This window comes from Atractosteus spatula, chromosome 4 (genome assembly GCF_055471065.1).
Source record: "Atractosteus spatula isolate fAtrSpa1 chromosome 4, fAtrSpa1.hap1, whole genome shotgun sequence".
In the NCBI taxonomy this organism is placed as follows: Eukaryota; Metazoa; Chordata; class Actinopteri; order Semionotiformes; family Lepisosteidae; genus Atractosteus; species Atractosteus spatula.
The window spans coordinates 16,740,692-16,884,870 of NC_142709.1; the positions used below are offsets into that span (position 1 = coordinate 16,740,692).

Sequence of the window (144,179 nt, forward strand, 5' to 3'; positions counted from 1 at the left end):
ACATCACCTGCTCCAGCCTCAAGTGGTCAAAAACACGTCTGTACACTGATTTGAGCCGACAACATTGTATGAAACTCAGCCTTCACACAGGGAATCTGCATTAATCTGATTCTAGATCTGGGGAAGTGTGCTCAGTTTGCTCCTGTCGGTTTTGATTTCTCTTGAAACCGTTACAGCTAATTCACTAGGTATATCTTACAGCAGAAAGGGCTGAGATTATCATTTTATCTCTCTTACACAGAAGGAATTCTCAAAAAGCAGAAGAGAGGGGGCTCAAAGTGCAGCAGTAAACAACACAATTATAGACACCATAGGTGCCACATTTCTCTTGTCAAATCATGCTCATAGTGATTCAAAAGCTCTGTTGCTTGAATTGGAACATACAGTATGTGTTCCCTTGTGCTGTTTCTGTCCTCAGCATGTCTACAACAAAAACTGACTAAAATTGAAAAGCAGGCTGTGTTTACCAAAGAGCTGTGTTGTACCAGCTGTTTAGCACTGTCTCTCCTTGGAGGCATTTTAATTCTAGACAGCTGGGACAGCAAAAAGAAGATCATCCTACACAGGATCTAAAAGCAACAAAGTCAGTAGTGGCTAACGCTACTCTGTTGATGGATTTCTCTTTCCAGTAGCTGAAGTTATGAATCTGTCTTAGAGTGCAATACCTTATTTAGACCATCGTGTACAGTTTTGATCACCATGTCATAGAAATTATATTTTCCCTCTGGAATTAGTCCAGACAGGAGCCACCAGACACATTCTGATGCTTAAGGGCTTTTTCTACACTGACAAGCTGAAGGAACCACACTTTTCTGGTCTTGAACAGAAGAGATGACAAGAGAACTGATGCACATATTCAAAGTCCTCAAAGATATTAACAAAGTAAACCCAGCAGATTTCTTCAGAATGAACGATGAAACACAAACCAGAGGATACAAGTGGAAACTACATGGAAGTGTGTTTTAAACTGAGAAAAAGATTCACTTCTTTAGCTGAAACATAGCTAAAGAAAAATCTGGAATAAGCTGCCCAACCGTAAACAGACAAGATCCTCAGATCAGTTAAATACTACCAATCTAACAACAATCATGAGTGATTATTTAAACAGTTGTGTCAAAAGGTCATGGATAACATCTCTTCTTTCCTTAAGTAAATTTCTTTTGTAATCTTTGGTAATAATTAAAAGAAACTATATTACACTAATATGCAAGTTTCAAACTTGAAAAGTGCTGGAGGGGCTCTGTTAATCTGACAGACGACAGATGGTTTCCTCTGCTTCTTAGAATTCCTGGTTAAATTAAAAGGCATCTCTAACCGTTAATGTGTTGTCAGCCCAGGCAATTCTCCAAAGTAATAACTGGCGTTCCTAATAACTGCTGTGGCCATAGATCGCCATGAAGAAAACCTGGATCGCTCTGTCATTTTCACCCTTGCAGCTCCTGTTTGAGTACTCTTTCCCAGTCGTGTTGGATATCACTGGAAGGAGCCAACAGGACATGTGGGGGAGCGGATTCTGATTCTGGGAAACAAGGTGCTCAGTTCAGTTTTTCCAGAACTCACTAATCCTTCACCTTGTTGAAGAGCTGAGCCACTGCAATGTTGGCATAATCACATGCTGTATAATGAATGGGAGATACTGCGGTGGGGATGTGACACTTAGACCCTTTCTTCTTCAGTATTGAACATGCACCAAGGGAATAATGGAATTGACTGAGATTTAATTGCTTTAAAGTACGTGCCTCAGCTTCATAAATAATAGCAAGACTCCTGAAAATTCTTCCCTTTTGCCCTCTTCGGCCCTGGGGCTCTCTGTCAAAGTGGTTGCCCCCTTTTGATCTCTAAATAAGAACCGAACTAGCCAGTTCTGAAAGAGTGGTCGGCATGTTTCAGCTTGCAGTGACCCTGACTTATCCTGCAGGCTCTGGCCACCCTCAAGCCCTGTGCTCACTGTGAGGTACAGTAGGTATACTGTCATCCTCTAAAGTGTGGGGACTTTCCTACCTCACCCAGGTCAGACTGTTTTATGCTACCAAAGCAGGAATCATGAAGAAGACTATACATCTGAAACGCCATGCACACCATTGTATATCTTCTTAAATAAAAAAATCTTTATTATCACAGTGTAGTCTTTAGCTACCACCATTAGAAAATGAATTATTTGCCAGAGGCTTCTCACCATTGAGGCCATAAGCAGACTGATTCATCTTTCTAGGAGTTACACTTAAATGCTGTTCAACTAGAATCAGAGCACTTCTGTTTATTGGGATTCCCATACAGATCTCCAGTTCCCAAGTCTGCCCATATTGGAAAGTCCAGTAGAAGAATCCCTTCTACTCTTCTACTCAACAAGGGTTTTCTGAGATCCCTTTGCTGACTTCAGCTGGCACTGCAGATCTCTTACGCTGCTATCTCCTCACACAGGTTTTGTAGGTCTTTTTAAATCACCAACTTCTCAAAAACATGCAAAGGCTGCAATTGCTTCAGTTAAGAAAATACCGAGTTCAATTAGGCAGTTAATGGCTCAGATGGAAGGAAGACCATCAACCTCCTGGCTCTCCAGTATGAGAGCTGTGAGCAATGTTCAAAGAGCGCACCCATGTAGTGAATCCCTTCCTCCACTAGAGGGGGTAACTGTGTTTGACACTAGCTCACAGAGGAAGCAGAGCCCTGCTGCCCTTCGAGAAACTCAATGAACACAGATATTCGGAGAGCCAGCACTTGTAGAAGGCAAACACTCTCTACATCACCTCACTATGAGCAGGACTGGAAGTGTGCCCTTGAGGGAGCAAGACAATTTCCCCTCTTATCTCATTCTTTCAGTCTTTTTGACAACCAGTCAGAATTAATTTATTATTGAAAAAACCTTGCTTGGCAGAGGTCAACAACTATGAGTCACACAGGGCTCCAGTGAAAATATTTGTTGGCAAAGAGCAAAGTTAATTACGTTCCTTCACCACTAAGAACATTAATTATTCAGCTAACCAGCAAATGGATTTATAATATCTGGCCTAGAGAGCTTAGAAATATGGAGACTACTAAAGCAAAATTGCCTAATGAGAATATGAAATGTTATCTTTTTTTTTTTGCTAATGGAGCTTTAGGGAAAAAAAAGATCGATTTCCATTTTGTGAGGACTGTAAGTTTCTCTGTTGTAGATGACACCTCCAATAACAAGTTGTGCTGGAAAACATTCAGGTGATCTTCCATAGCAGAGCTGGCTGAGGGATAAAACAGATGACTCTTGGCTCATGACACCTTCAGTGAACAATGCCGGCTGACCTAAAACCCTCTAATCTACAGCGCATGCAGCAGAAGTGATCGTGTTACACTGCCGTGATCAAACGGAACTAATGCAGGAGCATGAGAGCTGCATGTGTGCCAGATGGAGCTGGAGCACAGATATGAACCACCCTTCTGGAAATGCTCCTGTGCACCCCAGCTGTAAAGCCACAAAATATGTGAAACTCTGCGAGGGGAAAAGAAACAACAGACCTAGATGTGGAGAACTGGAAGGCCCACAAAAACCCAGGTGAGTGGATTTGAACTCAATGCTCCCAGTTACACAGGCAACTACTAAACATCTATCATTGTATGTACTAGATTCTCACTCAGAATGGCGACATTTGGGGTTACATCTCTGGGAAGCGAGATGTCGGCAGACTGACCACATGGATGTCTGAAGCTCAGTTTAGCAGAGACATGTAATGGCTAAGAAATCGTACTGGATACCACAGCAATACTGCCATAATGTCTTCATAATCGCCGAGACCATTAAAAAAACATTCAAATGAGATGACGCATGTCCATGGTAGTTTAATAGGTAAGTAAATACAAACTTTTGTCCAGCCATTTCATCAATGTATGGGCCTCTTCCACCATGGTGGGAAGTCAGTTCCAAATGCCTGCAACTCTTTGTGTAAAGAAGTGTTTCTTATTTTGTTCTAAATGTTTCTGTTCTAAAACTAAATGAGTTTCGGTGCTGAATGTGAAGTAGTCCCTTAGATATCCCTATCTACAGTTTACTCCTTTAGGATCTTGCATGATTGGACCAGATGTCTTCTTAATTGCCTTGGTTCTAGACTGAAGACATACAGGGGTTCTAGAAGCAACTCACTTGTCCTCAATTAGACACGGTGTGGTGTATTTGCCAGTTTCAGAACTGCCAAAGAAATTTCCAACAAATTGGGACCGGATGTGTCCACCTCAGACTGATCCAGGGATAGGAATTTTTACTTCAGTGGATTTAAATGTGTAACTAAGACATCTGAACTGGTGGTCAAATCAAGCTTACATTTTCCAATACAAACACACAGCTAACAGTAAACCTCTGTTACACTGGTGTACAAAATGGTCAAAAATGCCTTTTCAAACCAATGCTGGATATGTAGTCATGTTTTCAAAAAACACAACACAAAACTTTCAAATATGGTTACTGATTTATTTGTTGGAGGTTCATGTACAAAATCTGCAATGTGTAAAATAGAGTCAAATACAAAAAAGAGATGTCAAGTTCAAATGAACATTTCCAAGGAGAATAATTTACCACTATTAGTCAAATACCAGTCCAGTTTTAATGTCATAGAAAAGGAATACAACTCTGAAAAAGTGATATGTGCAGAAAAAAGGACCAGCTGGGTTGTAGTTTGCCCAACTAGCTCAGGTCTTTCAGCCAAGCAGTATGACAGAATAAGCCGTGACCATAAATGGCAGACAGCACAACACAAAAACACAGTGAAATCCCTTTCCTAGCAATAACAGCACAAGGATTACTCCTCTGACAGCTTTAGAGTAACATGTTAGAACCCTGAAGACTCAAAGGTCAAGATGAATGTAGTGGCCAAAAGTGATCTGTGTCTGTGGTAACATTAGATGTTACACACAGTATCAGCATTTCAGTACAAACAATTACAGTAATAAACTGTATAAAAAAGCTTAAGATTGTGACTGGAGTTTTGTCAAATTGACAAAACCAGGATCTGCGATTTGTGGTTCATCTGCAAGTCAGTATGTTAAGGGAGGCATGTTATTCTTATAATGGCACAATCTCTAACAAAGGGCTATAACAGGCTTACTTTTTAACGTTCCTGCTTCCTCTTACTTGTCCATTTATGCAACGATGGATAGCTGAAAACCTATAGCTATCTATTCTACATTTTTCATAACAAGGCCTTAGAAAAGTTCTACAAAAGTCAATTTGGTGTGTAAGGCAGAACAGACTTACATGTCATTTTAACCGTGTCTGTAGCACCTTCACAGTAAAAGACATTAAAATGCGTATCTGTCAACAAAAGAAGTCTTTCAGGTAATGGGAGACCGCTTCAGATCTTTACTGTGCAAGATCATGGGCCGCAGAGGCAGACAAGGGGAGGATAAACCGGGTCATAATTACTAAATGGCTAACTAAAGCATCCTCAAGCCGGAGGAACAGTCCGACAGGAGTCGACTGCCTCTCCAAGCTCCACCGCGGTTTGAAAGCAATGCAAGCATCAAGCCAAGAGCTGCACTAGCTGGACAGCAGACTGCAATGTCCTGGAGAACCAAGTTTAGTTCAAGAACCAAGCGGAATGACCGTGCTCAGACCTGGACAGATAAAATCCTTTATGAATTCTAGCCTGTTTGCATCTTTTGCATCTTCCTCAGGGGTGTGTAAATCCACTTAAGAGATGAGCTCCTAACAGCGAACAGCACCGAGCCAAATGCTAAAGGAAAAGCACTGGTATGGAAATGGGAGTCGTTTTTATCTGTGAACCATTGTATCCTGCCCTTACCAACAACTGACTGCAAGAACAGGCTTGTGGTGAAAAGGACAACCATGCCTTAGGACCTAGATTGAGATCTAACACAGATCCATATTACCCACAAGGGTAGGGAGGTTCCCTTCACAGAGGTGAGCTCTCCATTACATATAATGAACACAGATGAAATATGTTACCGTTCTACATGAATCACACCACAACCGCATCGGAAATGAGCTAAGAGCTCCCCCATGTGCAGGCGACCATATTCATGTTTTCTATAATAAAAGCAATGCAGTTGTAGCAATTTGTAAGTAATAACATGTCCTATTCTACACCAATGGGGTGATCCTGCTGTGACAAGACCATCGGATTTGGAAAAACATGTGTTGAGTTGTCAGGTAAGCATGGTTGTCCTATGTTTTTCAATTTCCAAAAAAGGGGGCTCTAAATGCGCTGTCATAAAGAAAAAGTCAAACTCTTCCGTCTTTTCTTTGAAAAACAACTGTTTTTATGACATTTCTGTTTTTAATCATTAGATTTTGGATTAGTTTTAGAAAAACGCTGCAGTGAATTATTACTGACACTTGGATAAAATTTAAATTTCTACACAAAAAGATGCATTTATTCTGAATCTGGGTCTACTTTTAAAAGCATCATTTTTTAAGTGAAGTTTTAAGTAATTTCCAAATATTGTATAAATGTTTATTTTATAAAAATGCTTGTGATGTGAACTTCAAACATTCATTACATTACAAAAACGGACACAAAGCCTTAAACAACTCAACAGAATCGTGTGTGTAAAGCACCTGAGAGCAAGGAAAGGGGATTTCACTTGTTAGGAGTGGCAGACACTATGAGTAGAGAATGAGGCACATTGACATTCACATTGTAAGATACATACAAAGCACATTAGTGACAATTTTGGGATCATATTTGTAAAAAGCAAGTTACGTGTACAAAAAATTATCTTCCATAAATTCTGAAATCTGAATAAATCTCCATAGACAATGTACATTTCATCTATTGCTACAGAGCTTTTTAGTTCATGACAATCAGTCATGTGGATAAAGATATATGTACTTCAATACATTCAAATGTTATTTTTTACTTTGATACTTTCATATTCCAGTATACCTACTAACTTGTGACTTGTATTGCTCCATAGATTGTATCAATAACACTTGAGGAGATGTCATGTCACACTAAAGAACAGCTCCAAATGCAACCACTAGGTGGCACTGTGAGCTATTTACTAAAACTCCAAACAATTCCTATGCTTCATAAAATCTTTGGATGTTTTTTTTTTGCACTGAAAATCATTTTGCAAAACAAAATATATAAAACATTTTCACACACAAAATGAACACCGTATCATACAAGTAGTGGTGACAAAAAATCAGTTACGATTGCCCAAAGCTGGGAGGTGTGGTCATGGACAGAGGAGATGAATCCATTTTCAATCATTTCACAGAAACACATTAACTTCATTGTTTCATCTTTTTTTTATAATTTCCAGTAGAGACAACTGCACATGGACAGTGGCAATTAACCTCCCCACTAATCATGTTATCATGTTGAAAGCAAAATAAAATGCACAGTATACATCCCGATGACCTTTATTTACAAATGTAGAAAATCATCTTGGTTAGTCAAAAGGCCGAACAGCAGTTATGACATGTTTATTGAATACTACAAGCTTAATAATTAACAAAAGAATTAAAATCTTATAACTCAGTGAATTTCACTAAATTAGGACATGTTCCCATGTTTTAGGGAAAATGTTCCATGTTTTTGGAAAAATTAAAAGGTCAGCATTCTGTGCTTCTAAAATAGGCCTCTTTCACTTTAAGTGTTTATTCTGGACACATCAATAGTTAAATAAAAACTAAAACAAAATCGTCCCATATTCCAAACTACATTGTATTCAGCCAGACTATGAGCAATTCATGTGAAAAAGTCTATATTTGGAGCAGGAATCGGTCTGTGCAATGGTAACATGAAGACTCTCATTCTCAGTTAAGAGTTTTTTTGCTTACCTGTGGTTCCTAACATAATTTCACTCAACCCAGCGAATACCAAGCAAAAGAACATGAGTGTTCTAGGCTTACTAGGCCTTATCACTCAGATTCCAGGCCTTTCAGAAGAGAACAACCAGAATTCAATCTGTTAGCACTGTTCACAGCAGTACGAATCCACATAGCAAACAAAGTGCGGGTCATCACAGCATGTCCATCACAAGTACTGTAACACAACACGATAAGAACAGCTACAATGTACAGGAAGATGAATAAGAACGAGAGGTGTTTTTAAAAGCAAAATTCTCTGAGATTCAATGCTTCTTTCCCTTAAAGGCCTGTTACTGTTACCTGTTACAAGAAATGTTTCGGGAAATGTCATGGTTTTGTGGTACATATAGTAGAAAAACTATCAGAACAAACATGATACAAGCAGAAAGTGCCTTCTCACTAAATAAAGAATGAAGTTATTCCTAATGTGCTACAAAGCATGGAGGAGTGTAAAAAAACATTTGTTGTGTCATCTGGAGAGAATTTCCCACCTCTGGACACAACACTGCACAGAGCACACTAGAAATACAGGATTGTCTGTAGGGCAGTATCAGACAACTGAAGGTAAGGATTTATACATGATCTCAATTCTTACACTCTTTACCCATGCTCTTCAACACAACCTGATATCTGGCTTGGTAGGTTACAAACAACGTAATCAGTCAACAAATAACCGGAACGTGGATTTGATCTACTATGAACATTGTAATTGGCACCAGACATTCCTCTAAATCTAGGTGTCATATGACAAAACAGACCGTCAAGCTCTTAATGGCAGTGCAGTGCAGGATTATCATGTAAGGTTTACAGATGATCATAGTCTTCCACTCTTATGACTTAGGTTTTCAAGCAAGAAGTAACAAAGGTTAGAGATTTTAAAGGCATATAAAAGCACCAGATGGTCCAGAATAACAAGCCACTCAATTCAAACAAGTCACTGAACAAACTCAGCTGAGGCCTCACTTTTCAAAATTTTGTGATAAATGATTAATAATTTAATGATTCCAATAAATGGTTCTACAGGGAACAGAGTAAGAGAGGTCTCTTTTTTTCTTGGGGGTTTGTCAGTCTAAAATCAGGACTGCATCCTTTTTTGAGGAAATAAAATCCTGCACTCTGGGCTTCGTCAGGACATTGAGGGTTGTAGTGTTGCTTGGTAAGGTCAGAGCAAGCTGAGGGACTTGGCTTTGATCTGCCTTGCAAAAACTCAAAGGTCATTTCCAGCCTTCAAGACATTGCCATAACATGTGAAAGCTGAAGAAAAATTCACACTGCATGTACAAAGAGTCCTCATCCCACTGTGTATTGTCCAGGGTATTCATAACTAAAGCAAAGCAAATTCATGTCATTTTTTTTTTTACTGTTCGAACAACTGAATCCCCACGATATGCCATGTGAACACATTTAAAGTCACTTCTATGATGAAGCACTGCTGTGTCAAAATTTCAGACCAACCACAGCAAAAGTTTTTCTGTTATTCAGTTGTACACTACAAAAGTTCAGGCACACCAGTCAGCAACACTAACCCACTACTGACTGTGCTGTTTCGGGATTGTCCACATTATAAAGGTCTTAATCCTCATCAAGGGACGAGACTGTTGAACAAGAAGGGTGGCAAGTTACTGCTGTCACACTAGAAAGCCAGGTGTCACAAAATTTAAATGCCAATAATCAGGTTGAGACTGGATCCAGATTTTGGCACATCTTCTGACTAGACTGTTTTCTGTGTTTACTCACAATGTAAATATTGACAATGAAAAATGTCTCTTGAACATTTGATATGCCAGGCCAAATACACAATCTGAAAGCTTCCAAAATGAGCCTATGAGGATTTTTTTAACAATTAAATGCATTTTGTTGATTAGAAAAGTGAGCCAAGTAAGATAAGAATTTTCAAGGAATATGAAGAGACCGCTTCTGAAAAACAGACTTCTGTAAAACTATTTTTTAAAATCTGGAAAATAGGGCATCACCAATTCTACCTGATTAGATTGGCCTCTCAAAGAGGCATCGTAAGAGACTAAGTGCAGCAAGAAGAGTAGTTACATTTTTTTTCTACCTACAAAACAGGTGTGTTATAAAAAAGCATGAAAGGATTCTGATCTTGCCTGGACTGAAAAAGTGAAAAACGAAGACTGTAAAAATGGAATGATGAGAAGCCCTGTAAAAAAACATCTGTACTGCAATTCACATTAAAAATTTTCTTGTAGGATATGAAAATAATCATCAAAGATCTGTTGGTGTATCACAGAGACAATTTATGTGCAGACAATGTTTTAAAAAGTTATATATGACCCTACATTGTATAAACAGTATAAAGTGAGCAGCTTTGTGTATGTATATATGTATACATATATACACACAAAAATATAGTTTTAGGACTGAGAGGAATCATACAAAAAAAACTAAGAATCCACATTAAATGCAGATGCCTCCAACAAAGGTATTGACTGATGACCAGGCTGCAATTCAGATGCAGTCCCTGCTAATGCATATACAGGTAATTTGCTCTTTTGACATGCAACAAAAGTGGATGTGCATTGTGGAAAGGCTTTGTATAATGCTTACTATAGCTGATGGCAAAAAAAAAATCAGTTTTCCCCAGAAAGGTCCGATGCAGGTGGGAGGTTGTTTTTGCTTTCTCAGTGGTCCCATCAGACTCTTGATAATGCCATTCCCTGTTCACCACAAGCATTTTGAAACCCCTCTCCATCTTAAAAAAGCCTCCCGCTGCCAGGAAGAAACAGGATTCATGTGCGGGTTCCAGTTCCTGTCCAATGTGTAGGATCACAGTTTATCATCTGCTTTTTTGTATAGATTTTTCTCAATGTTTTTCAACTTTTTATTTAAAAAAAGAAAATATATTTATATATGCATATATAAAAATGGAAATAAAATCCTGAAATGGAAAAAAAAAATAAAACAACAAGGAAATTAAACTGATGTTTCAGACTGTAACCGGAGCACAAACTTGTGAGACTTGGGGTCAATGAACTCTTCTGAGAGTTTGATGAAGGGGATCTTCTTGACAGTCACAATCAGGCTAAAGTCTACACACTTGAGGACGAAGACACCTCCATCCTTTAAACCACTGGTCACAGCTTCCTCGCTGACCAGAACCCATTGGCGAGCCAGCCAGCGATCTCTGCTGTACTGCAGTGTGGGGCCTGGATTCAGATAACTCTCTAAGAAAGCCTGGTGGAAACAAACAGGGAACATAAAGAAGACAAACAAACTTCATTATCACTCAGCTATTAAGACAGTCTCTGAAAATGACATTGCTACAACCATTTCAAACGTTAAACAATGACAGCTTCAACTACAGTCCGTTACATTACGTAGCCAGTAGACTCTGGGTCCTGCCCTTGTTCCAGAGTAGCTGCATCCAGACAGCGTATGAGATAGTTAACAATAAGTAACAACTTATCTTTATAATAATGCCATTTTGTTCAGTAAACCACTCTTCTATAACACTCCCTTCTCTGCACTACTGATATTGGGGTCTTCACAGTATACTGTATACTTACAATCATAATGATGGTATTCAGCAGAATAATAGTAGCTCACAGCACATGAAACATTGATAATTTGTCCATTCTCCATAAGGAAACTGGCTGCAAAATGTGACAGTTCATAAACGCATCACAACATGCTGGGAATGAAGGTATACAGTATATACCAGGAGGCATTCAAAATACAACTAAGGGTGCAATATCTAATATAGCTTTTAATGCTGTATCAGTATGTTTTACTGCTATATCAGTTTTAGTGGTATATATTTTACTGCTATTCTAGTTTTAGAGTACATTTGATAGCTTTTATGTTGGAAATTTCAATGATACTGTAAACATACACATAGAGAATAGTCTGATACAACTCTGCTTTGCACCACTTACAACAAATTGCTTTTCAAAGTGATTTTCCAGGCAAGGTTTATGTAGCGACTATTAAGGAGGTTATCCTAGCAGTTCTACTGTTTATGATTTTGAGATCCTCAATTTTGGTTTTATTTTAAGCTGTCAAAAAGCATCAAATGCCTTCTGAGTGGCTGAACCAGTGCAGGATGAACTCTGTGAACCTTGGTTCAAGCCGGGTTCATGTCACTATCCATGACGAGCACTTGGGAGGGTCGGTAATTAGCTGAGCACTGCTGAGGGAGTGGGACTGGTCAGCTAGGGCTCTCTCGGCTGTTATTGACACAGCGCCCCCTGTGGCCACCTGAGTGCGTGGTGCTGTTGGCAAGGGACACGCCTCTCTTCCATTTGGGACTGATCCTTTGTTAGGGGGCTGTGCTCCTGGTGACACGCTACAAGACAAGCGTCTCGAATACGGGAAAGTGGGCAACGAAGTCTGCCCACGTCCTGGTACTTCCCGTGTGCGGTTGTGTGGTTTGTAGCTAGAAGCCGAGCTGTGAAAAACACACAAATTGGCTGTTTCAAACTGGGAGAGTGTGACAAAAATAATTGGTGATTTTAAATTAAAAAAAATATCTAACGTGAGAATACAGAGAACAATCTGTTAAGCTTAAAGCCGCACGAATGCGCTTTAGTGAGCAGACACCAAGATCTTCAGCTAGTCTGGTGTGAAGCAGGCAAAACAGATTATCGGGGAACTAAGAATTGAGCTGCAGCCATTTCTGTAGTTACCTTTGGTGTCATGTTGTTGGTGATGCAGAAGGCCAGGTGCTGCTGAATGCTCTCCATGGTGTGGCAGTGCTGCTGCCTAGTGGTGCGGAGGTACTTCTGCAGTGCCCGGGCCATGGAAGGGAAGATGGCCTGTGCAGCCTCGCGGGGGTCCATCACTTCCCCTGGCGCTTTCTTCTGGTCCTCCTCCTGCATCCGCTTGATGTGGGTGAAGGCTTCCTCCACGGCTACCACCAGCCTGCCGTGAGAGCGTAGAAGGGTGTCACACCTACTTGTGAGCTTCTCATAGTGGGGCGACACACCGTGCACAGCTAGGGCAGGTAGGAGAAGCAAGCAAGCCTACACTTAAGAAGGCACAGTGCAGTTAGTACTGTCCAGGCATGAATTTAAGCTACAACCTTCAGTAAGGCCAACAGCCACACTTAAAAGCTCAACGGAAATTAACATCGTTCAGGGTCATAAAGGCAGCCTTCCACAATGTCCTCTTGAAAACTGAAATGAAACATCCCCTCAGTGCCTTACAGTTACACTGGTTTTTAAATTTCAAGCAACGTCATAAAGCCTAGCGAGTATTCAGGGAGCCAAGCATTTAAGCATGGCTGCAGCCCAGGTATGATGAAATCCCACAGGTTGCTGCACAAGTCCATAGTATAAGTGTTCCTAGTACTATGGAAGTGGTTAGATATGAGTATAAGACAGAAAATCATCAAATCAGTTATCAATTATCAATGGACCTTGTCAACATAAGAAATAAAATGAATGTAAAATAAAAAATTAAGTAATTATTACATGACATTGCTTAAACAGAATGTGGGGCTAGTAATGAAAGGACAACTATAAAGTATGTTGGCATAACAGACTAATTCAGCAACATAATAACATTCATGTTTCACTTCATAAGGTACTGTATGTCTATGAAGTCCCTTGTCACATTAACGTTTTATCTCAGCCTCCCAGAAGTTCAAATGAGTTAACTTAAGCGTATTTTAGCATAATCTGACTTGTCTTGTACATTAGGATCAGCTTAATACATATCTACAGACATGCACACAAACCACTCATTCTAACTGTGACTAAAAAAAGGACACCAGTACAGAAGTGTAAACAAACAATTTATTGACAACCTAGCTTTAAAGATAGTGGCAGTTAGAATGGGGGTGACTTAACACTAAAAGGTGATGGACCAGGGCCAGCGCCAGGGGAAAAATCTGTAGGGAGCGTCTGAAATTCTGAGGGGGGCGGTGATATTTTGGTTGAAATGGAGCCATTGCAACTACCCAAGTGAAATCTCGCAACCATGCCACTGATTAGTGCTTCGTGATAGAAGATAACGATGAAGTACAACTTCATGTTCATCAGCACTCTCGCGATTATTAATGCCTGGAGCGACAAAATACCATAAGCATTCATTTTTGCAGCTACATCGACGGTAACGAGGTTCTGAATCGTGAAGAAAAAATAGTTGTAAAACCAACAGAAAGCACAAACTTCTATAATTACAGTCCTAGTTACATAACGATCGTAAGTATAAGGATAAACTACTGCAAGGAATCGGTCCACCTGAGCAAACAAGATCGTTGTAATGTTGACACCCAATAACGTAGACACTATGTAATGTGTGCCGTTCCTGGACGGATAGCCCTCCTGCACATCAAACAGCCCGATGTAGTAACTGTGAATTCGGGGTAAGTGTAGTTATCTGACCACTGACACAGTACAACTATTTAATAGGGCGCAAGTTAAGTAAGCGGCAGTGTTCAAAAATCCTTTTGTTCAAAACTGAGGGAGCGGGACAGGAGACAGAATGAAGATGTTTATCAGAAATGAATCAGAAAGAAAAAAAGATTCAAGGTTTGCTAGTTTTGCTGTAAAAAAAACATGTCTCAGGGGTTCTAAGTGGAGTGGGCAGTACAATCACTTTTACAGCATGCAGGCTGAGCCCCGCAGAGTCATGACTGTGGACATTGCCACTATCACAATAAGAAACTACATAGGAAAGGAGGCACTCTATAGAAAAGGAGGCTGTGGGAATATGGATCAAGCTACTCAGCCATGTGGTTGAGACTGAAAATCCTGGCTTTTTTAAGAAACACATGGAGAAGGTCCTGGGATCAGTAAGGAATTAGAATGGCCTCCTCTTGTCTGTAAGCTTTCAAATCTTGGGAACCACCTTTTTAGCTGCTGTGGTGTCGGCGTTGTGCAGGGTCAGGAGACTGAACTCCAAGAAAAAACTGCAAAGGCTTCAGCTGCTCACCCATGGACAGTACATCTTCCCAACTACATTAAATCAGACCCCAGACTACTACACTGAGCACTGGTAGGCTTTCCTAACAGTTTAAAAACCCCATAAGCTTCTCGTTTCCCCAACACTTCAAACGAATGTGTTGAATAGTGTGCTTCATTTCATTCTGGAGACACTAGGACTTTAAAATTCTGTTTAAGTCAAAACATGAAAATGGGTTCTGCTTCACAAAAGGAACATTTGGATACAACTGATTTACTCAATAGAAGGAATCGTGGAATGTATTTTCAGCATAAAATGTACCCGTTAGACTGAAAAAATGTCACTAAAAGGTCTGACCTCACCAAGGTTGGCAGGTGTTAGTTAACAATCCCAGCAGGACTGAGAGAAGCCCTGCTCAGCCTCTGGTTTGGGATGGGACACTGTGTGCTGCTCTGTGCACAGGAAGAGAATCACCTGGCTTTTCGCTTTTTCACGCGTCTCTCGTGATCAGCCTCCTCGTAGTAAAGCTCGTTGTGGCTGGAGTCTCTCCTTCGGGCAGCGGCGGCGATCATGGCCCGGGACTGTCCCGTCGTGTTGTTCCCTGTACCTGAGAACACAAGGATGCCCCAGTGTGAGCCCCGATTCATCTTCACAGTTGTCCTGCTTCCGGGAGGAAACAGTCTGCGTGAGCCAGCCATTTTCTAACCTAGTCAGAAGACACCTGGTGCCAGTTTACATTAAAGCCAAGGAAGTCAGTATGAGAACATGTTTAGTTCAGCAGTGGTATAGTGCTAGTGTAAAAACCAAGTCAGTTGATGGCTTACTGTACTGACATTTTCTTGTTTTTCGATTTTCTCACAGTGAGTCTAAAGCCTAAGATCTACATGTAACAAACTAGGCAGCTTGGTGGCACAGTGATTAGCACTGCATTCCTGGGCTCAATTCTGGCCCTGGGGTGCTATCTGCATGGTATGTGTATGTGCTCCCCGTCTTTGTGTGGACTATCGCTAGATGCTCTAGCTTCGTCCCAGAGTCCAAAGACATACTGGTAGCGTAACTGGCTTCTGGGAAACTGACCCGGCTGCCAGTGTGTTTATGTCTGTGTGTGCCCTGTGATGGACTAGTGTCCCGTCCTGTGAACAATGAATTGGATGAAGTGAGAAAGTATATGGATGCAACAAGCACCTACACAGTGGCTTGTATTAAATTGGAAGCTTGGTACAGTTCATTATAAAATGTCATATTCTGTACAAAATGTGTTGGTTTGCTTACTGCTTAACCTATACATTTTTTCACTAAAATCGAAAAAGAATACACACGCTCTTCATTTATAAGCAATGCTTTTCAATAATGCCAATATTATTATTAATTCAGAAGAAGTCTTTATCCAAAGTAACGTTTGTACAAATCTGTATAGCTGCATGGTTTACTGGAGCACTGTGAGTGAAGGGACAACAGCACTGTTTCACCTGGAATTGAACCCACACCTTAAGCCCAGGGCAAAGCCCAAAATAACAAACCTATTATATAAGAAGAGTAAGCATGAATGTTTAATAAACTATATCATATAGTACAAAATTATCCTTCTTTTTGACAATTCACAATAATGAACCAACAGTTCAGACAGAAATTGCTTCTTTTTTATTCATACATATCTCAATATTAAAGGATGCACATACTGTATACTGTATTTGAGTTCTATTTGTTTTTTTAAGCACAAGTGTCTTATTGGAAATATTAACTTGTCTTAATATAAGACATGCCCTTTCACTTTATTGCACACACTGTTTCCAGATCTATGCTCTGGGGAATGCACGCCTTCATTTAAAAATTTCTTCTTTAAGCATCTCCTAAAGTATTTAAGCAAAAAAAGCCTCATGTGGGGTGCTGGTCGTCAATACATCTTTCCCTGCAAGCTGCACACGCTCTCTGTTCTCAAAATACAAATCGGTTCAAATGCATGACCTGCTTTTACAAAAATAAAAACACACTCTTGAGAGAGAGGGGAGCTGCATCAGCTTGTGGGCTGCAAAGAACGAGCAGAGCTTAATTCCACGCTGCAAAGCAGAAGGTGTGGGAATGCTCCACAGCAGAAATGCTGTGCTTATTATACTGTACTTCTTTCTTTTTACTTTTCAGTATACTGAAAACATACCTTACGCAGGCGTACTTTACTGCAATCATGCTCTAAATATACTTGATCACGATTGCTTTGCCCCTTTTTCCATAATGGATTTTTTTGTCCTCTGGGCATTAGGGATGGATGTCCATCCATCTCTCCATTTTCTAAATGCTTCATCCAATTCAGGGTCACGGGGGAGCAGATCCTATCCAGGCCAGTGAAATGGAAGGCTTCAGATAGAAAACCCTCTGATATGTGTATTGCACATACTCTTTCTTCTGCTACAAGGCACAGGGGGAGTGTAAAAAAAGGCTTTTAACAGGAAAAACAAATCTTCCCGAAAGAGAACAAATCCAGACCCTTGCAGATGATGTGTTTGACCATGCAGTGACTCATCTCCTGGAAGAGAGAGAGAGAGCAGCAATGCGAACAAGCCTTGGTGTTGCTGTTGGTGAATTGTGTTCTCAGAAAAAAAACACTTCTCTGCGTTTCCACACAGAGGTTTGCCTGAAGGAGCTTACAGCAACTAAACAGCATTGCAGGGGGTTACTTTGGTGATTAAACTCTGGAGAATGCGCACCTTCATTTAAGATTTCTGCTCAAAGCATTTTCTCAAGTATTTGATCAAGAAAACCCTTATATGGGACACATGAAAGTTTTTGGGGAAAAAAAGGTAAATAACGTGGATTTTGTGGAGGCTATTGGTTAGGAATCTAGGCTTATAGCTGGTGTGCTCAAAAACCAGGTGAGGACGTTCATTCTGTACCACTGAACTCAGTGCTGCAAATGGAATAATTAAAAATGTGAATTACATGTAAGTACAACTCATTGCCTTCTCTTATTAAACAGATGTAATGATTTGACAAACGATAAGACTTTCCCTTCAGATTTTCCCGAAATGTGCAATTAATACTTGTACATCTAAAAGACTCACAGCTTCTAATGAGTGACATTTGTGCATTGGGGCCTCACTGCCATGTTTATTAAAACTCACATTAGTATTATGCTAATGTGCAAAATTACCATTTTTCAAGAGCTAATTTTAACTTATGCTAAGGCTGCAAGGATACCGAACCAAAAAAACAGCATGATCATTGTTCATTCAATTTTTCCCAGTGAATAATTGTGTATTGCTGGCTGCACAGCATTTTGGTGCATTATCATCACAGTAGAACAGTGGTACACTGTACAATGGACGATTAAGAAACTGAACATTGAATACAAAACATCACAGTGATTCCCAGATGCTTGCGACAGATTTATAACAGATCTATAATCTCTTTGCAGGAATCTTGAGTGCGAAGGCCAGTGGAGGTGCTCATTCAGAGTCCCAGCAGTCCAGACCCTGCTGCTCTGACCAGTGGAGGTGCTCATTCAGTCACTCCGGTCCAGACCCTGCTGCTCTGACCAGTGGAGGAGCTCATTCAGAGTCCCTGCAGTCACGACCCTGCTGGTCGGAACAGTGGAGGAGCTCATTCAGAGTCCCTGCAGTCATGACCCTGCTGCTCTGACCAGTGGAGGAGCTCATTCAGAGTCCCTGTAGTCACGACCCTGCTGGTCGGACCAGTGGAGGAGCTCATTCAGAGTCCCAGCAGTCCAGACCCTGCTGCTCTGACCAGTGGAGGTGATCATTCAGTCCCTGCAGTCCAGACCCTGCTGCTCTGACCAGTGGAGGTGCTCATTCAGTCCCTCCAGTCCAGACCCTGCTGCTCTGACCAGTGGAGGAGCTCATTCAGAGTCCCTGCAGTCACGACCCTGCTGGTCAGACCAGTGGAGGAGCTCATTCAGAGTCCCAGCAGTCCAGACCCTGCTGGTCGGACCAGTGGAGGAGCTCATTCAGAGTCCCAGCAGTCCAGACCCTGCTGCTCTGACCAGTGGGGGAGCTCACTCAGAGTCCCTGCAGTCCAGACCCTGCTGGTCTGACCATTGGAGGTGATCATTCAGTCCCTGCAGTCCAGACCCTGCTGCTCTGACCAGTGGAGGTGCTCATTCAGAGTCTAGAGATGGGTGCTGGTGGTGAGTCTGCATGAAGGTAGCAGCCAAGTTCAGGTGTAGGACAGCCAGGGTGGCATTAGGGCTGGGAAGACATGGCTCAGATCTAGTGCCCAACAGAGGCCACTGTGACTTGGCTGTGAGCCTGGCACGGCCTGAGTCAAAACTCCCTGCAATAAAACAGCCACCTCTGTTATGATGGGCTTGTAGTGTGTACGATATGCCTAAAAGGGCAGCCGACTGTGATGTGTGGATCTCCAAGGACTGCCTGCATGGGCCTCATTCCCACACACAGGTCTGAGAGCCGTTGTGCCGAGTTCAGTTACAAAACTGGCAACACCAGATGAGTGGTGCAAAGAAAACAAACTCCTTTTAGAATTAAATATGACTTTAAGAGAGAGATTCAAATCCATCAAGCCAAAATATTGCTCCAATAATGATTATCCTTATACAATCTGAATACTGCAATGGGTTGGCATGCATTCTTAATATGTCAATGTCACCAATAGTACTTATTTCTTAGGCACTGACATTGATCTTTCCTCATCTTGTCTGTGACATTGGAGGATAGAGCACACGGCCTTTACTTGTTTTTTTTATCTTGTGATGCCCTGAAGTGTGGCATACAACATCTTTAAAATGACACTGAGAGCTTTAGTCCCTCTTTTCCCTTCTTGGTTATCCAATCATTCCCTATCTACCTTATCTAACTCCCTATCCACTGCTTGTGCTGCCTCTTCCTTACAATGTGATATAAGGCAGAACTGAGATACAGCTAAGTGATAAGACTGATCAATCTGGGAGACATTTTCATTCTGCCTGATGGCTACAAAATTTAAGCATGGGTTTTACATGACAAAATCAAATGGATTTTTACATTCCTCAGATTCTATGAAGGCCTCCACACACACAATTTTAAATATTTGAATCTGACATTAGACATCAATCCAGGTGGATGCCTAAATACTGCCATATTGTACTTTACTGAAGCTGTAAATCCTCTTGTACCTACTGCATATAATATGACCAGGGGTTGTTCTGGTAGTATCATTAAGTGTATTGCTTCTGACAATTAATTATTAAACGGAAATGTTAGACAATGGGGGCACATGGATATATTTGAGGTGGAAATGCATTACGGACATCACTAAGTAATGTTGAAAAAGTTGATAAAGAAGACTTTTGGGGAAATATGATCTATAAAAGGGGAAGGCCCTTAGAGCCCAGTCTGCAGGTTCCTGAAATGTGATTTAATATATTTAACACATGATAAAGTTGTAATCGCACTAAGAATAATATCATTTACAAAACCGAAAATATTCTTCTGCATAAACAAAAAACCTAACCAAGAACCTATCTTAAAACCTCGGCAGGCTCATGGTATACAGGGGCTCAGACTACGCTATCCTCCACCCTTATCCTCGAGCGCTCAGGAGTGACAGCTGAGCACCATCACTTCTGCGTCGACTAACTGCTGAGAACCTGCGGAGCCCAGCTGCACTCACCATCCACGTTGTAGACTTTCAGGCCGGCCATGTGCTTGGCGGCCCGGGACTTGGCTGCGGTCAGGAGAGCAGGGTTGTGCACAGGGAAGTCTCTGTAGTAATTCTCGAGGATCAGGACAGCTGCACGCTGGATGCTGAAGAAACAAAACAAGCGCACACAACCTTCAAAACCGTTTTTCTTCTATCATGTTCAAGGCTGTTTTCCCCTCCATTTCTAACATTTTCTCCCTTTATGCTCCACAAGGGGGCGGTCCGGGGGGGTGCAGGTGTTAGTCCTCCTGTCCAAAATGCACGTGGATTCTGGGCTGGGGATCCTTCTGGCTGGAATTTGAATGTTCTCTCTTGTGATTTCTGCAAGGGTTCTGGCATTTTCTCACCTTCCGAAGACATGCACGTCCCAGTTAATATGGCGTCTGTACGTGTGTATACTGGAATGAACTTGCACATCTAACAGGATATATTCCTGCCTTGTATTCCATGATTCCAGCACAGGATTCCACGATCCTTCAAGCTTTCCGATAATGAATGGATGGATACTCTGTCTGTAAGGGGTCAGACAGGACCCGTAGACTACATTCTACCTCTGTGTTTAAAAATACATAATTGACCATTTCCTGCATGTCATTATTGGATCATGACGCATTACCCTAAATCACAAAACTGTCAAACTTTTTGGAATCATTTGCCAGAGTAGATAAGAGTCCAACCTTTTTGTAGAAGAAAATGAAAAAACATTTAAGAACTCAGCATTGGAAATTGGATTTAAATTACCTACATACAAATGAATCTGGTTCCAAGTAGTACACATTAGAAACTGGTTTTGAACACGTTTGACGTTGCCTCTTAACTACTGCAATTTATAAGTCACATAAATTCCAAGCTTTGGAGTAGAAAGAAGCACTTGCAAATGTTCCAATCAAGCAAATTCTTAATTCAGGCTTCAATAAGCTAAATTAAGTTCAACTGGAATTAAAACCAGCAGGTGTGCGAGACTCCAGGAGCAGGATTATGAACCCCTGCTCTATCATATATTATTACTTTCTTCTTGTATTTTTAATCGATCTGATCACGGCAATGGTCCGCTGGCATTACTGAGTCTTAAAGAGCAAAACAACAGCTGTAAAAACAGTGCGCATATCACCACATTTCTGCAGCTGTTCCTAATATACAGCTTTAAGGGCCTTTTCTTATTGTTCACGATCAATAAACCCGCAAATAGGTCCCAGCGCGTTTTGACAGTCGCCATGAGAAATGCGGCGGGGAGTGAATGATTAAAATGCATGGGCGTGTCGGTCTGCACTGCTCAGTTCTCCCAACAGCTCCTGCAATTTGGATAAAACTGATAAGTACGCAGATCAAGCGAAACAGGCAGTTCTGCTTCTCCCAAGCCAAGCCCTCACCCAACACTGTACTTAGCACACATTCCATGAATAGCTTCTGAAAACATGCACCATGTCGGTCTGGTAATTTCGTAAAGCAACTTAATTGCAGGCACCACGTCCTTATTCAAACCATGTGCTTCCTATCTGCAGGGGCAACTAGTCGATGGTCCCAACTCCACCATGTGGATATGTTTCAAACTAGCGTCTACACTGAATGACATCCCCACCAACGTATGCTAAACTAATGCACACATCACATTCCGTTTCTTTTCTAGAAATATCTGTTAAAATTAGATTTGTTGGCTGACAAGTAAATTCTACGGAAGACAAATAGGAAAAAAATGACCTTACTATGTTCAAAGTTGCCTCATGAAAAGTCTGTATTCCTTGGTTGGAACAGAATGGGGAATTAAAAGTATGCAAAGGTGCGATATGCTAATCTAAAAATTTCTAAACTCAATTTAACCAGGAGGCATGTGTTACCACACTGGCTACTAACCACAGCAGATATCTGCGTGTGCGTTTTCATTTTTGCTCTTTAGCGTCTCCTTCAGACTACAAATGTGTTCTAAGTGCACAGGAATTTAACCAGATATTCATCATTTCCATGTGGCCTGAATGCCCAATCTGCTGTACAAGTTCCACCAGCTTGAGTCCTACTGACTGGTCTCAGTAAAAGGCTTTAGAAGCCTGACACTGACACCATAACAGAGGCCATCATTCACCGCTGATAATTTTGAAGTAAGGCTACCCATACAGTATTTATATATTTTTTAAAACATCCAGAGCAATGGAGTGAGAGTCATTTGAAGATCATAGTACCCACCCCCTGCAGTTGCTCAATATATACATTTATTTGTGTATTAAGTATATGGGGGCAGCATGATGGCATTAAGTATTTGCTAGTTAGTCAATGCATCCTTGCATTGCTGGAGCCCTGGGTTCAATTATGGAACCTGGGTTCTATCTGGGTGGAGTTCTCCCCGTAATCACATGGGTTTTCTTTGGGTCCTCCAGCTTCCTCCCATAGTCCAAAACCTACTGGTATGTTAAGTGGCTTCTGAGAAAATTGGTCCTGGTGTGAGTGTGTGTGTGTTGAATCTGTGTGTGCCCTGCAATGGACTGGCAGCCCATCCAGGTTGTGTCTCACCTTACACCCAGCACTTCCCGGGATAGGTTTCAGGCCCTGTAGTGGATAAGTGATGCGATGATGTATATACAAATTCCAGCAGATCAAGTGCATGAATGGGTGACATCATATCCCTCAGTGATCACTTATTATGAGACATTATTGAACAGTGTGGCTGTATGTATCCCGAATAAAGGAACAATATCTCCTGCCACGCAAATCATCTTACAGAAACCACTTGTGGAACTACATGCATTTAAAAATGATATGTCAGCGCACACAATACAAAAGCCCAATTTATACAGCCCTCTGCAGCAATATAATGACAGCCTACGCTCAATTTAAAACTCAATGTGTCATTTTTCAGCTCATCGTGTTTCAGCCACAGATTGATCATAAAGATCTTCTCATGAGTTCTCAAGTGAAGGAAGTAAACTAGGTTTGAGCACTGAAACCGTTAAGTATGAGTCTTCCCACATCAGTCCACTCCTTTGATGAAACATGAGAACAGTAGACAGGTTACAAATGAGAGGAGGCCATACAGCTCAACAAGCCTGTTAGGTAGTTTGTAGTTAATTGATCTGAGGATCTAGTTCAAACATTAGAGAGAAGCCTGGGTATATAGTTTGGGTAATAACGTGCCTCCTGTTGTCAGCATAGCCGCATGGTTCATATTTGTGTCCTCTGGTCAAAGTCCTTGACTGAATACCATGTATTAGGTCCCCTCATTGTCTTCTCTGCTCAGTTCCTTCAGCTTGTCAGTGTAGGGCATTCCCTTAAGTCCAGGAATGTATGTATGTGGTTGCTCTTCCCTGGACTGATTCCAGGACTTGTTTTCCATGATTCCATAATTGTTTTATAATGTAGCAGCCAAATTGGTTTAGAATATTCTAAATCCAGTTTTACTAGTCTTGGAACAGATCGAATACTAGACTTTCTAACCACATCCTTTTCCTCTACAGATGTTGTTGTAATAATACCATTCCTAAAGGATTTTGTCTTAAATTCAACACCTTCTCCTTCGATTCGGATAACACCCAGAGCAACACTCAGAGTCTTCGACTATTTTCCAAGAAACTATTGTATTCTATCATGTTTTCCCTCAAACGACAAATTATTCTTTCTGACAGCGACATTAAATCAGCAAAGATGTTTTTACAGCTAACGGCTCCAAATCATCATCCTCCTCACACCCAAAGAAGGCTCCACAGCCGAAATGTTGTATCTATTTTATTTTCCTTTCAGCATGAAATAAACCTTTACATCCTAATATTTTGTTTGCCTTTTTTCAACTTCCCAATGAAAACAGCCTTTATAGCTCCTCAGAGGAGATGCTGTTAAGATGTACAACTATTAAAAAAATACCAAAACGTTTATCAACACATGTTCTTCAAATATTGTAGCTGAAGTATTAATGGTTTGGAGCAGCTTCTCAGAATTCTTACAAGTTTGAAACAGTCGGTTAAGCATCAAAGCGGAGATAAATATGCCCTATGACTTCAGCTGCTGTAATTATGATAACTAGACTACACCCTTAAAGCCAAAGACTATAATTTTATCTTGGTTCTGATAACAATGGCTCAGCATGCAATGTTGATGTTTTTTTCCTCAAATTGCTTAAGGTCTGCGAATAGAGATAAAGCTGTACCATGATAAACATAAGATACTGTCAATGCACATGGCCAAATATGACCCCTGTCCAGTGCAGAATCTGGCATTTGTTTTCTTATGCGCGGTCAACTCAGGAAGTGGTCTGATGCTGTATCGGATGAGGCGCATAAGGTTCTTTAATGCAGAAACACAAAACATCAACTGATTCCAACAGTGTGTACTCAGAATCCACTGCTACACATCTTTAAAATTCAGATTTCTGTACATCTCCCTTCAGTGTCTTATTCTTGGATCCCCTGTATGTAGCAAAATTGAAGAGGAGAGGTTTCACATTAAAAAAAATGAAAGAACCATTGTAGTCAAGGTCGATAAAATTAGCTATTCTGTATGTTATTTTCAGTTTAGAAGGCTGCGCATATGGCACATTATCAAGTATGTTCCTGTCTTTCTCCCATCATCTACTGGCATGAAATTTATACTTAAGAACTTAATTTATTCATTCTGTCTTCTTCACAATACAGTGCCGTCTCACTTACCTTTAATAAGTCTGAGTAGCTTAAAAAATGAGTGCACTGCTTCAAAGTCCATGGCCAAAATGCAAAATGACTCTTATTAAATAAATCAGCTCCAGATCTCACTCCCTCACTGAATGAGGATGTTTTTTTTCTTCTTGTTGCAGTGAATGCAGCCTATCCATTATAAAGATAATCATGTTTTTTACACTAACAATACCAACAGAAAGTGAAAGAATTCCCACTGACTTATGAAATCTAAACAATGTGATGTTTGCTCCTCAATCTTATGAGTATAATTAGTACAGTAATTAGCTCATAAAACCTAAAATGCCATAGTGCGACTGGAGTCTACACTGTCCCTTAAACTACAACAGCCAGCACTTATTTAATATTTTTCCTATAGCAAGTGAGTGTTATTTTGTGTGAGATTATGGGAGAAAGAGACACTTCAATAAGAGTGCTCAGACCCGACCTCTGTCTACAGAAGGCTGATGAGCTGTCAGGCTGCATGCGTGTGCTTTCTGCATGGTGGCTCACCTCAGTTGGCCCAGGGTGTAGAAGCGGGCCTCTCCGTCGGTGGAGCGGACCACCTTGAGGGAGAAGGTGGGCTGCAGCTGCCGGAGCTCCAGAAGCACAATGGCCAGGTAGTGAATGAAGAGCAGGGCGTCCACCAGGGAGACGGCGTACTGCACGATGCCCTGGTAGTTCTCGTCCTGGGAGTCCAGGATGCGCACGCCGTAGAAGAGCCAGTAGGAGACAACGCAGAGAAGAATGAGGACGAGGAGCAGGGCCCGGAAGACGAAGACGCGGGGCATGTGGGCCCGCGGGGGGCGGAAGAAGAGGGCCCAGGCCCCGATCACCAGGATCAGGAGCTTGAAGGCCACAGAGATGAAGAGGCCCTCGCAGGCCGTGCCACAGGACTTCAGCTTGTCGGGCCACAGCACGTGGGGCAGGATCAGGAAGGCGATGGGCGTCAGGAAGACCAGCAGGCCCAGCACCGCCACCACAGCCAAGCCCAGGTAGCGCCGGCAGTCCAGCCCCACACTGTCCTCCATGTCCTTTGTGATTCGCACAATGTCCTCCTGGGAGATGCTGTGCTCGGACGTTCCTGTGACGGCCGTTGTGGTCTCTCCCCAGTTGTCATCCTGTGTGTCAGCAAGGTTAAAACTACAGGTCAGGAACAACCGCCAAGCATTTTCAAACTTTGTACATCGCAATCGAAACGTTTTAGTTTGTCCACTGCTTTCTATAACTCTACCAAACCCAGCAGCAGTGATGCTAATGAGGAGCTGCTGCAGTAAGAATTGTTAAAAGCTTTTTTTAACCATTGTTGGAGACTCAGCACCATGCACATTGAGATGACATATATTTGCCATTTGCCTTTGTGTCTGTGCAACATATAGCATCAATAAAACTGATCAGCAACTTCACTCATCCATTCACAAACAAACACAACACAGCTCAGAGGAGTGGTTTAAAATCCTCGACCAAAAAGAAATTTTTCAGAAGCTCGATATCCTGTGTCTGCTTCAAATTTCTGAGTTATTGACAAAATATCTGTGTCACATACGTCCAGTGATTTGACAAGGAAATGACTAAAATGTGAATTACAGTGATTGTTTTTAGCTCAATCCCAAAAAGACTACATTTAAACCATGATCCTGGGTTGGTCTTGTTTCCTTTCAGCATATCCAGCATGTACTAGAATTCGACAGTTTACTAGTAGTATACATTTGATTAAGATGTCTCCCCTTTTAGTTATATTACTGTACATCTGTAACATACAAACATTTTCAAAATATGGATTTCATATTCTTATATGTATATGAAATATATATACGGATATCCATATATGAGTGGGCATCTCTAAAGCCCACTCCTAATTCATAACTGATTCTTGCTACCCTGTATAGCTTTAATTAAATTCTCACGGATTACATGTGGGTACAAGTTTCTGAATCCTCAAAGGCATCAACAAAGCCAATCTAGTGTACCTGTTCACTGTTCATTCTGAAGAAGAGTTCACAGCAGGCTCTTCTTGACACAAAAGTTTGTGGAAATATGGAATAAGCAACCTAGCCATTTGTACCCTGGCTTCTTTCAAGAAACAACTGGATGAGATCCTTGGATCAGTTAACTTCTAACTAATAACTGTTCTTTGTGAAAGGTTACTTGTCCTTGGAAAAAAAAAGTGTCTGGAATTATTATGGCTCAAACAATATGTCCTCTGCATTGCACTAACATCTTATCCAGAATGAATTTCGCCTTGCACCTGTTGCTTGCTGGGTTAGCCTTCGGCTGCCCCCTTACTGGATAAGCAAATTTAAAAAATGGATGGACAATATGCCCTTCACCTTTCTACCTTTGACCTTTGGAACTGAACCTTACTAGCACCAGGTACTTTGTCAATATCGTGATACTCAGGAAATCTGGTCAGCAAGTAGCAGAAAGTATTCTCACATAAAGCAATCTGAATAAAAATAAGCTTTCCAATTCCAAAGGTCTATTATAGTAAATTAGAACATAACAGGTTATCCGGTTGCATTTTAAAGGCCTCATCATCCTGGAAAATGTCTCATAGTATGCAGAGAATGACACTGCTTAAAGACAGATTAAAATGACCTTTTGTATTACTGTATACATTATATTATCTTTTCTACATACAGACGTTTCATTTCCTGTTTTAAAATTCAAAATCCGTTTTTTTTTGCACCCCTGGCACAGTCAGCTGAAATCAATTGGAGAAAATCAGGCATTCACAGGATTTTCTCTTGTACTGTATAATCATTCTGGAGTCACAACCTCACCCAGTTGAGAGAACGTTATCGGGCTGAAGGACATTTACTGTGAGGGAAAAATGCGAAAGAATTAATCTGCATAATGACAAGACAGCCAAGCAATAATCATCTTTCTTATTCTCTCGTGCTTTGCTTGAAACCCCAGAACTTTAAAAACAAATGGTGCGAGACACTGTAAAGACAACAGCAAAAGTCATAACACTTGCATCTATACACCCTAACGCCTGAGTTCTGAGTCTTCAAAACGAGACTGTAAATGTCTACAAACTATCAGGCATAAGCGACAGTAGACTACCTTAGAACTGATCTTCATGTAAGTGTGCAGTTGTAGGAATTAGTTCATTAAAGAACATATTGAGATGTGCGTTATTTTTTTATATACAGTAGCACTACTGGTTCCAAATCAGATCTGGTTTTAAAAGGCATATCACTGATATTATCAGATCGTGTGAGAAAAGTCAATCTCCTGTTTTTACACATGATTTGCTGGTTATCTTTGCTACATCAAAAACCTACAGTATATTCACCCATACATTTCTAAAGAATTAATAAGTCTGAGAATCAACAGTTACCAGCTGAATGTATCAACAACTTAACATCTTAATTACTGAACAAAACTTTTTCCGGTTTAAAAAAAGATTACCACTTGCAGACTCAGGAGACCCCATGAGTTCACCCACATTTCCAAATTCGGCAAATCTATTCATGAGAAAACGTGAAGAAGATTAATATCTAGAAGAATATTCCACTTTATTGCTAGATCATGTACTGGGCATGACCGATTGACGATATTTCTCTGTGGTATCATATGGAACCTATCTGGACCTAGGGGGAAATTTCAAGAATGTTTTTAATATTTTAACACTAGCATACATTATTTTAAAATTTTATAGAATCTAATGCAGATTGTTAATTTTAGATGAGGTTAATAAAAGAATGAAAAGCCCACCAATAAGAATTTATGGTTACTAACAAGTAATTTAATTTAATAAAGGTGCTCCCCAGTCAGTGAATAATACAGAACGCATCAATATGCAGTGATGGAGAGGATCATACAATGATGTTCATGATACAACAGCAGTGTCTCACATGGGATTTGATTTAGTTAGGCAGCATGCAATAAAAATAAAGCTTTCTTCACTTGTTAAAAGCACAAGCATGGATTATATGATATGGAATTGCAATCTATAACTTTTAAATATTTGCAAGCAGATACTCTGACTTCCTTCATTAAACAGCTGGATGGGATTCTCAATCAACTGGAACAATTAACTACCAGCAGGCAAAGAGGATAGGTGGGCCTCCTTTCATTTCTTATGCATAGATTACCATTCAGATTGAAACAAATATGTCTTAATCCTCCCTGCTTCACATTAAGATGAAGTATGGGGATCAGTTAAAAATTCCTAACAGCCTTATCCCTCCTATCACCCCAGGGATTTAACCTTATCCAGATCACCTATTGAAAAGGTGTATGTACTAGAGTTGCAATCAGAAAAATGTGCAGCTGACAAAATACACTAGAATGACCGAAAAGTAAATAGAAGTGAATATTGCAACAGGCAAAAATTCAAAGCACAGCACACTTTCAAGTCTAGTGCTGTAACAGTAAAGGAATTATAAAAGCAAGGGTAAATAGTTCCAGAGATAACAAAATGATTAGTATTAGAAGATGATACAGACAAAATAAACACACTAAATGAATATTAAATACAGGTTTCTACAACAGAAGACAGCAATAACATGCCCTGTGGTCTAGAATGAGTTCAAGCAGTACTGGGTAATTTATCATAAAGCACACTGAGGTCCAAAAGGCAACTAAAAACAAGCTGAAAATGTTTGCAGGCCCCAAGCTAGGGTATCTCAGCTCTTGCTTAGAATGAGAGCAGTACCCACAGATTACACAATTCCATTCATAAATAGGTGGACAAAACTGAACCAAGAAACAATAGACCAACCTTCTTAAGTTACAGAAAAAAACAATTATAGCTATACCAGGAGAATACTAACAGAACTATGACATTATAATACCCAGCCAGCAAAGACAATCGAGACCACTAAAATTCACAGACATTATATATTCTGACACCCAGAAGGTTTTTGATAAGGTCTATCATAACATTTTGATTATAAAATGTCAATTCAATGTAATGTCTGCACTCACACACTGAGAACTGGTTAACAGGTATAATAACATATTGCAGTGATGTGGCAAATGGGACCTTTCTTCTGATCTATATCCATGATTTAGATTCCGATTTAGTTACCAAATTAATTGCATTTATAGACAATAGAAATTAAAGGGTAGGGAAACACAAACAGCAGCAAGGGAATTAAAACAAAAGTCTCAGGCAAAATCCACATCTAGGCTGACACTTGGCAAATGAAATTTAATGTTGATACAGTATGTACAAAGTGATCCACACTAGGAGTAAGAACATACACTATATACAGCATATCACATAGGTGATGTGGAGCTACCATAATTGAAACAAGAAATTGATGAGGGTATTTATGCAAATTTTTCCAATTTCCACAAAAAGAAAACTATGTGGAAGTGATAAAAACCAAAAGAACGCTTGGGTATATAGTAAAGATTATTAAATGTTAACCTAGGGTATTTATCCCTACAAATGACAATGCACCAGTAAGACTTTATTTAGACTATTATCTTCAGTTTTGGTCACACTGCCAGAAAAATAAAGAATATTATAGTTACAGTAAGAGCTCAAAGAAGATTGATAAGATTAATTCTCAGGACGTGTTAAGGGAAATAAACCTCTTCAGTTTAGAAAAAAATTAGACTGAATTAAAACATATCAAACTCTATTGGGTATAACTACAAGTCAACTGCGAGGACTATTTTAGACTCAGTAGTGTGATGGACCAAGGAGCATAATTGAAAACTAAATGGGAAATCATTTAGGACAGATAACAGCAATCGCTTCTACACAAAGAGTAGCAGATGTCAGTAGCAGGTTTGCCAGACCAGTCATAAAAATCCAAATTATGGGATCTTTTTTGTAAAAAAAAACATCTGTTGCATGTTTCAATCTTAGGTACTACACTATTCAATGAGAAAGAAGAGCCAGGTGGCAGCCTTTCAGCAGCACTCTTTATGTTATCTTTGTAGTCCCTTATGGAATGACACTGTGGTGGAACAGTCAACAACACTTAATCAGTGTTGGCTCATATTGTGACAATTAATTAGGTAGGTGTAAAAACTACACTGTGCAGTAAGTGACTGCAATGGCTGTAATTGGTCTGTTTGACTACAAATTTAATGGGAAAAGGTAATATGGCAAATACAAAAGAACAGACAAGACTATTTTCAAAACCTCCAAAAGTAAAACAAAACTGTTTATTTTTGTGAGTACAGAGACCCAAACACCTGCTTATCTGAGTCAAAGTTTATCTGTTTAAAATTTATCTGGAGTCAAAGCACCTGCTCTGTGGTCCTTATTTAAATTTTTAAACGGATATGCAAAGGTTCTATGACAATGTGCACAGGTGCAGAAATGTGCACCTTCAGTTTCTATTACTGACCTGCAGAGCTTTCATCTTCTGAAGTTGACAGCTCACGCCTCTAAAGCAGAAACTTTAGCTTTCTTTCTTCTTCTTTTCCCGCGCTGGTGAGAACAGTGTGTGACACTTTGCGTGACGCGCTAACACCACCCCTGTGCTTCACCTCTTGAGTCACGAAAAAAACAAACCTGTCTGGTTCATTAAATGAGCCACTGACAACAGCTTAGAAAACAGTGAAAATGGTACGCAAATAAAAGGCTACTGTATACTTGGCTTAAAACGGACTTGAACCTCTCTGCTTTACAGAACAGCCTTTTGCTTATGCCCATTGTGTAAGTTGACTTTGTTGATATTAAAAGCTACATCCTGAGGGGAAAAGTGGAAGAACTTTGCTCTGGTTGGTTGAAGCTAAAGAAATATGTCACGGAGAGGTGAAAACCGCCTTCAACAACCGCTATTATATTTAGGACATAAATGGCAGCATTCAAGCATGGACTTCCTCCACAGCGTCACTAAACCAACTATGCTGCCAAAATACTGACACTTTGTAAACGGAGAAGCCATACTAACAGGAAGCAGTCAAACAAGACAATGAAAAATTAAGTTGACTGACTTCCTTCAAAACAAAGGCCTTTTTTAAAAAAAATGATGGAGGCCAGTAAATTGAGAGGTGACCCTAACCTCTGGGGTTAAAATGTTTTACACGCAATGTTTTTGGCGATAAAAACCGGTTTTCCCCATCAGTCATTGCAAATGCATTTCCATGACTGAATGGATATAGGTAACAACACCAAGCAGCTGCAAGGACCTGCCATAACACCAGAGCTGCACAACTGGAACATTAAACAGCCTGCTGCAGAGGTCTGGAGTCTATCAACATCCTAGGGGAGCAAAGTCACTCTAACAGGCAGATTAAACACCGTGCATCCTGTTAAAATAAATATGCATTCCACAGTTTGAAAAACAGGTACTGTTTCAGTTCAGAGGTGGCCACACAGTGTCATAAACATCAGTGCACAAGATGCCAACTGGAGCACACGCTACAGACTTGGTCTTCCAATCTTCACTGCTACCTCTCTAGACCTCAGAGGTTCCTCAGTTGCGTTGCACAGACACACTGAATGAAAGCCTCCCGGAACAACAGACCTTTTGAAAGGTCTATTGGTCAAACATATCATAATTCTCTCCAACTCCTGAATATCCACGCCCACCTAACACGGTGACAAGGACCAGTGGACTGTACATCCTTCCTGTCAGCATGCCGGGGACTCTAAAGATCCTATGGCTCTCGTCTTTAGAGCTGCAGGTGTCCGGCGTTGCAGAATATCAGGGCTCCAATCCATATCAGTTTGAAAAGAAAACCTTCATTGGTACTGCTGTGAGACAAAACTGGCCAGCCAGTCTTTGTTTCATAAATGATTTAAACAAAAGAAAATCTCTACACTCCCTCTACTAACATTAGTCTGAAGTGGTGACAAAAGCAACACCCATGAAGGACCATGTTGTTAAACAAGCATCACACGCAATGACTGGTTCAGCCCACTGAATGTTCTCTAGACTCGTCGCCACAGAAAACACAAAGAACATGTTTGATAGATTACCTCAACAAGCAATCTATCTTGTTTCAATTAAGTAATTAATGGCTACAGAAACATCAATAATTACATAAAAGGACATAACTCATGATCCTCATTTAATCCAAACAGGTACTAGGGTTTGTAATTTATAAATCAGTCGCTACAAAGAGTGACATCAATGGAGGACAAGGTATGACAAATGCACACTGAGAACTGACTCTTGAGTAAGCTTTTAGTAGAAATGTCAGGTGCATGGATTAAGAAAAACTAACATAAATCGATATTTAACAGAAGCAACCAAAAGTCTTCAGCAAGTTTTAATTTGTGCAAATGTCATGGAAACTAAGAAAAAGCTTTGCCTAGAAATGGCAAGACCTTTCAAACAGTAACAAATCCTTTTCACTGGTTAAAACACAAGGGATCCAATCTCAGACTCACTTAATGCAAGCACACACAACACTCACAGCCTACTGTATTTTAAAGAATTTAAAGACAGAATGTTCTTCATGGCACATTCTTCAGCAGTGGTGTTTATGTGTATGAAATGAAAGCCAGGTGAGGGGTTCTCTTGACTAAAAGATAAAAGAAGTGAATTCATCTTATATGTTTATACCTCTGGGTTATGTCAGCAGATCCTCAAAAGAAAAGGGAAAACAATGAAATCCTTCAGTCATAGCGAGCTATCTGGATTGAATTTTTTTTCTCGTCCAGCTCTGGAGTTTATTTCAGCTCAGCCCTTGAAAACCCAGTGCAAAATCTGTACTCGCATTCCTAAAATTTAAACAAGGAAAACTATAATTCTAAGGTGCAGCATCTTGATGAACCAGAACAAAATAACACCTACTCTGTGACACAAATGACAAAGGTCAATATGACTAAGGAGCATAAAGACAACACATATGAGCTGCAATGTGTAAAACACTTTCACGGAATAACTTTGAAATAGCATGATAACTGTATCCTATTTCAGTTCTTCCAGTCCCTCTAAATTTGACTGTCTGCAGTTATAGAATGAGTAATGACGGAGGGGAAGAAACTCAATAGAGCTTGTGAACTTGAGTGTGTGAACTCCTGTCATAGCCCGAGGAAGAGACAGTTAGCCTGTCTCACAATAATGCTTTATGAGATGTAAGCCAATGTCCAACATGTTTTACTGTAAATGTTGTGTTAATTGTATCTGCTTTAGCAATATTAATTCATCAGTCATGCCAATCAAGCCCTTTGAATTTGAATTTCAGAGCATTAGACAAGAGAATGATGACTCTGTCCATTGGGCTGGGCCATGAGGGGTCTGATCACAACAAATGTGTCACTAGAGGTCACTGTAATATCTTAAGAACCTTTCCTGACAGCACTACTCCCTACTTATCTCCTGCCAAGCACCTCTGATGTGACACAAAAGGAAAGGTTTAAGCTACCAGTAGAGACTCTTAAGTTAACATCCTGAGAGATTACCGTGATGTTTCTCAGCAGGAGTCCAGAACTCCAGTTCCTGCAGGGCCTGGTGTCTTCTGCTTTGTTTCACCACAGCTCTTCCCAGGTGGTCTAATTGTTTAACGAACTGCATGATTGCAATCATGAGGTGTTCAATTGGTAGCAGTACCTTGAAAGAAGTGAATGTTATGAGGAACTGATTGTAAAAGATCTTTCTAACTCTAACTTAAAAAAAAATCTTTAGGTTAGTTTTAAGTGACCACTTATTTGAATTAGAATCCCATAGATACCAGGCCCCGTAGGAGCAGAGTTAGAGAGCTCTGCTTTACAGTTTAGATGAGAAAAGTTAGAAAGGAAAAATGTGGGTATAATCAAGCGAGTGAATGATTTATGAACATGGAACAATATACTGATTAGCTACATATAGCTATAATTAACCCTGTCAGGTAGAAATATTACTATTGGTAGATAACAAGGTTTTACAAGAATAATACATGGAAAACCTGTTTTATAATTAGGGGGTTTTGAAGCCAGTCTGGACAACACAGTAAAAAAAAATACCTAACCAACCAATTAGAATAGGACATTTAACCCTGAACTAACAGCATTTCAATCCCCTCTTCAACCTCTATATTCCTACATAAAAACCCAGTGTGAATGGCTGAGGCCATATTTTTCAATCTTCCTCGGTACACAGTATACAGGGGCATCGTTTTTTAAACTTTGCATTATAATTTTCCCATAACAGCTTTCAAATATTTTGGTGCCACTCTTCCTGACTCTAAACAGGTCTCCCTTTCAGGAGCCCTTGAGGGTGGCCTTTATCAGCCAGATCTTATCAGGAAGCACACTTAAGAAAAACAAACTTGGTTATCTGAGTAATATCTAGTCAAGAAAATTTGGCCAGTGGCCAAATAGGGTGCATTCCCCGAGAGCCTGCAGTAAATACTTCTGAACAGCTGAGAGAGTCTGTACTGTTTCAGATAACTGCTGAAGGGGGGGGGGGGGGGGAGTGTAGACCACTGCCTCAACAAATCACACTGGTGAAGTTTACAGCATGAAAGGCCGGTGAGGAGCTACAAGGAAAGTGATAGATGCTCCTCTTTGGCACACAAAGAGGCTCCAGATATTCATGTCACTCAAATCCCTTTGTCTCTCCATTCTAAGTGAGCAAGCAGTCCTTGCTGTTAGTTGACCATGTGTCTTCAGTTTAAGGACTTTTGTACCTAAGACACAGGCACACAACTAGGTGTGTTAAGGGGAAGCTCACTGACTCAAGGGCACTCGAACTGGCCAGTGTTGACAACTTACTGAACTACTGAGCAAGGAGGCCCTTTTCTTCTGCCCCCAACAGCTCAAGGCATGTACGCGTAATTAAGCCATAATTAGCACTACAAGCTTAATGACTGCTATGAATGACCCATTGTGGCGATATAACCTGGTGCTCCGTATAAGCTCTACTCAAAGAAAGAAGCAGGCCTTGAGAAATGTACACCATCGACATGGGGTTAGAGGGGAGACAGTCGAGCAGGCTGTAGCCCTTCTACAGCTTGATCAATACCTGATCAGATGGGACCTCAGTGGGTTTCGATACCACCAGCTGTCCTCAAGAGCAGAGAAAGGGATACGAAATTAGCAATTGCTCCATTTCCATCCCTCCCAAAACAATACAGCTGTTGGGAACACTGGACCTTTAATTTAAGCATATTTCAGAGCATGAACAATAATAAAATATTACAAACAGCTGAGCATGTAGTTTTATGACAGGCTGTGCTTCTAACTGCTTTGAAACCTATGGTAGAAAAAGAAATGATCTCTGTTGTGGGATCCCAAGTCAAAATAAGAATTAAGGTTTATCTCCCAAATTAGGTAGATGCCACAGTACAGTTCAGCTGAGCAATTTTCCCACGAGTGAGTAGCATCTTTGCTTGGGCTGACCCCAGTCTGGGTTCTAATCCTCATAAGGCCTACAAAGCCACAGCTGCTGTGAATTGTGGAAGAAAAACAGACTGGAGACATCAGAAAGAGGCTGAAGTCTCAGCGCACACCTATAAAACAGGACATGGTGGAACACATGCAGAAGGAAAGCAGTTTTTAGGCAAGCAGTTGACCAGTCTTGTACACTGAAAGATATAAGAGGATTTTATTTTTTTTTTCACAATTGTCTTCTTAAGTCAAATGCTATGGAGCTAACGAGTCTGCCTCTGTCATGGACACTGCTGCCCGGAATGCTGGGAGGTCATGGAGAGACAGAAGCTGGAATATGGCAGACACTTCCAGAAAAGTGCGCTGTGAATATAATTTACATAAACTGCACATGACTTAACTATCATGTGTATCAAGCAACTATTGTGCAACTATGGCCAGCAGCCATATCACCCTGCAACTCACAACAGGCAACCCACTGAAGCTAAGCAGGTGTGAGCCTGGTCAGTACCTGGATGGGAGACCTCCTGGAAAAAACTAAGGTTGCTGCTGGAAGAGGTGTTAGTGGGGCCAGCAGGGGGCGCTCACCCTGTGGTCCATGTCCTTAATGCCCCAGTATAGTGACGGGGACACTATACTTTAAACAGGCGCCGTCCTTCAGATGAGATGTAAAACCGAGGTCCTGACTCTCTGTGGTCATTAAAAATCCCAGGGCATTTCTTGAAAAGACTAGAGGTGTAACCCTGGCGTCCTGGCCTAATTTCCCATTGGCCCTTACCAATCATGGCCTCCTAATAATCCCCATCTATGAATTGGCTTCATTACTCTGCTCTCCTCCTCACTGATATCTGATGTGTGGTGAGCGTTCTGGTGCACTATGGCTGCTGTCACATCATCCAGGTGGGGCTGCACATTGGTGGTGGTGGTGGAGGGGAGTCCCCATTACCTGTAAAGTGCTTTGAGTGGAGTGTCCAGAAAAGCGCTATATAAGTGTAAGCAATTATTATTATTATTATTATTATTGCTTTCTTAAAAGAATAAGCAAACCCTTACAGACTGGTTTCTCTAAAATACACCTTGACAACCTCCACTAGATGCTCAAAACTACTTCCATATAAAATTATAAGAAGGGTCTTTTACTTGGTAAAGATAAAAGAGACCAACTATGCATGAGAATGATTTAGTGAACTGGAGGTAACCTCCGTATACAGGGTCAGAGCTCAGTACAACGGAATGTATAGAGGTGGTAAATGATAGCCTAGATAGTGAATAAAAGCACAGTTTACACGACTTGTGGTACAGTTCACTTATTCCAGCCTTCACCAATAAACATTTTCAACTCACAAGCTTCCTCACCCCAGTAATAGGATATCTGTGAAATAAATAAAATCTTTTCAAAATTAATCACTGAACACTAAAGACGCCAGTTTCAGTAACCCCTAACCTACAATCACAGTCTAATTTTTGTCATCAAAATTTGAGTTCCATAGGCTATCCGACATTTGCTATCAGTAGTTTGTCTACTTTCAATAACATTTCACCCGGTGCTGCTTGTGAAGAAACGCGCCGCCGTTCAGTACGAAAAGCATGATTTCCACATTCCCAAAGCCAATGTCAGAGTGTGGCCAGAGCAAGCAAGACCTGGAGCTGGTGGGTTTGGTCCCAGCCACCTCTACACAGTGCTACATGCTGACTGGATGCCAGAATGAACCTTTCATGTTCTGTTTTGGGGCTGTGCTACCACAGGCTGTTCACACAGCTAAACGGATCTTCTTGCCGACAGTGGTGAGCTGTCAGGTCTGCTCTTTGAGAACAGGACAGAATACTGTGCTCATGAAATCGCTCCTGACAATTTCAGCTTTTGCAGAAAACTGCGCTCGGGGATCAGACCTTGAAATTCTGTGTCTGCAGAGGTACAGCCTGGGTTATTTATTCCACTCACTATTGTGATGAATGGATTTAGCTGAGGCTTTGAGCAAAACTGACTTACATTTGCACGCATTTACATATCTGAGCGAAGAAGCCTGCTCAAGGGCACTACAGCAGTCTCTCAACTGGGATTCAAACCCACATTCTAGTTACATGACCAGAGTCCAACCGCTGCACCACAATCCTGCTGCAAAATGTTATAAGAGAGATAGTAGAGGGTTTTATAAGCAACACATTTAAAAAAAAAACTGCCTCTATTCTTTTGTTTTGCAAAAAAAGATGCGACCGCTACCCATGTAAAAAATCAGCTACAGGCCTTATATGGAGCCAGGAACAATGAAGACAAATTACTAACGGGTGTTGAAAATATATAACAAAATAAAAGATTTTCTCAAAGTGTTGTATGAAAGAGGCCTTTCTCGCAAAGGCAAGGAGTGCAGAGCCATTTGTAAAACCTCCATAAAAGGCACCCAAATTGCCATGTAACAAACACCCATTCAACAGCAGGGTTAAAGTTACCACAATGCACGGACACAGCCAGTTCAAACACATAGCCCGTGAGTCACCCTGCAGCAGGGCGGGCCCAAAATATCACAGGAAGAATACTTCTGGCACTCAGGAATGGTGTGAAATCCAAAGAGATTAAGTGACAAAAAAAACAGTGATTACAACAATAAAGGGCTGCACTGCACAAACCTAACACATCTGATCTAGGCCTTTAAGAGGACTGATTCACTGGGTATCAGTTACAAAAGGTCTCCACCCTGCAGAGTGCAGTTAACGAAGGCAGGAGTGATTGAAATGAAATGTCTGTCACCCATTTTAGCATTGTTAAAACACAAGCATGGCTTTTCATGCCTTGATCGCAGTGAAAGTATCTCACCAGTGACAAACAGTACAGTGCCGCCACATGCTCCAACGATCAGCTTGAGTGCTTCCTGCATCATTTCACCAACTTCCACCCGTCCCTCAAATATACGGTTAACATATCTTCCACTACTCTTCCGTTTCTAGACATCAACTTCTCCATCAACTACCCCCGACTCTCCACTTCGGTTTATTACAAACCCACGGATTCACACAGCTATCTCTTGTATAGCTCATTTCACCCCAAACACACTAAAAACTCTCTCCCTTTTTCACAGTTCCTTCGGCTACGACGACTATGCAGCGACGACATCGACCTCGAGAACCAAGCCCTCAAAATGTACTCCTTTTTCATCAACAGAGGATACCCCAGCAGTGTGATTGACAGGGCCCTTGCCCGAGCCAAAAACACCCCTTGGACCATCAACCCAATAAGGAACTCCCGCCATAACAACCGCATTCCTTTGGTGCTTCCCTACCACCCTAACACACTTCCTATCCCCAGGACTATTAACGACAACTTTTCCATCCTACAGGATGATCCCTCCATTGGGGCCCTCTTTCTGACCGCCCCATCATCTCATATCGCCGACCAGCTAATCTGCACAACCTTCTTGTTCACAGCTCCCTTGACCGCCCTCAGCAACCATCCACACCAGGTACTTCCCCTTGCAACAGAGCTCGCTGTATCACCTGCAAGTACACATCCAACACCACACTCATTCAAGGTCCCTCAGGACAATTCCGGATCACCCAGATGGCATCTTGTACCTCCAGCAACCTTATTTACTGTATCTCTTGCAGTAAATGCCCAGTTTCTCTCTACATTGGAGAAACAGGAAGGAGACTCGGAGACCGCTTCAGAGAACACGTCAGGGCTGTGAAGATTAAAGATCTCTCCAAGCCCATTGTTTCTCATTTCACCTCTGACGGCCACAACCACTCTAATCTCTCCGTCTGTGTTCTCAAAGATGGTTTTCCGAACTCATACATCAGAAAGACTACCAAAACCAAACTTATCCTGCAGCTAGGATCACACCTTCCCCCTTCTCTTAATGACAGACTACTATTCTACTAAATTTTCTCCATTCGTTGGAAGTTTCATTTCACACCTTTCTACACCTATCCTGACTTCACACCTCTTGATTGGCCTCTCTTTCTGTCCCCTGCTCCCGCCTCTAACCCCTCCTCCCTCCCAGCCTTTGTTCTCCCACTACATTACCTTTGCCTACTGCCTTGTCTCTCACACCTGAAGAAGGCTCCACGGTCGAAACATTGTGTTTTTCCTCTCTTCTTTTTTTCAGCATGGAATAAACCTATTACTTGTTCCTGTACATGTTGTTGCTAACACCTACACTATACAGTAGCTCCACTGCACTGGAGCGTGAGCATCCATTTGCCAGGCATTAAAACTTAACATACAGATGAAAAGTTTTCCATCAAACACAAGAGCACAACGCCGATAAGCCACTGGGCTCATCATTAAGCATCTGCCAACTGCCACATCTCTTGTTGGTTTGCCAAGCTGCAGGCTCATCAATAAGCCAGTATTTCACACAGTGGCCTAATGTTGAGCAAATCTGCACAGCACGAAGTTAACAGAGAAAGGAGGGCTAAGCAGGAACCAGCTGCTTTACGGCCTGTCAAATCCATCCCTCCACCACGGCACTCTAAGAGCTGGAGTCTGAAAGGAGCTGTACAGGGCAGGAAGCCCAGCCAGTGCCTCTTCCTACTGCACAGGCCCTCCCTGAGGAGACAGAGGTGACAGGGAAAGAAATCCGAGGTCTTGTTAGGTACAGAAGGTGTTCACAGCTGCTGAAAAGGCGTTGTCCAGATTCCTGCTCCACTCGCCAGCTCTGCACAGGGTGATATTGTGGAGGAAAAAGGAACTGTCCACTAAAAATCAAACTTGAAAAGGGGGACATTTTCAAAAAAATAAAATGAGATACAACATGAAGCCAGTGCTAGGGCCTCGTAGTGCTGGGGCTCTGGGTTCATTTCTGCACTTGGGGTGCTGTCTGTGTGGAGTCTGTATGTTCTCTCCACGTTAGAGAGGGTTGCGCCGGGAGCTACGATTTCCTCCGCCAGTCCAAAGGCAAACTGGTAGGTGAACTGGCTTCTGGGTAAACTGGCCCCGTTGTGTCGTTGTCATTGTGTGCCCTGAGGTGGACTGGAGTCCTGTCCAGGGTGTGTCCTGCCATGCACCTGTTGCTTGTTGAGATAGGCTCTGGCTCCCTAACGACCCTGAATTAGATAAAGTAGTTAGAAAATGGATGGATGAGGGCAGTGACATTTTGGTTTGGCTTAAAGATACAAATGGAAATGTAAACTCTGCAGCTGTTTTCAGAAAAACACTGCAGACGAGTGATATAACACATCACATCAAAGGGAAATTGTACGAATTCCTCAAAAACGTACAAAATGTGCTCTGAGTTAAATTGCTTTGTCCTATGACTACAAAACTGTGAAACCACAATTTCCACACCTCTTAAGAACGCAGAATTCAAATGTTATGCCACTTGCTTAAAAATGTCCTTCTAATATAAACTTAATACGTTATACAACAATAGTGTACAGCTGACACTGAACCATATTCTGAGCTACGCTAATTTCCGCAGGACACAGTACTACAGTAGGCAATGTCAAAGAGCCAGCCAAGGCAGCTACACAGGAGCTCATCTGGTACCGACAAGTCTGAGCTACAGCATGCCGACCAATTTCTACAGCTGTAATTCAGTGTACAGGTTTTTATTCCTTTAAAACTAAACAGTGCAAAACTGAAATCAGGTAAAAAGGCCTATGCCAACTGCTCCAAGCCTGAAAGATCACATCTCAGGACCAACAGTCCATTAAAAGAACAGATGTGTATGTCCGCACTGAAGTGGATATAATGAACAAAACCTAGAAAAGCGCTATGGAGATATTTCCATCACCCTAGTTCGACATAACACACATCAGTAACGCCCTCTTCTCACCATGTGCACCCTTGGGAACTGCCCTCTTTCTGTCCCTGCTGCACAAGCACTATCAGGTTCACTAAATGTTGTAGGGCTTAAAATCACTGAGTGGAATTTATATTTCAATCAAATTGGGATTCACTTTCTCGAAACATGAAACGAAAACTAACTGGACACTTTCTGAATGTTTATTATTGTTATTTTATATATAAAATGTCCCTCCTCAATTCCATTAGAGAAGTGAATTCTCACTCCTCCGTCAGATGTGCTGTGCAGCGGGACTGCTGTGTGTCAGCCAGGGGGGGCTGCTCCTCAGTGAGAGATGAAGTGGGTCCCCACCTGCTTGTAAAGCTCTTTGAGGTTCTTTGGGATAAAAAGTGCTATATAAATGTAATAAATGTTGACGTTTTGATATTTTGTCGAAGGTGAAGCCCTGACTTCTTTCAAAAAAATGGCTGGACGCGATCCTGGGATCAATCAGCTACTAATTTCCAAACCAGTTTGGCCAGCCTAATCGTTTCCTCTCGTCAGTAACATTTAGTGTAAACTTTGTACAGAGTCCTGTCAGGTTAAGAGACCCCCAAGCACGTTCACCCCCATCTGCACTCTGTAATACACCAGCTCTCTGCGTGTCCCTGTCAGACCTGCACAATGGAGATTCAGGCTCCCACAGAGCTGCGGTCTGCATCTTGCTTTATGCCTCATGCCCCACAAAGGCTGTTTCCCAACAATACAATACTACCAATTGACTGAAAAAAAAAAGAAACTCACACTATTCACAGCTTTTGACAACCAAAAAACATATGCTATATTAATACTTCATTGGTGTCTTGCCTTAAAAGCGAAACTGCAACGCTATTTTTGTAACATTTTGGGGTTAGAAAGAAGCAGCACTGATGAGTCCATTTAAAACCACAATAAAAGTCAAATGTATACAGTAATTTGTAAAACCTCCAATTTACATAACGAAATAGATTAAATTTCCAGGTATCAGCAACACCATATTCCGAGATTCAAGAATATTTTGAGGTTCAGAACGAGGCAACAAAGTGTCCGGTGGCGTGTTGCGGCCTTATTATATTGTAAAGAAGCAGGCTTGTGAAGGCATCTCTTTGAATCCAATAGAAATACTGCATTCAATTATAAGGTGGTGTTGCCGACAGATTCTACTTGTTAACTGCATGCAGATCACGTTGGAACATTTCTGCGGTGAATCGTCTGCTGCACAACCCGCACTTGTTTGCTCGTATATAACATTACATTAGTCATTACGGTGGTTAGTGAGCAGGAGGGGCGGCGTTAAGTTGCAATTTGTGAGAACTCAAATGTGAGTTTTGTGACAACATGACGACTTACAGTAAGTACCTTCAGAGTTCACAATTTCGGGCTTAATTCGAAATTTGTCAATTTTTTCTATAACGTCGATGAATTTATTTCGTTACCGGGATTTAATAACCCGTCTGGAAACTGGAAATGCAGTTCCCCTTTATCTGAATTTGTGCAGATGAAGTCTGCTGGAATGAGGAGTGGGCATTTTCAACACACAGACGAACAGAAATGATAAATCTGGGCACTGTCTCCACATGTCAGATATGAAGGAAGTCACCTCCCTGCTAACGAAGCTGCAGACCCAATGTTGCAGTGAGGTCTAAAGGGTGGACTTTCCAATGACAAAAAGAATAATACCACCCCACTGTGAGATCCACCTACTATTAAAATAGGGATGATCCAGAATTTGGCCTGAAGACCGCAGAAGTATGGGGAACTTTTCATCAGATATCAGGAGCTGAGCAGGGGCAAGCCTAGTCAGTGGTGCACTGCTATGATATGACGCTCTTCTGACTCCATTAGAAGTATAAGTCAAATCTTTCTCTATTCATAAGGCTGTTGAGACATTTCCGGTGCACTGTGGCATTAATATAGCCACGTCATTCTTTATCAGAGCAGGAGATATATACCTCTGTACCATGGATATATTCTTAGGGCACAGGAAGCATTGGTGTTGGGCCTATAGGGTAGAACTAAAGATCACAGGACTAAGTCTAAAAGCAATGCCAAACCAAGATGATTTATCTTACAGTAGATCACTGTTAAAAAAAAAAAGGCCTGCTCCTTTGGTTGAAGTCTAAAGATCTCTTGACACTATTTAACTGTCACTCTGTCATGGGTACTTCATAATAAAAAGTGACCTTCCTTAGGACACTAGGTGTTAATGAGACAAGCTGGCTCTGCGATTTCCACAACTAGACTTGGACAGCCACAGGGTCTTCCTGTATTTCATCCGGACTCTGCAGGAAATGACTTCACCAAATCAGTTACTGACCTAGGGCTTCGTTACATCGAGGTTCTGACCCACTGATGGCAAATTCCAGACCTGGCAGCAGGTTTCCACTGGGCAGAGTCACAAAATCACAATCAATCTGTTTTACTACTGACGGGACAGTTCCTCTTTAGTTCCAACCCTAATGACTCTAAAATAACCTGGTAGATACTGATGAAACTCTTCAGGACCAGCAGAGGACTTGCACTGTTTACATATTAGAGAGGTAAGAAGCAGATCAGGGGAAAGCACTTTCCTTTACGATAGCCAATTGAGTCTCTTAGCTGCAATGAAAAGCACTGAGAGATGTGTCTAGTTGGTTTACGTCTACTTGCCAAGTTTCGCCAGGATTATCAAGTTTATCTCATAAAAACGTTTTTATATGAAATGAAAACCCATTAGCTGAAGTCCAGTGTAAGCTATGTGTTGCAAATTATAATAATAAACACGTTTTAACCAACTGGGTAGAATCATTCCCTTTAATTTAAACCGTTCAGCACAGTTTACAACACTGCTCAAACTGTTCAGCATTTCAGCTACTTGTACTTTGACATTTTGTTGGGGGAAGGCATCAGGCACTGCACTTTTCATTGTATGCCTAGTCTTCCAGAAGACATGTCAGATGAGAGTTAGGGTTAAATCAGATAAGCCCACTGGAACTGATAATTTTATTTATTTCACCTGACACTTAATTGGTTAAGCAACTGCATTTTTTTGCTACTGTTACATGCGTTTGTGACTTCTCCTGATGCTACCCTCTCTGTAATGTAGAACAAGGTGGTGTTCCAGTATTCAAAGGGCAAGAGAATCCTGAATGTCCCAGAAAACTAAAGAGTATTCAGTTTCAGATACCCAGAGGCTCCTCTCCTTGCAGACTACCACTCTAAATGTAATCTGAAAAAATACAATAAAATCCCAGCCAAATGTGCTGTCAATACAAAACTATGACATATGATGGTGAAACGGCACTGTCACATTTGTTGGGGTGAACACTATCGTACTACTGACATTATTTTTCCCCAACTGAAGAGCAGCTAACTCTACCGCAGAAATAAAACTAGTTTTCTGGGTGTCAAGTTTTAAATAATCCTGTATTTGTACTGCTCTAGGCTTCACAACAGCGTCAGTCTACTCTTTCACCCCACACTAGTCTGACAATCTGAACCTGTCAGTCCACAGATCACATCTTAAAACACACTCGACTCCAAAATGGACGTTAGCTGTAGCACACCTTAAGGGAATATCAGAGCTAGTCCCAACTCCCCAAACCTCTACCCTGAAAAAGGAAACACATCATCGCCATCAAGCCACATCAATCTAGACCCGTCAGCACCACGCAGCAGCTGCTCTGGCATCCAATCTGCTCCTGAAGGATAAGAACACTGCCCCTTGTCCTGCAAAACCGAGCAGTTTCCCCGAGTGCTGTGCTCTTCTACAGCCCATTCTGAATGCCAAACTGGCAGTATACGCAGTTGTTTCAGGGCACTCAGTGGAGCTCAGTTCCCTGACCTAGTTCAGTATATCCATTCTGGATGTAAGCACAAGTAAAACAGAGTTGCTGGGCTTCGAGACCCAGCCCAGAGGTGCCAGCTATTGCAGGCTGCGGCTGATCCTGTTTGAAACCTGACCTCATGTGGCTCAGACTCAGCGGTCTTCACAGTCCCTAGTCTGCTACTGTTAAACAACACCCATTAAAATGAATCCATATGGAAGTTTAAATCACCCTCAATCTCTTTTAATCTGATTCCAAGATAAAGATACACATATAATTTCATGGAGAGTAGCTATGATCATACAGCAGGCAGCTGACCAGTCCACATAAAAGCTGCCTGCTTGTATCCAAAAATCCATAGCCCCAGTAACCGTTTTAATGTTGCCATGGCTTTGGGATCCTGGTTGAGGGAAAACACGCGCAGAGAAATCTATTTACAGCTGCAAAATTTCTATCTAAGCACATTAAGAGTTCCAACTGAGAACTGAGTCGTCAAGCTCTGTACTGAGTGAACAGTCCCATGGCTGTTTGGTGGTCTATTGCTTTAATAATCCTAAGACACTTGCTGGACAAAACACAGGCGACTTTCCAGAGAGTAGCTAGCTGGGGCTTGAGAGTGTGGCAGGAACAGCTTGGGCTGGATATGGCGCATATCTGCAGCCCACTCGATTCCCTCTGGCAGACTGATGTGTCCTCTTACGCTGTGGGTAGTGGTGTGTGTGAATGAACTGCACAAAATCCAATAGTTCCAGCAGTTTGCTACAAGATTGAGGATCACTCCAGCTGTGAAGAGAGATGGGAGATTCCATCACACTTTCAAACGACTATAAACTGGTTACTAAATGAGAGATAGCTCATTTTTTATTGGGGTATGTCATATTTTGGCCAGTTAGTGTGTTCGTGTGTATAAATAAATATTGATAAGCACTCATTGTTGTTATATATAAATATGTTCAGTAGGCTTGAAACCTAGTGATAAGCATGGGTTAATCTGAGGGCACTAGTATACAGGATTCAAAGGGAGAAAACACCAGGAGGGCCTGGAAGTCAGACTGGAGGTCAATGAGTTTGCAGCAACAAGTGGACCATGGAAGAGAACTGAAGGGGCTTCATCCAGCAGCGGACTAATAAAGGCTGACCATTAGAATATCTATTCATCATTTACAGACTCTCCCTGTGTTACTCAACACTGTACTTTTCGCGCAAATTTAAATTAACGTAAAACCACCGTAAATTCAACGATTCCGATTTCCGTGAAAATTTACCGATACATATATGAAAATGGAAATTACTCACTGCCACATAGTACAGAGGAAATTCTGTGTGGGCAGGGCGCATGCCTGCATCCCATTCCTAGGTGCTCTGCATGGTGCTTAACCGCTGCTCTATATGCTGAAGCAATATTCCATAACATTCCATAACAGTTCGTAACTTTTGGTGCTGTGATCAAGCCTGATACATGTAAAAGCTATTTCAAAGATTGCAGGGTAACAAAGAAGCATTCTACCATCAACCCTTCTGACAAGCAAGCAAGCCAAAACTAGGTGTTAAACGTATGAAATCATCCTAGGATGTCAACAGGGCCAAGCGGTCTTTTAGCCAATTTAGTTTAAAATACGTTCCTGCCACATTCAGTCTAGTCCAGCAAGTTTTAACTTAAATATCCAGTGCAGAACGAATACCTCTTCCCAAAATGCTGAATTCAAGGAACACCACAGACAGCGCTACAGGATAAACATAAATTAACACTCACTGTAAACTGAATTTCAAAGAATAACTAAATTTTTGAATAATGCTAGGTGCCCTTTTTCACAAAAAGGGCAAGCAAATCATTTGAATTTTGGGGAAAAAAATTCCAAAGTTCTGTTGTGAAATAATAATGATATCAATAATACTGGAAAGTGTCGTCCGACTCACCTGAACTTCCTCCCCGCGTGTGGACTCATCCCCAAGAAGCGGCTCTGCGGGCGGGGCTTTGATGGTGACCGACTTCTCTGAGCGACTGTCTTTACTGCGGGATTTGTGTCGCTCTCGACTCCTCTCTCTGAAAAACACAAATTCGCCCTCGGGTCACGAAAGAGAGAAAAAAACGACCTGAAAAACTCCCATCTGGTTAACAGCATAGGATACCTTAAGTAAACACCTCCTGAAATCCACAAACAGTTCAACTGGTTTTAAGATAAGGGGAACCACGAATGAAGCTGCTCTACCTCGCATGCCGCACATGCCAGAGACTCACCTTAATTATTTGTTCCACCATATCTCTGTAACTGACACATACATTCTTGAAGAACGGTCACCGGTTCAGAAAACAACCCCTGGATATTGCCTGGATGCAATTACGGTTAAGCAATTCGTAAATGTAAATGTCCCTCATCGCAACATTTCACGGTTGACCTCTGTCTGAAACACATGGATCTGCTGGCTAACGTGCCACCTACACTTATTACCCGAAGACATCCGCCTCTTGTGCGCTGGTTAGAATCGTGCTCCGGTCAGAACAGTGCAGTAGTTTGAATTGGCGGGATTGTGTACCACAGCACTGACATGAAGAATTCGTTGCGGCACAGGAAGAGCACGCCCTTCAGTTAAACGCATTCGAAAAAAGTCCTCAGGGGATTTGGTTCAGTCATCCAGAACATGCGTCATCGGTCCTTAAGAGAAGATGAGAAGGGACAGGAGCAGGCCGGTCTTCCCTTGCAGCCTGCTTGGTAAATTTACCCAAGTCTCTCCTAATGTTGGGCTCTTATCTCACACAGGCCCCTGAAGTGAGTTTCCAGTGTATTTGTGAAGTCTGTTCTTGAAACTCCATGTCACTTAAGAGTTCGTGAGCCCTGGTATTAATATTAAAAAGGTTTCAAATGACCAAAACTCCCATTTTCAAGCTATTCACTGCAGTGCCTCCTACAGTATTTTGAAAGCTTAATCAGCACGGGTGTGGAACAATGTGGTCATTCGCATCTGTTAATAATCTTCCATCCATGTATCTTCTAACTGCTTCTTCCAATTTGGGTTGAGGAGCAAAGCAGGACTACACCCTGAACGGGACACCAGTCCACCGACACACTGACACGCACACACACTCACACTAGGGCCAATTTTCCCAGAAGACAATTAACATACCAGTATGTTTTTGGATACCTGGAGGAATCCATGACAAAAAACAGGGAGAACATACCAACTTGACGCAGACAGCACTCCAGGTCCAGAACTGAACCTCTATGCCACCGTGCTGCCCTTTAATAATCATATCCTTTTATTTTTAGCAATAAAATTTAAAAAATCAGTTTTCTTCTACAGGGCAATTCTTGATTCACCTGACTATTGTAAGATCTCTTCTTGAATTTGAAAATAGTTTGGGAAAGTATCCACAAAATCTGGTGTCATACAACCCAAAAACAGTTACTCAACACAGTGACATACAGTGTAAATATAAACATTATCTTTCACAATGTTCAGAGATGGCAATTTCATACAACCGCCCAAGGAAATTTAAAGGGTTGAAGCCTGTGATGCACTAGTGTCTTTATGCACCATATTTCTGGGACTAGAGATGTATCAAGCAGGTTCCCTAATGCCCATAGCAGAGGACTGCTTGATCAAATTATCAAAACCATCTGATTTGATATAATAATATTTTGTTTGGAGTCCATAAATAATATCTTGTTTCCTTAAATACAAGCATACCTTCCCTCATACTCTTAATTTGTAGGAACACTTTTCCATTAAATCTTACTAAGGCTTTTCTTTTGTCAGCTTTATCTCATAGGTTTATAAAACCTATTCTGGGTGTTCAGTTAACCTAATACTAAACATGTTGTTAAAGCATGCACAATATGAATCCTTTCCTCTCCGGGTTTCTGGATTCAACACAGTCCGGGTACAGTAAATCAGTGTGCCAGGGAAGAGGAGGCCACAGCCTCACTTCTGCAATGAAGTGTGTGAATAAAAGGACCAACATCACACCACCAATGTCTTACCCTCGCAAAATACAAGGACATTATCGGACACAAGGAAAAAAAAAATTTCATCTTTTAACTTGCAATGGGGAGACAAAGCAGTGTGTGATTTTGTATGGGTTGGACATATAATAACAATAACAAAAATACTTAAAGACTTAAAGCTGGTTCCTCCATATACAGTATGCTTAAGATCTGTCTCAGTTACACCCTTTTTCATGTTTTATTGAGCTGTTTAAGGATTCAGTATAAACATTTCTTTGTTAATATTTTCTGAGTCCCTGGAAACATTAGTGTTATAAAATGACATGTAAAGGTTTATTCCATGCTGAAAAGAAACACAACATTTCGGCTGTGGAGCCTTCCTCAGGTTTGACACCACCTTTGAAGGCTCCACAGACGAAAAATTGTGTCTCGTTTCTTTTCAGCATGGAATAAACCTTTACTTGTTCCTTTGCAGCCTATGCACGCTGACACAGCTACCTACTTGAACTGTTACAAAATGACATCTTCAGGAAATACTGACATTGAACTGAAACATTCATTCACCTTCAGCTTCAAAAACTGAGTTATTCTGGACACAGGATAAATTGCTGTTGTTGCTGTTTCCTTCTGCACAGATGAACAGTTCACCGATTCATACGGGATCAACAGCCTTGGGGACGTTTCTTGTCGATTTGTCAGGTGTCACCATTTTTTAAATCTCACAGTCCAGAAACGCTGTTGGAAAAGACAGGTTATAGCATTCAGTGTCACAAACCCGTCACCCTTTGCTTTCTAGTGGGCCATAGTATTGCATTCTCATTTATTATAAGTGGCCATTGAGAAGACAGGAGGAACGCTGCTGACTGGAGCTCCCTTGCTCCAATCAGAGTAATGCCACCAGCCGACAGTGGGCACCACAGGGCATTATGCCTCCAAGGTCAGCTGGCAAATCTCAATTACTACTTTCTCCTGCTTAGTGATGCCTAGTACTTTCTGTGGAGTGAAGGTCTTGCGAGGAAAGCATATGTGCTGTAGAAATGGGCCATGTTGGGGGGGGGGGGGGGGGGGGGGCACAGCTGCCAGCTGCAGGACACTACTGGCTTGTGGTTTTGGTCACCACCCTCGAACAGGATTTAAATCTCTTACACCCCTCTTTGAAGGTGGCGAGTGGACCTGCTCTGCGCTCTCACTGAAAAATCTCCCCGATGCAGCAGAGAGGGCTGTGGAGACCGGCTCTATTCTTAACAAACAAACGGGGGACGACAAGCTAAAGATGACAACACAAATGTTTCAGACCTAGTCCCTTACAAGCAGGGTCTGCAGTACCTCTTTATATGTGCAGCCTTGATAATTTGTAGACTTAATTACTAAAACATTTTCTGAACTGTATTTCCTACACTGATAAGCTGAAGGAACTGAACCTTTTTAGCCTTGAACAGAGTAGTCTACAAGGGGACTTGATTTAAGGATTCGAAGTCCACAGAGGTATTGACAAAATTAAGCTCAGTTCTTAAGAAGTAACACTCAAACACAAACCAGAGGACACAAGTAGAAACTACTTTATGTGGAAGTGTATTTAAAACTGAGAACAAGAGGCACTTCTTAACATAAGTGAGTTGTGGAAGTATTGAAGAAGTGACCCAGTCACATGTTGAAGCTGATATCCTGGGTTTTATCCAAGAAACAGCTGAATGAGATCCTTGCATCAATTATCTACTCAACCTACTGAGCCAAACGGGCTGCTAGCTTCCTCTCATAAATTACCTTTCTTATGATCTCATGACTGACTACAATCTGAAGCAGACAGCTAAAGGCACTGTTTTTCTGACCTGCAGGAGTATTTGTGATCTTTTACATGTGAACATCTCCTCCAGGTGCCTTTGGTGGAATTTAAAGTCTACTGTTTTTGCCCGGGCTGGTGTAGGTAACTGCATTCTTTGAAGAAAGAAAACCGTACAAAGCATGTCTAGATAATGAGAACACAAGCAGACTACAAAGGGCCAGAGTCAAGGTCTGCATTTTTCTCAGGTTCTTCCACCCACATAAACATAAATCTGTGTTTTTATTTTTGTTACAATTAGTTTTGTTCTAATGAACAGTGTGGTTGAACAAAAACAGATTACCTAGTTTGGAGAATATTGATGATTATTACTCTGTCCCCTAGAAAAATAGACCCACTTCTGCAAAAGAAAGATGTCCCTACTATTTACCATTCAGTAATGTGTTTTATTACAAAAAAATCTATAAGGTAATATGAATGCACTACAACTTCATTCATGTGTTTATTTATTTTTGGTCTCCACCTAAACAAAGAGTCAGTGCCGTTACAGATCAATTAACAACATACTGAGGGGTAAATGCAGTTCTACCTGGCAGGCTCCACCATGGATTAATGTATCCTAAAATGTAAGCAAAGGATCTTGTGCCACATAGTGATAAATGAAGTGAAAAACAGTTTTTATTAAATCCCACCTCACTTGCTCATTGCCAGTTGGCACAGACAGCAGTGCATGAGAGTCTAGGTGTTTCCAGGTCTGTGGTTTCTCTTTGTCAGCCCCTCCTGCCAAGCTGCACACTAAAAATGTGTGCTGCTGTGCACAAAGGAACAGCCTTTGCCCAACAGTTGTATTAAAATTAAATTTCCAATTAAATGAGTCTTGTGAGCAAAGGATGAAGCAATATTATAAGGTTGATTGAAGTGTGCAGAATGGAGCAGCATTCAGTCTGAACTGATTAAAACAAAGGTAGCATCTGGAGAACAGGGTCCATTTGTTTAATCAGATTTCAGGCTGTATTTGCGCATGAGTAGGAACATAAAATAGGTGAAAAATACCGCTAGTCCTCTTATAGTGCCCTCTTTTAGAGGCTAAAGTTCCTCCAGATGGCTGGGCTAATGTCTGTGTATTTACCTTGTTGCTTTTCTTTGATCCAATCCTAAGCTGTCCTGCATCATGCAGACAGATTGTAGACAATATTAATCTAACTTCCTTTAGCTTAAACTCTGTATTTTCACTATGTGCCTGAACATCTATAACATACTATAAGCATTTACTCCTAATTGGTCATAACAATCCCACATAATTAGGGGGTGCTTTATAAACAGTCAGCAGTTGGTACTTTGATTACTGAATTAATCGTTTAGGATCAGTCTCAGTGCCTTACTGACATCTCAAGGTTACACATTGAAAATCACTTTAGTCAGGGTCTTCCACGTCACCCATGGATTTCACAGGGTGTTAACTGCAGGATAACAGATTTTATTTGCATTGCCTGGCCTATGTATGTGCTCTGTGGAAGGGAAACACTGCAAATCTCCCTCATTTCTTCACTTTTTCCACAGCTACACAAATTCCAGAAGTATCCAATTGTTGTTTTTTTTTACTGCCATGTAAGTGAGCTCTGTTCAGTAACCTTCTTTCATGATAGCCCCCACTGCAAGACGAAATCTGTATTCAACTTTTAAAAAAAAAAGACAAATCCACAGTTGTATCGCTGTTTCCATTATAACCATGATCTGTTTTAAAACCACGAAATAAATCCCTATTCAGTGGAAGCGGTCCTCGTCTTGTCAGGCAACACCCTTTTGGTCCAAAAACCTACTCAATTTGAATTTAAATTGAGCTGAGTGTACAGATGATAAAAGTGCAAAGTTAAGAGAAATTTAATTTTTCGTCCCTGCAAAGCAAGACAGGCAGACTTCATATTCTCAAGAGTGCCACAGCTTTTAAATTTCAAATCACCCTGTTGCGTTTGATCAAAGGGTTGACATTCTCCCCACTGTGACAGCAGCGGTTAGTCCCACCTGAGTCCGCAGGCACTGAAAGCAGACATTTCTCGCACCTGTTTATTGAAACCTTCTTCAAGGGGAGAGCTCCGAGGTGCTCGGCTGTCGCCTGAATCCTGATCACAAGGCCCATGCCTTAATTCCTTACAATCACAGACCTGGCAGAGCTGTACACACAGAACAGAACTGGGGCTGTAGATGAAAATTAAATTTCACATGTGCTTTCCTGTGCATAATCTGGATAATATTATTATTCTGGGACGGGGACGGGAGGGGAGGGATAAAGGCAGTCTTTCACACTACTGTCGGATAATTGGTTTGGACAAATTAAACATTTAACGAATAAAAAGCTGTGATTATTATTTGTAAAGAACAATTCTGGAATTGCTGACTGCTAGTCAATAGAAATCTCCTGCGATCCTTGTAGCAGTGTTACAAACAGCTGCCCTCTGAAACATCAGAGGTCAGGACATGTGGGTTTTATACTGCAGGCCAGGCCCACAGTGCAAACAGCAATGCTGTGGCACTGAGTGAAGGACTAATCCAGGTCTCAGTAATAGCTGCACAGAGCGTCACTGGAGAGCAGACAGGCATTAAACCGCAGAGGACCTCCAAGCTAGCCATCTTGACAGCACTCAGACACTTCTGCAACAGAACAGAGGCTGTGCGCCTGGGGTACACGCATGTACTTTTAGCTACCGAGTGGAAAACTGACTTTAACATCCCCTACATGAAACCCCTTAGTACACCAGAAATACGCCTATTTCGCATTAGGTTTATAAATCGCTTTTGTCGTCAATTAAAAAGCCTATATAAAAGAAAAACTCAGACCAGACAGCAGACAACCCAAATGACAAAACCCATCTTGCAGAGATGCGATTAGAAGTATTTAAGAAATCAATTACAATAAAGGGGTTTAAGACTGCCTTAAAACCAACATTGACAGATCCTCTTCATTGGTGAAACAACCGAACATCATTTTCAATAAACATCTTCAAAGGATCCAATTTAAGAGATTATTTAGTTAAGAGATTATTCAAGTAAAGCAGATTTACAGTAGGTAAAGCAGATTTTTTTTCACACTAAGAAATCTTTTGTTTTTTTTTCCCTACAAGGTAATTAGAATAGCAGCCAGGGAGCCCAATTTGGCATGAAAAACTAAAAAAATGTAGTCATGTAGTGACTGGTGAGAAACAACATTAAAGAACTTACGAGTGATCTCCACAAGGACTAACAACGCTGACTTCAAGGAAAGACCAGATGAGAATTCAAACCCGGGAACAGAAATATTTTCTTTCTATGCTTGTGGAGTGTGGGGAGACGGAGCTTGACAGATATTGACATAAACTTAGAGAGACATGTCACTGCCAACATCCTCTGAGCAGAATCTACCCTAACTGTTTGGTCAGAATAAATCCTATAATTGCACCTACAATCAGAATGCTCTGATTAATCAGAGGGGAGAAATGTGCCCACTGCAATTGCACAAGTCACCATCCCCTGCTGTAAAGTCTGAATGGTTACAAAGAAACAAAACAGCAGGTGTTGGGAAAAATGTTGCTGATACAATGTGGGTGTTTTACCTTCACAAACTATGTTTGCACATGGAAGTCTGTCGCTAAAGAACTAAAAACCTCACACCTGGAGTTTACTGAAGCCCTACTCGGCCACACAGGTGGGATCAGCCTAATTTTTACTTTTCAAATTAGGCAGTGCATTTTCTCCTAATGCATGATCAAGGATGCTTTTAAAACCAGGATGGAAGAACCACATTGCTCCAAAAACAGAAGGAGAAATGTAGATTTTAAGCATCAAAGAGGATCCACATTAGGTGAGGAAGTAACCTACCAGGCTGATATTCTCAAGAAACAAAATAAGCAAAGAAACCACGATAACAGGACTGACGCAACCTCCAGCGTCCATGAAATTACTTCTACTGGGAGAGATAAGCATGAACACAACAGCTTCACACTTTCATCTGATGGGCAGCAGTTAATATCAATTTTCAATCCAACCAAACTCCCAGATGCCGCACCAACCCAACCATTTGCTGACTGGTATAGATTAAACTTGACCTCCAGGTCTTAAGCAGGTGGTGACTGGGCTAGGCCTGTCCCCCATTAGCAATGGCATTACAGACTCATTTTAAATTGAAACTGGGCATGTATGCTTCAAACACAGGTTCCCAGCTTGATTATAAAATTTTAACTACTTAGTAGCTACTTCTCCAGACAGAGCACAGAAGTATGTGGGGGAATAGTTTACTATGATTGCCTTCCTTACAGCCTTCCAAAAGTTCCATGTACTATACATGTGTCTAGAAGATCTCGTATTCTGGATGGATGGGAATGCTTTGCTGGAATCACACTGCAAGGCAAAGGGCCTTTCCTGGTTAGCATCCAACACAAACTCAGCATTTAGTAGCAATTCCCCACTCCAATTCCATACGAGCAGTGTCAGAGCATCCAGAGTGAACCCTGTGTTCTTGTGCATTAAACCAATCACTTTCCTTGTTTTACTACCACTCCATTCTTCTTTGCATTGTGCCCTCAGTCTGCCTTTGCAATGCAAATACTTTGGCAGACAACAGCTAAGAACAGTTACAAATGAGAGGACCCCTTTTGTCCGTTTTGTTAGGTCGGTTATGACTTTAAACCCCTGCCAGGGCTCGTCATGTAATTTGAAGCACGGCGTCTTCACAGAACAGTTCAGACCAGCTTAGTAGGGCACATTCCTTCCTATAAAAATGACAAGTGGGGTAGAAGCTCAGGGAAATGGGAGTGCTGGTACACCCCACCCCCCTGCTCCCCCCTCCCTCTCTGTAGTTCTGTCCCGGTGACAAGAGGGGACGAGGTCAGAGCAGATAAACGAACGACAGCAACTGTTGCTTTTCACCAGGTCAGGCCTCAGAGTACATGGCGCGGTCGGAGTACAGAATGCGACCTCATGGATTAGAGGAAACACAGTGAAGATTTGTGGCCGCGGAGAGCTAGGTAGGGTTTCAAATAAGCTGGTTCAGAGCTCTGCCTAAGGGTGACTCGTGGGGAGGATGGAAACAAGATCTTCTGTAAGAAACGTCTGAAAGCATTCCGTATGTTTGTACCTCAAAACCGCTCAGGGGAAGAAATGAAAAGTCAGGCTAATACTTCACCACCTGTCCCATTTTTCCTCTGCCTGTCACCCAGTCTAAATGCTGCTAATGACAGACAAATTACAAACAGCACCACAGAAAAGGAATAGAAGCCATTTTTGTGTCCCTGAAGCCGTGGGGCAGAAGACTCCTTACCCGTGTCGGTGGGAGCCCCTGGATCGGCCCGAGTAGTAGGAATACCCAGAGTAGGTGGACTCGGTATCCATGGCGACAGAATCCTGCCCCACAGACTGGCTGAGGGACTTCTGCAGGTTGCTGATCTTGGCGCTGGGCAGACACAGCGGGAGCTTGTGAGCGATCTTGTCCACACAGTCGCGCTCAGTCAGAAGGTTCGAGGCTGCGTACTGTCGGGGGTCTATCTTGAAAACAGCCTGGGGGCTCCTTAAAATTAAACATCAACCTGTGGAAAGATGCAATACTTTAGAACAGGGATACACCACAACACGGCCCAGTGCCTTCAAAAAAAACATCAAAACATTTTAACCAATCGAAAAGCAACATACAAAATCTATTTATTTTCTTTCAGTTAACAGGCTATTCCCTCTTATTAATCCTACTGATGAGGATTTTAGAAGTTAACTTCAAAAGAATTCCTGACATGGTCAGAGCCAGCTCCATTTCTCCCATGAAATGCGAGATCACAACATTGAGCAACTTAATCCATAACACTGAAAGTCATGTTTCACGTGACGTCACCAAATAAATCAGATTTAGGCTAAGTAAAGAAATTAAGAGCTCATTTTCAGGTTCGTTTCCTTTCCATTGTCATTCCTTTCACTGCAAGCTGAGGTCCTTCAGACCACTGGGAGAATGCTTGATTGACGCTGAATAGCCACCAAAATAACAGACGCAGGGAACTTTCTCAGCAGGCACTATGAGGAAGGCAACAATGACATTATCCTTTGTCTTTAGCTCAGTCGGTAAGAGCTGATAAAGAACCAGCGCTCGGGAAGTGTAGTGACATGTTTTGCATGAAGAAAAACAGCATGACTGTGCTTTCTCATTCACAGCAGGATCCAAACCCCCCGGGAAGCATCAGCTTTTGAACCTTCTGTGCAAGTGAATGCGGCACCTTCCATGCAACCTCTGTTGTCTCGAGCTGCTGTTTCGCCTTGAAGCTAGAATCCTTCAAAGTTTCCCGAGCGCCGCGACTGCATGATAATAGCTGACTGGACCTGAAAGTAGTGGCTCAACACAGGCAAGCCGAGATCGAGGGCACAGCGAGGTAGCAACAGCGCGATCGACAGCAGATGTGTAATACAGACTCGTAGGCACCAAAAAGGCCTCAAAGTGCAGATAACAAGGTACACTGTCAGGGACACCTCTTACAGGGGCGTCCTTTCCCATCTGTAGGCTTCTGTTCATCTCCAGATACCTGAGCCAAAACAAGACGCATTCCTCAACTCTGGCTGGCTGAGAGGGATGCCCATGATCTCGGAACAGTCTATGAAATTAAGATGGGTCTTGGCAGGATGAGAGGGAAAGAATAATAGAGATACACTTTCATTCCTGAAGACGACAGACTGCATTACTGTATTTAGCCTAGCCTTGAATGCACGAAATTCCCGGATTTAAAGCACTTCAGTCAAATTCTTTCACAGAATTAAATGCCTTCAACTTAGTCAAAGAAATTACTTTTCCTAAATGCTGAATGGAATTAAAGCCTTTTCTCCTCAAAAATGGGAAGGCCCTAAAATATAAGACCGAGAGCTTAGAAGACTCCTTGGAGACAAACAGCACACGTGAAATGAACCCTCGTTCTCTGTGGGAGCTAACTAAATGCTCTTTGATTGATTTCGCTTCTCATTTGAACAGATCTCGAAAAAGAGGAGATCAAGAGGAGATGGCTAATACCTATAACTGTCGTAAAAACGAAGCTAAAAACACCTAAAAATCCCATTTTAAATTTTGTTCTTTTCACAGAGATCACAAATCGGCTTTAATGCATCCTGAAAAAGGGCACTAGAATGCACTAGCAATCGACTGCTTGTATTATTAAATTGTGATTGTGTGTCTGCAAATGATTTTCCAGCTAAACGGAAACATACTCACGCCACTTGGATACAGACTGTGACTAGATGGTTTCTGGTGGGATGGTTTCTGACCGTCTCTGTCCCAGATGGGCTCAGAGTGTGATCAGCACCGATTAACATGTGCTAATTGGGCATACTGTGTATGGGAATGTTCTTTCAGGTTCACGCCACGGTTACTCGATCTGCGGCCCTTCTCATCCACTGCACTGCTATACTTGGACATTCAGTAACCAGCGACTCGTTACTATCATCATGCTTAATCCGAGTTAAAGAATGGAAAAGCTGGTTGTAGCATAATACTGCAATGTAATGGACTGGAAGGGCTGCAGGCTGAAGAGCTCTGATAGAAGCAGTGTATTACTGCATCAGCCTGTGACCCATGTATGTGACCATACCAATGAGCCACAGACTGGTGCTGCTGTGTAACGATCCCTAGACTTCGGTCAATCCTATCACATATAACATCCTTTCTTAGTAGGAGATACTGCAGCCAAAAAGTCTATCTTATGGAGCTGGATGGGAACAGAGACCCCTCCAATTTACACAAGGATACACTAATTTACAGTATAGAAACTGGGATTACTAGAAGACATAGTTTTTGCTCTAGCACAGTGAAGTTTAGCTCTGTCAGCCCGGAAAGAGGCATTTTCTTAATATACAAAACCTGATTTTCTGAGTTTTCATATCATTTTGTTCTGTATTTGTTCGATGCAATATTCTGTAAAAGCTTCAAAAATAATTAGTTGATTAAAAGAAATGTCAGGTGCTAAGCAATGATTGCTTGGCACCACTATCATTATTTGCTGAAAAAGTAATCAAAACACTTTACCAAGGTGTCCCAAAAATGCAACCTATTTTTTGTTGCAGGTATTCAAGCTAGATCTTGTGTGCAGTCACTGCACTGTTCAGTGTACAAGGACATCAATGAGTCTCCCGCTTTTACAACATTAAGAGATTATGCAAATATCATAATGCTGTTTAATAATAATTCCAGCCACTGGAATTAAAAGATGACAGAAGCCTGAGCAGAATTATGTTAATCCAGTGGCTCAAATCCTTCTTTTCTGCTTCTGATTTTATGCACTTGTGTTTTGCTCTTGCGTGCATTCCTCTCTCAGCACATTTTGCTTTATATGAAAACAGGTCCATTTTCTTGTCTTGAGGTGTGACCCACAGAATGACATTAAACAAAATAAACTGAACCACAACTTTTATAAAATGACACAGAATTGTTAATAGTAAAAGATTAAAACTACTATTCTTTCTGCATTGTGTTCTACCTTAAATATTAATATAGGCTTAAGGAAATGCACTTTTAATCATTTCAATCACTTCTGAAAAAAAGAATCTAACAAAAACAATGTGCAGAGAGCAACAGATGCTTAAATGTTGCTTAGATTAAAGTTCCTCAAACTGGATTTTTGAACCTCAGAATTCAAGAGTGTTTGTTGCTGTTTTATAGCAACAATATCTGCAGTGTATACACAAAATGGGCAGCATTCCTGAATTACACTTCTACCATGACCTTCAAACATTGTAACATACTTCAGAGAGGACAAATGGGATGACCAATTTCTAATGGGACTGAAAAACCACGCAAGTCTGAAGACTGCAGCCGGAGCTGAAGCTGTGCCCTGTAACTTCAGACACAACTGCCGAGTGCCCACTGTGTCCCAGTTTTATACTAGTGTCTCTAGATAGAGCAAGAAGCAAAGTAAACTCCCCATGCTAAATTGTAACACCCCTTCCTTCTTTCGGCAGGAAGAGCAAACAAGGAATTAAGCAGAGACCTGTTACCAGATGCCAATCTTAATGGGACTCTTTTAATAAAGACCTAAATATAAGGAGAGGAAAACAGGCACAGAACTGCTGCTAACAGAAGAGGAGCATCTATGTCTGGCAAGCCTGCTGCAGATTCACAGAACGGGAACAGACCAGGATTGCATCAGCTGCTATTCAGCTCATGAGGGTTAACTACTTCTCATGCAGTCCTATACAGCGAAATCGGGAGTGGAGGTGAAAAGCAAGGCGTAGTTATCATCTGAAATTTTCATTCTCCTCACACAGACAGGGAACTTTGAGCGCAACTGAAGCTGACATGGTAGTCAGGGATTATTAGTTTGTCAAGCACCTACATGATATGGCCTCTGCTCAGTGGTAACCTTTATCTGGCAGCGAAATGCCAGCAGAAATGCACCCTTCCCTTTGGAAAAGGCTGTGGTTTCATCACATTGTGCGGGATGTGTGCCCAAGGACAACTGAAACTTCACATAAAAAGAGCTGGATAAGCCAGCGGAACAAGCAAGCGATCCTTCAGCGATATAAGTCATCTGGAAAGTGCCGCAAATGCCTGTGTCTTGTTCCTGCAAATGTGTTAAACCACAGTCACAGATTCCACAGAACCTGCTAGGAGATTACAGCTCTGTTCAATCTGTGACCACCGTGTGCACCTGTGCTACCACAAGCGTCAAATTAATGACTTCTGGTTAATGTGAAAAAACAATTTTGTCGCACAAATCACTTGAAATAGAAGACTGAGGAGCCCAGTTATAGTGGAGAATTTCTGTGTGCTCTCATTGAAGCTAACCACTGTTAATAGAGTAGACCCTTCACAGTTTCAGCCCAAGCTCCAAACAGTGTGTGAAGTTGAGGTTGGACCAACAAGAAAGAAGCAGTAAGATCAAGATCTCTCTTGAACTGCCACAGCTTGAAGGGCAAGTACTGCTGCTCTGAAAGACTTCAGCCTATGTTTCCACTTTCCGAGACCAGTGACTGGATCATTTAACACCTTGTCTTCACTCTCCCTTTTAATTAAACTGCACCCCTTTAACACAAACATGTAGTTAGATCTTTTAGCCATTTGCTTGTTCATTCTGTGCAGATTTCTGGGTAACAAGAGTCACTCATATGGATCATGAAAATAATATTCATAATACTTTTCAACAAATATAAGACATTCGGGGAAAATCATTTTGTCTTTATCTAGTTGTCAACTGTATTGATGAAGGAAGGTTTGCTGTTGCCTGTTGGTATCAGTTTTAATCCAGACACCGGGACAACTTCTCCAGGTTGAAATTCAATTGAAAATGGTGTGCAGGCTTCCAACAGAAGCAGTTATATTTAGATGTCCTGAAGCTCAGCATACTTCCACTGAAAGCTCCAGGGAAAAAAGGCTTTTCACCGACTAGATCTAAAGTGAGACTTAGGTCCTGCTAAAACAATGTTATGCCAAAATGATACTTCCCCGTTTCTTTTAAACTGCCCTAAGGCACTTCAAGGTGACTGTGAAATGAACAACTACACTGCTGATAAGGCACTGAGGAGATGCATGAGAATGGTTAGAATCGAGACAAACCCAGTCAGCTCACAAAACCCGTTTGGTATCTGGCAGTTAATTGATGCAAGGATCTCATCTAGCTGCTTCTTGAAAAAGTCTAGATTACCGGCTTCAACAGTATGGCTGGGTAACCTATTACATCCTTCCACAACTCTCTGTGTACAGAAGTGCCTCCTGTTCTTGGTTTTAAATGTACTTCCACACAGCTTCCATTTGTTCCTCTCAATCATGCTTCTCTGTTGATCCTAAAGGAGTCCTCTGGATTAACTCCGTCAAGCCTACGGAGAGCTCTGAATTCTTGGATCAGGCTTCCTCACACTCTTCTCAAGTCTGAAAAGGTTTGGTTCCTTCAGCCTGTCAGTGTAGGACAAGCCCTTGAGTCCAGAAATGTATCTAGCTGCTCTTTTCTGGACTGATAAAGGAGCAGCAACATACTTTCTGCAGTGTGATCATCAAAACTGTATATAATACAATCATTTAAGTTTTAAATCACTACAGATAAGGGTTGATCAAACACATCTGAAAGAGAAAGGAAAGAAAAGAAACCCACAAACCCTCACAGATTGCGAGTGCTTTCAGAGTCAGAGCAAGGCACCTGAGCACTGCAGCTACAGGAATGGTGTCTGAAGCCCTTTCACTAGGGGCATGCAGAGACGTGCCCCTAACAATGGCACCAGCACACAGGTGGACGATTACTTTTTTAATGTACACCAGATTGCTGTAATAGCTAAAACAAGCGAGGAGGAAGAGATCTGTCTATTACCATTATAGTCCAAGTGCCAACAGCCCCCTCACCCCACTGGGTGCCTATTTGCTGTAGTACACTTGCTGAAGGTGTGTGTGTGTGTGGGGGGGGTTAGTTTTAGTCCTTACTGCCCACCTCCACAAAAAACCATCACTGCATTTTCCAAAAAGGTTTGGGAGTGAGGGGTTGAAATTCTTCGGACAGCCTTGTGATCCTCCCTTCTCTCAACTACACCTCTGGTTTGTATGAGGAAAGCTCATTTCTGCAGTGGGTCGTTTGTCTTCAGACAAGAACCTCAGTTCCTCAACCACAGAAAACCACTGGAGGCTCACAAGCCAAACCGATCCACTTTTCTTTTCAAAACACAGCCCGGCTGAGTCTTCTAAAGTAAGAATAACACTCAATTCAAACACAAAAGAGAAGCATCTTATAACAGCTCAGTGTACAGTCCTGGAAGATGCATTTGGTTAGGCCTAAAGCCTGATCTGAAAGTTTCCCATTACATTTCTAGTATAGTAGGCATAGTGGGAGTTTTATCTCTGGGTTTTACATGCATGCGTTGCCAAGGTAACCGCTGAAACAGGATATATGCTACTCAATGTGAATGCATATACAAATCTCCTTAGCCAGCAGCAAGGCCTTGTTGAGAGAATCACCCAAACAAAATATTCAGGCCTACATCTTTCTAAACCCATTTCATCTTTGAATTCCCAATACTCCCTTATATATACTGCGTGAATGAGCAGAAAGCAAGACCCAAGAGTAACAGGGACAGGGCCCCTGTGAAACACTACTCCCTAACTGTTAAATATGCAAAATAAAAATCTGCTTTGTAAAAAAAAACATGAATAATGTTTCACTTGTAACCACCAGCAGGTTTCTGCAATAGAAAATATCCAGACTGAAAGGGACAACGACTAAACTTGAAAAGTGTACACACTGCAAAAACGCTGTAGTTTCTTAGCAACCAATCCTTCTGTTGCTGTTATTGAAGTTCCTAGTTTCAACAAGGAAGACATGGAAACCTTATTCACAAGCTTGCGGATTCAGACTGACCTACCTCATCTGCAATTACCTTAGTCACGTTTGCTTCTAATATTATCCAATTATCCAAATCATAATTTTAAAATACTCTTTTAAAGCTTAATTAACCAAGATTAAGGACTCATCCCCCCCCCCCCCCGCCAAAGCATTAAACTTCAAAAAGTGAAAGGTAAGGAATTATTAATGGGAAAAGTGAAATCTCTGCAGTATATCTACTGAAGCAGCAATACGTTTCCCTAAGGAATTTAGGGAAACGTAAGAATTTAGTCTTTAACAAAGTTTCCTTCAAAGAGAAGCTGTTTAATTTAATTTCTGTCTAAGCAGAAAACACTGTTTGAGGATCATTCTAAGCTCTAAGTCTCTTTCTGGAATAGTGATGTTACATATCATGGAATGCATGGACTATCATTTTTGTCAACTTCCCAGAATGGTTCTTGGGCATTCAGGAAGGGTACCCCATGCAATTGGATATGCAATGAGGAATCACCTCGTGGACGAATTATCTGCTGTGTCACTTCTTTTAGGTTTTGTCGATGAAGTATCAACCAACCCACTGTAATAACCTGCACTTCACCCAGTTAGAAACAAATTGAAATGCACTTTGCTTTAAATTCATGGCATGTCATTGAGAAGTGCTCTGTGGCCCAGACACAGAACACCAGAGAAGTCTGCTGGAATAAAGTAAGAAGCTCTAACAAGTTATGCAAAGCAACTTGAAGCACACGCCTGGCAACAAACGCCAGCACTGGGCTCAACTTTCCTTCTAACGAGCTTTCTCCACCTTCAATAATTTTATTTAAGTATCCCATCTAATATTAATCAGGGCTTTCTAGCCGCAGTTAAAATTAGCATGGGATATGAAAAAAGGTAGACCTGTGATATTTTATGTCTATTTTAAGCTGCTTAAGTCAGCACAAACGTACTGGAAACAGAGCAGATACAGATATAGTATAACCTAGAAAAAAAACCAAGTAAAATTCTTTCAAAAAAGGACAAAATTATCCAATTAAGTGCCCTATAAAACTGGTGGTGAGAGGGTACTGAAACCGTGGAAGGAGCCTCAGAGCACTGGAAAGAAGGAAATGCCCCTTGTTAAAACCGGAGACGTGATTTGCAAATAAGACGCGAGAGCATGACAAAATAATAACGCAGCCAGCAGAAACTCTTCCCAGGGCATCACACGACTCTGCTGGCGGAGGGTCCGATTCAGGGACAGGGCTGGCACTGGTAATGTTGGGAAGGCATGAACTGTTAAGGGTGATGGCAAGAGTGCTGGGCAAATTCCTTCAGATTAGCTGATGCCCAGGAGAGCAGACCTATTTGATATGCCCTTCTCTCACAGCTGGGCACGGCCATAAAAGCACCAATGGGTGTTCACCATTTCACAGTTCATTTTCCACTGCCCGAGCCAGAAAGAGTGTGCTTCTGCTTCCTGGCCATCTCGGAAAACTGAGGCAATGCAGCAGGAATGACAGGATGATCAATCCCAGCCCCTGCAGCATTCAGAGCAACTACTCCGTTAATGAGCCTCTTGTCTGGGCCTGGGCCTGCGCTGGCCATGAGATCTGATGCATTTGGCAGAGGGTCTTCAATTCCCATTCTGACAAACTATTTTGTGGAAGACCCTTGTTTAAACTAAACATAAGGCTGTACTCACACTTAAAATCTGTTGTTTTAAAATCTGGCAAAAAAGTGGTACCCCTCTAGGAAAAATCTAGAAATTCTCCTCATCCCATCTCTCTCCAGAGCTTCTCTATTTTCAACTCATTTGAGACTCAAGGGAGGAAATCTTCTAAAAATTTAGGCAGGTTCATGCCAGGCAGAAAGAAGGGTTTAAGCTCTTAGCTTAGCTGTCAATGGGTAACCAAGCTGAGCCTGGCTCTGCTATACCCATTATTTATTTTAACCAGTTTGTCAAACACGGCAGTCTCTTCTGTTAGAGTGGGTAGATGAGTCATTCTCCCTCAGTCCAGATAACCTTTGTTAGCAGTGTAATCTCTGTCTCAGAGGGACCACCCAAAAACAATACCTCAGGAGGTCATCACACAACTGCTCAATCCCCTTTCATCTGGCATGAAGGATAGCAATTAATGCTAATTATCTTAAGAAGTAAGTACTCCTACAACTCCACAACTAGCAACAGGTTTTGGCTTCTTTTGAACAAATCTGTCGATCAGTGCAGCCTAAAATTAGTTCACTACCAAGATGCCTGTGGGTTTGAGCCACTGGGCTTCACAGACTTAATTAAGAGGTTTAATTAGGTTTCAATTTGTGAATTTGTGTGCTCACACCTGAAGAAGGCTCCACGGCTGAAACGTTGTGTTTTCTTTCTTCTCTTTTCAGCATGGAATAAACCTATTACTTGTTCCTTTGCAGCCTTAACTTTTAAAACAGTTAAAAATGTAAACATGTTATTTAGTACTACATTTACTAAAATAAAATAAAGAAATAAATCTGTGCCTTTCTCTGTTACGAAAGCTTTTTCAGCATCTCCAAAAAATTCTGAAACATACTCGTTCAACACCAAACGTCTGACCTTGGAAAACAACGCCATATTTTTAACCTGTGCTTCTCCGTTTTTAAAACATAGAAGCCTTTCAAACAGAGCAGCACAAAATCTGCTAAATCTCTCAGTGTTTTAAAGGTTACTTTTATGCACTACAGAACGTGGTGGTGTTGGCGACACTCTCTGCAAAATGCCAATGTCTCAGGCATGTTGGACACAATCAGGAGTTAACAATACCTGTACCAACAGTCTACTAGTGTTTTCAACTTGTATAAGAAAAACTTACAAATTTACAAAAGATAAATTTACAAGCTTTATCAGGAACATAATCTTTTCTCCAGCAAAAGCACCGACATTTTATTGAACAGGCATGCACTCATTACGCTCATTACCATTTGTTATTAGCAAGCCAATTAGAGTGAAAAGTCACATGTGGTCACCGCTGGAAGCAAAACAAGTAGTACATCTGTGAGGAATGCTTTGTACCAGGATACCGATGCTATCTTGTGGGATTCTGTCTTATTACTCTTGGTCAGCCTGGACAAGTACGTGCCTGTTCCCTGGTCTCTGAGCCCCAGTGGACACATGTTGTTCCCACTCATACACATGCTCAGTGCTTTTCTAGCACTTTTTCATCTTGGTGTTGTCACACGAGTGGAAAGAAGACATGCATTTTCCTGCTAGACTGCTGCCGCATCAGGAGTTTGTCCACAAGAAGAGCAGCAGGTGAGATCCCAGGACATGATCAATGTAGTGCTGTGCAGTCAGGCTGCCATCAATCACTACAACTGCAGCTCTGTAGCAACTAGATACTCTTGCCAGACCATCACCTTCAGACCTCCACATCAGTTGGTCCCCGATAATTAGCGTATCATTCTGCAAGCCTGCAGCCCACTCGCTGATGTCCATCAGAGAGGTCGACACAAACCTCTGGCTCCACTGCTGTTGACATGTTGCTCCAACATACCAATGACAAGAAGGCATTGCTCTCTTGATAAGTGGGGCATATAGATTCCTTTCTGCGTCTGTCTTTCTTGATTTTGACCAAGCTTGACATTCAGCTGGCTAAATCACCGCATCACCCATGCAGTTATTCCCACTGCGACAAAAGCAGACACATGCAATGTAGGGATAAAATTCAAAACCAGCAGCTTTTGATCACAGACAAAGCTCAACAAGCATCTCCAAAAACCGTTAAGGAAATAATAGCAGTGCAAAATAAAATAGAGCCATAACTAAACCATCTCCAAGGACAAAAACTTTTTTTGTGTTCAGAAAATTCAGTTTTGTCCAGGTTTGGTAAATTTTCTGCAAAGTCAGCACCATATAAAGTTTCACATCACGAGAGGCAGGAATTCCACTGGCACACCGATGATCCAGCCAGCTTGAGTATTAAAAAGCACGATGTTTTGTCACGTACTTAGAGAAGGATCTCAAGAGACGGACAGGGGTTTTGGCATGCATGCGGAGGTAATTGAAGAATCTGTGCCTGACAGCGTCCGTGAAACAGAAAAATTTCCCAGCAGCTGGGCTATGCAGTGGCCTACTGTTCACAAGAAACGGGTCTCTGACTGGGGCTTCAGGGGCCAGCTGTTGTAAAGCTCAGAAGAAGAATTTTAGATTATGTGAAATTATGCCACTGAAGGTTCTGATTGGTTTGCATTCTTCTAATTACAAAGACCTTTTCAAACTAACTTGTGCTCAAGTCTGCATCCCTCAAATAGTTATTACCCCCCCCAAAAAAGGGGATAAACAGAAACCCCGTGCAAAGCCCATGTGGAAAAGACTTGGAATCAGGGATGTGATTAAACTTTGTTTTGTTGTTTGGTGGATTTATTCAGAATTATTCAGGGAACAGACTCACACTGCTGCCTCCAAAGGCTTGGACGTGCTCAAGAAGTGAGCAGGAACACTTTTCACGTATTCCACACCTGCTTCACTCCACTGCGAGATGTGAGAAAACACTACTGAGCACTTAGGAAAGAGGGAAAATGTTACAACCCCCAGGAGGATATTACCTACGATATCGCAGTTTCTAATATGGTAAACCGAGCTGCCTGATCAAGATAAGAGGAAAAGAAATGACAGTGTTGAATTATTTATTAGGACAGGATGCAGACAATGTTTTCGTGCAAATGAATGTCTCGTTCCATGACAGCGTGTGAGTGCTGTTACAAAAACATTTTTGCACTCTGCTTCGGCAAAGGGGAGAAATAAAGACCTACTGAGAGTCACTGTGACACAGTGCAAACTCAGTGGTGCTTTTAAAGAGTTGTGTTTCTCTAATCTCTTTCCAAATCAGTTTCAAACTGTGTCCTGACAGCAAACTGGTAGAATTACCACAAACTACTTTTTTTTTCTTTTAAATGTAATAAAATAAAACACAAAGTTAATAGAACCCCCTCCGTCCACATAGCCTTCCCCTCTACTGTATCCCCCTTATAGAAGCCTGTTTTGCATTTAACAGTGTTTTTTGGGTCAACAATAAATTTGCTTTGCAAACCTCAACACTTCAGAGCTCAGTTGCTTAATATCACTAAAGCTCGTCAAACTGGGGTTTAAAAATGACAGGTTTATGAGTTCATTTCAACATGGCAATTAAGGCCAAAAGGTGCCCAAAAGGCCTTGTGAACTTCAGCATTCCAGCTGCTGCCTGTGAGCTGGAGTGACAGTCAGATCCAGACCTTGCAGAGTGACGCGTCGGCTGTGCTTTATTCTTTCTGAGCCCGACAGGATTTCCAAAAGCAAAGATTCACAGGCAGAGGTAGCAAGGACCTCAGAGTACCTGCAGATGTTCATGATACAATATATCGGAGGCACAATTATTAGGTACGTGCAAGGCAGAAGTCCAGAGACTGGTGTTTAAAAGCTTTTGCGCATCCCAGGTCCTGGAACCAACTCTGTGCCTTAATTATTTTTAAACAGATTTGCAAATGTTGCCTTTATGGTGTGTAATTAATGTGTGAAATTAGCTTTACAGTGGACTCTTGGTGCAACAGCATTCTCTTTATTGTAACACCGCTTGAAAACTGGGGCTGAAAAAGCACAATCATTCACATATATATATAGGGGAAAAAATCAAACTTTATGATTTGCAAATCCCTATTAATTCACTGTTCCAGGAGTAAATACACTCGCCATGAAGACAATTCTGCAAATACAGCAGTAGAGCAGGGGTGTCCAACCCTGGTCTGGAAGAGCCCCTGTCTAACAAATGTAGATGTCAGCACTGAAGCAACAGTTCCAGATCAGGGACAAATTCCCTGTGACTAATTCAGGAGAGGTCTCGTGAAATTACATCAATCCGAGATAATCTGGGATCCAAATCTGAGCATCCTTCAGATCCCAAAATAGAGTCCTGGTAACCAAACAGACCACTTGCCTAGTGAATATATTAATGTACTGTACAGGAGGTGCTACTCTTTGGAAACAGGAGTCCTGTATTAATGGACTGGGGATCCCCTGGACCAGGGTGCACTAGAGTCCAGGAGTGTTCAATGTTCAGAAATCTTCGACGGGGTATTTCAGACTAGGGGAGTCAGACTCGCACCCCCACTGCACCTCTTTCAAGTCTTTCTGCAGCCAGTCATTAATTATTAAAGCGATTTTCTGCACCTCGTTAAACATTTAAGGATCCATCCAGGAGTCAGTTCATTGGTATTGACCTTAATCAGATGCAGAAGTCCTGCTCTATAACAGCAGTGAGTAGAAGTGTAAAACAGGGTCAGCATCAGTTAAAACCGCTCTGCTGGAGACGAACCTGAGTCGAATACGAGTGAATGATAATTGCAACGTACCAAAAACACATTTAAATATTCAAAACTCAACTTGCAAATACAATCGCCTCAACTGAAACACCGTACAGTTCCCTTGCTTCAATTCTGCTAAAAAAGAAAACCAACATAACTACGTATACAGAGCACACAGAAGTAATGACAGCAATAATCAATAACCCATGAAGTGACTTTCATCCCTAAACGCTTTAGTCGGAATGGGCAAAAACACTCCCATCTCATTCAACTGACAGAACGGAGGAGAGAAAGAAACGGATCTCCAGCTGTCTTACTACTTGCGAGTTGTCCACACTGGGGCCGCTGCCCAGCGTGTTCAGTCCGATGCGTTTTGGAAATCGCCACCAGCCCTGCGGTGCGCAGGGACAAAGCGAGAGAGGGAGCGTAGTGTGCCCGGCTCCCCGGGACTGACGGCACTCAGAAGACTCGCACAGCCCGAACCCCTCGTACTCCGTAATGTTCAAATCCCACACCGGGACACTCGGGAATAAGACTTGGGAGACTGACGCCCGGTGATATCACGGCACTTCCGCCCGAGCCGTAACTGTTCAATGAAAACTTATTCAACAGTAACGCACTATTATATAGCTAAGGACACGCTTCAGGCGTTCGGTGTTATAAAAAAAGTGGGCTGGAAAGTTTCGCGGTAAGTTAATGTAATAAAAAATAATTGAAACTTTTTGTTCCGTCCTTAGTTTAAAAATAAACTGGAATTTTCTACACCGAGGGATAAAAGTTAAGATCCAGAATTTAGGAAGCTTCACAAGAATATCTGGATTGCCTTCAGCTCACTGTCCAATCACAGATATTTATTTATTTTTTTATGATTTCCTACCTGTACCACATCCCAAATGGCGCAGTCGAACAGGAAACTCCCTGGCTCTGCCGGGCCTGGGCTGGGAAGCCAGCCTCTGTAGGTCCGGGCGACAGGGGAAAGAGCCAGTGCGAACCGAAAAAGGACTTAAAACGAAACTGTCGACAACAGCCGACCTGTCGGTATCGCACTGGACTCGCCCGCACGCTGGTATCTGGTGCGTCTGACTGGAAACGTTTTCGCAGGCTGGGCAATGCTGGACTAGAGCAATGCATGCCGTAACCTGCTGCCACAACCCGAGGACGTATATGTCGCTAAAATCTACACTCAACAGCAAGACGGCAGGAGAACAACAGAGCCAGGAACAATTAAGGTATCCAACACGGAGAGAAAATGTTGCTCCCCTTTTTAATAATAATGGACCTTACACTATGGATGTCCCTACACTAACGTACGGCACTGCTGTACGGTCGTGCCGTGAAGACTTTCAGACCCACGAACACAGGGAGAAAATATATTAGGCTGCACACTATCACCACCTTACACGAGTAAGGTTTTTCCTGTTATAGCGAAACCAGTAGAAACCCAACGGACTAGCCCATCTTGGTGGGAGAGAAAAAATCAAACAGAGCTATGCAACTTTACTCTGTACCTCACGCTGGACCGCAGGAGTGGAAATACCCCCCCTTCACTTTCCGGACTGCTCCCCACAAATGCACCTGTGAGCAGTCGAGTTAATGACAACAAGAAGAAACTCACCTTGGTTAAAAGGATATCATTCCCACGGTTGTACCCGTTGTAAAATCTATAAAGCAGCTGAGCGTACAGGACACAGACTAACCCGGATAGAAACCGAGGCGATGGGTTTTCGCCGGGAATAGTAGGGGGCAGCACTGCAAGGGAAAAGCGCTGCAGTGTGCCGTCTGGGCGCTAGGGGGAGACAGGTTGCGCACACTTCTTTAATCGCTCCACACATTCACATGCTACCAACTTTTACACGTTTTATCTAAATAGCTATCATTCTTCTGATCCGATACTTCTCAATCCACACAGTTAAAATCTGTTAAATTACGGAAATAGTAGTAGATAGAAGCATGCTGGCGATTTAGACGAGACAGATTAACCACTTACAAAACCATCAAGGTGAGGAGGAGATGCGCTTCTGTGGTGGATGAGATACACTTGGGATGATGCTACTGGGATGAAAAACACGACACAGAAGCAATTAGTGCTTCTACTACTTCACAAAATACTGCTACTACGAAAGTCAAATGCATTGCACCTCACGACAATACATATTTTACTCTTATTGTCTTTATAATACAAAATGTGATAATATGTTAAAACCCTTCAATACTTTTGAAAATCTGAAATACAATTGAAAACATATATATTTTTTAAATCTGATAAGCCGTAGGAAAAAAGATATCGTCACACTTCATGTCAGTCATGCAATTACTTTAGCTTACAAATATAAATGTCATGTGAAGTATTAAACGTATGTATGTGATGTTATGGCGACTTGCTGATTCGTCCTAGAATTGACGCCAGTCAGTGTCAAAGAGACAGTCACCCCAGTCATTGGCACTCAGGGGTCCCAATAAGGTTTTAAATCTAGTAAAGTATGATTTTCAACTGAAGAGTTTCCATTTTGGGTAAATAAGCCTCATCTCTTTAAGACATCAGTAGTTGTAGCCTGTCTGTAGTTTTGAAGCACCAATGCCATCAAGTTCAGCAGCAATTTCCTCTGAGCAGCAGAGCGATATGCCAGCACTTTGAAGGGCCATCAGCACTAGTGTGGAATGCAAACCGAGAACATTCCTGTCAGGAGGGGGGCTCATACAATATAAATGTTGCATGGTAATTACATTTCAAGGTGATGTGATAGAGGAAAAGTATTTGTTTTATATGTCATTTATATACATAATCTTCTTCAGTTGGTTATAAACTGCCCCAGTTGTTTCCAGCAACATTATTAAATTGTGATGAATAGACCGGCCTTTCATTGACCTTGGCTGAAAACAGCTCTTATCTAGAAGGAGTCCATCTCTCCAATAAAACTGATAGCCAAAGAATTACAAAGAAAAGGGCTGGGTGACAGACTACTCGCTTAGCAAACTGACAGAGTGAATAAAGCATGCAGGTCTTTCAATCTGTCCAATACGGTTCCTGCTTTATAGGAAACATTTTACCTTTTTCAGGCAGTTTTTGATAGATGAGGCTGCCTGTGATGGGTCATATTTTACACAGGCCTCAGACTTAACTGGATCTTTCATTTTGATAATGTAAGTACTCAAAGTTCTCCAGTAGTTTTTTTTAATAACAGTGTCTGCTCAGATTATATTATCTGTGTTTGTTAGCAGTACAGTGATATAAAACAGAGAAAGGCTTAATTTGTGTGCCATGTAATTAAAATTGCAAGCCACTCTAAAACTAATTTATTATCACTTTCCCAGCAGCAGTTGCTTATACATGTCTCAGAAATTACATTTGTGTATTATACAAATTATAAACAATGATATAGAGTATACTTCCAAGATAGTTTTGATATTGTCCATACTTTAAACTTCACCACTTCATAATCTGATTTTACCATAGCAGAACTAAGTATATTGTTACATTCATTGAAGCACACAATCTATCATGAAAGGAATAAGAACACACCAGCTAGAAAAGAGCACACAGCGTAAATTAGTCATGTGCATTAAATTCAAACCAAGTATTCAGCCAAAAAGAGATTTTGTGGTTTCCCATTAATGAACGATCACGACTATGAAAACCAAACAGGAATACAAACAAATCGCATAAAATGATTGGAGCCTTTTGGTGTCGTGAGAAATGAACGACTCTTCAATGAGAGCAAAGCTGTAGACCGCAAGACAAAAAGTAGAATCATGAAAGAAAAGCATCCACACAAGGCCTTGCACGTGACTGATTTAGCACAAAAACCTCAAAGACTGAGAACTGAAGTGGCTCAAGGATGCCAAGTATCTCGTAGCTGCTGGAAAGTTTCCCAGTTACCAGTAGTTTAAGAGATAAGGAAAGAGAAGCCAGGGAAGAGGCAAGAAGGTTTGATTTCATGCTGAAATCGAGTCACAGCTGCCGAGTGTATCAGGGGAAGAAGTCATGACTGCCGAGAATGAGACACAGTAATAAGCCGCTGTGTCAGACTTTAACGTTTTTAGCCTTGTGAAGATTGAAAAAGTAGATAAAACCCACAGGGCCCTCCGCGGAACAGTGCACAGCACTAGGAATGAAGATTTTTATGAAGTTACTCCAAATGACTTTTTTGCACCAGCAACGATGCTAAACATAATTCAGTCAGAATTGCCAGGATGAATGTCTTCTGGGAAATCTTCATTAAACCTTTGTAAGACGAAAACCTAAATCACTGCCAGCATTTTTCTAAGGAGAGACTGAACTCATGAACTGGGCAGCAAGAAACATTTCTTGGACTTTTGAAAGTTTCTTAAACTTGCCTCACAAGAAACATGTTAATTGAAGCATGACAAACCTGCATGTTATTTGCAGTCCGCCCTCTATCTTATTCTTTTCTGTCTCCTTGTTTCTTCCTGCTTGTGGTTCAGCACCTCTTTGTTAAATATCCAGTCTCTGCTGTCACTGAGCCCCTTGCAAATCTGCTGTTTCTCTCCTGCACTTCTGCTAATGCATGAAATACACCATGATGTTGTTTCTGTTTTTGTGCAACTGAAGTGTGGGACACTTTGGTTGCTTTGTGTGAAGGATAATAATTTTATGTCACCTTTACAATGTAAAATTCTTCTCCTTTCTTGTATTAATATTCGTAATACAAATTATTATCGTATTAAAATGAGAAATAAAAATAAAATAAGCTTGACTGTTTCCGATGCAACATCATAAAGAATTCAATAAAATGTTACTCTGATCCACTTGACTTTTAGGGCTGGTGTTGGAGTGTCGTGCTGTTTCTGTTGATGTTTTTGGTTGCTGGTGAGAGTTGGTGCCGATTTTGCTGTCCTGACACTTACAGGAATCTGGCCCCACTGCCTAGGACAGAGGAGGTGAATGAGCAGACACAGGGCAGGAGTACCAGGAGAATGAAAGGCAGCTAGGGCCGCTTTGTCAGCAGAAAAAAACACCATGTGGAGGCAGTTGAGAGTTGTGGAGTTCATGTTCCTAAACCCCTCCTCTTAAGGACGCTCCAGCCCTTCCTTATTTTATACTCATCCACCGCACCTGATCCCTGTTCCAACCCCCTTTTCAGTTATCCTTAAAAGCCAGGCGCTTACACATTCCGGGCTCTGCATTGGTTTCCGTACCTGGCGAGTCCGGGACCTGGAAGCGCCTGGTCCCGTCAAGTTTTTAGTTCCTGTTCCTGTTCCTGTTCCTGTTCCTGTTCCTGTTCCCGTGCCAGTCCCGACCCGGTTCCTGTTTTTAACCCCGTTTGTATTGGATGGACCGCCCGGGTTTGGACTTTTGCCTCCTCTTGGACTCCCCCTTGGACTTATTTCTGGATTGTTTGCCTTGGCCACACCTCCCCCAAACACCAGCGCACCATGGACACGCCCCCTGTTTTCATCCCTGACTCCCGCATGCTTTTTCCCCCATGTTTTCCTCACTCTACCCCGGATCGTGTCGTCTGCATAGGGTCATGAAAGAACAGCTTTCTTTACAGCACGTGTGAGAGGAGAGTGGTGAAGTGGTCAGGGTAGTGGAGGGAGCGGTGGGGTGCAGAGAACAGGGTAGTGGAGCCGATAGAGCACACGTAACCTTAGGTAGGGCTAAGTGTAGGATGGTACTGGGAAGAGCAGGGGTAAGTACAGGGTTGTAGAACACTGGTAAGGATAGGGTAGTAGAGGGGGATACATAGAACCTTGAATCTGGATGTGAGCAGCCAGTGAACAATCTAAAGCAAAGAGTGGAGGGAAAAAATACTTGTCAGATTGCACAGATTTGGATGATCAGTATGTACACTGGCAGCTTGTTATAAGACAGTACTGCAACCCCAAATCAGTTCCTTCCTCCTATCCGGGCCATGCAGGATCTCTTCTGAAGCGCAGAATTTCCCAAATTTAGACGCACCTTCGGTTGTCACCAGGCTCCTTAATCCCACCCACTGGCAGGTCGCTCCTACACAAGGCAAATTAGTTTGAAACTTCAGGAAGAAATGAGCTTGAATATTTGAATTCCACCCCTTTTCTTCACTTATCTACTGAATAATCTCATTTGGAATTTATCCTCTTTGTAAATATTATCTAAGGAAGGCAACTGGAGAACTGCTGTTCCCTGCATCTTTAGTATCTCATGCCTGTAATACATTTCTATCCATGTAAGATAGACTACAATTTTAGTTGCCTCATGTGTCTATCCAAAGTGACTTATATTTCCACTCATTAATACAGTGGTGTTTTCTACCGCAACAGTCAGGTACATTACATTGCCCAGGGGTACAGCAATGCATTGTCTCACCTGGGATTTGAACCCACGGCCTTCCAGTTATAAGTTCAGAACCCCGACCACTGCTTCATAATAAGATAGTAGACTATAAATAATTTAAAAACACATACTGTCGCCACAAATAATTTGATTTTTTTGCATAGGCCCTTGTTTATAAAACCATTTTTTTGTTGAACACTCCAAGCTTACTGATTAGAAGAGCAAATTCATGGAGGCTGTGACACGGCTTCAGGGGGTGAGCTGTAATGTTATCGAGATGCGGATTGTGCCACAAATGCACGCTATTCAGTTTTTAAGATACCTTTCAGCTTGACGTTTATGTCCTGCCAGAACCTGGGGTGCGTAACACTGGGGCGTTGAAGGGAAACCTCTCATGGGAGACACAGCCAGAATTGGAAGGTCTATGTCCTTGCTCTTGTGTGACAGATTCTTTCGCCCATTCAGTGAGACTCATTTACAGCTCTCATTCCAAAGTGTGCAGGGCACCACCCACATGAACCTGAACTGCTGACAGAGTGGGAACACTTGTCCAATATAAGCCATATTGCATGCCTAGAGCTAGAGGAACTAGAGCACTGATATTAAAACTAACCTACAGAACATTGTAAACTGTTCGTTCAAGTCCCTTCTAAACAGACAGAGACCTTCTGAACACAAAGAGCCCTACCATATACAGTACACAGAACAAACTCTGAAAGCTCTGACGAACACAAGTCCTGCCAAGCATACAAAGTTCTTCGTTTCTAGTAGAGCGGGTGCTTTTTCATGGGGCCTGAAGTATCTCCAGACATAGAAATGTGTTTATTTTCTGCCTGCCACTTCAGGAATCTTGTGAGCTGTCTTCACGTGCTTGCTCAGCTCCTCCGCTGGTAGCACGTGAATTCACTAAGACTGGCGCTCCCTTTTAACTGTAATTAACAAAATCTGTGACATTATCAACCAAGTCTGCATGGGAAATAAATAGAACCTACGTGCCCCCTACTCACCGAATCTGCTTTCACATCTTCCCAAACAGGACAATTTGTTCTGGGGTTGGTTTAGAAGGTATGGAAGCCCATTTTTCATAAGAAGGAGTGTATCAAAGCCACAGAATATTTTCTCCTGGGAGTAATTTAACCATCCTTATTTCAAGGATAATCCTTGTTTTTCTATACTTCCACAACCTTGAGTTTCTGTTTTTTTTTAGTTTCTTTATATATGATCTCATAGCACAGCTACCCCTTTAAGAATATGTCTACCAGTAGTTCAATGTTGGTAGTTCAAAGTATTCTGCATCATACTAACTGTCCAGTTATCAAATCCAAAGGAACCTCAGTCTTTCATTGTTACAGTACATTGCTGTCTATGTCTACCTCTGCTGTCCTTGTGCCCTTGTGATTGAAGGCCCATGATTCTTCCCAGCGCAAAACCTGTGGACAGGTCTGCTCTGGCACCGTTTCCCAGCCAGCCACAGGGGGATCTGTAATGTTTATGTTTGGGACAGCTGCATGTCGATGCACATGCAGGCCTTCCAGACCAGAAAATGAAACTCTCAGAGGTTTTCAAACCACCTTCATATGTATCTGGAGCAGACAAAACTTCAGCGGGCTTCATTCGTGCTCTGCTACACCGTGGTCACACTGGGGTTCCAGTTCCAACACAGGTGTGCTGCTTGTTTTCAGAACCCCTCTTTTAGTCTTCTCTAGCCTGACCGTCACAAGAAAGCATTTCAGGTTTTTTTTTTCAAAAATCTGTTCTTTGGCTACCACGGAGAGTTAATGAAACATCGTCACAGAAACCTCAGAAAACAAAACTCCTGTCTTGCTTTTTCATAAAGAGGACTGAAGGGCCTGTAGTTAACGAAGATAATGTGCCACATTTTTTTCTTTCATTGAGAATGAAAACTAAAATTATGTTTAATTTCAGGCAGCCAGGTAAGCTTTATAGAGACATAGCAGATTGCTTTGATTTAGATGGTTATAAATAACAAATGATTCACTGGACCCTGCAAGAGACACTTTGACTGGAATGTAAATACGCATTTATCTTAATCCCACGTGCCTGTCTGGTGCTTTCAAAGCAAGATGTCTGTCTGCCGCTCTCAGAATAACACCATACTGAGGAGTCTTCAGCAAACACGTCTGTGCACACTCAGCACGAGAATCTCGCCTTGTGTATTTAAAGTGCTGAATGAGACATCGTCAGAGGACACAGAGACATCAGAGTGGCAGCAATACATTGGCCCCTCTTGTTCTCTGTTTACAGAAAGAAGTTGCTCTTGTTAGGCTTATTTATCTGAATGTGAACACCCTTTTCAGCTATAGTTTTGAAGTGCGTGATATTATAGGAGCACTGCTGGAAGATATAAACGTCTGCATTTGATAAATTATACTTTTGACTCTTCAAGATAACTGAATGTGAAAAGGGGAATGTAGAGAGTCTAGACAGTGCAGGTCCTAAGGGCTCCTCTATTAATCAGGCTGATGATTAAGAAAAGGTGATTTGTAAAAAAAAAATACCAGGTGATTTGCAGCACAAAATCACTTGGGTAGAATATTCTGGTATTCAATTTATAAGGTCCCAGTGTTGCATTATGGGAGGTGATCAGTCCTAATTGAAATTGGGAAGCTGGCCGTGAATGATTATGCTCACAAGATCTCTGTGTAAAAGGGACAGGGCTGTGGTTATTGTCATGGAGAGACAGAGCAGCTGAAAGGAGTTCACCCTTTCCAGACTTCCTGTGCTTGAGGAGTTAATCGAAGAGTGAGGGAGGAATAATACTGACGTTGCTATGGAAAATCCGAACATTGGACTGTGCAGGCCTCTCTTAAAGGGGACCACCGGTACATCTTACCAATGCTGACCATGAATTACGTTCCATAGTTCAGTCTCTGCTTTCACAAAGCTCGCAGAGGCATGCCACTGTGATAGAGCTGCTGTGTTGCAACACTACCATCATTTTATGTACGCTCTTGCGCCCCCTTGAGGTCACAGTCTACCATTTCTTATCAACCACCGAGCAATTGACTTGCTTCTCAAGAACTCATTCTGTTCGTACAGTACCAAAATTGGCACGAGATACGAAAAAATATAATATACTGTAGAAGTATTTGTCACACTAACTTTAATAGATGGCACTGGATTTATTTTAAAAAGCTGTCTATATTTAGAGAACGTCTGTTTTCAAGAGTATCTCATCCCCTCACATGAAAATGACAGTATCTGGTTTGCTATATGCTCATGCAGGTAATATCGCCATCGATATTTAAATACAACACTGATAGTTGAACAGTTCCACTGTTAGAGAACTTGCGGTATGGCGTTGTATAATTTTAACAGAGCTTGTGAACAAGGAGCACTAATTGTCGGCGTATTTTAAACATCCTACACAACAGCAAGATATGGGGGTTTAAGTACTGTTGCTCGTAGCTCATTTACTCCTTGAGAGACTCCCTTAATTTCCCTGCCCTGTTAGTTTCCGGGAAATTAGTCCCGCAGGATCTTTTGAGGAGTTGTAAAACGTTTGCCCCCAAAATATTTAAACGTCTTTCACGTAGACTGAGATGACACGATATAGATTTTAGTCTTAGAGATTTTTTCAATGTTCGCGGTAACCTTGCAATTAAGGCACATAACACAGAAGACTAGCTCAATTTAAATAAATATATAATGTATGCTTTTCTTATTTAAAGGTTAATTAAAACGGAATGTTCTGTACGTTTATTTACTTAAGATAGTCAGCAGAGGGCGACAGTATACCATGGCGCTCACCGAGTTGCGTGAATTTCCCTCGATGGTAAAATTAAGATGTTTCTCAGTTCAGACTAAGAAAGATTACGCTTTCATTTCGTAGATTCTTGGCACCACTATACACAAATTAAATTCATGAAATAATTTGATTTAATTTTTATTTACAGTAGGTGAGAATATATTGTAAAAAAATATTTAACTATTGTATGTCTTGGGTTTAGTGTAATATAAAGCACATTAATTTTTTTAAAACAAAATGCGAGTATAAAATAAAATGCGCTTTCACTTTTTATGCACGTGAAGTGTCGCAATAACTGCAAATTCATGAAAACAGGCAGAAAAGGTTAAAGGTCTATCTCATTTCATTATTAACGTCAATATGACACGCAATCAATTCAAAATATTCAAAAATACTCAATATAACAATCTGCGGCAAAATACAGAGACGTTTTTGGAAAAGAGGGTGCTGGTTTTGTTGCTAACACAAACAGAAATCTGGATCTGCATACTGTATATCCCACGTTATTCCCGTACAGCGAAAGAGTTCATCGAGGTAGATGATAGTGCTCTGTAAATGAAAGGATATCGTACCACAAACTTCTGTGCTTGACAGGATCTCTAATCAAGATTCCTTTCTGTGTAAAGAGCTGCTTCCTCAATTAAGCTGTACCTAGTTCCCCAAAAAGTAAACTTGTTCATAAATAAAGAATTCATTTAAACATTTTGGTGTTCTAAGATGCGCATTCCTCTTAGTACCTTAGCACATCATTGGAGACGTTTTAAAACTCAAAACGGCCTCTTCCACAGCTGCCCGTAAATTGGTTTACAGTAATGACTCTAATGCAGAAATCGCTAATTACTTACATGCTTACTTACTTTTTGAGAGCATAGAATAAATCCTGTATAATTCATACTTTTGCCAAAAACAACAACAGAAATAAAGAAAACGTAGACACGATTTGGGCCAATAATGTCTGCAGCTCAGTGAGCTGTGTGTTCCGTCTAATGTTGTATTCTGATCAGACAAAAACGTAAAAATATATCTGTGCCTGTATTCCAAGACTGACATTAAGAAGGTGGTAGGCTTCCATGAATAACAAGTTTCTAAAAAGGAACTGCCTGCCACAAGAGACAATTGGGAAGGTAAGAAGCTCCTTTTAAATGCCACATTTTACTGGCCTGTTTGCTGTTTTGGTTCATTGTGGCCTTTTGACATTGGGGTGGGATTTAATTCACCCGGCAGCTGATTGTAAGCGCTTCATTGCATTGCAGGGGCAAACCGTCCTGACTGTAAAGCTCTGAGCAGGGGGCTTGCAAGACCAGATGAATGTTGTGCTGGGAAAACACTTGTTTCCCTGAACACAATGTGAAACGGCATGCTGAGCACAGAGCCTTGTTCAGGTGATCAGTGGTGTGGTGTATTTTTATTCCTCAGATCAGGTGTTGGAAACAGTTTTAAATGAAAAGGAGTGATAGACATAGAATGTAAACTGAAGAACATTCATACCCAGTACAGAATCCACTTACTCTCGGAGTGGCCGGAGTGCAGGACAAAATCACAAGGCATTTTGAAGATGCAGTTTTCCAAAGACCAGGGTCCACTAATGGTCCCAGAGTGCTGGTGTGTCTGGATCTAAATTCTACAATAGAGAGAAGTGTTGCTGATATAAGGCCATGGCAACATGCCATTCTATTGATATATTGTATCATTTCATCACTATTGATATTCAAACCCTTTCTTCTACAGTATGTACATATTTTAAGCCTGGGGAGTTTTAGTCTGAGCACAGAGCTTCCATTATTCTCCATTATAAACTAACTTACACCTAATGCAAGTATTTAACAATAGCACTGCTATTAGGGTCAGGTTACAAACCAAAAGCAGGCCATTTGGCTTGTCTGTGTGCTGAAACCCATGTGCTAATTTAAAACGGAGAAAATTTCTGTCTGTGTCTTAAAATGAAAGGGAAACTTGTCCTCCAGGTAAGCGCTGCTCCTCAGTCTTCCATGTCATGTAGCTGTGTGTAATCCACAACTTCACATATATGAATTTGTTTGTGCTTTTGTTTCTTTATCCTCACAGAGTGTCATTCATCCTATAATCAATATGTTTGGAATATTACACATCACTCAGAAACACCTTGTCCTCACTTCACCTGTTTGCATTCTATGTAAGCCAAAGAGATCGTTAGCCCTGTACCTGCTGTTACATTCCTTAAGAACAGTGTGAACAGAGCAAGTACAACACACATTTTTGTACTGCTTAGGATGAGGGATACACATCTATACAGAATATAAATCAAGAACAAAAAAGCAGACTGCTGGTTCACTGAAGCTCTTAAAATAAAGTTCTCAAAATTGAGTTTAAGTAGCCATTTAATCAGTTTTTCTGTATAGAAAGGCCTACGATTCCTCTTTGGCTTGTTGTTAAATTTGAACCTGACAGGGCATCTTTGATTGATTTTGAAGTAGAATGCAATCCGGCAACACACATGGATATCAAAATGTCTTATTCTGATTTCTTTTAATTGTTTCCATGACAAGCTACCTATTCTACACTCCCTCACCTGCAAAGACTGCAGTCTTCTCCCTCCTACATTTGTATGGAATAATTTTCTAATGGAACTATATGGCAAAATTGATGCCATTCCCGGACAAAGAGTTTTTACACTTTAAATGAGCTGTCGGCCTTTGATGCAGTAAAAAAAAAAAGAACTCAGTTCTTCAATGCAAACAAGATGACAAGTCCTGACAGCTGAGTCTCCCATCAGATCCAGCCGCAGGATCTCAGTGAGGTTCATGTCAGATGGTTGTGATGAGCCTGTGATTGTGATGGCCAGTCTGCTGTCATAATCCTTTTTCTCTTCAAAAAGTCCATTTTCAATTGGGCTGTGCGCTTCAAGACGTTGTCGTGTTGACATGAGATGTGCTGGTTAAAACACGATCAGGTTAGTCTTAGTTATTGGCTTGTTAAATGTTTTTCAATCAGAGAAGAAGTGAAGCAAGGCCAGTTCAATGACAGAACCGAGATATTTAACAGCCTGCACTACGAACTTTTTATTCACTTGGAAACTGTTCTGTTTCTGGCTTGTAAGCCTGCAGAATTGTGTGTAAAACCACTATATCCTTTTAATCCTGAGAATGGTCCACATGTTCAATGCTGTACACTCTGATATTTTGCCATATTTTAGACCATAAAATGAGTCTTATTTTGTTGTTAGACTTGCGTGTTTCGTTTTTAGCCACAAACTATAAAAACAATGGAACTAATTGTGACATCTTGATTGGTGTCTGAAAGAAGATAGGGTAGCAGATTCCAAATGATAAATGTTTAATAGAATACCAAGTCTGCTTTTCTGACTTTTTTTATTTGCAGATAAATTATTTTTTATTTATTTTTTATACAAGCAAACATCTATCCATCTAAAGTATGCATATCAGTTCAATAATTACTACACCTGCTGCTAAAACAATAATTAGAGTAATAGGAACAAAAATTTTAATGTTAATCTTAATAGTCTAACAGTTTGACACAACATTACTCTTGCTAACACTTTCATAGCAATATTGAGGGGAAAACATTGTCTTTAATTTCATTACAAGGATGTGTTCTCTAAGAATGCATTGAACCTGCATCATAAAACTGCTTTGGAATAGGGCACTGAATAAATCACTGTAAAGTAATAAAAAAATCAAACCCAATTATAGTGCAGCAAAGGTGCTAAGAACACGCACACGTGCATCAGCAACAAGCTCCATCTCGCCCTGTTTATCAGCTCTCAAATTTATTTAATGCAGTCTCTGTGCAGATGGTCCCCATTGAATCTGCTGGGTGGTTTGTGAAATCATTGAATTTTTGTGTCCAGAGATTGATGAATCTCTCCCAGTGGAAAATCAGGAAATATATATATATATCTCAACATTGTGGCTCATTTAAAACAAAAAAACCTCAATGTGATGAAAGTTGTACACAAAACATATTGGTTTGAATCAAAACTAAAACCACAGACCCTCTTTGCTTGGAAAGGTACTTTTGCCCAAATATGAAATTATTCTTTTAAGCTTCCTGTCCAGGTAATGAAAAGCATTACGGGCTTATAAGCGGTGTTCTGTCTGTTCAAAGGTCCATTGCATTTGATCATAGGTGAGTCTTTTTTCCTTTTCTTTTGCAATTATAATTTAATACAGGTTAAATTAAACCCTTCATATAAAATGAACTGTTTCCAACAATGTTGACTTCCAGTAATTTAATGTCGACAAATAAAGACAAAGGTAATAGGGAGATTGCATTAGCGCACTGTCTATATTATATATGTGTACATACATGCCTATAATTTCTTGTCTCCTCTGCCATGGGTGCAGATGGTCTCAGTTTGAATGGATGACAGTATCCTGTGCTGCGGTATTGTGAGGTTTGTGTCGGTTCAGTTTGAGAGTTAATGAGAGCAGACTGACTCCTTTTTTCCTTTTCTGCCCATTTCCATCTGTTCCAGACAAAGGACTGTGAGCCAGAGAAAGCTGGGTCCCTGCTGGTGAAGTGGCCAGGAATAATACAAGCCATCCTGGGGCTACATTACAACACATGGATCTGCTTTTAAAGCACACAAGCCCTTCAAGACTCCGAGCGATCTGAACAGAGAGACAGAAGAGAACTCTGTAGAACAGAAATAATAATAAAAAACATATCAGCACTAATTTATATTGCAATCAAGTAAACATATGGCTGTTTTACAAAAGAAACAAAAAGGACTTAGAATGAGAAACAACAAGAGTTTGACTTATATCCAGCTCGCCCTTTTCCACAATCATAAAGAGAACGTAGTCAAATAATAATCCAGCCCCCTTTGTATGCATCATGGCATATGGTCACTTGTTTGCTGTTACATAATCCTTGGTGAAAGACGAAGCAATATGGCCCTTTTCACTCACGCTGAGCCATACTGTCTCCCAAGCCATACTGAGAGCAGGCGTGTTAAAGCATACAGTACTTCAGAAAATAAAGAGAAATACCACAAACACATGAGAGAAAAATGAAGCTTGTACAGTCATCCCTCGAATCACGAACTCCCGGTTTACGAAATTTCACTACAACTGAGCCAGTAAATACATACTTATTTTTCACCCTTTGAACAACATTTTTGCACTACAATGAATTCAGACCTCTTCATAGGCAGTGAATTTCCCGTACATGGAGGAATACGTGCTGAGGCAGTGATTCTCGGAAGAGGCGCCCAGCTTTGTAGGACTTTGTCCCAAAGTTTAGACTTGTTTACGTTGTGCTCATTGTGTTGCAGTGTGCTTGTGCTCTCTTCACTGTGTATGCAATCAATATCCATCATTGGCCCAAAAGATGTGGAAAACTCTCAGGGTGATGTAGAGAAAGCACTAAAAGCAATAACCATGTACCAGAAAATAGAAAAAATTTAATGAATGGATGAGTGATCGAAGTTTGAAAGATGAGATAATTGTTCTTTCTTTTATAAATCATAAACAAAGTCATTGGGGGGTTGGTTGTTCACTGGTTATCATAGAACCAACTAGTTATATGTATACAGTGCTTGTTTACTGCTTTGTATATGTGGTTAGGTTTATTGATATTTTAAAAAATTATTTTGAGGCTAAAACAACGCTTGGTATTTACAGTATAACTGTGTCCTATTCTAATGTATAGATAGTGTTTGGGGTGCTTGCAGGGTCCATATACTGTACACACTAGAGATTTGAACATGGGAATTGTGTTTTTTATTTACACATTTTCACTTTATGAACAATTTTTAACAAATGAGCAAATTCATAAATTGAGGGATGACTGTATTTGGTGTACAGTATATGGCATTTTCCATGGTCTAAATAATGCCTGTTTGCCTTTTTCGTGTATTTTGAACACAGCCTGTAGAAGAAGGCGATAAAGTATCCTCAGTCAATAAGAGCTTTATCACCCTCTTGTCACAGAGGCAGGGTCACTAGCAGTGCAGACCAGGAGTGTAGCAGCCAGGCCAGGAAAATGCCTTTAGCATTTATATTTGCAGGATACTATGATGGCTTACAAAGATTTTCATAAGAACAAACAGTAAAGTGTCCTAATAATAAAAATATAAAAATATAAAAAACAGATACACAATGAGAGGAGGTAGCAGATTTAAACAGTTACAGTGAGGGTTTGGAATACAAAAGGAAAAGCAAAGGGACATGCTCAGAACCAGTTAAATAAAGGCCCTTCTAAAGAAGGTTTCGAGTTGAGATTTGAAAGAGCTCAGGTAAAGTGACTTTCTGACATCCTTAGGAATAGAATACCAGAGCTTTGGAGCATAGCTGTCTTTCAATTACAACTCTGGGAATATTATGACTTTATACAGTCCCTCAGCTTTAAACTCAGTAATTAGCTTAATACTATATTGGTTATATTATAGTTTGCTCCACAGCCTCAACGCCTTTGTTTCCTGTTGAAAACACCCCTGTTCTCATATATATATTGATATATACTGTACCAACAGTAGCCAAACAGATCACAGTCTAGCAGGTCTTCCATGATCGTCAGAAAAGCAGCCAGCTGTTCCAATACATCCTCAGGACTGGAGCTGGTGTGTACAGAACCATCCTGCCTCCAGAAAAGAGAACATCCTGAGAGAACATAAAAACAGTTACAAATGAGAAGAGGCCATTAGCCCATTGACCTCGTGTGGTACTGACAGTGGAATTACCCAGCTTCCCTCTCATGCTTCCGAGGGTGTTGTGCAAACATGAGCCCCCCATACAGTATATCCATGCAATGTACAGTATGTGCTCCTACATGAGCATGTGCATCAGGCCCTGCATGATGCACAAGGTCAAGCTACAGCACACGACTGCATTTGTGTCTGCTTCCTGTTGTGTTTGGCATGGTGTCACAGACATCTTAGCACCATATTACAGCTGCTCAATTTAATACGCTGGAGTCTGCACTGCATGAGTGTCCCACGGTGCGCATTTCAGGGCTTTGAGGAAAACGTTCAATAAATATTATAATGGATGCTTGTTATTTGCCTGTGTTGTAATTGCCCTGAAAGTGCTACGGAAATGTAATTACAGGAATCATTACTACAACTATTAGATTTATTTGATTTTTCACAGGTGACTGAAAAACGGGGAAATTATTAAACGATGTAAAAATAATGGCAAAGAACTTTAGGACCACGTATTCCAGGATTTTGCTAATTGTTTAAAGGAATCTTATTTTAACAAAAGCAGTGAAGGAAAAACAAACACAACAGAAAATGCGTAGTATGAGCAAAGAAAATATGGAGGAGACCGCAAAATGACGGTGACAGATTGTGATGTCATTCCTTCTCATGTACATTCATGGCATCAATCTTTCTAATGAAGGTTCCCCCAGCAAGCCAGTGCAGAGCCAGAAACAAACAGTTTTCCCAGACATAAAGATAAAGACTAATGAAGACTGAAGACAACCTGTCACCAAAGAGACCTTGAGGAGGTCACGTCTAAGAAAAAGAAGTATCTTTTGAAACAAACGACATTAAAGGACGTCAATGGGGCTGTCTCCTTCCCACTAGAACCTACTGAAGAGGTGCAAATTGTAAAGTTGCTGTTGAAAATGAATGGTCGTAATTCATCAGCTGTCAAAAATTCCACCCACTCAGAGTAACCATGACTTGCAACCATATGAGGTACGAGGTGTCTATATTTCCTTGTGGAAATCTGGGAATATCAAGTTAAATGCTGTGCATTGGCAGTAGGGATTGGAGATTTATTTGATGTTTAAGCCAAAACAAACATCTCAGCATTTTAACAACTAGTGAACATGTAGCGCACAAAATGTCTTTGAAGCAGTAAATGATCAAAATCAGTGCACTACTTTAAACTATAGTTTAAGCTCCATAATTTTAAAATGAAAACAGGTGTCCACCTCAATAAAATGTCAAGTAGAATGCTTTCTCTGAAATCCTTATGAATCTTACCACACTACAGAGAATGTTTATAGCATTTTCCTTTGCTTTTCCCTTGGTCTGCTCTTATAATTATGGAGATTGAATTCAGTCATTTGAAACATTACCTTTTCTAAGGCCTACAGTTTGCTGTTTGCAGCTATTTACAGCTTCTCTGTTGAGCAGAGCAACAGCAGTGTGGCCATTGAGGTGGACAGCTGATTGTCTGGGCATGAGAAGTAGGAACAGTGGCAGCCTCAGGGGATGGAATTTTACTTTCTACAGTATGTGTGTATCTGTATGTTATGTATTCTCACTGACTGTATGGCACTTTTTACAAGAACAAGGCCGTACAATACCTGATCCAAACCTTGTCCTGCATAAGGCCCACTTATATTCATTAACACCAAAGACTTACTCTGTCTACCATTTTGAAAAAGAAATCCCAGCAGTTACAGGACAATTCAAGCCAGAAGGCCCCAGATTCGTGAATCTCAAACTTTGCTTGAAGCTTTTTATCGGGTGAACCTGTAATCTTTCATTCTGTGAAGGGAAATCCAACCATGAAAAACCTTCTGAGCACTGAGCATTCATCAGTGAAGGATAACAATGGTGGACAAGGAGAGTGCCAAAGCAAGGATGATTACTATTAAATCAATACACAATCAACAGGAGCAGTGACATCAAAAAGGCAATAATAGATGGCAGAGATAAGACGGAATAGGGGGGTTGAGAGCCCTTTGGGAAAGTGGACAAACCGGAACCATGACTGCAGTGAACAAGGTTGAGGTGATGGGAGAGAAAAGCAGGCTGAAGCTGCTTCTCAACACATGTTCTAACAGAGCCAACTGATGAGGTGTTATTGGCAGAACTGGTGTCTAAAGTGAGATATAAGATAAGATTTCTTGCATTAGGAATTTGTCTTTTCAAGTACCCCAGCTTGCTCTCCATGAGACACACAGATGGGGAGAGAGAAGCTTAAGGTCAGAGCACAGGGTCAGCCATTTATACTGCACCCCTGGAGCAGCTGGGGTTAAGGGCCTTGCTCAGGGGCCCACCGGAGTAGGATTCCTCTGCCAGCCACAGGCACAGATCCTTAGCTGCAGTGCCACTGCTCTGCTCATCAAGGACATCTGTGATGATATTCATCCTCATGCTAAAGAAAGAAATTCAAATAGATAAGTGAGAATTAACTCTTTTTGTTATTTTTAACATAGCAAACCAAGAACAGAACAGAAACATTTCCCTCATGACATAAAATCCCTCCCACCTTACCCCCATCAGTAGTATGTCAGGGAGGATAGGCTATGTTTCACACCAAGGGACCCCGAGAAATGAAATCAGTGGAGGATTCAGTGCAATAAATACCTTGGGTGACACATAATGACTATTCTGCATCAGCAGATCAGGAGGATTTGAATGAGGTAATTGAAGAAACAGGGAACTTGAGGAAGACCAGACTGTATAAACCCAGAGTGAAATTTAGCCAGGACTCCTATTCTCCTGAACAGCACAATGGGATCCTCATTGGTCAAGTAGTCAAATGTTTATTAAGTTATATCCTCCTGCACGGTGATCCTGGATGGATCACTGCATTGAGGCAGTGGTTTGGACATTCTGGTCCTGAGGGAAGAGAGCTATGGAGGGTCGGTAAAGGACTCTGCTTGAGATAAACCCTAATTCATTAGGTCTGTCTATTCTAGTATTGTGCTGAGATTACGTTTATAGAAACAGTGAAGGGTTTTTAATGGTTGCCAAGAATGAGAACTCTGTTTTTGGAGTTCAAATCTGCCACTCACTTCCAGCATCGTTTTGTGCTCAATGTTGGATAAGCAAAGAGGGGTGGCAATTAAGCAATGGTTTCCTTTTTGTAGTGCAAGGAAGAGCCTCTGCATTGCTTTCTCAGGAGTCAGTGGGGCCCTTCCTCCCTTGCGCAGGTCCATGTCATGGGAGTGGGGCCTGGCCCAGGTGGGGGTGTGGCACCCGAAGCCATCAAAGGAGAGGAGAGAGGCTGTTGATGAAGGGGACTGAGGGAAACACTCAGTGCTTCTAGAGAAACCCCTTCCACCGAACCCCTTTCTCGAATGTGCTAGAAAATGGCACTTTGAGAATCAGGGCAGTGGACATACAACAACTCTCAGAATCAAATGAATACATACTGTACAAATACAGAAAACTAGACTCATTTTTAACAACCCATCTCAAGACAGGTCTACCTCAGGGTTCAGTGCAATGCCAAGGTGTGTATTGATAAACATTTTAACATTACATTTTGTCTTCTCCATAAATAATTGTTCTTTGATGCACTATTCTAATTAAAGGGGTTCGTGCCATTCATATTTCTCTCCTAAATACAATGTTGACCTTGTTACCGATAACATTGTATGTCTCTCTCCTGCAGGATTTTCTATTGCTTTTTCCACTTGGGCAATGTGACATTGCAGCCATTTCGACAAGAATTTCAGCTAAGAGGTCTGGGCCTAATGGTATATTTATTGTTCAATCTCACAATTTTTGTGTTTTAAACTTTTTAAAAAACAAAAACGAAAGGAATTATGAACACTGGGAGCTGCATGGTCAGCAGAGGGATTCAAACAAAAAAGAACACTTCAAGCTTGCTTAGAAATATGCGGCCAATGTAAACTACTCACATACTTCTTGAAATGAAGCACAACAATATGCTCACAAAACTGCAATTATACACTTAGAACTACACCTCACAATTTTAGAACTATATATTACTAAACGTGATAAATGAGATGGGTTTACAGGCAAATGTAATTGCAAAATGTGAGGATTTTAAAGTAACACTCCCTTCTGTTTTCTTGACGACTTGGAAAAACGCGCAATCTCAGACGATACAGCACGCACATCTCACCGATCAGCGGAGAACCCGCGGTGTGCTGCGCGTGTGCACCTGCAAGCACTCCTGCCATTGGCTGTCTCTTTAAAAAGGTCAAATAAGTTTAGTAACAGAAGTCGTTTCTAATAAATCAGATGGAAATTGCATTTGAAACACAGTCATGCATGTGCATAAAATTACATGGATATTAAATTTATGTCACATCACTAAATGTGTAAATGAGTAAAGACTCATTTATTCTCAAAGTTACTTGCCTTCCTTTCATACTATCCCTGTGGCACGGATTTCCGAATATTTTGCTGTAAATTCAGAATAGCACGTGTTTATGGCTTGTGGTTGGTGACATTAAAAACAATATTTAGAATGGGTTCGAGAGTGGAGAGATGCGTCAGCATAGGAGCTGCAAAGCAACCACCCGAAGTTAATTACACTCCGCGGTGTAGAAAGAAACAAGAAATACCTAACGAAATCTTAAACAGCCGAAACATTGTGTTCCTTTCCTTTCTCTCTAATTACAGCGTGGAATTAACTTCTGAATGTTTACATATTTAGAATTAAAAACATCACAGCTGACGTACAAGTATATCAACTACTTTTAGATATTTCAAAAGATACCGCCTTTTTACATAACTATCAGTATTTGAAAAACTACATGAAATGCTGTGCTGAATCATTTATTCTTAACCAATGCACACGCAAAGAATGTCTTTCGCGATATTGCTTTTCATTCTCAATTTTTAAATATCAGAGAAGCCTAACAAGCCGGTACCGGGGTGACAAGAGGACAGAAACACAAGTTCGCCTGCCCTGCTGTCTGCCCTGCGCAAATAGTGCTGTACACTAATTTAAACCCTAATAAAAGAGTGATTGCGTTTTTTTAAGCATGTAATTATTCTGCTTTCAAGAAAACCTTATTAGTCTCCAGCACTGCTAATGGACAAAGATTAATTTATTATGTATACACTATGTATATTTTTTTTTATCAGAATTGAGTTGTGTTACCCCTGTAATTATACTGGAGGAAAAAGTTTAATAATATGTATAATTTCTGCAGTTTAGAACCAGAAATTCCACTTAAATCTAAATCAGCATTTAATAATAACAAGTTAATTACTGATATGTCTGTGTGTTTTGGCTCAGGGCATGTTTATTTTGTATATCCTACTTGTAATTTTTTCCTAGCATTTATACAAAAACATTATTTTCTACAGAAAAGACCTAGATAAAAACGACGCAAATAAGAGATCAGACCTACCACCTACCACCGAAGACAGTTTCGGAGAGAATCGTTGCTGCATCTTAGCCTCACATACATTCAAATTAAATAGGGGGCAGATTTAATTGACATGGAAGATTCAGAGGCGTCACAAAACTAAACTACAGTTCAGCGGACTAAACCGCAGAGGGAAACCAAAAACAATCATTTCAAAACTCGTCTAGGCTGTGTGGTGTACCTGAGCGAACTGTTTCTGAAGATGTCATCGTGACTTGATTTCTATTTTCTCATGAATTTTTCATAAGGGCATCATTAGTTTTATTCGGGGACAACAGACCCAGATAGGAGCGTTAAACGGAGAGTTTCTGTGCACGTTTTGTCATCGCATTGGAGAAAGCAGCCCCATACCCAAGTGAGAAAACGCAGTTTCTGCTAAATAAAATACATTCAAATTAGCTCCGAAATGTCAAGTTGATTTTGCAAAAAATAATGTGATGCATAACAGCAAAAGAATAATTAAGTAATGGCAATTGGATACCCGAGACCTCGAATGATTAAATGTTTTTCAAATCACTTCAATCATGAAACGGGACCAGATGGGTATGTTAACTTTTCGCTGCTGAGAAGAATTAGTAGGGAAACACTCAGATTATTAGGAATCCAAAACTAACCAGCGGTCAGCAATATAAATGCCTAACCCGAAGGTTTAATATTTACAATAAGTGCACCTATCTCATTTTTATGATTAATTCTGAGATTATTTCTCTCAACTGAAACTGCAACGAACACGTCATTTTTTTCTTGAGGATTGTGGCGTTGGATTAATTACTCTTCTTAAAATATTTAAGTGGTGTATCTGCAAAATTCATGGGCGTTACTCTTGAAGAGGGCGGTGTGTTAAATTTACCACTGGCAAATGGATTGATTTATTGATTTTTTACGTAGGCTATCTCCTTCCCACTGTCTATAGGAAAGCGAAGTCACATTCCGTGTACTGTATCATCAACGCTGTGCCACTCCGGTTTTCTCTGGGAGATTCCCAAGATAAGCATTGCTAGACTGTTTTGAACGGGTACATATGTGCAGCATCGGGCAGTGGGCGCCGTGCCTCCTTCGTTTCACACGAAGGGTGAGTTTAACCTCAACATGTACTACACGTATTTTGTCATTTATATGACAGGGGACAAGACCACACTTAAATGAAAGGAAAATCAGTTTTAAAGTATGTTGAAATGAGAGGAGATTTACATACAGATTATTTACATTTAAAAACAAATTAGGTATGCCATTTGAAGATTTTTGTTCCAGAGTAAAATTCTGTCAGCGTTTTCTGAAACATGGGTTAGATATAAATCTAATTTAGAACTCTGATGGCATGTTTTGGAAAATCAGTAGTAGTATGTATGGATTTAGGTAATGTGGAGTACAAAACTGAAAAATGGCATAGCACTGAATGCGGAATGTTGAACAGACGGTCCTATGTTGCTTTTTTACATCATATATAAAGTAGATGTTATTAATGAACAATGTCTTAATTAAAAGAACGGTATCTCTCTTCAACCCCTCAAAAACACCACAAGTAAAATATTTTCCAGCTATTCCAACGTAAGTGTTATACAAAAACCGTCACAATCCAACACGAACATCACAGATACCATAAACTGGAGGTAGCTCTTGTCATTGATATGTAATCCTGTCCATATTATTACACCAGTCTGAATCCTCTTTATCAAGATAGACGGTTTTTCGGTTGTGAGGACAATGTTTAACTTTCTGTAGAAGTCATGTGTTCGCACTGCACGTGGCTCATTTAAAAATAAAAACCGAACATATAGTGAAAAGGAGCATGAATAATCGTAGAAGAAAATTAATAAAGTAATAAACGCCAACGATCAAATGAAATGAAAACAAGAACAATAGAAAAAAAAATCTCTTCTATACATTTAAGGTGTTAAACTTGAGGAGGAAACTTCCGAAAGAAACGTAGGAGTTTATGTTGATACATCCGGTGTCCAAAACTAGACAGTTTGATAAAGTGATTAGTTGACATTAGATTAGTTAATAGATACTGTACGACGTAGACTGAGGAATGCGAACCGGGAGATGCAATCTGACGTTTATTCAATGCAGTAGTTAAGACCTACTTGATTTTGTTCTCGCTGTGAATAGGACGCAGTTGCAATACAAACAAGAGAAACATTCTCAGTGTCACACACTGGTTAAAGGAACTGGCTATCTTCTGTTTCTAGCAGAGGCAGTAAAAGAGAGGGACTTGAGTAAAATCGTGAAGGGTCTTGAGAAAATTAACCCAATAGCCTTCTTTATGTTCCACAGAAGCAATACATACGCGCTTTAAATTTATTAGAAAGTATTCCTAAATAAAACGTCGTCATCATCATCTTTACTGTTGTTGTTATGCATAAGCTACCTCTACTCAAGGACACAACAGGAAGCTACAAGACTGTCGCATATCTGGAACAAACTGTCAAGCAACGATTTTGAAGTTGATTTCCTGGAAACCTGAAAACAAAACAAACAAAAAAACGCTTGGGTGAGACACTCGAACAAATCATCTACTTACAACCAAATAAGAGAGGTCGTCCATTATTATTACCATACATACATTAAGAGTAACCATTATTATTGCAAATTATTATGACACAGGCTTCAATGTTCTGCAGATATAGTAGTAGGGTTTTTGGTGTAGTGGTTCTGTATGGGACTTCTCCCTTTCATCTCACGGATAGTAACAGGTCAGCAATACTTGTTTTAACACAATCTTAATTTTCTACATAAATGGCTGTCAAACATCTCTTTCCAAAATGTGTGTTCCTGTCGCTTCAGGGTAAACAAACGACGACTCGTTTGCGATAGAAACATATTTATGGGCTAAGGATGTTTATTTAAGGACGGTTTAGTGTGATTTAAACTTTAATCATTCCTCTTTGTTATGCACTGGAAACATAAGGGACTTTCGTTGGGTTTCGAATACGTAATTGCGCAGGCAACCAGAGAGTTCCAGCTTCGGTAAATTAATTTTATATTTTAAATGGTCACAGGGACGTGTTACTTCAGGTCCATCCTTTTCCCTGTTATACTCGGTAATATTGCACGACTGCCATTCTTGCTTATAAATTTCCATCTCCTTTTTTCCCACGGGAGGTGACAGACGGCCAGTAATTTGGTTGTCTTGGCTCGTCTGGAGTAACACCTGCCCCCTCTCTAGGGAGAGCACGTTTCATCCAAAGGGGAAGAGTAGCAGACACACGCATACCGAAATCACTCATTCACAGTGACCATCATTTCCATGCCTTTCGACAAAAAGATATTCACCCGTACGCGCCGGAATAACTTCTGAGTACTTGATTTTCACACCCTTTGTAATTATTTAAACGAGATGAAACGCATCCCATTTAAAAAACAGCCATCAATAACCGGAAAACCTGTATTTTTTTCACAAATCCATTGCCATGCAAGACACCTATCATTAAGAAAAAAATTCAGTTATACAGTATTTGAATTTAGTATTTTTAACGACTGTAAATCTAGTAAACTAAAGTTACAAAATTGAATTAAAAGTAGTTTCCACAGATCTGGCTATAGGACGCAGCCCTGGACTCGATTTAAGTCTTTGATCTGCGAGATTGGTATTGCAGTACAGCATGTTTAAAATATAAATCTAAAAGTATCTCAAAGCACGTGTTTCAGAGTTGTCTCAAAACTATATGATACAATTGACAACAACAATAAGGAAAAGGAATCAGAGAAAGGATACTCTAAAGCACTGAATCACAAATAATTTGTTTTAATTAAACTGTCATAAGTGATTTAGGATTTTGCCTGTATTTCTAAAACGAATGAATAAGGCTGTAACTTCTTAAAACTGTCAGATTGACTGAAGAGCGAATTGTATATTTTGTTTTGCCTGCATGTCATGTGTGGATTAGACCATCTCTCTTTAGTAACTGTAAACGGACGATAACTTATTAAGGTATAGAAATTAATACAAAAAACAGACAATTACATTTTTAGATATTTATTTTCAAAACAGCTCACCATTAAGATATGAAAAACTGTGTTCGTTAGAAACCAGCTTATTATAGCTACTTCACTACAAAATATGTGCTATAAAGCAACGAAGACACGATAAAAACCCTGAAAGACAAAAATCTTTGGATAGCAGATATGTCGTTTTTCCTCACTATAAAATCAGTTATTGTATTAAAGAGGTTCACAGCAGAGACACCCACACGTAATTAAAAACAAACTAAAAAACAACCCACAGACTTAATCGAAAATTCCTATTTTTGGTCGCAGCAAAGGAAAGGCAACCTGGAATTTAACCTTGGTCGAGGGAGCTATATCCCAAGACTTTCAAAACTGAACTGAAAACTCCAGCCGTGTTTGTCGGACTCATAAGATCCAAATCTCAGTCTTGTGCATGACAATTTTGAATGGAGAGAGACTTCATTTTTATTGCCTTTTGGGACCAATGAGTTTTGTGTAATATTAAATTCCAAGCAGCCATCCCCTTAAGACGTTTTTCAGAAAAAAAGCTACGTTTAAACAATGTTGATATCAACAAGTTATCTAAGGGTTCTACCCAGATAGAAGTGCTTATCGTTGCCATGGACAGATGAAAACCCAAAAAAACATTGACATACGATTCAATTTACAACATACTTTCAACATAAAAATAACCACTGACAAGTGCAATAGGAGAGCAAAAATATCACTTTTATACTCCAAAAACACAGACTAAAATATAGACAATTATACATACACATTTAAATGTAAACAACGGGTCATACAAAAGACACGGACTGTAAAAAAATAAAATAAAAACAGCAATATAAATAAATAATATAAATCTAGAAGCAAAGATAATAAATAAATATTAAGGTCACAATTCTGATGTATTTTTAAGAAGAAGTGGCACTTAAATATTTTCATTTATTTTTCCTCTTTTAGGAAATCGTAACTACATATTATTAAGCAGCTATTTCCCCCTCTTTCGTCTAAATCGTGTCCATCTTTTAAAATATACCACTCCGAATGGACTTTGTAACTAAAGTCAAAAACGTTACAAATATCTGGGACAAGTTCTAGATGAATTTGTGAAAGAATGTGTCCAAGACCCTGTCTAGAGATCTTTCGTATCCCCTAAATTATTGCATTCTTGTTTCGCTAGTTTAACAACAGATTGTGTTTACAGGTATCGGTTCTTTTTCATATACCGGGAAATTCTGCTTTTGCTTTGCCGGAGAATTTGGGCTTGGAGTCGACAACAGCAGCGCGCCTTCCTTTCTAATTTCTCTGTAAACACTGCCGCTGTTTCTTAAACGAAAATACTGAAGTTACAATACCGGTGAAGTTGTTCTTTTCTTCCACATTTCCATCCTGCGGGATCCAAATGTACTTTGATTTTTCTTCTTCGTATTCCGCTTTTTCAAAAGTAAAATTCATAAAGTCACTAAACGTCCAGTACATGGTTGAGATAAGAGATGTAGCAAATTGCTAACCTTAGAATTTCAATCTTGGACAGCTTCTTATCCGGGGGCAGTGTGGGGAGCAACTTTCTCAGTTCAGCAAAAGCCACGTTAAAAGCTTCGACCCGGATCCTCTCTCTTGTGGCGTGTGCCGAGCGGTACTTGGCTGTCGCTCGCCGCCTCCTGCGCTTCTCCTCCCGGCTTAAGGTTTGGGGGGCGAGCGCTCTAGTCTTTCCGTCCCCTTCTCCGGGCTCGTCGGAAACGCACCCGACTTTCATGTCGTTTAGTACCGATTCAGCATCGGACTGAGCCCATGGATGGTCGGAGTCGGGTTGGTCAGGGCTCAGCATCATCTTCAGTTTTCTTTTGCTTTATAGTGAGAAAGAATAACTGAAAGGAAAAAAAAAACATTTGATTGAATACAGCCCAAGGCTCACATGCGCCTGGCAGCTCATAAATTGCGATTTATGACGTGCTTCCTATATTGTGAAACAACTGGAATAGCAGATGTCTGTTTCATATAGGCCTATCTTAGAAACTGATAGGCAATATCAGCCCAGAGACTGAAACACAGCGTCAAATTCGTCCAATAAGACAGTGGAAGTGTTCTCGAACTCAGGGCCCAGATCAATGCAATCATATGATATCATAATATCACACAAAGGCTACGTAAATTTAGATTTGCAGCTGTTAATACTCGCGTTGATTACAAGCTACACGTATTTCTTTTATTGAAAAAAAACGTAGATATTTACATTAACAAATTATGAAAAAATGTGTTTTAGATTATTATCGGATGACATAACATGTAATACATTTTTCAATTAAGCATTTTACACCCATACTCCTTTCAGCAACACAACAGCTATGGGTAAAGCCAATATTTACTAACATCATGCTAAAACAGGTTTGAATAGAAATTTCAACATCACTGCTTTAGTGTAATTTAACAAATGAAAAATACGAGGGAGAGCGACGTGAGAAGGATGTTTCAAATGCGAAAATGTACTTTGCGAACACAGCAACCGACATCTCAGTTTATACAGAAAACGAAAAAAAATGGCTTTAAAAACTCTCGGGTCTTTCACGCCAAACAAGTCAAAAGAAGCAAAATAACCGAATGCGTATATAAAGCGATAGGCTAAAGATATTTACTTTTGCACTGCAAAAAGTGTTTTATGGAATCCAACTAAATTTAGACGTAGTGATATGTCACTATAAATACCCCTATGGAATAGTGGCTTTTATTATTTTCAGAAACCCATAAAAAACTAAATAATGAATGCATACTGATAATGCCACCATCTGTCACACGTGAGATGAACAAATCTAGCAGGCTCCCAGTCTGACACCACAGCTCTCATCACGAAAATATGCGACTAGAAAATACAAAAGACATGCCCGAGATCAATCTGTTGCACTGAGCAATAGTGCGAAAACAAAGAAACCTGGCTATCACGACTTAAGGCGATGTAGCTAACAATTCTACCCGGTTATATATCTGGATTCTAAAATTATAAATCAAAGTTTAATGCCAAAGGAATTACATCTGAGGGCGTCATCAAACATTCTATTTTGTTTAACTTTTTCAGGATATATTTTACGCAATTATTTAGCATTTTGTCACTGACATAAAGACAATATATAACTTAGAAGAAATCTCCAACAAATTTCGTCATTAAAGAATTACATTCTGCTGCAATTGCTGAACACATTGAACTTACCTTCTTACACTTTTGAACAACTTTTAAAATTGTAGGTCCTTGATGTTTCTCTGTAAGGGTATTCCCACAACAGGGTTGAAAATCAGCAGAAGGACTTGCTTTGGTTTCTGTTACAATAAAACATCATCTCCCATCCTGGGCATCGCTTTTCGTCAATCGCTGCAAAATTAAAACTACAATTTAAGGCCTAAAACGGTAATATTGCTTTCTCTTAAACCCGAACTGTTGATTTTGTTTGCGCAATTATTCTGAATGCACGTATGTGTTCCTAAATATATTTGACATGTAACAAAGGGGGTCTCCTCTAATCTGAAAGCTGCAACTGACTCTGTCTTTGAAGATAACAATCTTGCCCAAGTAGTGGCTCTTGTCTTGTGACCCCAAACAATAGAGATGGCTGTGCTGATAAGGTCTGGGGAAAGTGCCGAGATTTCTTCCCGTCTTCTGGCGAAAAATAGTCATCAACGACGCGGAACCAAAGGCACCTCTGCAGTAGAAACGGGAAAAAAAAATCCCTCCTGTGCTGTCGAGCTCGGTTTGTAGAAGGTATGAGACAGGAGATTAAAATGATGCTCCTTATTAAGCGATGCTGGAGTGACGGTGCAGCGGAATAATTTTGTGGAATCGTATTGTCTCTCTCTCTTCCACCCTTGTTTCCCCCACCCCTCCCTCTCGGCACCAATGGAGTGAGCCCAGAGATGGTGTAACTGATAAGGACTGTGAAGGGGATGGATTTTTTTTAATAAATTGGTATTTAATGAGAAATCCTATTGGGTAGAAGGGCTGGACACAGAGAGTCTCTTAATTGGGCCTGACATCTGTCACAGTGTGAGACTTTCCTCAATCCAGAACATTTCATCGTATTCCCACTTCCCATAGAAAACACGGACATGTTCATGATAATAATACGAATAACACCAATATTATCCTTTCGACGCTGCCCGACTGATCAGCGAGGGCACTGTTTAATTTAGTAAAACCTTAATTGACTTAGGCCTAGGATACCACTATTATGCTTCTAATATAGCTACAATATATATTTTAAACTTCAAACATTAAACTCCATTGTTTCATTGTCGCCGCGAAGAAAACATCATTGAATTCTGTGGCCAATTTGCTAACGTTACTCTTAGAACTACAGCAGGAAGTAACTTTCTCACATCGCCTTTCTTTTAAAAGACCACCATTCTGGAGTGTGACAATTGGTAGCCGCCTAAGCTGTGAAGGCGGGGGAATTAAGAAGCGAAAGGCGAGAAAAAGGTTAAACCTCTGGCTGGTACGCAAAACACAGAGCAGCTGAAAAGCGGAACTGCGAGGGCCGTGAGAATTAAAAAAAGGGAAAGTTGTTGAGCGGGAGCTGGTGGTTGGGATCAAGGCTTGAGACTGCATGTGAAAGCCCAAGATTTAGACAGCGGTGCGAAAGGACCACTCAGCTCAGCCCGGTCTCACCTGTGCCCAGTGTAAGATACCTCCCGCGGCGCAGCAATAGGTGGGGATTCGGACTGGCCGCAGAGTTGAAGAGTGAGTGCCTTGAGAGTCCGCACGCTTATTGCAGTGGTCCACGGGACAAGCGGCACCAGTATCTCGCCAAGCTGGGATCACCATCATTTTCTTGCGAGGGCTATGAAACCCTGAAGTTAAGAAATAATGGTCTAGACATGCACAGCACACACATAACCCTTAAACTCTCCGACGCTCACCAATTCTAACTATATTTTGTATGTTAATCGATATTCTTTTAAAAAGGGTGGATTAGAGCGACTTTGCATCAAGTCCTTCATGAGTAAAGGCTTATGTCGAGGCATTGCAGAGTCAAAAGCAGGAGCAGAAACACATACGTGCAGTTTATTTTCCAGTTTTCTTCTCAGAATAATATCAATCAAATGGGAAGTACTCATCATCATTAGTGCTGGACACAATACACATCTTGCTTCAACTGGCAACCAATTGCTAGGTGTACTGAATTGCCTTCTCTTGTTTATATGAACCTTCCCTAAGTTATGTTATAAAATATAAATATCCGATTCAGAAACTGCGATTTATCTGAAGTTCAACGTTTTTTATTTTACAGCCTGTCGAAAGCAGAGTATTCATCATGCAACACAGGAAAAACGCTTTTAGATTTATTTTCAAAAACAGCATTCATAATTTCACGGTGCAGGAGTGTGGAAATAAGAAAAATAATATATAATCGTTTTTTAATTGTAGCAATTTATTGACACCGATCCGCTCTTCCTCTATGTGGCGTCAGGGGGAGTAACGAGGAATTGAAACAAGGCTAAAGCTCAGCCGTAGATCTCTTATGGGTGAGCTGAGCAGACAACTAGCGGGCCGTGACATGACTGCGCACTGAGAAAATCCACATTTCTTCTCCATTTGTACGAGCACCTCTTCTTGGAGAGCGCAATCTCAACGCGCCTCAGAAGGAAAACAGAAGGAACTGATATCAAATTTAGAAAATAATAGCGGCATAGAACCGCAAACAGGTAAATCGGCAGGGTTAAAAAAAAGCCCTGCGAGAGCCTTACGTGTCATTGACTAGCGACTCAACTGAAAGCCACAAAAATCAATGATGTTTACACAAAACAATTTCGTTTACTATGAGATGACAATTTCTTTCGAATCTGAACTCGAGCAAAAGTTTAAAAGGTAGGATGGAAAGGATGCAACAACGCTAATAATATTCAAGAAGAAGTCAAAGTCATTAAGTTTCAGAGCGGGAGAACTGATAAAAGATTAGTTGTAGCCCAATGAAGTCTCCTAAATTGTCTGTTTTCTTTTCCAAAAATGAATTTTCAAAGTCTGCTGTGCATTACATGATTTTACTATAGGTCTCCACATCTGTATCTACGTATGAGCTAAAATGCGTCGTATTATTTGTATTATTTCAACTATCCTTCCTCCAGTAAATAACGGTCAAACATATGACGCTAGCTCACTAGTCAAAGTTTCTCCACTGCCTGAGTTTATTATTCTTATTACGTTTCAAATATATTATTTCGGATTTTTGTACACAACATTTGTCTAGCGCGAATTAACCACAGAGAAATCCACTCTGGGCTAAATTGAGAAACTACAATGCGAGTTAAACAGGCTCTGGGATTAATGATCAGCTTCAACTGTGCGCTACGCTTGAGGGATTGATGATGCAGCACACTCAGCAGCTTTGATGTTCCGCGAAAGGCAGCTTAGTGTATTTAACAATTGTCAGAGTTTCATTTTTAAGAGATGTTAGTACCAACAGAAACGGATTCGTCATAGGGTACATTCAAAGCCTGGTGATGGTCTTAAAACAGACCCTGAAAACGGAAGAACGCCAACGATACATGGCCACCGCCGGAACTGGCTCCCTCATTTCTATGGATGAGGTAACTATTGATCTCAGCATAGTGAGTTCTGACGTTTACAGCAACATCCTGTCTGCTTATGTAAATGAAAATGCTTAATAGTACCTAATCGATGTCGCTTCATCTTGCAGCATGACAACCGCTCAAAACACGAGCAAAGCCATCAAGGACTTCATCAGGGGAAGAAAGGAGGAAAATCTTAAGACTGTCCACGTTAGTCTCTGATTTAAAATCCAAATGAGCAGCATTTTACACGCTGAAGAAAAACTTGAAATCAGAACACTCCAACTATCGAAAAAATCTCACACAGCAAAGTTCACGTAAAGATTTCAGAATGATTGCACAAAGACTTTGGTGAGCTGATTACATCACAGATTTCATGTAATGATTGCCTCAAAGGGATATCTGACCAAATACTGACTTTAACAATCAGAATTCCATTTAAAGTGAATTTGTCCCAAAACTTACAGTTACGTCAAACCACTGGGTTGAAACAACCCAGAACAAAATTTGTTTTGTTCTAATATAATGAAATTTATGCATGAAATTAACCCAAAATTAAATGTATAATGTATTGTACTTACTGTATATTTTGTATTAACATCATGTTGACAAGTACAAATTGCTTTACAGTAATGGAAAAATATAAGTTTTTACTTTACTGTCACAACATTGTTGAAGGGTACTGTATGTGTAAATGTAGGCCTATGTAGGCAGGGCGGAGCGGTGGCTCTGTGGCTAAGGATTTGCGTCTGTGACTGGAAGGTTGCTGGTTCAAATCCCATGGCTGGCAGAGGAATCCTACTCTGTTGGGCCCCTGAGCAAGGCCCTTAACCCCTACTGCTCTAGGGGTGCTGTATGATGGCTGACCCTGCACTTTGACACCAAGCTTCTCTCCCTGTCTGTGTGTCTGTGTCTCATGGAGAAAAGCTGGGGTATGTGAAAAGATGAATTCCTAATGCAAGAAATTGTATAGGGCTAATAAAGAAACATTATTATTACATTAACTCACCTTATTATATACAAACACAACAATTAAGGTACGGTAATTTGAAGCATAGTGGTTATATTGGCCCAATGACTTCCAGCTCAACCAAAACTGGTCTGTCATTGCAATGGTTTGAGTGCTTGTCTGTATAAGGTAGCTGGTCACCTGGAGAGTGGTTATCATTATGGACACATATAGAGAAAAATAAGTAAATGCAATAAACAATCAATTTTCTAACTGCTTTATCCAATACAGATGGGATAAACGGGACCCCAGTCCATCAGAGAGCACACAAAGACATACACACACTCAAACCACTGCGCCATTTTTGCCAATAGCCAAATAACCTGCTAGTATGTCTTTGGACTGTGGAGAAACCTAGGGAGAACATGCAAACTACATACAGTTAACCCTCCAAGGAGACCAGCAAATTCACTGCACCACTGTGCTGCCCAACTACATACAAATAAATGATTGGTCATTATTATAAATGATATTCTAAATGGATTACTTTTCAAATAAAAAAAAAAACCTAACTGCTTGAATTCCAATTTCTGTGTGACACATACTGTACTAAAGCATCAGTAGTCATAACTTTAAGTCTTAGTTCCTATAATTCCAGAAAAAAAACAGTTCAGAAACAGGCATCAATGTACTTTTTCAGGTAAAGGATCAGTTGGTATTAAAGCTGACTGATCTTCATGTCGGACATTAGCAGAAAGGCATATGAGGGCAAACAAGATCCAACTGTTCAAGGGTAAGGGCTTTTTCACCTTGTTTGGCACAAGCCCACTGAGCTGCATGTCATCAGTCAGTTTTAATAGGCTGGATATGCTAACTCATAGACAGCTTGGCAAGCAGATGGTTAACAGGAAAAGTGACAGATTTCTATTGAATGGAAAAACAAAAATAAGGAAATATTAAGAAATCTACTCTCTGATATGATGCGTTCGGAGTTCTAGAGCTTAAATAACACAAAGATGCAAATATGTCTGTTGGCTGAGGATGCAATCTGCAAATACTCAGTCACCAGCTGTGATCCTTCAGCTGCCCTGTGCCAGAAAGAGGGCATCAGCTCTGCTGGGATCTGGCCACTCAATGGACACTGACGTCTTGGAGCATGTGTGAGTTATGTTATGAACTAATGTGTGCAACAGAGTCTGGTTACTGGGACTCCCTTGTGCAGAATATGTGCCAGAATGGGCTGTAATTCCATGAACTGAGATTGCTGATTTCGTACACACAATGAATAAGTGCATTCCTGCTTTGACTGAGGTGGTATGTACAGTAGAGTTACACAGTTTCTGAAATCTTTTGTCACCCATGAGATTCATAAACAGGTGTTCTTTCGAATTATTGCGTGTTTTTATGTTTGGTGTTTTCAGAATTTTCTAGCTGTATCTATCCATACCTTTGTCTACTTGTACATATCCGTTTATCTTCTTGTACACACCCATTTATCTTAAGAAACATCCATGTTTTTTCATTTGATTAACGTGCCACTGTGAAAGGAGTCTGCGGATGTTCATAAATGTTACCACTAGGGGGACAGGAAACCATTTTATTCACTGCTATAAATCGGCATCACAAATGTTGTGAAATCCTGAAGAGAAATGTTTTGTTTGAAGGCACTTCTGCAGGCAAACTGACACACCTGACAGCTCTGTAAGGTTACAATAAAAACTGCAATACTAATTGCATGAGAAGGGCCTCCCACAGGGCAAAAACTCTGAAATCTGGGAACGTGGTTCACATGATCCTTTTAGTATGCCTGGTTAAATCTGCTAGCATATGCGTTATAGCTTTGGCATTATAAACCTTCAAAAGCATGAAGCATCTGCACATTTAACCTTGTCTAGATGAGCAAGAGAGATGTATTATCACTTCTGATGCCTCTTTGCAGACATCCAATAAGGTATTTGAAAATGGAACATATGCAAATTAAAATAATCCATAATTTATAGTACAGTAGGTCCAATTGCACTTATTCTCTAAGTCCCACCTAACTAAATCACACTATATCTGGCTTTCTGCATCAAGCTATTCCCAGCACAACATTGTCATTTTGGAGGGGATCCAATCTGGAGCTAGCTTTCAGTGACTGTGCACACAGTGATCCAAAATCAATTTAAAGGCCATGTGCAACAGACCTGAGATGCTTACCTGGGGAGTCCTAACAGAACGTCTTTATTGGCAGGGTGTCCTGCACGTGCCAGACTGTCCTTCTGTTATTTGTGACAAGACGTAGGCAGAGCAGGCTTAAAATGTTGGTACAAACATGTTAATTGCACATGGGCTTATTCTAAATGTGCCTTCTGTACTGACAATGCCATAGAAATAGGCAGTTGCTTAATTAATAAACCAGATAATGCCATGTGTCCCATAGTCTACAGCTGTGTGCCCCCCTAATATTATCCGTAGTGCACAAATTCACCTGTGGTGCACCTGTATTGCTTTCCTATCTCTGCAAATGAGAAAATAAATCCATATTTATACTGAAATATGTTCTACTCCAAAGCCCGGGAGATGGTAGAGTAAGCTTTGCAGGATACGCATTAGTGAGTAGATGCTTTTTTATCGATTTGGCAGTGCATGCTGGAATATTAGAAAATGAGAAAAATCTATTTCAGTGGATTTGCATATTTTAATATTGTGACATATGCTTTATTTCGCAACTAGGATTCAAATGTTTCCTTTTCCCTGTGAGTCTGCAAAAGAACCCACCTTTGAAAATCACCTGTAATGTGTGTTACAGCTCTGTCAGTTTTCAGGGAGGAGATGTGCACTCTCATGCAGATTTCTTTACTAGTGTTTAATAAATACTGGTGATGTGAGGAAGTTTGCAGGGAAACTATCATTATGCCAGGGGGAAAAATTAGGTCCTGTACTTGCTGAATTGAAGTGTTACTTTATTGCACACTGGCTTATGTACTTCATCACCTGTTTCAGTCCCAAAAAGCGAGATTCCCAGAGTTCACTCAATCCCTCCTTTTCACACTGAGTAAAATATTGTGACGTTTAAATCCCTTAAAACTGCTTTCTTGTAACAGGCTTTATTTCTTTTCAACTGGGAAAACATATTTAATCCCAATTATAAATGGGGAGTTTAAAGTATGGATCTTCTTTCACTCTTAGTCACTCTTTCTATTCTCTCCAACTGTCACTCGCACACAATTTAATCCTTGTTTTATTTTTGTAACACCACTCTTCAAACACAAGCCTCACAAATCTTGACCCTACAATACATTGGACTGCGGACACATGAAGCACCCAAGTGATGTTTGTTCCTACCTGACTCGCACAGTGAAGGGACTCATAAACCAGTCGAGCTGATGTAAAGGTGAAACCTGCAGGGAATCTGTGTCTCAGCCCTTCCAGACCATCGCACATGTGTGGCACAGAGTTCACAACAAGCAAATGAGTTGTGTGTGGCTTTTCTGGGGGGAACACTGCACCCAGTAGAACAGACACATCGCAGAGAACAGTGACATCTCTGCTATATCTCTGCTATATCTGTTACCTTCCTGGGCTGTCTACAGATGCAAAACACTCTTGTCTCCTACAAAAGCATCCTGATATCCTTCGTATCAGAGATGCACAGCTCCAAGCTGTCAGCCTATACATGTCTCTTTAAGTATCAGCAAGTTCAAATCTGAGCATAGGGTTATATTGGTTTAATTAAGTAAGTACAAGGGAGTTTCAATTAATAAGGTAACGAGCTCCCATGGTAATGCCTTCATTCATACACAGCTACAGGCATAAGCAGTAATAAATCTAAGGTGCACAGCTCTTCTCCTCATAGTCTGCAAACATGTTTAGGCATGTATCTGACTGTGACACCAATGCACGATTCCAGCATAACAGAAATTTGTGTCAAGCTACCATGGCCAAGACTGAACTGTTTCTGGGACATGACATAAAGTCTGTACACCTCTGTACACCAAATCAAAAATCAAATCGCATGCTTCAGGGTTTGTTCACGTTTGCACGGTGCCAGCCACCTCACATCAGAATAGAAGAAGGTCTGCAAATGAGAGCTACTCTTTTGTGTGAAGAGGTGCCTTCTGTTAGATTGAAATACATTTCTATTTAAATTATTGCCTTGTGAGGATGCTATTACACGCTCCTGTGTGCTTGTAATGAATTATTACAGAACTCTTTCATATTCAAACTCTTAGCTCATTTTCAGCTATGAGAGGTCATGAGACTTTCTTTATTGAAACACCCTCATAATAAGTTCAATATTGCTATTATCAGGTTAGGTGAAATTATGACTTGAGATGACAGAAGGACTTTGAGGAGTGGACTCCTGGTTTAGAGACTCCCGAGAAGATATAAGCACTTTTCCCAAATCTCAAACCAGTCAGCTTTTCTACCTCAACAACAGCAGTGCAATGATATCCTCAGTGGAAATTGTATCATCCAGAGACATCGTCATAGTTTTGGATGTACATTTCTCTGTATTCGAGAGAACTATAATTCACTATGGCTCACATTGTGTGAGTCCATTTAATTCTCATATGACAATTTAATATCAATCTTTTTCATCTTCCACTGAATAATTCTGATATAAATCCACCCATCCATCTTTTTTTGTTCTGCTCGCTTCTGAATTTTAAATGAATCTCCTGCTCTCCACAAAATTCAAAGTAAATAAAAATAAAATAGCATAGGGCAACATAAAGAAATCCCCTGTGAGTCTGACTGGATATTGTTTGTCCTGAGAATATTCGAACCTGGGGGTCAATGGGTGTACTATCGGAATTGAGCACAATGGCGAGCTGTACACCGTGTATGATGGCCAGCTGGCCCATACAGCAGGAGGGCCTTACAAAGCCTGGCAAAGGGGAAGGATGCAAACGAGCAGGCAGATGCACTGTGCTGATGGACTGCAACAGCAGTTTGAGAAATGTTTATGTGATGAATCTGCTCCAAATGTACTAAACTCTCGATCCAGTGTGACATTTGTTTTCTTGAGGAACAACGTTTAGATTTCTAAAACTCAAAAACCATGCAGAGATAAAAATCCTCATACTGCTTGTTTGGGAAAAGCATAAAAATCTGAAAGTAGTGTTTAAGACTGTGATATAGAACAGGAAAACAATTGAACAGACTGTTTCTGTAGTTTAATGTCCTCTGGTACACAACAAAACATAATCAATGTCAGACCAAGGCGTTTAATGTCATTTGTATTTCACTTTGTGCTATGATTTGTTTTAATTTGAAAGGTAGCAATATACCTAACAATGTGCCTGTACTTTCATGATTCACTTTGTTTTCATTTGAGAAGCCTCCAAATTCCATAATTGTACGCACGATGTGAATCGACTTTCTCTTGGTTTCAGAAGTTCAAAGTTTATTTTAAAGAAAAACACACAATTTCTGAATGCCGTTGAGTCATGTGTCTAAAAGCTGTTAAACCATACTGGATTAGAATTTTGACTCATAAAAATGAAATGAAATGGCTTGTTTTTTCATCTGTGAAGAATAACCAATTCCAAGACGCATGTAATTGATTGGAAGATCTCTTGAGCTGCAATATTTCTTTTAAGTAGCACTGGCTGTTTGTTTGAAGAGAGATATCCGCCCTTGAGCCAGTCTACAGGTTCACTGGTGACTGGTAACCCAAATTGACCAGCCAATCTCCACCACAAACAGAAGGCCACTTTTGCTTGTGTTGCTTGTTTTTCTTGAAGTTTGTTTTTCCAGGAACTCACAACTGCAACTGCAACATATTCATAAAGTAATTATTAGGTAAATAACCAAATGTTTTCTGTAGCAGGCACACTGCCATTTTATTGAACAGCCATGACACAGGTAAATTCACTATGCTGTGAGTGTCACCACCATTGGACCTAATTGACAATGTACAGCTGGGAACATTCTTGCAGCAGTTAGCAGGCAGACTCCAAAATTTCTTTACCAATTTTACTAACAAAAGTGTGTCTGAAATGTGTCAGACAAGACACAATAACCAAGGACTGATTGGGAATACTGCTTCTGCCAATTGTTAAGAGTTTTTTTTCTACAATGTTTTTAGAATTGTAATTAGCTTTGTTAGTAACTTATAGCATGAAACAATCTGATTAGTTAAAGAACTAAAGTATGTGAGAGCAGAGAATGACAGCTCTTGCTAAATGTCGAGCCACTTCTGGCTTTGTGTACTGTGTGCCCAGAATAAATTGTAAGGACATTAATTACCTAGAAGCATTAAACGGTATGTCCTTTAGAGAAATGTTTTAAGGGGCATTACCTCTCTTGCTTCCTCTGATGAGCGGCTCAAGTACAAATCCATATGTTTCTGAAGATCAGTTGGGATACGGGTTTTGAAAGGCAAGTGAATGCTTTAAAGACCATTGTGCTAAGAGTACACACCGATTAAGCTAATTCCTGAAAAATAGAAAGAACGTTGAAGTGCCATTACGCCTCTATTTTCCACTGTAAAATCAATTCCAAAAAAGCAGTTTAAAAATGAAATCTAAAGATGCTCTGTCTGCACTCATCTGATCGGAGATGGAAGGCTCTAATGGAAAGGTTATGTAACAAGCAATGAGTCGAGATGTGTAATGCATAAATTTGGACCAATTAACCAAATAATTTGTCCAAGGAAGCCATTTAGAGTTCAGGTGGAATGAAAACAGGATGACTGTGGTTCTCTAGGCCCAGTATTTCAGACCCCTGCCTTGAGGCCAAGTCTTTTTTAAAATGTAGAGGTTAGCTATAGCTATGTGTGTCTGGGTTCACAGGAGAAAATGTAATGAAGAAAACTACAGGAAGGTGTGCTCTGTATCACAGATTCCCTCAGCTGGTCTGTGTGGTCCAAGCAAAGCTCTAAGTCATTTCAGTCTGGGGTTTGCAATTTCCTCTGTTTGGGAGCATATTTTCAAGAAATCTCTTTCAACAAAGGCAATTCGGAAATCAGATAAATATGACCCCTGTGATGAGTAAAAATTATTCTTCCACACTTTGTTTCAATATTAGAAACAGAATGTCTCCACAATCAAGACATCGAGGTGTTGTCACTAGGCGAACGTGAACAGTTGCCTGAGTGCTTGTGGGGGAAGAGTTGGGATTAGTTATTGCTCCCTCTGCCCTTCCACTATTTCCTGGGCTTGTCTGAGGGAGGCACTTCTTCTTCTATCAGTGTTATAGAGTTTTTAGTGCGTCAAAAGATGGGTGGCCAGTACAGAGGAGCCTGTCTGCTCTTCTACCTGATTCTTCTTCCCTGCTGGTACAGTTCTCGCTATGAGCCCAGAAATAAAAAAGCATTTGTCAACTCCAGATTGGCCGGGTACATTAAAATGATTGTGGGGTTCCAAACTGGGTTAGAGCAGACTCACAGCATGAGAGTGCTGGTTTTGCACACTGCTAGACTTGGAATTAAATCTTTGCCATTGTTTCTGCAGACCCCCTGGACAGACAACTGGTGGAAAATCTCTGACCTAATTGAGCCCTCAACAAGAGCTGTTGAATCATTTTTAGCTGGAGCAGCAGATTTCAAGCTGGAGAGAAAACCAGCACTGGGCTCATGTGGGCCACCTCCAGGAAACCCTGTCCTGCATCATGCTCTTTCACGAACACTGAAAATGAACACAAAGAGACCTTTGTATTTTATACATAAAGAGCCAATCTCTGCTGCTCCTATTGTGACTTCTTTCTCCTTTTTTACATAGTCATCCTTTTTACATAGTCAGTTTATACTAGCATGGTATGTTCACCTCTCACAAAAATCACTTATTGAAGTCCATTCCCAGTGGAGCAACAATCACAGGCTGAAACGTTCTACGTTTTTCATTCTTTACACATTTCCTAAACATTCCTCTCACTGCCGTACCACACATGATCACGTATAAACTAACTGCTGAAATTTCATATTATTCACTATTTTAGGAGAAGGGTTTTATGGTTTTTCATTCATGAACACTTGTTAGTCAGTTTTTTGCCTGTCAGTCATTTTGTTTCTTACGCCGAAGTCTGGCTCCATGGTTTCTTATCTGAAAGGATCCTCATCCTCTTTTCCACAAAAAGATCCAGGGGTGTGTTTCTAGGTGGTGATGACGTCAGTCAATCCTTGAGGGCTGACAGCAGCCAGTTTCTATTAATAGCTGGTAATTCCTAGGAGATGCTGCAAGAATAAGACTTCTCAAATGTGGTGGGAGAAGCTCCAGAGATCCTGCATGCATCCGTGATCTTGTAGGCATCAGTGACTGGAACCTGGCTTCTTTCAGGGTAGCATCATTGTGTAAAGCCCAGCTTGCAAGCAGTGACCAGAAGCTGGAATGAGCGGACTGAAGAGGTGATTAAAACAATGAGATGATTGCAGGTCATGTCTTATGGCCAGCAGCACACCCTCCGATCTTGTGCTAGAAACAAAGCTGCTCTTGGCCCTGACTGCTTTCATTCCAATCAGCCTTTCAGCCGTAACAGAAAATGTAGCCACTGGCTTCAGGCAAGACCACCACAGTATTTGTATGATAAAGAACTTTGAAAAGCGGATGCTCTCTTCTGAAGGCTAAACCTCCAATAAAATTCACCAAGAACGGAGCACCAAAGGTCTGAGATCAATGAAGTATTTCTTTACCCAAAGAGTGTGGGAGTATGAATGAGCTGCTCAGCCATGTTGTTGAACATAATACTTTGGCTTTTTTCAAGGAACCGCTGGATAGATTTACTACTAACTACCAACCAAGTCAGATGAGCAGAATGGTTTCTTCACATTTGTAACTATTTTTATGTTCTTTTCTCATTGACCTTATTCAGGTTTATGGTGATTGAAAGTAGTATTTTCATTTGTACAGCAAATACTTGTGATTGTTATTCATTGGTTCTTTTTTACTTGGGGAAAAAGATCCACAAATGTCTATTATGCTCTCTTGTCACTATTTCACAATTCACAGCTGCAGAATGAAAGTGTCACACAATAGCTGTTACTTACTAGGTGTCTTTGGGAGTCAGACATAATTCTTACCTGCTATAGTTGTGTGAGACACAGAATATTAATACTTCCTTACCTTTGAATGTCGGTATTTCCCCTTTTGTAGGCGAATTATTCAGAACCAGGAAGATTATTGGTTTTCCACAACAGAAGAGGTTAATTCAGATCAGTTTGTCATAGTCACAAGTGTAATGAAATGCTTAATTTCATTCAGAGATTAATGATGTTGGCGATAGTTATTGAAGTACTGTAGCAGCAGCAGTAACAACAATAATAATGATTATAATAATTCACTATTAACAAAATAACATTTTAATTAAATGACATAAATTTGTATGGAATACACAAATTCACAGATTATATCCATCCTAATGTCTATTTTCCTTTATATCATACACATAAAAGAAATGCAGTTGTTGATATTGTACACCTGCATTGGCACTTTCCCATAAACAAAACCCCAAGTGAAGGTGGAAGAAAAGTGGGTTTATTGTATTGCTTAGCTTTCCCAAATGAAAAATCAATCCCAATCAATTCTTCCAAGCTGCTGTGTTCCAAACACTGGGCAACATGGATGCTGTTTACCTCAATAATTAGGAGAGCACAATGGAACACAATGGTGAGCTATAATTAGGGTATTGTTACTGGGTGATCTTACAGGCATTTCTCTTGTCTTTCATTGTGTACCTTGGTAGTTTCCTCACTTAACTAATTCTTTCTACTTTTTCTAATAAGCTTGTAACGAATGATGGGAATTTGCAGTGGTGGATGTGTTGTTAAGCAAAGCATAGATCCACAGTTCCACTGGTCCTTTTTCATCCTTATCCCTTCCAAACGAAAGAGCTTTCCTTATATATGGGATGCTTATGGACCTGAAGCAGTACAGTGCCTGTTACGACGAAATAATTGATTTTGATTTTGATGAACTTTTCCTCTTAAACTTTAGGTTTTCAAGTCTTACCTTTTCTTTATACTTCAGCTTCTGTGCTACCTGCTCCCAAGCAGCTCGTCACAGTTAAAACCTGCTGGAGCATTTACTGACCTCTTTCACATTTAACATTAGTGAAACGCGCTGGAATGGGGCATATTTTTCACCTTGTCAAAAGACATGCTAGACTTCAGAAACCCAGAACAAATCCCTTATAGCTCAAGCAAAAGCATTTATTTACCTTGACATGTTGAAACAGCCCAGTGGGTTGACGCGTGTTTAACTTCTTTAACTTGTTAGTAATGCTTCTAACTTACTTTAGGCTATTCTACTTTCTAAAATTCAAAACTTGAGGTTGACAAATCGGTAAGAAGGTATCAGAGTGAAGGGAAATGCATTTTTATACATGAATTCAGTTTTATGATTTTTTTTATTTTAATTGTTTTAGAAGATAATAGAAAATGAATAAAGTGCAGAAAACTTTGCTATAAAGCAATAAAGCTTTAAAATGTAACCTCAGAATAAGTGAAGCTAATGGAACGTTTGTATTATTACACTGGGGAATGAAGAATGTCCTAAAAAGCAATTCCATTAATTTATCAGATTCTGTGCAGGCTACAGGCTACATATATAAACATGTTTATTAATGATATACAGTACAGCCATGGTGCTATTGTGGCTCAGTAGTTAGCATTGCTGCCCTGAGTTCAGTTCTGGACCTGGGATACTGTCTGTGTTGAGTTTGTGTTTTTTTCCCGTGTTCACATGGGTTTCCTCTGGATATCCAGGTATTCTTCCACAATCCTAAAATATGCTGGTAGGTTAATGGGCTTCTGGGAAAAAGGGCCCTGGTGTGAGTGTGTGCATGTCTGTGCATGTGTGTGCCCTCTGATGGACTGGCCTCCCGTCCTGGGTATATCTTGCCTTACACCAACTGCTCGCCAGGATAGGCTATGGCTCTGTGTTGAATAAAGTGGCTAGAAAATGAATGGATAAGAAACAAAACAGAAAACTATGCATATCGCATAGCAAAATCAGCAAAAATGCCTGAACATATAGAATACATATCAAAGATCATAATAGCTCAGACTATTTTTACCTTTTTGTCAAGAGAGTTTAAGATTTAATCTCAATTCTTTGTGAAAGGGACTTCTAATTTAAGCTGTCAGTTTTCATATGTAGGAAAACAGCAGATTTATAATTGTTAATATTACAAATTCAGTGTGTGTTTTGTAACAATTTACTTCTATGATACATAAGCCTGTTTACTACAGTATATGTTTCTTGTAGTCTATTTTTCTTTTGGAGATGAGTAAAGACTTGACACTGCTGGCATTAAACAGAAGATGGAAGTCCCTGTGTCTATTGTCCCATGTGAGAATTTGCTTGTACTCACCCTTGTGGCCATCTGGAACCCCAGCAGGGGTCTTCTGTGGCACAATACCATACATAAAGATGTGCAGATGAACTGTGGTCTCTGTCAATTATAGAACTGCAATGTCTCTGTAATTGCCCAGCCTATTATGCACAACAATATATATTACAATGTTTTTGTGGGAAGAATATAGAGTAAGCACAACAAGAATGGAATTTCTCCCTCCTTTTTGGAATAATGCAAGAATAGAGTAACTAGAGTTCCTAGTGTAAATATAGTTTGATATTTTCCCATTCAAACATCTTCCTATTTCACCAATATTATTTGTGTGCCTATCTATTGATCTATCTCTTTATCCATCAATCTAAATTTAATTGAGCAAATAAATTAATTTTTGTATGTATTTGTCCTTGTGAGGTATCTTATCATTGCAACATTTATAGGTTTTTTCAGCTTTGATGTGTTTTCACTATCCCTTTGGTCTAAATATAGGAGGGGCCCTGAGAAAAGATGCTGAAATCCTTCGCAGTACCTGTAGATGTCCGGGATTGTGTGCTGTCCAGAGTGGGAGACGTGGTCTCTTTGCATTCAAAATAAAATTCCATTGCTGTTGACGTTATAGCTTGAAAACTGTTTGTCACGAAGGGTCTTTCAGCACCCTATGCAGACAGCACAATCCAGAAGGGAGTGAACAGACACAGGGAAGAGACGATGAACTGGGCTGATAGACGAACGGGGGGTGTGACGAAGGTGCTCGGTGCTCGAGGGGGCGTGGTCCAGCCAAACAAGTCCGAAGGGTGATCATAAAGAAATCCGTATGGAGGCAAATGTCCTGAGCCGGGTGGTCTATCCCTGACAACGACTAGACAGAGTTAAAAGCTGGAGCGGGATCCGGTGAAGGGTCAGGGGATAAAAAAGGGTAACAGGGCCAGGCGCTCCAAGCCCCGGACCCTTCTGGTCAGGATGCCGTTGTGAAGCCTACTGTATGCCATCGAGCCTCTCCTGGACTTGCTGGTAGGAGGGCTTCCGGGCGTCCATGTTCCATAGCTGTGCCTGGAGAAGTGGGAGCATCTGGCTCTTGAAGGGGAGGCTGGTGCAGGAGATCAGGTAAAATGTGAAAAAGCCGGAGCGCCCTTAAGAAGGAGGGATTACAATCGTGACACTGTTAATACCGAGTGTGGTGAATTAATAAATTAACTTCTACAAACCATTCAGAAGTCTTTACATGAATGTATTTGTCATTCAAATTTAAAGAGTGCATGCCTGCTACTATTTCTGGTTAGCAATGTGTTTTAGATAAGAAATACGACCACAGCAGGAAAGGAATATGAAAAATAATTTTTTGTGGCCATCAAAGTTCAATAATGGTTGGACTCCAAATTCAGCATGTACTATAGCTCTCCATGTGATAAAAATCTGCCAAATTTACAAAGACCTTTAATAATGGTGTATAGTTGCAATGCTCTTTTTAAGCAGTTTGCTAGCTTGATCCGCCCTCCATGTGTCTGTATCACCTGTAAAGAAACAGTGTATATCCGCCTCATAAGGGAATCTTCTGACGAGCTGCAGTAGATGACAACTATAGCACTCACTGGTGCAAACCAGTGGCAGAAGCAGCACTTCTGAACTGTACCAAAAATGTTAGCATGTAGGAGTGAGCAATGGTCGAGGAAGCATTGTATCCAGAATTGGATTAACCACTAAACAAATGACAAAGAGCACTCTTGCATAGAGATGCCCTATAGTGGTACAGCACGATTAGTTAGTTAGTGACTTGAATGAGTGCAGATGCCAGCTGCATCTGGAACCCTCTCCCTTGGTGCTACATGGCACCCACTGCTATTCCTGTAAAGCTGTCTCGCGGAGTTTTCCATCTGGCTGATGAGTTCATTACATGCTCAAGCCAGACAGCGCCAACGCACGTCTTTGTTGGCAATGTGATGCTAGTGATTGGGGCCCCTGGAGCTCCCTCTTCTTTTGCCAGGGGTACAACACTCTGAACAGCCAGACCTGAGCCAGAGAGCAGCACAGATGACCACACGATTCAAAATCCTATCTGATAGACGCTGTTGGCCAAGCGAGTTGGTAAAAAAAAAAGAGCCCTCTGGGATTCCGGGAGTGAAAGGACTGCTTCCTGTGCAAGTTAACAAGCCTCTCAGGTCTCGCACTGCAGAGGGAAGGCATTCTTGGAGGACAGGATTAGTGAAGGAGACGAGAGGCAGGCATTGTTCTTACATATGTGGCCATGTGCATTGGAACAGATTCTATCTCGGCTCATCTCATGCAACAGCAATGAGAAATCAGGTGTGATTCCTAAAGTTCTAGATACTTGTTCACATTTTGACTTGCTTGTGAAAGAACTTTTTGCTCTTTGTGCTTTTCTCTGTAATCCTTAAAATCGCTAGCTTCAGGGTTTCAAAAAGTTTTCTTCACTTCAGAATTACGGTAATACAGTGATGTTTCAGTAGTTCTGCCTTTGTGATTCTTTCAGTATATTAATTATAGATGCTATAGTACTGGTCAGTACTTCTTGGGAAAGTATCTAGTACAAATAAAGTGCTAAACATTCCAGTAATTACATATTCTTACAACCCATAAAAAAACCCTGCCAGGTGCTTGTCTATTCTTGAACTTTCTAATATCTGCAGATTTGGCAAATTTACAAGATTCTAGATGATTGATAAAAAATATGAAGATTTGTGGTATTCCACTGCATTGCCCAATTTGAGCATTTCTGTACTCATATCTTTCTATTCATTACCAGTTCTTAAACTGAAAACTTTCCTTTTCCCAATTTCCTATTTTCTCAACTGCATAAGCTTGTAATATGAGAATGAATCTTTGCTGAGGAATTTTATCGAAACTCTTCTGAAAATCTAAACACACCGTATTGTATGCTGCGTGTGTTTCCTCTATTGTTGTAGCTTGTTCAGAGTACTCTAAGTTAGGCAAAACGTGCCTAAATATGTTTTCTATAAACCGAGACACTTTTGTTTGTCAAAAGTGAGTCTGTGTAGCAGTAATAGAGGCCACATTCGTGGAATGATTGTTAGTATTAGTGACAGGCAGCACAACAACAACAACAATAATAATGGGAAGAAGTAAATAATGATGGATTCGTTGTTAACTTCATCTGTCAAAGGGGTGGTCTGATGTTGTGTGGTGAGTTTGCTCCTTGGCGCTACATTTTGTTTCTCGGTTGATGTTTCTTGGCTTTGTTTTCTCCACAACCAGAACTGAGAGGAAAATCAAGTGATGCAGCTGAAGCTGGCAAGCGCTGACTCTCATTTCCGTCGGCCTCGGCCACTCTGGGATGAAAATAGGTTTCGGACACAGCTGAGACACAAAATGTATTTTCAAAATCCCGATGACATCTGGCACAGCACTCTGTGGCTGGATGAAGCTGCGGGAAAAAAAAAAGGAAAAGGAAAAGAGGACTTGTTTAATTCAAAATGTAAAACGCGAGCCTGGGGCAGAATTCTCCACGCGTTGCCTTTGTGCTGATGATTGGGCACTGACATTAGCTCTAACACTTTGGTGCAACTGCTCAGAGACGTGAGGGTGTTAATAGACATCTGCTCCCTTTGTCCATGTGGTGCCTCAGTCAGTCAGTGCCCAATGGAGTCCTTAAGGGTCGTTCAAGCTGGCACAGGCTGTCAGAGCACTGCACAATGATGTAATTCACACTGGACTTTGTTAAGTCATGCCTGTGGGCTCCCACAGAAAAACCAACACACACAGAGACAGACCCTGTTCCTTGCCATGCCATGCCATCAGTACTACTCATCCTTTTCCTTCCATTTTTTGTCTTCTCTTGTTAACTGTCTTGACGACTGAGGTCAGATCTAGTGGTTCCTATATATTAGTTAAGTTACTGTCTTGCGTAACATAGAAGACCGTGTTTTCTGGGAAAAGCAATGTATAGACCTCTGAACAAACTCACACATATTTAAATTATTTTTAAAATTTAAAATATTCATCTTGTAGCCAAAACATTGAGAGTGTTTGTGTTTGTAGGTGTGTATATAAGTGTCTCTTCACTACATTACAGAAAATATATTGTTATTCTGTAATCAGTCTGCAACTAGATACTTAAGGGCTTAAGGGAATGTCCTACACTGATAAGCTGCTGGAAATGAGTCACTTTAGTCTCAAACACAGAAGACTATAAGGGAACCCTATCCAAGTATTCACGGTATCCCTTTAGTAAACCTAAAGGGCGCTTTGGGGTCAACCCAACAGGTCAACAAGACTTCTTCAGCATGAACAGTGAAACATGAACCTGAGGGCACAAATAAGTACAGGATGTCTCGTCTACCAAAAGGGTAGTCTGGAACAAGCCATGCAGGCCTGTTGTTGAAGTTAATACCCTGACATCTATCAAGAAATGGCTGAATGAGATCCTCAGATCGCTGGACGCAGTGGTACCACTGAATTTAATCTTAGTCACAACAACTGTATTAGTGATATTAACAACTACCAAACTATTTCTTGACATCTCCAGGAGTGCAGCATGCATTTGCATTTTCAAGGCACACACACACAACAGCACACCTTCACAAGAATTCAACTGTAAGGGGTGAATCTCTGTTTGCTGCAAGTTCTGTGGGCTCCCCCTGGGGCTCCGGTTTCCTCCCACAGGCCTAACACATACTGGTCGGTTAACAGGCTTGTGGGATAATTGGCTGTGGTGTGACTGTGTGTGTGTGTGTTTTTGTCTATGTGTGCCCTCTGACGGGTGTCCCATCCAAGGTGTATCCTTACTGGAATAGGCTCCACCTTCCCCACAACCCTGTATTGGATAAATTGGATAGGAAATGGATGGATGGGTGGCCCTATTCTGTTGGGAGCCAGAGGGCCAGCTGCCTTTTGCCTCCTCTTGCTACTCTTGCTGAGAAGGTTCAGGTTGGAGAAGGATTTTAACTCAGTTTGAGAATAGCATCAGGGTTTGGCATTTTCCTTCTTCTGCAGGAAGTATGAGGAATGAGGCTGTCGAATTGTCTATGGGTAGTTTGGAAAGTTCAGAAGGAGATGGCAAATTACAAAAAAGAAAACAGTAACGCACAGGATATGTACCTCTTTTAAAAAACAACAAAATTCCCAGTTGCCATACTGTACTAGACTGTAAAGAATGAGGACAATCATGTAAAAGAAATGCCCATGTTCTTCATATTTGTTTTAGAGTATAGACCATATGCCCCCAAACAACCACGTTTCAATACTTGAGTTGTTTTCAATTGAAAAAAAATATTTGTAGTAAGTCTACATACTTCTGCATCAGTATACAGTACATTTTCATGTCACATATATCCACTTAAGAACTTGGCTTTTTGCTTATTGACAGTTGTCAATAATAGCAGTGCTTGCAGGAAACAAAGAGGTTTCTAAAATGTGGCATGTACTGTTGGGTGGGTGGTATAATTTTAAAAGTAATTTATGTGCATTTAAATTTGTTTATGTTTACTTTCTATGCGATCGAAATACATATCTCAGAATTCAGTGTACTTTCTGTATCATTTTTTCACTGTACTGAACAACTCACCAGGGATTGAAAAGTAATCTATTGATTGTTAAAAATGAAATATCACAATACAAATATGGACAAAATCAGAGATGTATTGTAAATATCCTAAAACAAATAGATGGTGTCTTCTATAATATGACGTTAGCATTAATAGTAGTAGTTATTGAAAACAGCAAATGAGTGGGATTTCCAGCTCTTTTCCATCTCTTCAATGGGCCTTTATAATGAAAGCTACTTCAGGTTGTTTAAAAAGTCTTTGTAAAGACTGTGTATCTCGTTTATTTTGGTAAGGAACATTACCAAAGGTAATGAGTAAGTTGTCTGACCAGGAGTCCCAGTGAACTGTATTAAACCAATATGAATGCATTTCTCACACCCTGTCTGCTACTTGTGCTGCATCAGGCTAAATGTTTTAGTTTAAGGTTTTGTCTGGAATACAGAAGCAAAACCCAGCCTGCCTGTGCAGTTATTTGTCTGTGTCAGCCTGTTTCCATGATGCACTATGCACTGTCCCATGAGCTCAATCTCTTACAAACATGTCTGGCCTATACTGGTCTATACTTTAGCGAGAGCCATCTATTGAACAAAAGTGTAACTCTGATCACAAGGGCTCTTTGAGCCTTCTAGGTAAAAAACAAATAAGCATGGACGTTTTTGAGCTGTCGATCCCAAAGGGATTATTATTCTCATCTCATAACATGACGGCAACCAAAACAGTCTAAAAACTTGCTTATGTCTCCAGAGGAGACAATCATACTCCCATATGTTAAATGTTACATAAGCACGAGTGAGATTGGGCTGAGAGGGGAATAATACTGTAGATATTGCATGGGTTAAAATAATCCTAGTTAAATAATAAATCTTAATTTTTAAATGAATTTTATATCATGGGTGGCACAGTGGAGCACTGGTTAGCAATGCCACCTCATAGCACTCAGGGCTCTATGTGTAATTTCAGACCTGAAGTGCTACCTGCATGAAGTTTGTATGTTCTCCCCATGTTCATGTGGGTTTCCTCTGAACGCCCTGTTTTCCTCCCACAGTCCAAAAACATGCTGTTAGTTAAATTGGTTTCTGGTGTGAGTGTGTCTGTGTGTCCTGCTATGGACTGGCATCCCATCAAGGGTGTATCCGGCCTTGTACCCAGTGCTTGCAAGGATATGCTCCGGCTCCCCTGGGATCCTGTATTGGATAAAACAGTCAGAGAAATGGATGGATGTATCTTATGTTGTGGGATGCGTAAATTGTTGGGACAGTGCTAGAGTGCTAGAGCTGAGCTCAGCGTGGCTGGGCTGCCTGATCGAGTTCAGGTCAAACAGACGCAGGCCTGGTGTTTGGTCCGGTAAGGTCAGTCCAGGTGCTTAGGTCTAGCAATACCTGCATGCAACACCCTGCACTTATCTACATAAGATGTCATCTGGCTGGTGTTTTTCTTGTCTTAAATTTTTGTAATCATCTGCAAACATGACTAGTTTATTAACTGTAAGAGAATCTAGATCATTAACATGATCTAAACTAGGAAGAGTAGTCATCCTAGTACAGGTCCTGTGGTACTCTGTGACTTTCATTGCTCTCACTTTGAATATTTACCCCTGTACACTTAATGTTCTATCCATGGATATTTATATCCATTAACAAATTATCAATCCAAGTACATACATTTCTATATATACATATAGAGTAATCTACATACACTATATTGTATGCTTTATACGTTTTCATTATTCTTGTGACTACCAACTTACTGTCATTGAAGAAGACTTACCTTTTCTAAACTAACTGCCTATTCCTTAGGATCTTATTTAGTATCCTATGAGTGATCCTCTAGTTCAGTTCTTATTGTTATCTCTCTCTCGCCTCATAAGTAACAGAGGTCAGACTCCAAAAGTAACAGCCTTAACAGTGAGCCAATTTATACAAATACAATATCCCAGAATTCCGCATGAAACGTACATCAAAATGTTCCAGGGTATAATAACTATTGATTTGGCATTTGAAGCACGTAAAAAACTCCAAAGGAGGCTTTGGAAAAACCAAAGGCATTTCCTAAAGAAGGCACATTAGGAGAGATTGAAAGCCACTGACTAGTACAAGCAGTGATTTTTCTGATTCAGCTGCAGTTTGAGCAGGGAGAGTAGCAGATTTTGCACCACAGAGAACGAGATTTGCAAGGTGCTGTGGCTGTTCGAACGGCAGTAATTGTCCCCGCAGATGTCTTTGCTGTCCATGGTGAGTGAGCCCTGTCATACAGTCTTGGCTGTCACCGCGGGCTGCTCTGGCTGTGCTCAGGTGTGGAGGCAGCTGAGCTCCGAGGTCATCTGTCAAGCAGAACCCAGTCAGCACTGAGCACCTGGGTGACAACCGCAGGGGCAAGAGCCTCAGTCTCCTCACAGGCCTCCGAATCACAGGAGACCACTGCCTACAACTGGATGCCTGGTGCACTGTCCCATAAATAATAATAAATAAATATAGAAATACAGGAATAGAAGAGGTGGGGGGGGGTGAGAACTACAACGGTGGACCTGCCTTATCCTCTTGGGAAGGCCAGGCCTGCCTGGTTGCCATCTGCTGCATAATGCTTGCTGGACGAACCCTAAATCCTTCATTTCCAGTCTCTCCGTCGTCTGTGAGTGTGCACCCCAGAGACTGTTCCCTCTGTCCCACTGCCCCCCCCACCCCTCGTGTCACCCTCCCTCCTCCACATGCACACACTCTCAAAGCTCTGCATCTCAGTCTTCCTCAGTTTCCCCCGAAACATCATTCAACCCCCCCCCCCCAAACGCACATAACCTAAGGTGTGGAAAGTTGTCCCAGCTATCAGTGACTCTCAAAGGGATTGTATGCATGAGAGCCATCTGCTTCTGTAATCAGCTTTCCTTCCCCTCTCTTTCTTTCTCTGCTTTTTTGCCCTTTTCCTCTCTTCTTCCTTTTGCTTGGTACAAAAAACCAAAAACTAGATTTGCTCTTGGAGCAATCAGTTTAAACAGTGATTGGTCCAGAATGAATACTGTTAGAGAGCAGATAACTACATATTACAGATAATTCCTTGCCCAGTGTGCTGCATGTTAAAAATATTGCGGCTCTATTTGTTCAGATAACTGAAACAATTTTTCTGTAAATTTGGCAAACAGAATATTCCTTTCTTTATTCATTCCAATGCTGGCAGAATTTGTTCTGTATTGCAAAATCATTTGCAAAACAATATTATTGCAGTGTAACAAAGCATTTTTGAAAACAATCTTTTATAACAGTTCTCATTAAAAACTTCTTGTTTCTTGTAAATGGAACACTTTTGTTTTATTCAGGTCTGGAAAATACAGCGAAATACGGTAAACTGAAGAGAAAGAACTTTGCATAGGGTTTGACATGGAAGTGTGGTAATTTGTTCAAACAATGTTGAAGCCACATCCCATCTTACAACGATCTTTCCGTAAAGAAGCTGTCCTGGAAAATGAATGTAGAGCTTTTAAAGATGTAGAAGCTGAGAATTAAGTTTTCTTTTCCAATACTTTTTTTTTGGGGGGGGGGGCATTGAATGCCTATCGAAGCTTTGATGTACATTGTTGGACATAAGCATTTTAAGCAATTAATGAAATTAATGTAAAGAATAAAAAAGCTCATCATTTTAAAATACCAGTTATAAACTAAAACTTCACATTTATCTCATACTGTGAGACTATCTCGGCATCAGATCATTTTCAGCTCTGTAAGAACAAACTAGTACGAACCTACGATTAAAGTGACAAAGAATAATTTTTCAGGCTCTGTAGAGAAAATTAAATGTTTGAACTGACATTGAGTAAAGTCGACCTACAATTTTGACTAGATGAATATGTACATCTGTGGCTCGAGTGAACAAAATATAACTGACATCCCATTCTATAAAGCCTGTGTCCTCTGGGCATTTCAGAACGAAGCCCAGAAAGACTCCCTCCCTCTCCCAGTGTCACTCAATAAGAGGTAAAAATGGACAGGTTTTTTGAACAAAAATCCCTCTCCTTTTTATATTTTTTTGTTTGAATTTAAAATATGCAGAATTGCTTTTTTCACCTTGTTTGAAAGATCTATGACCAAATATTGATAATGTTATAATCCAACCCTTAAATAACAACTTGGACAAGATTTAAAAGAATCCATTTTCGAACAAATATAGAGTCAAATGAAGAGAACACATCATGTTATTCAAACAAACCAATTATATACATATATAATTAATCTATAACTAGGCAAAATATGTTTCTGTTCAGTCTTCAGTGAACCCGCTGATATTAAAAAACAGACAAATTATCAAGGCCTAATCATCCATGCAATGAAGACCTATGAACTACAACTGCTACTGAGGCATTTCATTTGTTAATTGCACAGGAAGGTCAGCACATTTCTAGGCCTCTGTCTGGGAAATGAACGGTATAAATACTGCTACGGCCCACTGCTTCTATGTGTGAGCGTGGCAGTAAATTGTGGCCTCGTCCAGTTTTTTTTCCCAACACCTCATAGCTTTTCAGGGCAATCAGAAGCGAGCAGCTTCTTTCTAACGATATGCAGCCCTGCTTGCTTGTTTCTGTTTCTTGGTCTTGCTGTCTTCCTTTCTCTCACTCCATTTCCTCTCTCCTGAGAGAGACCTTGCAGCCTGGTTGCCATCTGCTGCCTGTTTTTTTATGAGGTTGGAATCAGATGGCATCTAATCGATCGTCACCGTCGCCATAGCAACGGGGGCTGTGGAGTAGCAGGAGAGGGAGAGACAGACACTTTTTTTTTTCTCACCCTGGGCTATCTTGGCCTTCCAGTGAGGGAAAACAAAAAATATGTGTGTCTTGGTGAAATTAAACGTCTTTTAAATTCCTCTCCCATTGTCATAGGTAGAGGCTTTTTAAAGTTTGTGGTGAGAAACACAGAGGCAACCCATATGAGACAGAGAAACGGCAGGACAGTCTCTGATAGAATGAGACAACAACACAAGGTTTTGGCACTGCCAGAGTCAACCTGTAGTCTGGAAATTGCACCATGGCTAGGCGCGATGTTGGAGTGGTGTTGTTTTCACACAGTGCTTTTCAGAACTTGGAAAAATCCCGCTGTTCTCCCAAAGGACTCTTATACATTTAAGGCTGCAACTCAGACAAGTTACAACAGGTATGGTGAAGAGTTTTTCACCAACTTATAAATGATTAGGGAATTTCAGGCAACCGTTGTTTGAAGATATAAACATAAAGAGAGCAAATCTTGAACAAAAGCAGAAAGTGGCTAAAGAAATCCTATTAGCATTTTCAAATCTCAGGTCCTTTGGAAATATGCCTACGAAACGGACCAATCTTCTGCATAACTGTAATGGGAAGAATAAACACTTTGAGATAAAAATAAGAAAACCTTGTAATTCTATTGTTCTGTTTAAAACCCGAAATCAGGATGTATTCATAACATATTCATCATGTACACATATTATTTCCCTTGCATGAATTGACTATGAAATCACATATTTTAAGGTGGGACACCCGAGCACTTTTTAAACACATTAATCACATGACATACATCTTTGAACCTGAGCTTATGTTTTTGTAAGGATTGGCTTCATGTTGTCTTTTGTAGGTGATCTTTTTATTTTTTTACTAGACGCGAACGTGGTTAAGATGTGAAAGACAAATAACACAGACCAATTACTACAGACTCTGACAGTTACATCTCCATCATCTTCTCCTTGCCTAGACACCAGACGGGTCATGCCGCCCTGCTGTGGAGCCCCTGTACAATGAAACATATCTGACTGCAGTGCTCTCTCTCTTCGTTGAGGATGGGACTGCAATGTTGAGTTTGGGAGACAGGAGGGTTTTCCTTCTGCTCAGTGGGACTGTTCGTTTGTTCATTAGCCGTTTAATAAGACATGTTGATGGAGTGAAATACAACAGTAGCCTACAAGACTGGACTGGGGCTCTTCGATACCAGGATTGGAGACCCCTGACAGTCTTATAGATCAGCTGTTTTTAAAAACTGGCAACACCTACAAGCCATTGATGAATCCAGCAAGTAATCTGATAAATTAAAAGAGCTGTTCCTTGAGGGCTGAAGAATTCTTAATTGGTCTCAAAATTCCTTGATTTAACAAATTGCCCGTTTAACTCGTCACAATGGAATTGTTCCATATCTTTAGGAAGTGGACATTTAATGATGACCTACAGAACCTGCAGGATTGGGGCTCTTCAGGACCAGAGTTTGTCCTGGTGTACTTTGAATACTTATCAAAACAAAGACATATCTGCACATATATTCTGTGTTTAAGGAAGACATACAGTATAAGGTGAAATGGTGCACAGAGAGATGTTGTATCTCCAACAGTGAACTCACCATATTTTGTAAACTCAAAATGGAGAACTGCAGATTTGGAATAAGTAAAAGTTTATTCCATGCTGAAAAGAGAAGAAACGAGACACAATGTTTCGACTGTGGGGCTGATGCAGCTCCCTTCATGAACCTCCGTTTAATTAATATAATATATTTAATTCAATATATACTCATAAAAACTGTATACAACTGTTTTATGACAGGCCACACAGCCTATGTAATAAGATTCAGATAAGGAGATGGTACTGCATGGTACTGTTTCTCTTTGACAATTTTGGCTTATTTGGATAGTGTGATTAAGCACCAAATTATCCCAGGACACATGGCACTGTTACAATATAAAATGTTATGAGCATTTGCATTGTATTTTAGAGCCTACATTTGTACTGTTTATGAAAAACATCTTGTCCACACAGTACAGAGATGAATGTAAACACAAAAAACACATTTTAGGTAGACACATGCACACACTCCACATTACGTTATTGTACTCCTCTCAAATTATGGCACTAAAGAACAGGTGCATACCACAAAAATATCTGATCTCCCGTTAATGTACTCAATTTATGAAAATGTCAAAGATATAAGGTGATATTAGTTCCAGAACACCACTGGTCAGCCACTCAGAAGAGTGTGTGATGATGAAGGTCAATTTCCTTGCATTCCTTCTTTTAAAAGGGAACTGCAGTCCCAATTTCTCAGAGAGGTTATGAAATCTAAAACTAAATTCATAGATGTTCTAGAAAAATTTTACAAATTTCGAATTAAACACAAAAGTACTGTGAAAGTACTGTGAGTTGCCATGTTGTAAAAAAAAAACGCTGGTCTATCCATGGGTGAGAGAGCGAGAGTTTGAACGAATCGTGATGTGAACCGACCCTTCCTGCTCAATGTAGTGACTGATGTAATGTGATGTAGGAGCGAATAAGTACAGGTTGTGCAGCAGACATTTCACCACAGAAAGTTTCCAACGTGATCTGCATGCAGAGTTAACAAGCAAGTTCCATTTATGGGCAAAACCGTCTTGAAGTCGAGAGAAATATTTCTATTGGATTAAAAGCCTGCTTCTTTATAATGTGATAGGGCCGCTTCACATCACTGGAAGTTTTGTTGCCGCGCTCTGAATTGTAGAACATGGCGCTGCGCATACTGTACCTGGAAAGTTTGTCTATTTTGTGATGTAAATATGTAAAATATGTAAAATTTTACAAGTTACAGTGTACATTTTGCTTTCATTGTGGTTTGAAATGCACTCATCGATTCTGATTTTTTCTAACCCTAGAATATAAAAAATAACATTGCAATTCCCCTTTAATACTTCAGATCAAGAATGATAAAAGAAAGAGCTGGAATTTTCATGATAATATATTACAGCAAATGCAAAATAAAAAAGTTTGCATTCATTGTTTTTTCAGTGCTGAGAAAAGTCTAATCCCGAATCAACAACAATCCTTAATGCTGTGAAAAAGGGAGTTACAATTTTAGCTGCAGGGAAAGCACTGAATATATGTAGCTTCAGTTATTTTTCCTTAACTTGGAGGAGTTCTCTAAATATTAGAGAACAGCACTAATTTTCCTGTATTATAAAGATTTAGCATGTTCAGAACAAGCACACAAAAAGTGCAAATCAATTAATTAGAATGATAATGTTCAGTTGTATGTTTCTTACAATGTTAAGGTCTTGTGTTACTGGAAAAGCCACGAATTGTTCCCAACTTTACTACCCACTAAGACTTATTGTTCATTTTCTTACTACTGAGTTACTGAGTCTTTCTGCACTTTCAGCCACATAATGAGCATATCAACATATATGTTTATTGTATTGTTCATAAAGAGAACCATGCCTACAAATTTCAGATATTGTTTACATTTTAAATTCCTCAGGTAATTTAAAAATCCTTCGGGATATGAGTCCACAGTCTTCCAGTTCCAAGTCTGGAGGCCTAACCACCACTCCTCTACATCTCAATAATTTGTGCATAAGTTACTATATACAAAAGTGTACAACCACCCATCATGTTTGTGCAAGAATGAATCCTGCAGAGCTGATAAATACACAACTGCAGTTACACACACACACTGTCTGAGGTTGTATTCCTGCTGCTCACCCAGAAGGTGGTCTCAGGTGCAGCTGAGTTTGGGATTGCATCTTGAAACTCACGACTGCAAATTGTTTGCTAGGCTTCATTCTTTTAGTGCTGTCCAAGGTGCTGGAAAGGCAGGCGACAGATGACGCTGGAATGGCTAATTTGAACTCAGTGCTGCAGAGGAAACTTCATTTTCCTCACGGATTTTCTTCAGACAAGCTCTTTCATCTGCCCAGACTTGAGGAATTGTACTGGTACAATGGAATTCTTACTTACAGAAAGTCTCTCGATGGTTAAAAAAGTGTAAAAACACAAAGTGCAGACAGTGCATCAAGACAATATACAAACAAACAGTAGACAATGTACAAGTAAACAAGTAAACAGTTTGAATGTAAACAATGCAGACATGTAAACAATGACTGCAGATGTGCAATATATAAGAAATTATAATGAGGTAGATTGTGTAGGTGTGGTCTGAGGGGCATGGACAAATGTGTTCACCAATTGCACTGCATATGGATAGAAGCTAAGCGTCCGTATGCTCTTGTATTTTTGCCTCAGGGCAGTGGGGTGAAGAGTTCATACCAGGGGTGGTGACTGTCCTTTGTGATGGCCAGAGTTCTACCACAGCAGCAGTATTCATAGAGCTGTTTAATCTCTGTGAGACCACGGCCGATGATGGTCTGATGATCATAATAATAATAATAATAATAATAATAATAATAATAATAATTGGAACCTGGGCTCTTGACACCTTGACTCCAGCAGGGTGTTCTTTTAACATGGCTAAAGTTACAAGGTTTAACTGCATTTTTCCTGTGAACACAGCAGCACTGCATCTTCATACACACTTATTAAATAAGGGCTTGGAAATCTTTTCACTTGGTCAGAATTTGCAACATAATTTAAGTCTGCCTTACCATGATTTGATTACTTTCACATTTCTTCGGTCTTGGGATAAAAACAGTGGATTTTTAACTCATTGGCATTTCATTTATTTTTTTAAATTGTAGCTCCCCTACCCTGTCTTGTGCCCATTGGAAAGGCCCTGGCTCCCCCATGACCCTGAATTGGAAGTAGAGGATAGAAAATGGATGGATGGGAAAATCATGACAAATGGGATTTCTGTGTGTTTTATTAAAAAGATATAAACTCAGCTAGCTCCAGGTAAGAAAGGAGGATCCTTGGATTACTGCACAACAGGTGACATAGGATGTGAGAGAAGATCAAGACGTTCACAAGCGAACAATTCAACAACAGAAGTCAGTGAGTGAAACCCTCAAGAATAACACAAAATAAATGGGTGAAATAGCTGAATACGCCTGTTGTTTGCCAGATGGGTTATCCTAGAAATGTTTAATTACTAGTTTTCCTGGGTTTTTAAAATGACCCTTTCCACAAATTGGATTCTGAGGATTGGGTTTCAATATTCTTTTGCTATTTATTCAGAGACAGGCAATCATTTTTTATACTGGATCACGTGATGTCATATTATAGAGAAGCTATACCTTTTTGCCTTCTAAAATCAGACCTCCTGCTAGAACACAGTCACTCCTGCAACATTCGGGTGAAATATTTTCGGTGAAGGAGACGCAGTCCCGTCAGACAGCCTGTGTGGCATGAAGTCAGTTGGGAGGCAGTGCAGAAGAAAGAAACCAGAAGAAGACTGTGACGTTGGGAGCAGTGGCAATAAAGAAAATGTCTGCAAATTCCCTTAGAAGTCAGTAGCTCTAAAAGGAGAGGTTGATTCTAGGCCAGAAAGCAAAAATAACGAAGAAAATTATTTCAAGTAGTGATGTGTCAGCTGGTGCTGCTAGTGTCTAACACAAAAAAACAAGCTTAGCTTATATTATATTGTGAAGCTGTCCCCGAAACAGATATTGCTTATTTCAAATAACACTTTCCCCATGTAGCCACCTCAAATCTCTGTGCTCATCGTTGTTACAAGAGTTTCATGTTGTGCAACTTCTGTTGCACAGCTGTGTTCTTTGGGAAACTGAAACACTACAGTAAAAGTCAGAACAGGAGAGAAAGCGTTGTCTATGAAAGGCGAAAGCCTTGCTTCAGCAGTGAGGGGAGGCTGTGAATGTTTGTGAATGACCTTTTTGTGGGTTTGCTCTAATCACACTGTTAATCAAAGACTTCACAATATTCTGAATGCTGTGATTCTCACAGCAGATGTGACCACGGCTGTAGTTCTGTCTTGAAGGAAGCAGTCTGTTCAGCTCTTTATAAACCTGGTGGGCTTCTCTGCTGTCTATAATGGAGTGATGGTGAGACACAAACTTACTTACATTTTGTGTCTCTATCATTACTATCTGACATCTGCTTGAGAAGTTATGTAAAAAATAAGTGGTGACCGTGTTTTTTAGTAGACAAAACTATTTGTGCATATGATGTGTGATTGCAATTACAGTACTCAGGCATACATTAATTGTTTCCTGCACTGCTGTGCGCATTCTCACCTGCTGTCATCTTCATCATTATACAGGGCTCTCACTAAAGCTGACAAGTGTCGATCAGGCACTGTTAAATCTTCTTTGTGTCTTCCCACGGGCAAACACACACACAAATAAATTAACAACTGAACTAAACAAAAACCTGTAACTAAAGTGGTATTCCCCTTGCTTTTAAGTTTTCAGTCTTTGGAGGGATGAATAACAGCTGTGATGTACTGTTTGACTAGCAGTTTGTCAGAAACTGAAGTACGTTTCTCTGTGGTCTACAGAGATATACAGGTTTCTGCTTTTTTCTTTAGAACCAACCATTAATTGCAAATAGCCTAAACAACTGTATAAACATAACACATAATAACGATACAACATGAAAGGAGGCCAGTAAAATTAATGAAGAATATCACAAGGGTAAAATCTTATGCTTTTCTAGTAAGTTGAAATGTTGATCGGTAAGGTTTAGGAAAAGAGTTAGGGTGAGGGCTTTAAGCTCAGAGGAAAAACTGTCAGTATTCAGTAGATCGATCTGTAATGTTCAAACTAGAGTTCTTTATACATTTCCTGGATGTATTTTCAAGAGTAGAAACATTTTTTTTCAATTAGTACAACAATTACGTGTGATCTATTCCAAACTAGCGTAAAAAAAAAGTTTCTTTTCAAAACCTCAGTAGCCAGTACCCTGTTTTTTTTAAAGAGATGGCTGATCAATTAAAAAACTAACTTTCAAATTGGCGTGACGGCTGAATGGCCTTCTTGTGTCTGTGTCTTGTGTCCTTTATGATTTTCTTAGCTATTCACAGAACAGCACTGTCTCCACAGTTTACCTCTTGAAGAAAGGCTGGACGCGCTTGCTGGAGACTGCTCTGCTCTCCGTGACCAACTTCCTTCTCTCAAGCAAAGTCTAGCCTAGTCCTCAGTTCCAAATGTAACATCAACACCCCATTAATATTAATGGATTCCGTTTAATATCTAAAGATCTTCACACTCTTTTATTATTTTTCAGTTTTTTGTTTTTTAATTTTAATTGACATATCAGTGGTCAGCGTCTCTCCTGTAATTTCATTCTTTTTATTATTTTATTATTTTTGGTCAGCTGTGTTGTCACTTGGGCTCTGTACTCCTCACTGGAGGGCTGTGGGTTCGAATGTGGAATACAAGGTGTTTCTGCTGTACCCTTGAGCAAGGTGCTCCGCTCAGATTTCTCCAGTAAACTTCCTGCTGCGTATATGAGTCTCCACATCGTCATCGCCAATGAGAATCTGTTTTCAGGCAGCTCATCTGATTAAATAAAAGTTACATTTGTAGAAATAAAATTAAACAGTCACTGTAAGCTAGAGAATTTAACTCACGACATATATTCATATATCCTAAATGCTGAGTGGTTTTAATATTTAGACCTTTTAACTAGTTTTTTTTTCAATTATGATCTTGGCAAATGGTTAGATGTAATATTTTTTAAATAAAAGCAGAACGCCACAATTTGGAATTGTACACATAACTGTTGACCAAAACTGTGCAAACTGAACAAAATCAATAATTGTCTGTCTTGAGAGTGTGTGGATAGCTCTAAAAACTCAGTACTGTGGTATTTGGGAGAACTTTACTATACATTTTAAATTACTCTGTGTCCAGGGCATACAGTCTGAATGCCCTCCAAACACCACACCTATAATGGCTTCTCACCAGGGCTTTGAAATGAGATTCTGTGTGACAGCTTAGTATTGTTTTTGACATAAAATGACTGGATCCCATTTCCCTTTGTGAAAGCAATATGCTGAACGACCAAGAAATCTCTGGGTATGTCTTTGCTACTGCTGTCCTGGCTTGTTTTCTCCCTGTGCTTGGGTCTTGCATTAACTTGAATTATGTGAGCCCTCACCAGCATGGCTGTGCTTTTGTTTCTTCTGTCATTGTTTGATTTGTGTCGCAGGCGGCACATTAAAGGGAACAGCTGATCCGAGCGGCACACCAGACTGTGGCAACTGCTGATGAACAGACACACAGATGACATGAATAGGCCTTTTCCTGAGGGGTGGGGGACCCATCCTTCTTTATTTACTTTGCTGCTTTTTTTCTTCAGTCTCCTGGGCCAGTTTTCAGAGGAGACAAATGATGAAGGCAAATAGGAAATCCACCAGACGCTTCCTGCTTTCTCAAAATTTCTCTCGCCTTTGTGCCGCACGCGAATAACTCAAAACAAATTAATAGTTTTGTGAACACAATCAGATGCTCATATTTCTTCAAAAGAAATCGCCCTGGTTGTTTCTTATTACTCATTTTCTGCCATGCCATTCAATTTAAATAGATAGCAGCTCTAAGGGAGACTTCGCCTGCAATTTCTTTTCTGTGTGTGTGTGTTTGGACAAATTCAAAAGGTACGACAGGAGCTAGCACAGCTGCCAATTTCCCAGCTGAAATGAAGTTTTTTTTTGTGAACCCTTAACTTGTCCACAGGGCATGCATAGGTTTCACAGAAGAAAGAAAATGTTAATATTTTTAAACCACACAATTTTCATTCTTTTCTGCATTTCTCATTTATGCCCGTATTGGATCAAATCAGGACACTCAAAGGGAGGCAAAACTGCATTAAGAACTTTCAAGAATGTTCTAGCAAAAATCACTTGGTGATTAATGCAGTGGATCAAACATCTTAACATTATTTTCTTCTAAGTTTCCATTTATTAATTGATTGCAGAAAGGTCAAATTGTTATGGAGAAAGAATAATTGAAAGATAATGTTGCAGCTTCTCTGTGGCCATTGTAAGGAATTACAGCTCTTATAAATTCCCTACTGGTATATAGTTCATATTTCTAACCATTTATGTTTAATTAAAAAAATACACTTTTTATGGGAAACTGAGGCAATGAATATTTAAGAACTTAATAAAATGTTTAAAAATATGTAAATAAACATTATATGTTTTTCTGATGACTTCACAAGGACTCATGCACTTGTCCGTTTCTGACACACTCTTTGAGCTCCAGCTTGAGTGAGGCATCGCTCACTGATGTCAGTGCAAGTTCACAGACAGCTCAGAGGTCTCAAGTGCAGCTGTTGTGAGTGGCAAGCTGAGGTTACCCAGGCCAACTGAAGCCCACCCAACCCCAGCAAAAATGCACAATCTGAAACTATCATCATCTCGGCTTTGATCTGAGCACAGAGCAAACAAGATCACAAAAGGAACTGCTTAGGAGTAAGAGTCTTCTAATTTGGATTTCAAATGAAACTCTCACTTAACTTGTTTGATCCAGTCATTACTCCAGTTTTTTATTTCTTTCAAGACTTTTTCAAGTCAATCATTTATATTGTAGACTTGATTTGAGGTACAATAGCAATGCAGTCCTTTGAGACTTGGTTAGCAGTGTTACATTTGTGGTGGATAAGGAATTCAGTAAGTACTTGGTGGCAATAAAAGTCCTGCAGCCCTCTAGGAAGTCAAGTTGACTCCTTTTTAAACAGTATTACACTGGGGATCCACTCTGTTCTTAATAGTCAAACTATTAAAAATCCCTACTAACTCGATGGGACCTTGTGAGTGACAATAATGGGATATGCCATGTATACTGTTGGAATTAGAAATAGAAGCAGCCCTACTCTTCAAGTAGGATTGCCTTCACTTGAGGCTGTGCAAAGGTTAATGGTTAATGGTCCAACACTGGAATCTGGGGATTGTTCTTGTCAGGTCATATAGCAGAAGCCCGTCTCCTGCTCCTCAAACCCACCATGCATTTCCTGTCACTGGGAGTCTATTCATTTGAATAGGGGGGGAGGGGTCCTAATTTTTTTCCAGTGAGCTCTACAATGCATCCCATGATGAATTCAGGTTGAAAGGAAACACAAAGAAACCAACATAGATGCCTTTTCCTCTGCATGCTTTTCTTTGTTAAAGTTTCCTTTTCCATTGGGGTGATTCCTCCCATATCTGCAGGGAGTTAAACATGGAATCAGGGCTGCCAATAATGTCAAATAAAGTCTGCAGTTTACACTCTAATCACAGTCTGGAATCAACATTATTGATGTAAACAGCAATGCATGTCAGTGCAGGCAGAATGAGTAAACTAATAAAGATGGTTTCACTTGGAGTTTCTAATGCCGTAAAGATATTTGACTATGCTAATATAACAATTCAGTGATCTGTCATGATTTTTTACCAGACAAGTCAATTAAGGATTGATTCTTATTTATAATAACAACCTGGAGATCTATTTATAGAGCAGGGTGTTTACTGTAGCCTTGGAAATGAAATGCCTCAGGTGAGGGCCCAACAGCAGCGACGTGGAGAAGGTTAGGTCCACAGTCCTGACTTCTACTCCACTGTGCAGCCTCAGGCACCAGAATAATACTGTCAGAAAATAGTAATAAACAAATTTCTGATTTAACCACAAGATGATATATTTAAAGATTATGTATTATATATAAGATTTATACTTTAATATTTTGAGAAGCATATAAATAATCTTGTGCTCAATGGGAAGCAAGCAACACATATAATTTAAAGTATTGATGAAGTCCAGATGAAATTTATTTCACATTGCCCTTATTCAAGTTTGGGCCCAAATTCTTGAAGCATTTGCTGTTATTATGACCACTTGGATGTTTTTATTTTTGTCCAAACAAGGAAACCTTTTAATGAATTTGTAATCACAACTTTCAGATTTGTAAGAATTCCTAATAAGAAATTATGACTTTTTAAGCTTTTATATTTAAGATTCTTCATTTTTATTAAAAGGTGTTATAAACCTTTGTTCAAAACACTTTGTCAATATGGCTTTAAGAACTGTTAACTGGGGTGCTTACTTAGCTGTATCCAGTCCTGACCCTAAAATGAGCTGAAGACCTGCAGACACCCTGGCATTTCTGGACCAGAATTGGACACCCCTGGTTTAGAGTCTTTGCTAGGTAACTAGGTGGGATACCCATAGTGTACTAGTGAACAGGCACCTGTACATCACTTATGACTTTCCTCATGATAAATCCTCCACTACAGAGTCTTTAGTTTCATAACAAATGGGACAGAGAACAGCTGTAACAAACTGAGCAGCCTTCATGAAGAGAAATCTGTTTTTTGAATTGTGTTCCTGCATAAAGAGGGAAGAACACATAAAATTCAGCAATGCAGAATGTCTAAGACTTTTGCCCAGCAGTGTAAATACTTCCAGTCTAAAGGAGCTGAATCTTTTCAGTCTTGAATGGCGAAGGTTACATGGGGACTTGATACAAGCATTCAAATACTCAAGCGCACTGACAAAGTCAACCCACTGGACTTTCTTCAAAATGAACAGTGAAACGCACATGGGCCTTTTTCGGAAACACATTTAGCTCATCAAACCGTTAACCTTTCTTACCTCTGACACCTGACAGTTGTTCAGTAGTTCCCAGGATGATATTTTATCTTTGTCAACCTTTTTAATAGCAGATTTGAATTTTTAAAATCTCTTCCAATTAGTCATGAGTCCTGCCTGGCTGGCTCTGGGACACAGAGCAGTGGTGCTGTTTGAATCCTTCAAACACATTTCGCCTCCTGCCTACTCCGTGGAGCAGCACCCTCATTACCGCTCACAAAGATTTGAAAAGACAGGACATCGCAGCCATGGCCTTGATGTGTCTGACTAACGGGAAGATTTATAGAGGTTTCCAAATATTCCAGGCAGGATGCTGAAATGAAATACTGTAGATAAGGCTCCCATTGTTTAGCTGTCTGATGTCTTGTGGCTTTTAGGGGATGCAGATTCTTGCAGAATCCAATGCCAGCTGTTGGGTGTGTCAAGACTGATGTCTAAGTGTGCATGCATGTATAGAGACAGATTTGTGAAGACGAAACAATATCAGATTGATTGCTGCTCTGTGTCATCAGCAGAAAAGTGCACAAAAACCTGAGATTTGCAGAAAACTTTGGACACAACTTTCATAAAAGGAGAGCATTACCATCACACCATTTCTTACTGCCAGGAGCAGCAGAGTGAATCACAGCAACAACAATAACCGCAGTCCTTTCTAGAAATCCGTCTAGTTTTTTTTCACGTTTTGAATGGACGGATAAAATTCCGCTGCTTGTTTGAATGAAAAATTATGAAAACAAACAAAACCTGAAGATCTGCCTTGGCATAAGCCGAGCTGCTCCTGGCACACTGAGAGAGACACAGTACATGATTCATTGGTCGTGTTTCTGCAGCAGAGGGGAAGGAGCTGTCTGCGTGGTGTTTTGCCTTAGGTGGCCTGGACTGCAAGTCAATGATCTTGTTTCCAGTCATTGTTTCTCAGCTGCCTCTAGCCCTGTGGCAGAGAAACACAGGAGTTTTATACCTGCCAGCTATAATCTTCAAAAGCCCATTAATAAGGAGTGACAACACGCTTCGAGATTGATGCACCAAAATGAATCAAAATGAATTTCCCCTTCAAGGCTATTGAATATGAATTACTTCACTGTGCAAAAAAAACAAATAAAAATATCAATTACAGTCATTTGTCTTCCTTAATTGTTTCTTTTAGTTTCAACATATGCTAAAATAATGAACACATTTAGTTAGTAACCATATTATACTTATCATTATCTTTATGTTGTGCAACTGTATAAAACACTTGGTGCATATTGTGTCTTTATGTTTTGTATTCACAAATGGTAAAGTTCTTCGAGCCTGATTCCTTCAGATTTTATGGTGTCTTCAGTCAATGGCTAAAGATTGTGCTAATCATGAGTAATTGAGCTTATAATTGGGAGCTGGACTGGAAGGAAATCCATATGTTCCTTTGGCTTTTTGGGATCAGAGTTGGAGATGCCTGGTGTAAGTTGAAAAAAAAAAAGATTAAATACAGTAATAACATTTATTATTATCCTTATTCTTTAAGTAAAAAACATGAATTTAAGTTTAGAATTAAAAGTTAAAGCTCAGATCAGGTTATTAAAAAACCTATGCCAAATCCCCCATCTCCTTCAAGTCCCACATTCTCTGACATAATCAGAAATAGCCAAATGTTCTTCCTCACTGAAAATAATCCACTTTGCCAGACCCTCAGGTCCAGAACAAACTTCACCAGGAGGGGGTGTCAATGCAACCCCAGCATATGTTCATATGTATGTTGTTGATTTATGATATTTTATGATAACACAAACACATTAAATCAATTATTTGTACCATTTGAGACTAAAAATGCCTTGCACTAAAATCTATTTTCTGTGATTCTAAGCATTACTTTTCATCTCTGCCAAGCAGAATGATAAAGGACATGGTTATGAATAACAGATTGCAAACACTCAGCAGAGTAAATTGAACAGCACCTGTTTAAAGAAACTGAATAAAAAGTCAAAGGACAAGATTTAATCAAGCCCTTCGCCCACCAGGATTCCAGAATGTCATAAGCAGTGAAGGTATTTGTTTCATTTTGCTGTGCTGCCCAGGCATTGACAAAGTTCAAGCCATGCCTGTTTCATTTGCCATCTGTGACCATAGTGACAGAAACATCAGCACACACGGTGTCTTCGGCTTGCTGAGCAGCAGTGACCCATCAGACTTTCCAGACGTGCATGAGCCTGCAGTGCTGGCAGTGAGCTGCATCCCTCCCCACCCAGACATAGACACTGTTGGACTTGAAGTGTGAAAAATGGGAGAAGGCCCTGACAAATGCACAGTTCTGGAGGGAGGTGTGCATGGTCCTCGTTTCTCACAAGTTGGCACAGTGAACACAGTGAACTACCAAATGTGCAACACTTCTTATGTTCTTATTATAAGCAGTTCTAAACTGGTGGTATATTTTAAAGAAAAGAGTGTACAATGCCACGTTTAAAACCCCATGAGTCAGCCACAAAGTCCAAGATCAATGGAATTGACTTTAATTTAAATATGTTTTTACAATTGAGTGGGCTGAATTCTTTTATAGTCTTGCTCAAAATCCCACTATTTGTTTTAATCAATGTTTTGGTCTACTATCAAAGTAATAAAAGGATGACCCTTTCCATCTTCCGACAGTAATATAAGCCCATTCAGAGAAACCTAACTAAAAGTGAATGAGTTCTAGCACAGCACACACCTGATTGCATTAAATAGCATATCCCTGTGGGACTGTAGTTACTCACTATAAAGACTAGAGGGGGTTACATGATTGCAAATTAGATTTACTTTGAGAGAATATGAAATGCTTTATTCGGAGTGCTACAAAAAGGTGTTAATAGGTTTCAGGCCAACTAGTAATGTTATGTTGTATTGCACAAAAATCAATATGTAATCTAATTAATAGTATCTTAGGGCAGTGAGGTGCTGATGGGAAAAGAAATGAATATGATATTGTGTGTTTAGCGGGGGAAAGAAAGAATCTGTATTGTACATCTTCTGACGTTTCATTGACATTCTACCCTGTCACTGTCGGTCAATTGGATGTCTATTTGCAGCCCTGTTAAGGTCACTCAGTACCAGAGTTAATTCAGAGTTCCCTATCCAGTTCTGTACTTGAGTGACGAATTCATTTTTTTTACCATTACGATTAGTTAGATTAGTAATGGTCCAAACACAATAATTTACAATAATTTCAAGGCCAGAGCATTATTCCTTGAGGATTTGGCTCATTCCGGTCAATTACAACACAAAAGGAAGGAAATGACGTGAAACAGTCTTCATTTTTTGTCACAGCAATGACAACAATAAATGTTAAAATTACCTACAGTTATTGTTAAGGAGTACTTTTTAGCCTAAGACACATTTATTTTTTCATTGTTAAAATCAATATCACTCAAAGCACTTAGGCACTTTTGAGGAAAAAATACAGGGTTTGAATGCGCTCTTGAAAGTCATGAACTACTGTAGATTCCATTAACATTAACCTATTTGCCATTAAAGGCACTGTTTAGGGTAAGCACTTCAAGCATTCCATAAAGCTGTTTAGTCATGTCTGGTAAAACATTAGCCAGGTGAAATATCTAGATCCCTTTTTAATATAATTTTATTATAATTCAGTGCTGAAAAAGCCTTTAAATGCTTTGCCCAGAACCCTTCTTTTTATACTGGCTGAAGCAATACAACATTCAGGCAGAAAATGGACACTTTGGTCATCAACATGAGTTGATTGACATCTAAGAAGGTCGCCTTTCAGGGATGACAGTAATATGTATCTATTTTTGCTTTATACTTTTTTACTCATATGTAAAATAAAATTCTTGAAGGTCTTTATTATAAAGTTTTAAAATCAGGTGTTCATGGTTTGGTAATTCAGTGGATGCTTTGGTAATTCAGCCTGCCTAACTCAGAAGCACCACAGGGATGTGACTGGATCAGGTAAGTTAATAAGGAAACTATAAACATCTTTCTAAAGCAAAAGTTATCTCAGCACATGGCTTCAGCTTTTGTGTTAGTAATATTTATTTTTTCTCTCATCTACACCAAAAGTCAGTGTGCCCCAACACAACCACAGACTTCTTCAAGTAAGGTCTAAGCTTGAAATTCCCAGAACAAAGGGAAAGAACAAGCTCTCATGCTCTACAAAAACATATTGAGATGTATTGATCTGGATGCTAAATATCTTCATGATGTACAATTCTTTAGCTGTCTTTCTGCGAAATGTGGAAATTCGACTTTCTCTGCATGACAACACCAATCTACTCTACATAAAGGAGATTGTGAGAGCCGGAATGGCATCATGACTCCTACATGTGTGCTCCGAGAGGCAGAGGGCTGGGTCCTCCTTCTCGGATGGAGGCAGCCTTCTGCCCTCTGATTCAGGCCTGTGTCTGACTACCTTGACTAGGCATCACTGCTTCAGCTACGCATGGTAAAGACAGCAAACTAAAACAAAAACCCACAACAGTACCAGTGCATTTTAATAACATCCAGCTAAATGCTGATGTATCACAGCAAGAACTGACTCAGATATGGCAACATTACTAAGTCAGTACTTTTTTGCCATTGCTGATCCAGGTCTCATAACAGAATGGTTATGACAAAGGCCTCATGGCTTTCACCATCTGGATTTTCAATTGTCTTCTTTTATTACGGAGGAATAATGTATCTCACTTATCATAACATCCAAAATGCAAACGAATGGAGCTCGTATATCCAACCTCTTAACAGTAACAGTAACAAAGTTGGTTAATGGGAACAAAACAAGATTTTAGACAAAATACTATTTGCTCTTAGTGATAGGAGACAGAAGACATCTTTGGTAGGGGTCTGAAATCATTGATCTTTGGTGGACAACAATATCCAGATTTCAGTTTTTGAACACTTCACAGCAGGCCCACATCAAATTCAGTTCTGTACTTACTGTAAGCCAGTCTATGCAACTGGTTTTGAGTTTGGCTAGGGCACCTTAGCAGCTGTCACCTCTGCACATGGGATAGTTTAAATATTCCTAGCACAGGGATATTAGTTTACCTTCTTTTCTGAGCTACAGTGCCCTTTACAGAACACCCCCAGTGTCACAATAGTGGGACAATGGGGAATTTATGCTCCAGGAAAGAGCGCCACCTATTGCTGGAGATTGTAAACATATTACATGCGAATCTTGCCTGCATATTTCAGCGTCTGTGTTCGTTCCCTTTTTTCCACTAAACATCTTCAATGGGCAGTTGTAATTAAAAGTGGTCTATAATTTAATATTAATTAATTTAGTGAATCAGTAAAATATGCAAACTCTGTCAGTGAAATGTTATAATTTAATGGAGATCAGGTGTGTCTTCCCTTTGATCATAACAAATCATGGCCGTAATTATGACTGAAATTACTTGAACTAATCAGTGTGCCAGATCTTGTAGATGATTTTTTAATCAGAGCTGCTTATTTATGTGACGAATTCTATTTACGCACTGCCCCTTTCAACTAATCAGTTATCAATTATTAATTTTGGATTTTTAAAAAAAGCATAAAGTATGACAACAATGCAGATGTTGTACTGATGTGTTTTACTGAATGAAAGGATACTTTTTAATCAGAAAGCAAAACTTATAGACACGGTTGTGTCTAAGGCCACCATTTTTTGATAGAAGTCACAACATAGAGCTTCAACAGCCCCATTTTTGGTTTTGAAAGTTCAAGACCATTTACCTCAGAAAAATTGGTAAGTGTATCTTTTTGTGAAATACACTACTGCAAAAACTCAATAGTTAAAAATAAAAGATTGCACAAGTTGACTTAACAGAAAATTATAGAAAGTAAGAAAATAATAGAAACATAGAAAATAATTGTGTATCATGCTTGTAGAATATGCTGCTGAATGCATTGAAAACAACTCAGTTAAATGGTGATTAATTACTATGCGTGTTGATGTATCAATGGTACATTTGATAATAAGCCATTAAAATGACAGAAAGCTGTTTTTAGCAACCTAACTAAAGAGAACGTTTAAAACCAATAGGAAGCCCAAGTAGAACACAGGAAGTACTGTAGGTAGTGTACCAAATACATTTGGAGCACAGAGTGGATTTAATGGCTCGTAACTTAATTCAGCAGGGGATGTCTTAATTCTTTGTCTTCTGGCGATATCATTGTTGAAAGAGGCTAAACAAGCCTACAAATCTGAAAGTTATATGTATTACACACAGAATTCACCTATGCACTATACACAACATCATTTATGGTCAATTTAATACATTTTCTTTAATTATATAAACAGGACTTTGAAGCAGGAGTATTTTTACAGTGAGTCCTTAGTTCTATACAATTTTATCATCTTTACATCTGTACTTACAAGTTTACAAAACTTCTACTGGATTGATAATGTAACATATACTACTTACATACAATATGGCAATATGTTAAAGACTGTAAGTTTTTCTTGTCATTATCCTAGAAGTTATTCTACCTGTCTGTACCTTTGGTGCAAAATACACTGGGCTGCCAGAGCTTAATTAAAAAAAAAGATTTCGATAAAATTCCTTATTAAATGTAGACAAGAGATGAGTATTAAATTCAGGTACCAAAAAAAATATAAACACTGAGACTGAGTTGGCACACCGTATAAATATTCCAGACAATGAGTGGAAGCAATAAACAATGTAAATAAAATGTTAGGATATATAGCTTTAAGCGTAAACTTGAAATAAAGGGATGCTATGTTGCATTTGTACATGCTCTAGTAAGGCCTCGTTTAGAATATAAGGTACAGTTTTGGTCACTAGAATACACAGTTATATTGCTTATCTGGAATCAGTCCAGAGAAAACCAAGCAGATGTATTGCCTGGATTAAAGGAAGTTTTACAGATCAATCTGCGAGAACTGGGAACATTTTAGTCTCAAACAGAGAAGACAACGAAGGGGTTGTATTTAAGAACTCATATTCCTCAAAGACAGTGACACTGACAAAGTTGACCCTGTGAACAAATTTACAGGGAGGTTCTTCAGTCCAGATTGTATAGTCATGATGAAAAATATTGGATAAATTTGAGTTAGCAAAGTAGAGAGTGTTGAAAGTGATCAGAAATAAATAAAAACTTTTTAACATACACAGAAGCAGATGAGCTTCTTCTGGGCATCATCGTCCTAGATAAGACATTGTTCAGGTTATGTCACGAAACATGCCTCTTAATCTTAGGTTTCACGTTAAAAAACGAAAACGGCGCCAAACGATAAACTACGGATGAAAGAAAAAGTAAAAACCTACAACAATACCCTCAATCCCACAAATACCTCAGAGTCCACTCATAATTTACTTATTATTTACATAATAACTCAACACATTTTTAAATTGAATTTCACTCATGCTCACAAGAAAAAAAACCCCATAAAAAAACAGTCCGCAAAATGGACAAGGATTTGATAAGTTGTCTACAGCACAATATGCAACTGTGCCCAAATTAGATGTACAGTAACACTGAAATTACATTACATTAATACATTAAGCCAAACAATTAAAAGAAATAACTTTACAATAAATGCTTTTGCAATGCATTTCATTGCAACTGCATGTATTAAAAATACTTAAAAAACTTCAAGGCTGATGACC

The 144,179-nt window shown here is 40.4% G+C and overlaps 2 protein-coding genes across 2 annotated transcripts; both read right to left on the reverse strand.

Moving 5' to 3' along the window:
* Nucleotides 1-9,151: 9,151 nt before the first annotated feature.
* vangl1 (VANGL planar cell polarity protein 1) lies at nt 9,152-71,744 on the reverse strand. Its single transcript, XM_088914897.1, has 8 exons — nt 71,661-71,744; nt 56,767-57,031; nt 47,670-47,796; nt 25,465-26,072; nt 20,291-20,424; nt 15,146-15,278; nt 12,451-12,685; nt 9,152-10,999 (listed from the first exon to the last, which is right to left on the reverse strand). The coding sequence occupies exons 2-8, from the start codon at nt 56,835-56,837 to the stop codon at nt 10,739-10,741; spliced, it is 1,569 nt and encodes a 522-aa protein (XP_088771023.1). The 5' UTR covers nt 56,838-57,031; nt 71,661-71,744; the 3' UTR covers nt 9,152-10,738.
* A 25,670-nt stretch (nt 71,745-97,414) lies between these two features.
* nhlh2 (nescient helix loop helix 2) lies at nt 97,415-99,297 on the reverse strand. Its single transcript, XM_088914940.1, has 2 exons — nt 99,284-99,297; nt 97,415-97,949 (listed from the first exon to the last, which is right to left on the reverse strand). Exon 2 carries the CDS (start codon nt 97,910-97,912, stop codon nt 97,544-97,546), a length of 369 nt encoding a protein of 122 aa, XP_088771066.1. The 5' UTR covers nt 97,913-97,949; nt 99,284-99,297; the 3' UTR covers nt 97,415-97,543.
* Between the last annotated feature and the right edge of the window lie 44,882 nt (nt 99,298-144,179).

What these genes read in the sequence shown, in the direction of transcription:
- nhlh2 (XM_088914940.1), bottom strand. Translation starts at nt 97,912, where the DNA reads ATGATGCTGAGCCCTGACCAACCCGACTCCGACCATCCATGGGCTCAG.
- vangl1 (XM_088914897.1), bottom strand. Translation starts at nt 56,837, where the DNA reads ATGGATACCGAGTCCACCTACTCTGGGTATTCCTACTACTCGGGCCGA. An exon ending in GAAAGTCTACAACGTGGATG is followed by an intron (nt 15,279 to 20,290) that starts GTGAGTGCAGCT and finishes TTGTGTTCTCAG; the next exon opens with GTACAGGGAACAACACGACG. An exon ending in GTGAAAAAGCGAAAAGCCAG is followed by an intron (nt 12,686 to 15,145) that starts GTGATTCTCTTC and finishes CTCTCACGGCAG; the next exon opens with GCTGGTGGTAGCCGTGGAGG.